Raw genomic sequence first — 144179 nt, 5'->3', positions numbered from 1 at the left:
TTTGCCCTCGTGGAGGTCCAAACCCACTTGGAAAAAGACAACAAGAAAACAATGACTAAATAAAATAATTATACAGGGTGGTGGGTACCATGAAGGAAATCTATATGCTGCTGGGATTTGGAGTAAACTGGGGGCTTCTTTAGGAAGTTTAAGCTGAACCCTGGAGGATGAAAGGGAACCAGACCTGCCTGATAAGAAGCAGGGGGAAAGCATTCCTGGTGTAGGGAACCACAAGTGCCAAGGTCTTGTGGCAGAAAAGGTTAGCTTCTACTGTGGCTGCAGCTGAGGGAGGGAGGGAGGGAGGACGGCCTGAGTGGGGTTTATTCTAAGTGCACAGTCATTGAAGAGCTTAAGCAAGGGGGAGACCGTATCCATTGAAAAGATCACTTTTCTGCTGAGACAAGAATGCCTTGCAGGAGGCAAGGAGATCCATTAGGAACCTGCCGTAGAGTAGAGGTGGATGGTCTTCGTCAGAGCTGGCTGGATTTGCTGAAGGACCTGGCCTGGGGCAGGTACAGGGGTGAGAATCATGTTCTGAATGTGTATGAGAGACCTCGTTTTCCCACCTGCACAATATGGGTGTTCCCAGAGGTGTCTTCCCTGGTGGCTCAGACGGTAAAGAATCCACCTGCAATGCGGGAGTCCTGGGTTCGATCCCTGTGTTGGGAAGATCCCCTGGAGGAGGGAATGGCAGCCCACTCCGGTATTCTTGCCTGGAGAATCCCCACTTACAGAGGAGCCTGGCGGTCTACAGTCCATGGGGTGGCAAAGAGCAGGACACGACTGAGCAACTGAGCACAGAGGTGTCTACGCCTTTACTCTCACCTGGAGTTCTCTCTGCTCTGCATGACCTGCCACACTGGTTTCTCTGTGCTCTGTGCTCAGGTGTGCCTGTAGACCTTTGCAGTGCAAGGGACACTGGCCCCTGATCTCCGCGTGGTTAGTACCTTCTTTTCACGTGGGCTTAGCTCAGCCATCCCGTCCCCTATTGTACCCCTACCCAGACCCCCTCCACCCAGACAGTATCACCTCACCGTATTTTATGTTCTTTACTTTCACTCTCTGAGAGGAGCTTGCCCATTTATCTGCTCGTTCCTTGCCTCGCTTGCCTCGCCTGCCTCCCCTGGAATGTAAACTTCATGAAGGCAGCGGTCTTATCCAAGGTGCCCAGGTGGCTGGGGGTGGCCCTGCAGTGCTAGATCTCCCCACGAGAGGGCGCCTGTAAATTTCCTTTTCTGTTTCTGGCTGGAAAACTCTCCCAGGAGTGAAACTAACAGAACCTTAACTCAAATTTCAGTTTGCCTACGATTTGTCGCATTTATGCATACTGTCATGTATCGTGGTCTTTCGTGTCTCTGTAGGTAAAAAGGAAAAAAAGTTTTTCTGTGGGATTTTGAGATATTGCCTTGAGACGGGGAAGGGAAGTGGCATGGGACCCTGTCTCCCTCCCACACCTCTTCTTGTCTGCTAAGCTTACACCGACTGTTGCTTGGGGTGACTTGTTCATATGTCTCCACTGACTGAAGCCAGAGACAGATTATCTTCAGACAGATGGGATATAAATTAGCATTTTCTTGATCATAAATATGTATTTGGCCATCCCCCAGAGATTTCCTAACCGACTGGGTAAGACTAAGGAGATGTCTGTTCAGATCGATGAAGGCCGGGAAGGGTTTGACATAACAAGGGAACAGAGAGTGTTGCCTGGTAACTGATCACTCCTGTCATTAGAGGCAGCCGCGGAGTAGTAGCCAAGGCAGGGTCACGGAGGTGAGCCCTGTTTTGAATCCTGGTTCTGTTGGCTTCTGGCCACTTTGTGACGGCTCTGCGCCTGCTCTGTCTGCGACAATGACAGCGCTTTGGCAGACAACGGGAGGCGCTTTGTAAACACATATGCAGGCGGCGGCGGCGGAAGGGGGCGGGATTATTACTGCTGCGGGTGCAGGCACGTTTGAGACCCCTCCTCTGGGACAGACGGTCCCACTATGAAAGAAGGGCTCCTGTGGAGCTGAGAAGGGATGCGAGGAATGTCTGGATGTGTCCCTTAAATAAGGAGGAGGGCCCAAAATAGGAACTGGGAGCTGGGGAAGGAAGGTGGCGAATCCCAGAGCCAGGAGGAGTAGCCCAAGACAGGATGGGCCAGGTGGAGAGATGATTCTGGAAAAATATTTTCAATAACATTCCTTGCTGCTGACACAGGGCAGGCGTGAGCAGGCTGCATTTAATGGCCAGGGAGGGGGTGGACACGTTTCAAACGTTTTTCTATTGGAAAATGTGTTGTTGGCTTCAGTACAGGAAGCTGGGGAAACCTGTTCATCATTAGTAGCACTTTTTAAAAAAAAATCTGCCTGGTCATTTTTATAGTCTCTTACTCTTTACTCACGTTTAATTTTCTTTTTATTTCTTTAAGCATGTTCAGCATAATTGTTCATTCGTCTCTGTCCCGATATCTGACGTCTTTGTGGGCTGGGCTCTGCAGTGCGCTCTTCCTGCTGTGTCTCGCTCACGGTCAGCCTGTAGCTCTCAAATCTCGGAGGACAATTTTTTTTCTCCAGCTCCCCCAAATCAAGACTGACCCAGACACTTTTCCTAGTTTTTGTTTCTTTTTGTTGTTGCTGCAATTCTTATCTCTCCCCAGTGTTCCTCAGGGTAGCCCTTCCTGAATCCTGGCTTTATGTGGAAGGGCCTCCAGTGCGGCTCCCCAGCCTGCACGGGTACAGAATGAATGCTGCGTGTCATCCTTCTCTCTTCCTAGCAACGCTCTGTGTGCGGCAGTTGTAGGCCGCGAGGTTGTACCCACCTGAGAATGTGACCGTTTCTTCACGTGCATCTGCTCAGACTTGGGTCTGGCTTCACTCCTAGCCTTAGGTTCCCCTCCCTTGATTCAAAGATGTGTTTTAAAATATTTTATCTAACATTTTGACATGGTTCATGGGCAGGGAGTTTCAGGGAGGCCTCAGCATTACCTGGGAACTCATTCAGTTCAGTCGCTCAGTCGTCTCTGACTCTTTGCAACCCCATGAATCGCAGCACGCCAGGCCTCCCTGTCCATCACCAACTCCCAGAGTTCACTCAAACTCACATCCATCGAATCGGTGATGCCATCCAGCCATCTCATCCTCTGTCGTCCCCTTCTCCTCCTGCCCCCAACCCCTCCCAGCATCAGAGTCTTTTGCAATGAGTCAACTCTTCGCATGAGGTGGTCAAAGTACTGGAGTTTCAACTTTAGCATCATTCCTTGCAAAGAACACCCAAGGCCGATCTCCTTTAGAATGGACTGGTTGGATCTCCTTGCAGTCCAAGGGACTCTTAAGAGTCTTCTCCAACACCACAGTTCAAAAGCATTAATTCTTCGGCGCTCAGCTTTCTTCACAGTCCAACTCTCACATCCATACATGATCACAGGAAAAACCATAGCCTTGACTAGACGGACCTTTGTTGGCAAAGTAATGTCTCTGCTTTTCAATATGCTATCTAGGTTGGTCATAACTTTCCTTCCAAGGAGTAAGCATCTTTTAAACTCATTAGAGGTGCAGAATTTCAGGCTCCACGTGGACCCACAGACTCAGAATCTGCATTTTTATATAACCCCAGGAAACTGAGTTGAGAAGCATATCTTTCCTCTACTCTATTACCTGAAACAGAGGGAGGTCAGGCACTTTGCATGGATATTCCAGGAACAGGAGAAAATGAAACTATTCTTTTCCCTCCCCACTAGCTTCTCCCTGAATCAGTGGCTCAAATGAAGAAAAGCTATGGTTAGTGTGATGTCTCTGTCAGCGGCTGCCTTTCTCAGGCCTGCAGAAACCCTGGGTGGATCAACTCAGCCCTGGGCAGTTCCTGACCTGGGCGTGACTTCTGGGGGTGGGCTCAGAGGTCCCAGAGCTGTCCCTGCCCCGTATCTGCAGAGCCAGGCAGCCCTCATGCCTACCGAGTTTTCTCCATCTGCCCCCCAAAGCCACGCCCCCCCAGCTCACCTCCCTGATGTCCCATCTATACCACCGATCTTCTGCCTTAGTTTCCCCACTCTGAACAGTAGCTGGAGAGAGCTGACCCTGCACCCCAGCCTTGACCCCCTTCTACTCTTAAAGACAGCACAGTGAATCTAAAGGGACAGGACTTTCCCTCTCTATGTTCAAGGGTCTATTTCCCTGGGAAAATAAGTGGACAAAGGAAATAGCCCATGGAGTCCAGGGTGAGAGCCTTAAATAAGAGAGCCATAGCCTTAAATAAGATTACTTGAAATTCCACATAATAAAATGTCCACTGAACTGCCCGAACTTGGCCGGCACTAACTCCGTCACGTATTCAGCATCCCTGACTCTTGCAGTGTGGCTCCCGCTTCCTCAGAATTCAAGCTGAGTGGGGCCCTGGCTCAGCACGTGGTGTGCATCATCTCATGTAACCCCCACATCATCCCCGTGCAGAGATGAGATGAGGGAGGCTCAGTCCGCCCACTGTCCAGGGACACCAGGTTGGTAAACATTTGGATTAGAAACCAGATCTTTGAGACCAAAGCCCACTGTCTCTCTTTTTTAAAAAAAATACTTCTTTTTATTCATGTATTTATTTGGCAGCACCTGGTCTTAGTTGCAGCACACAGGACTGTCGTTGCAGTGCACGGAACCATTCATTGTGGCACATGGGATCTTTAAGTTGGAGCATGTGGGATCTAGTTCCCTGACCAGGGATTGAACCCAAACCCCCTGCGTTGGGAATGCCACCTTAGCCACTGGACCACCGGGAAAGTCCTCCCATGCTCCTTCTCTTCCTCTATTCTGCTCTCCCATGTGCAGCACCCAGAAGAGCAACTGACCCAAAGAAAGCCCTCAAGACATGTTTCTAAAATGACTGAATCTTGCCACATAGAGACTGCTGGTATGGAATGCCTGCTCTGTGCGAGCACGTTCTCTATGTTAGTTTGTATCTTTACAATAATCCAGAAAGGTACTGATGATTATTATTTGTTTTAAAGGTAAGTGCACAGAGGTTCAGAGAGGTCAATTAAATATCCCAAAGCCACACAGGTGATGGGTTTTTGATCCAGTTTTTGATCTTGAATTTTGGAAATCAAGCCTTTCTTTCTGATGCCTAAAGCCACGTCCTTTTGCTTATATCATTTCATCCCCCTAATGAGGGGGATTTAGTCTTAGGAAGGGGTGTCTTCGAGTTGACACGATACCAATGGTGCTGGAGACCCTTGAGCAGTCCGTGAGAAGCACCTGGAGGCAGACGGTGCTTGGAGGGTGTCTAACCATGTGAGGGAGTGAGTGCCCCATATCTGGGGTATTAGGTGTCTCTCCCTCCCAGAGGCCTGGAGGCTGACAGAGAGCAGCCTGTCAGTCAGATGGGTGTTCCCTTATCTCTGACAGTCTGAGCCACAGTCATCCTCTCAGTCAGCCCTGGAAATCCCTGGAGAGGATGACTCTGAGCCATCCATCGGGAGCAGGGTAATTCAGAGCACAGTCCTGGTTATTCTAGTTTCTGGGAGGTATTTGGGAAAGTCTTGATTGATGAGGAAATCACCCAGAGTAATTGATGACGCTCGGATCATCTTCTTTCCTCCTTTGCTGGCCTCACCCAGTGAGTGGCCTTTCACAGGGGCTGTTTTTTCCCCACATATGGAAGCGAAGAATGTGACACAACAGGTTCTGACCTTGGATCTCAGCTGGGAAAAAGTCAAAACCTGAAATAAATGGAACTCATTATGTTTACAGTTGAGTTTCAAAGGGCTGGTGCCCTAAAGTGCCCTCTTCTAACCAACTAATACAAGCTCAGGGCTCTGAATGTACTGAACCGTCCTTCAAAGGCAGGTAATATATGTTGTCCCCTGCCTGCCATGGGTGCTAAGTCAGTCTTCCTGAAGTCCACCACCAGCCTGGGACTTCCAGCCACTTCCTTTATCACACTGAAAAATCTTCAAAGCTATCAGTAGGAACAGTAATGATTTGTATTTGTACAGAAAGTGGTAGTGACAAAGTACTTCCACGTTCATTCCCATTTGAATCTCCAAAGACACTTTTTGCAGTAAAGGGGTAATGTGAGAAGTGTCATCTCTGTTTTCCAGACCAGGAACACGGGGCCCTGAAAGCAGAGAGCTTAAGGGACTTGAGCAAAGGTACTTGGATTCTAAGGAGCAGATCCAGGACCCCAATCTAGATTTCTTGATTTGAGATTCAGCTACAGCTACTGACCTTGCATTCTTTGGGGAAATCATGTGCCTTGCATCAGTATAGCCCCTCAGAATAAATAATCTTACACAAGAAGAAGAGTGTAACCTTCATGACCTCGAAGGTAAAAGTCCTTCAGTGCATCATCTTAGGCTATGACTGTCCCCACACCCTCCATCACTCCTTTCCTGTATCACAGCAAAGACTCCACTGTGGTTGTAACAATGTTCACGTCTCTTTTCACAAGAGAAAGCAGTGTCTCATAGTGACTGGGAGTGCTGGGTTCAAGTCTCACCTCCTCTTCAGCTGTGTGACCTTGGACAAGTTAGCTAACCTCTCTGAAACTCGAATGCTCATGGCTGACCTCATGGGCATGGTGGTGATGATTGAATGAGATAAATCCTGGAGAGCTTAGCATAGTGTTCAGCACATGATAGGTGCTCATTAAATACAGATTGAAGGTACCAATATAAAGCAAGGACCGTCAGTCAAACCCTGGCACTGCCAGGCTCATTCTTGGAGCATGTCTTCCAGCAGCATTGACTGAACACATGCTCCATGCCAGGTGCTTCTGTGTGCATTGCTCACTGGCTCATTTTAGCACGTCTGTGAAGCAGGCATCGTTATTCCCATTTTATGCATCAGGAAACTAAGGCTTACTTGCCAGCTACTGTCTTTCATATGTGTCAGAGCTAAGATTTGTACTCAGCTCTCTCTGACTCATTCCATGACTCTTCTGTGCAATAGAAAGTGATCAGTATACAGAGACGAGAAAAGGTGCTTTATCAATTAGGAGTAGGGTGACAGGAATCCCCTAATCAGGGTATACAGGGACTGGACCTCCTGCGCTGTGGCTCTCGCACTTGGTGTGCAACTTTGAGGTGGTCACCTTGCCACCCTGGGCCTCCCTGTCTTCATCTGCATACCAAGGGGGTGGGACAGATCATCTCAAAGATACTTTCCAGCTCTGGATGGCTACGATGTGCCTCAGATTTCAGAAAAATTCTAGTCTATGATCCTAGAATGGAGGAAGCATAACAATGGCCCTTGAAATCTCAGATCAGTTTAGCCTTGTGAACCCGTGTATTTCTGCAAGAATTCAGAATCTGCCCAAGGAAAACTCTCTAATTATCCCACAGGGACTAGGCCAGCTGGTAATTACCCCTATTATTTTTAATTGTATTTTATAAGGTGCCTTTCATCCAAGATCTCAAAGGGCTTCTCAAACATTCATTAGTGGAGCCCCGCCCCCTTTTTTGTGGATATGAAAGGCAGAGACAGATTTTAATGTCAGATAGAAGGGGTGGAGGAGAGAGAAGCGGACTGGGATCCCAGGATTAATTTCACCTCTGAGTTCAAAGGAGACAAGAGCAGAAATTTGCAGAGAAAGTCCCACCTTCAGAAGTTCAAGAGATACTCAGTGAAGAGCAGATGAATCAGGAAATATTCCTTATTTAAAAAAAATCAGTTCCTGTGTGCCTAGGAGAGATCATTCCGTTTGGCTCTGTTCAGTTTGGCTGCTTCATTTCAGTGTAGACTTGTCCACCAGTTGTCCTTTGAGCTGGTCTCCAGCAGTCAGGTCTGTGCTGATGTGAAAGATAGAAGGGAAGCACGGGTTTCTGAGTGTGTCCACTGCAGACAAGGGCACGTTGGAGTAAGCAGTAGGCACAGGAACCTCCCAGGAAAGTCCCGATGGATGCTTTAAACAAATGGCTAAGGCCAAAGCCAAGATGCCCCAGCATGTGGCCAGTGGCTGCCCCAACACCTCCTGGGCAGTAGGTGAGGGAGAGAGGAGTTTGGGTTGATATGCTGAGTCCAGGGACCTGATTGACGAATGACGGATGACCATTGTGAGTAGCGCATCGTGAGGCCACTCTGTCCCTTTCCTCCCCACTCCCCTGTCCCATAACCGAAACACCCCGGTGCTTGTACCAAGTTTATCCTCATCCCATTGATTGGATAGAAGGGAACCCGAGGGAGCATGAAAAACTCTCCCAGGGTTGGGGGAGGGGCCAATGGGCTTTCCTGCTGGTGTGAGAGCTCCTGGAGGACAGACTGCCCGGACTGCCGTTCACCACTTTCCCCAGTACTTGTTCTGCGCACCGAGTGGCGGGTGGTCAGACCATATCTGTTGACCGCAGGTGTAGATCATGAAGCTGCCACTCTGTTTCTGGCCTTGCAAGATGGTCCGATACAAAACAGAGAAGGAGCCTTCCTCTCCTTGTCTTGGAAATGGTTGGATCCAAGGGACAGCCAGGGTCACATGGTTCCAGTGACTTCAGAATGAAAGACGTAAGTCCCCGATAAGCTAGGGGTGAAGGTGCATGTGGTTTGGTGACCAAGGGCCCAGGGTGAGGTGTGTGGGAAGCAGGGCCCACAGTGCGAAGTGACAAAGAGGAGGGCTGTCCTGCCTGCTGGGAGCTTGTGCATCCTTTAGCAAGAAGCCTGGGACCCGTAGGGTAAGGCTGCCAATGCTTCTGCTGATGGGGGCTCCCAGGCCCCGAGACTGGTCCACTGGAGATGGTGCAGCTTGGAAGGATGCAGAGATGGGGGAAAGGATGAGACCTGGCCTCGCCCAAGGGAACTGGTAGTTCTGTTTTGGAGATTAGACTTACACACAGAGAAGTTCAGAGAATAATGCAGGGTTCGTCACTGACTGGATTGCGAGTTTCCTGTGTGGGAAGAAAGGGTCTTACTTAGGGCAGTCTTTCTTGTTGGGCCAGACAAAGATCTAGGTACTCTTTCTGCTCCAGATACACATAATGATTGGCTGTCACGTCGGATGGCAGGAACGTTATGTGGCCGAGGTCAGAAACTGGGAGGAGTCTGGAGGCCAGGATGTTGGGGAAAGCTTCAGGAGGGAGGAGGAGCCATGGTGGTTACTATTAAGTGACCAGTGAAAAGAATTACCACCCCCCGCACCACCTTGTTAGAGGGCGAAGTCTGTGGTGGGGGTGATAGGGAGAAAAATGAGAAGTTCTAAGAGGCAGAGGCACTGCCTTACAGCTCCCCAAAAGTGAAGTTGCTCAGTCGTGTCCGACGCTTTTCGACCCCATGGACAATAGCCTACCAGGCTCCTCCATCCATGGGACTTTCCAGGCAAGAGTACTGGAGTGGGGTGCCATTCTCTTCTCCAGGGGATCTTCCTGACCCAGGGATCGAACCCCAGTCTCCTGCATTGTAGGCAGATGCTTTACCATCTGAGCCACCAGAGAAGTCACAGAGCTTCCCAATGAGAGGGCATTTGAAGACATGCCTTCTGGGGATCCGTTCCCTTTCTCCCTGTCCTCACTCTCTGTCTGTGGGGATTCTCTGGGGCTGACATCACCTCTAGACTTTGTGGGTGGCCCAGAATTCAGACTCAGTGCTGGACCCTCCTGGCCACAGGATCTGTCCAGGGATGGCATCTGACACCCGGTGAGCCAGTGAGAATCCCCCCTCAAGGACTTCTTCTAGAAGTCCTGGGGATAAGGCACTCTCCTCTTTGGAGTTGCCAAGCTAGAAGAGTGTAAGTCTGGAGCTGCTGGGGAGTGAGCCTGGTCATTGGATGTTGAAAGATGAAGCTAATACAGAAGAAACCAGAGCTTCAAGATAAAGAGGGAATTCTGCAAACTCTTGATAAGTTTTCAGATACAGAAATCAATGTACTTCTTTCTCTCTCTCTCTCAAGCTGTTAGATTTAAGTTTCTGTCACTTGTAAGAGAGAAAATCCTACCTCATATGCCCAGCTGATCAGTGAACCAGATCCTGGGTCTCCTGATCCATCTATCCATTCACACACGTACATTTAATAAGTAAGGCAGTTGCTCAATGCATGTTTTTGGATGAATTAACAAATGACTAATTTGTCATGATGTGTTTGATGACAGAGATACATCCAGCTCCCTTTAATCCTGGTGGAGATTTGTCAGCAAAGGGCAAACCTAGTTCTGAACTCAGAACTTGGAAATCAGTCAGGAATTCAGTCCTCCAGGGCAGTACTGACTTTCATCAGCATCTTCAGCAACACAGCTGGCCATGATCTTTCCTTTGCTAAACATGATTCGGTTGTGCTGGTGCCACAGCCCATGTGGGAAGACCCAGGATGTCACTGACGAGCATGTGGATTTTCCTGTTGGAGCTGATGCCAGTACTGTGAGCTCTGCGGTGACATGAGTGTGAATTGCCAGGGAGGACTTACTTGCTTTGCCTCATGGGACCTGTTTTGCTTGTTGTGCATGATGATCATGCCAAGGGCAGGAAGGCCCAAGAACCTCAGAGATGGTGCCAACTCTCTCAGGATGACTCTGTTAAAAAAACTCGAGTCAGATGATATAGAAGTAAACCGGTCACAGATCTCAACACTCTTGTTTCTCCAAGGAAAACTATTAACTCGCAGAGAAGAAGGGAAGTGGCCAAGGGCACTAAGAGAATAAGGAGAGACTAGATCTGGACTCCAGACTCCCAGTCTGCTGCTTTTCCTACACACCACTTTCCTTCCTTGGGCCACAGCCCCAAGCAAGTCCCTGCTTTGATCAGTCTCCTGTTCTCCCTGTCCTCATCCCCCTAGGAAGGGCTTCTGGAAAAATCACCTGAAGGGAAACCAAAACTAGGCCAGCCGGATGCTCCCCTGGGTTCCCTGGATGACCTCCTGAAAGGGTTTTCCGTCCCTAGGCATCCTGGAGTCCTGTTCTCCTGGGCCACAGCAGGGCTCAGGATTCATCATTAGTTTTGTCACACCCATTCCCCAAACACTCACCACTTTAATCATCTCCGTCTTTGGGTCAAGAGCCCTTGGCCCCTCCCTACCTGGAGGAGAGTCTAGCCTGATAGACTACCTTTAGAGCATTTTCTCTCGATGTTCACGTGCAGAGTCTCTGCTGTGACCACAGAGTCTTCTTTTCCTTCCCTGGGTCCACCTTCAGTACTCTGAAGTTCCGCATCTTTCTTTGCCCTCCTAATGTGCAGCCTTACTCTTCTCACCAACAGACATTCCCCTACCCTTTGAGGTCTAGCTGTAGCCCTGACTCTTCGGTGAAGGCCCACCTCTGACCACCCAGTCTATATCCTCTCTTCCAATAAGGCTACATGGGTTCTAAAGATGGAGCCAGAGTCGCACCTCTATTTTCCACACCAAGCCACACACCCATCATGGGCAAGTGAACAGCCCCTGGTGCCTGATTCTCACCAGAGGAGAAAAGGCAGGTGATCCATTTGCTGGTGAAGCTGGGTCACGTGCTCCCAGACACAGCTTGTTTGCGATTGGAGATGAGTCAGCGAGGGCCTCATCAAACCTGTTTCCCCAGCTGAGGCTCAGGCCCAGGCTTGTCCCCATTGCCCAGGGCACCCCAGATGCCACTGGAGGATGTTCCCTCAAATGTTCAGGGAAGAGAGACAGCTTCCTGGCAAGACAGAAGAGTATGGGCATGCTCGGAGTAGACTGTCAGGCTCCCGAAGGGGCTGCTACTGTCTTCTGGCTGATCAGACACTCTCCAGAGTTCAGGCATTGTGTGATTAAAAGTGGAAGGGGGCTTCTCTGGTGGTCCAGAAGTTAAGACTCTGAGCTCCCTCTGCAGAGTTCAATCCCTGGTTGGGGAACTAAGATCCCACATGCTGCAAAGCAGAGCCAAAATATTTTCTTAAAAATTAAGTTAAAGGTGGGAGGTGGAGGGACTACCCGAAAGAAGAACCCATGCCAAGAGGGAAGTTGTTGTAGGAACTAGGAATGAGTAAATTGAAGAAAAAGCTTGAGAGAATGTGACCTGTGTCTTTAAAATGGTCAAAGGGCTACAGAGATCAGCAGAGGTGGACCCATCCAGTGTGGTCCCTCAGGACTGAAGTTGGACTGGGGCAGGGAAGTTACAGGGGAGCAAAGGTTCTGCTCAGGCAATACTATCAATCATGGAAAGATCACAATGGGGAAGGAATAAGCGGGCTCCTCCTCAGCGGGAGTGTCCAAGCAAAGGCTCCAACCTCAGCTGACCCCTCAACTCACCTCTATTTCTCTGTACAACTTCTCTCTCCATTTCTCAAAGCTATCTTTCAAACCTCATCTGCTCTTCTTGAGGGTGGGATGAATGGAGAGTAGCATGGAAAGATATACACCACCATATGTAAAATAGATAGCCAGTGGGAATTTTCTGTATGACACAGGGTGCTCAACCCAGTGCTCTGTGACAATCTAGAGGGGTGGGATGGGGTGGGAGGGGAGAGGGAGGGCCAAGAGGGAGGGGACATATGTATACCTGTGGCTGATTCGTGTTGATGTATGGCAGAAACCAACACAGGATTGTAAAGCAGTTATCCTCCAATTAAATTAATGAAAACAAACAAACAAACGAACATCTCATCTTCTCTCCTGAAGCCTCAGCACCCACTCTGGTGTAAAAGTATCAGCCCATCTCCACTTCCCCCATTCTGGTTCCAACAGCTCGTGCAACAGTCTCGTAACTAGTGCCCCAGCCAACTGCCTAGGTTCCCACCAACCTGCCTCCATGCTGCCAGAGTGAGATTTCTTAAAATGCAGATGCAAACCTCTAGGCTCCTACCCAGAACCCTGCGGGGGATTCCTGGTGTCCTTAAGAAATGGCTGAAATGTCGAGGCCCCTCTTGGTCTGATCTTGGTAGCCTCATCCCTCGTTTTTTCCCTTAAGCACCAGCAGTTTGGGATGGTTAGATCCCTGCCCCACCACACTCACTCCCACCTCTTGGCCTTTGCACATGCTGTTCTTCCTCACCTGGAAGCATTTTCTTTCTTATTACTGTTCCTGCCTCACCCCCTCCATGCCACCTGGCTCTCTGCAACTCATCTACTAGGGTCTCAGGTTCAGTGTCACGTCTTCCAGGAAGCACTGCTTGATTTCCGAAGTCTGGAAGTCTTAGATGTGCCTGCCATGTATTCCCTCAGCATCCTATTGGATCCTCAGCTTTTGGCACATGGTAATGCATGTGTGAGCACACGTGTGTGTGTGTGTGTGTGTGTGTGTGTGTGTGTGTGTACTCTACCCCCTCCCCCAGCAGAGGGCAGACACCATGTCTGTTTTTGTCTGTTTTGGATCAGAGACCTAGTTCCTACTCAGAATATGTTGGTTGAATGAAAGAGTGTTCTTCTTTGCAAAGAGGCTGTAGAAGGGATTCTTGCTTTGGGCCCTTTCCACCTCTGGGACCACCTTTCCATAAAACACACCTCTCCTACACTTAAGTGGTATGTTACCATATCAACAGAAATTTTCAACATTCAGTTCCTGTTTCAAACAGAAATTCACTCTAGGTGATGGTGCAAGCGGCAACAGGAGACTCCTCAGAGATCCAACATGACCAGTATTGGGTTGCATAATATTATTGCAGAAGGAAGTCTCAGTGGTGAAGTATTTGTTTCCATAGCTTCAAGCTCATTCTCGGTAACCAGGAGAGGGTGATTAATTTTCTGGAGGGACTGTTTAGACAGCCTATCCCCCTGGATAGTATCTTACTTTTGTGGTGCTGTTATGTCACTTGGCAGAAACAAACAAACGGGACATTGATAGCCAACAAAATGCACCTTGATCTACACCTCACACCTTATACAAAAATAAACTAAAGATGGACCATGGAGCTAAGTGTAAAATGTAAAACCATAAAATGTTTAGAGGAAAACATAGGAGAAAAGCTTTGTGATCTAAAATTAGGAGAAGAATTCTTAGACATGGCACCAAAAGCACAACCTATGAAAGGAGAGACTAAACTATTTAGACTTCATTAAAACTGAAAACTTTTGCTCTGTGGGCGACTCAGTGAAAAAGATAAAATCATAAGTACCAGTTGGGAGAAAACATTTGCAAACTACTTGACAAAAGGCTTGTTTTCAAAATGAGGAACTCTATACTTAACAGTAAGACAAATAATGCAATGAGAAAATGAGCAAAGAACCTGGACACTTTGCTAAAGGAGATACACAGATGACAAATAAACACATGGAAAGTTGTTCGCCATTACTAGCTGTTAGGGTATCACAATGAGATACGACTACACACCTATTAGAATGGCTAAGATAAAAAATACTGATGAAACAAATGCTGGCAAGGAAGCAGAGAGTTGAAACTAGGTCTTACACCGGCTTTTGGTGAGCATGTGAAATGGTAACAGCCATTCTGGAAATCTGCCTAGGAATTTCTTAAAGCATTAAACATATACTTGCTGTGTGACCCATGAGTCACAATCTTGGGCACTTATTTCAGAGAAATGAAAACATGCTCACATAAAAATGATCATGGCACATGCTCACATAAAGCGTCCTAGATGCAAAAGTTCAGAGAAGCTTTATTTGTAGTAGCTCCAAACTGGGAAACAACTCAACTGTCCTTCAGTATGTGAAGGTCAAACAGACTGCAGTACATCCATCTCATGGAACACTACCCAGCAAGGAAAAGGAGTGAATTATTGATAAATGCAACAGCTGAGATGTATCATGAGGCTATTACACTGAGTGAAAAAATGGCAGTCTTGAAAGCTTAAATACTGTATTATTTCATTTATAAAACATTCTCAAATTGACAAAGGGGAGATAGAGAAGAGAGAAGTGCTTGTGGGGGCTTGGGAAGGGGCGGGGGGTTTGATTATACAATGGCAGCACTATACAGCTGCCATTTGTGGTTCTGGGCAGTTCTGTCTTGATGTGGCAGTGATTATACAGATTAATACATATACAAGTTTTATAAAAAGAGTGAGTGCATGCAGACACTGGTCAGACTGTTGTGCTGATCAATCAGTAATGCACTGTAGGCGTGTAAAATGTCACAGCTGCAGGTGGCTAGATGACTGGTACATGGGACATTTCTGCATTATTTTTGCATTTCCCTGTGGCTCTGAATTATTTCAAAATTAGAAGTTAAAAAGTGGACTGGGAAAAAGGAGGCAAAGGAGCCTCATACTTATTAAACATCTAACTTGTGGTAGGTGCCCTTTTGAAGGAGGTCACCATTATCTTCATTATCTCCACCATAGTTTGGCCCCAGTTTCCCCCTCAGTCAGTCTCTCCCATCAGGAAGCTTCCATAAGCCCCTTATCCTTATCCATCAGAAGGCAGACAGAATGAAAACCACAATCACAGAAAACTAACCAAACTGATCACATGAGCCTTGTTTAGCTCACTGAAACTATGAGCCATGCTGTGTAGGGCCACCCAAGACGGACAGGTCATGGCAGAGAGTTCTGAAAAAATGTGGTCCACTGGAGAAGGGAATGGCAATCCATTTCAGTATTCTTGCCTTGAGGACCCCATGAACAGTATGAAAAGGCCAAAAGGTATAACACTGAAAGATGAACTCCCGCAACATGCTACTGGAGAAGAGTGGAGAACTAACTGCAGAAAGAATGAAGAGGTGGAGCCAAAGCAAAAACAACGCCCAGTTGTGGATGTGACTGGTGATGGAAGTAAAGTCTGATGCTGTAAGGAGCAATATTGCATAGGAATGTTAGGTCCGTGAATCAAGGTAAATTGGAAGTGGGCAAACAGGAGATGGCATCAACATTTTAGGAGTCAGCAAACAAAAATGGACTGGAGTGGGTGAATTTAACTCAGATGACGATAGTATCTACTACTGTGGGCAAGAATCCCTTAGAAGAAATGGAGTAGCCATCCTAGTCAACAAAAGAGTCCAAAATTCAGTGCTTGTATGCAATCTCAAAAACGACAGAATGATCTCTGCTCATTTCCAAGGCAAACCATTCAATATCACAGTAGTCCAAGTCTATGCCCCAACCAGTAATGCTGAAGAAGCTTAAGTTGAATGGTTCTATGAAGACCTTTTAGAACTAACACCCAAAAAAGATGTCCTCTTCACTATAGGGGACTGGAATGCAAAAGTAGGAAGTCAAGAGCTACCTGAAGTAACAGGCAAATTTGGCCTTGGAGTACAAAATGAAGCAGGTCAAAGGCAAACAGAATTTTGCCAAGAGAACGCACTGGTCATAGCTAACATCCTCTTCCAGCAACACAAGAGAAGACTCTAAACATGGACATCACCAGATGGTCAATACTGAAATCAGATTATATTCTTTGCAGCCAAAGATGGAGAAGCTCTATACAGTGAGCAAAAACAAGACCAGGAGCTGACCGTGGCTCCGATCATGAACTCTTTATTGCCAAATTCAGACTTAAATTGAAGAAAGTAGGGAAAACCACTAGCCCATTCAGGTATGACCTAAATCAAATCCCTTATGATTATACAGAGGAAGTGACAAATAGATTCAAGGGATTAGATCTGATAGAGTGCCTGAAGAACTATGGGCAGAGGTTCATGACATTGGATAGGAGGCAGTAATAAAGACCATCCCCAAGAAAAAGAAATGCAAAAAGGCAAAATGGTTGTCTGAGGAGGACTTACAAATATCTGAGAAAAGAAGAGAAGTTAAAAGCAGAGGAGAAAAGGAAAGATACACCTATCTGAATGCAGAGTTCCAAAGAATAGCATGGAGAGATAAGAAAGCCTTCCTCAGTGATCAATGCAAAGAAATAGAGGAAAACAATAGAATGGGAAAGACTAGAGATATCTTGAAGAAAATTAGAGATACCAGGGGAACATTTCATGCAAAGATGAGCACAATAAAGGACAGAAATGGTATGGACCTAACAGAAGTAGAAGATATTAAGAAGAGGTGGCAAGAATACACAGAAGATAGCAAAAATCAATAAAGCCAAAAGCTGGTTCTTTGAGAAGATAAATAAAATTGACAAACCATTAGCCAGACTAATCAAGAAACAAAGGGAGAAAAATTAAATCAACAAAATTAGAAATGAAAATGGAGAGATCACAACAGACAACAGAGAAATATAAAGGATTATAAGAGACTACTATCAGCAACTATATGGCAATAAAATGGACAACTTGGAAGAAATGGACAAATTCTTAGAAAAGTACAACTTTCCAAAATTGAACCAGGAAGAAATAGAAAATCTTAACAGACCCATCACAAGCACAGAAATTGAAACTGTAATCAGAAATCTTCCAGCAAACAAAAGCCCAGGTCCAGACGGCTTCACAGCTGAATTCTACCAAAAATTTAGAGAAGAGCTAACACCTATCCTACTCAAACTCTTCCAGAAAATTGCAGAGGAAGGTAAACTTCCAAACTCATTCTATGAGGCCACCATCACCCTAATACCAAAACCTGACAAAGATCCCACAAAAAAAGAAAACTACAGGCCAATATCACTGATGAACATAGATGCAAAAAGCCTTAACAAAATTCTAGAAAACAGAATCCAACAACATATTAAAAAAAACCATACACCATGACCAAGTGGGCTTTATCCCAGGGATGCAAGGATTCTTCAATATCTGCAAATCAATCAACATAATACACTGCATTAACAAATTGAAAAATAAAAACCATATGATTATCTCAGTAGATACAGAGAAAGCCTTTGACAAAATTCAACATCCATTTATGATAAAAAGGAACATACCTCAACATAATAAAAGCTACATATGACAAACCCACAGCAAACATTATCCTCAATGGTGAAAAATTGAAAGCATTTCCCCTAAAGTCAGGAACAAGACAAGGGTGCCCACTCTCACCACTACTATTCAACATAGTTTTGGAAGTTTTGGCCACAGCAATCAGAGAAGAAAAAGAAATAAAAAGAATCCAGATTGGAAAAGAAGTAAAACTCTCACTGTTTGCAGATGCATGATCCTCTACATAGAAAACCCTAAAGACTCCACCAGAAAATTACTAGAGCTAATCAATGAATATAGTAAAGTTGAAGGATATAAAATCAACACACAGAAATCCCTTGCATTCCTAACCACTAACAATGAGAAAACAGAAAGAGAAATTAAGGAAACAATTTCATTCACCATTGCAATGAAAAGAATAAAATACTTAGGAATATATCTACCTAAAGAAACAAAAGACCTATATATAGAAAACTATAAAACACTGGTGAAAGAAATCAAAGAGGATGCAAATAGATGGAGAAATATACCATTTTCATGGATCAGAAGAATCAATATAGTGAAAATGAGTATACTACCCAAAGCAATCTATAGATTCAATGCAATCCCTCTCAAGCTACCAACGGTATTTTTCACAGAGCTAGAACAAATAATTTCACAATTTGTATGGAAATACAAAAAACCTCAAGTAGCCAAAGCAATCTTGAGAAAGAAGAATGGAACTGGAGGAATCAACCTGCCTGACTTCAGGCTCTACTACAAAGCCACAGTCATCAAGACAGTATGGTACTGGCACAAAGACAGAAATATAGATCAATGGAACAAAATAGAAAGCCCAGAGATAAATACATGCACCTATGGACACCTTATCTTCGACAAAGGAGGCAAGAATATACAATGGAGAAAGGACAATCTTTTTAGTAAGTGGTACTGGGAAAACTGGTCAACCACGTGTAAAAGAATGAAACTAGAACACTTTCTAACACCATACACAAAAATAAACTCAAAATGGATTAAAGATCTAAACGTAAGACCAGAAACTATAAAACTCCTAGAGGAAAACATAGGCAAAACACTCTCCAACATAAGTCAAGGTGGGATCCTCTATGACTCACCTCCCAGAATATTGGGAATAAAAGCAAAAATAGACAAATGGGACCTAATTAAAATTAAGAGCATTTTCACAAAAAAGGAATAATAAGCAAGGTGAAAAAACAGCCTTCAGAATGGGAGAAAATAATAGCAAATGAAGCAACTGACAAAGAATTAATCTCAAAACTATACAAGCAACTCCTGCAGCTCAATTCCAGAAAAATAAATGACCCAGTCAAAAAATGGGCCAAAGAAATAAACAGACATTTCTCCAAAGAAGACATACAGATCGCTAACAAACACATGAAAAGATACTCAACATCACTCATTATCAGAGAAATGCAAATCAAAACCACAATGAGGTACCATTTCACACCAGTCAGAATGGCTGCGATCCAAAAGTCTACAAGCAATAAATGCTGGAGAGGGTGTGGAGAAAAGGGAACCCTCTTACACTGTTGGTGGGAATGCAAACTAGTACAGCCACTATGGAGAACAATGTGGAGATTCCTCAAAAAACTGGAAATAAAACTGCCATATGACCCAGTAATCCCACTGGTGGGCATACACACCAAGGAAACCAGAATTGAAAGAGACATGTGTACCCCAATGTTCATTGCAGCACTGTTTATAATAGCCAGGACATGGAAGCAACCTAGATGTCCATCATCAGATGAATGGATAAGAAAGCTGTGGTACTTGTACACGATGGAATATTACTCAGCAATTAAAAAGAATACATTTGAATCAGTTCTAATGATGTGGATGAAACTGGAGACTCTTATACAGAGTGAAGTAAACCAGAAAGAAAAACAGCAATACTGTATACTAACGCATATATATGGAATTTAGAAAGATGGTAACAATAACCCTATATGCAAGACAGCAGAAGAGACACAGATATATAGAACAGTCTTTTGGACTCTGTGCGAGAGGTTGAGGGTGGGATGGTTTGGGAGATCAGCATTGAAACATGTATATTATCATATGTGAAATGAATTGTCCGTCCAGGTTTGATGCATGATACAGGGTGCTCGGGGCTGGTGCACTGGGATGACCCAGAGGGATGGGGTGGGGAAGAAGGTGGGAGGGGGGTTCAGGATGGGAAACACATGTACACCCGTGGCAGATTCATGTCAATGTATGGCAAAACCAAGGGAAAAAAAAAAAAAAAAAGAATACACAGAAGAACTAGACAAAAAAGATCTTCAGGACCCAGATAATCATGATGGAGTGATCACTCACCTAGGATGAGTGATCACTTCCAGGATGATCAGACTTCCTGGAATTCGAAGTCAAGTGGGCCCTAGAAAACATCACTATGAACAAGGCTAGTGGAGGTGATGGAATTCCAGTTGAGCTATTTCAAATACTAAAAGATGATTCTGTAAAAGTGCGGAACTCAATATGCCAGCAAAGGTGGAAAACTCAGCAGTGGCCACAGGACTGGAAAAGGTCAGTTTTCATTCCAATTCCAAAGAAAGTCAATGCCAAAGAATTCTCAAACTACTGCACAATTGCACTCATCTCACACGCTAGTAAAGGAATGCTCAAAATTCTCCAAGCCAGGCTTCAACAGTACACGAACCGTGAACTTCCAGATGTTCAAGCTGGTTTTAGAAAAGGCAGAGGAACCAGAGATCAAATTGCCAATGTCTGCTGGATCATCGAAAAAGCAAGAGCATTCCAGAAAAACATCTACTTTTGCTTTATTGACTATGCCAAAGCCTTTGACTGTGTGGATCACAAACTGTGGAAAATTCTGAAAGAGATGGGAATACCAGATCACCTGATCTGCCTCCTGAGAAATCTGTATGCAGGTCAAGAAGCAACAGTTAGAACTGGATATGGAACAACAAATAGGAAAGGAGTACATCAAGGCTATATATTGTCGTCACCCTGCTTATTTAACTTATATGCAGAATACATCATGCAAAATGCCAGGCTGGATAAAGCACAAGCTGGAATGAAGATTGCCAGGAGAAATATCAATAACCTCAGATATTCAGATGACACCACCCTATGGCAGAAAGCGAAGAACTAAAGAGCCTCTTGATGAAAGTGAAAGAGGAGAGTGAAAAAGCTGACTTAAAACTCAACGTTCAGAAAACTAAGATCATAGCATCTGGTCCCATCACTTCATGGCAAATAGATGGGGAAACAGAGGAAAAAGTGCCAGATTTTATTTTGGGGGGCTCCAAAACCACTGCAGATAGTGACTGAAGCCATGAAATTAAAAGACACTTGCTCCTTGGAAGAAAAGCTATGACCAACCTAGACAGCATATTAAAAAGCAGAGACATTACTTTGTCAACAAAGGTCCATCTAGTCAAAGCTATGGTTTTTCCAGTAGGCATGTATGGATGTGAGAGTTGTCAGCTAAAAAAAGCTTAGCACCAAAGAACTGATGCTATTGAACTGTGGTGTTGGAGAAGACTCTTATGAGTCTCTGGGACTGCAAGGAGATCAAACTAGTCAATCCTAAAGGAAAGCAGTCCTGAATATTCATTGAAAGGACTGATGCTGAATCTGAGACTCCAATACTTTGCCCACCTGATGCAAAGAACTGACTCATTGGAAAAGACCTTTATGCTGGGAAAGATTGAAGGGAGAAGGGGACAACAGAGGATGAGATGGTTGGATGGCATCACTGACACGATGGACATGAATTTGAGTAGGCTCCAGTAGTTGGTGATGGACAGGGAAGCCTGGCATGCTGCAGCCCATGGGGCCACAAAGAGTCAGACACAGCTTAGCGATTGAACTGAGATGCCCTTAATTTGTCCATTCATTCAATATATTTATTGGATGCCTTCTGTATACCACACGCTATGCCTGAAAATTAAAGTAAACTTCCTTTCTGATAATTACATTCTAGCTGAGAAAGATTAAATAAGTTGCCCACGGTCACAAAATGGTAATAGATGGAATTGGATTCAAAGCCAAGGCTGCCTCTAGAATTTTTTAAGTACCATGTGGCCATAATATATTTGTGCTATTGGTTTTGTCACTTAAAAAAAAAAAACTATCTGCAAAGCAATTATATTGGGAGGTGATTTTTCATCAAATCTTTAGAGGGTTTTTTTTTTTTTTTTTTTTTTTACTCTACTAGAGGATTTACTACAGGGTTTCTTTATTTAAAATACATTGAGTTTTTGGGAAATTAATCAATGTGTCATCCTTTTTTTAATTATGGACTCAAAAAACACAGAGAAGAAAGGAAATGAAAAAAGGAAACTTTCTTCTCTCAGTGAGTTCACTTGGGTGTCCAGTTATTTTCTGGGGTCCCCTGACCCAGATGGTTATGGGAGGATTGGCCTCTCCATTTCAGCCCCAAGATGGTATTGTGAAGCCCCTGTACCCACTTCTGCCCATTCCCCTGGAGGCAGCAGGATTTCCAAAGGGGCAGTAGGGCTGTGGGGCTGCCTGGGGACTAAGCACAAAGCACCATGCCTTTGGAGCCATGTGAAGGCCCAAGGCACGTCTGGGGTGGCGTGGGGGCCACCATTGGAGCCGCCTCCTTAAAATGGATCACACACATGCTGGCCTGGCCAACAGCATCTGCGGGCTCCCTGAGGATCTGTATCTCTCCTCTGAGTTCCTGGATCACGCAAGATCCAAATTTATGTACCATCACAGCCGATGGGGAACAGCCCTCAGAATGATCAAGATTGTATCTCCTGGCCTTGCCAACCAGGCAGATGGAAGCCAAGCAGGATTTGTGTCAATTTAGAAAAATGTAAAAAGTGATGCTTCTTCCATTTGAGTCTTGTGGTTTACACTGACTTTATGTGTGTAAATATGAGAGTGAGACAGAGAGGCAGAAAGGAAGAAATGTAGCCCTCATGCATTTAATCCAGCACTTGCTGTACATGTCACCTTGCTGGGACATATCAGTTATGTAAAATGAGGGAACTATTGATTGGATTTAGTACAAGTGCCCTCCTTGTGCTAAATGCTAAAATCCATACCCTCTAATTTGAATCTGTTTTTAAAATATCTGTGTTTGAGAACTTGTAGATGGTGGGAGCCAGCATGTGCTTCAGGTCTGGATGACCCCAAATCCCATCACTAAACATTAGAGTGAAGTTAATTCTTGGGGCTCTAATCCCACACTGCGATGCCTGCCCTTGCTCCTGATGGCAGACTGGAAGGGAAGATAGACTCTTCCTCATCCCTGCTCCATCACACGTGCCTGGGCTCCAGCCTGTCTCTGCTCCTTAAGCCCAGGTGCCCCAGCTAGACTGGTACATGCCCTGAGAAATCCCATGGACAGAGGCTGCACTGGGTCTCCAGTGCTGCACACAGGCTTTTCTCCAGTTGCAGCAAGAGGCAGCTACTCTCTAGTTGTGGTGTGCACGCTTCTCTTTGGGGTGGCGTCTCTTGTTGCGGAGCAGGGACCCTCGAGTTTAGGCTCAATAGTTAGGGTGCATGAACTTAGTTGCCCTCGGATGTGTGAAATCTTCCCAGACTAGGGATCGAAACTGTGATAAAGGATTCTTATCCACTGGGCCACCAGGAAGTCCCCTATGCTTTCATATATGATCGCCTCCCTTGACAATCATTCCATAAAGAGCCCTAAGTCTTTGCCCTTTGAACGGATGTTAAACTCCATCTCCCCAGAACATCCTGGCACAATTAATAATGCTATTGCCAAAGGCAGGACTTCAACACTGTCAGATTTGCCTTTTCTCTGGCCAACTGTCCCAGCCTTTCTAGCACTGAAATAGAGTGTACTGTGGAAAGATGTTGGAATAAGAACAGATTTTTGTTTCCATTTTTTTTATGCAGGACTTAGTTGGAAGTTGGTTTTCAACAAATAGTTCTGTAAGTCAAGAATGAATAATTGTTTTACAGTTTCTATGAAAACAATGTATTTATTTAAAAAATAAAGATTGTGGGTTTTTTTTTTATGCAAGGATGTTGCCCATCTTCATGCAACTCTGTATCTGCTGGTGTGTGACCTTTAGCAACTTGCTGTAACCTATATGAATGAGAGTAACCCGAGGTGCTCAGCACTGCTTCCCTCTATTTGCATCCTGATCTGGCTTATTCATGGAGCCCTCAACTTGCATCATCTGGGAAGGTCCACTTCTCCTGAGACCTGCGTGCCTGAGCCTTGAACCCCCTTTCCCTGATAATTGTGTTGAGATGTCTGAATGCTGATGTCAACCTGACACTCAGGATGGGGCGAAACCAATGTGGTGAACTCGTTAACACCATTAGGATTTATAACAAAATAACTCAAACAGTTCCAGTCATCAGGGGAGACAAAAAAGGGTCTCCCGGGCCACCTGCCAGCATCAGCATGTTGTTTCCTTCATCCTGAAGTTTCTCTTTCCATTTTCCTTTCCCAAGATGGTGATAGCTTTGTGGTATTTCCTGATTATAATGCAATAAACAGGCACAAAGAAGAGATAAAAATCAACCATAATTTCACTATTGGAGGAGGAAATGGCAACCCACTCCAGTATTCTTGCCTGGAAAATTCCATGGACAGAGGAGCCTGTTGAGCTACAGTCCATAGTGTTGCAAAGTGTTGGACATGACTGAGCACACATGCACTCACTATATCTTTCCTGATATTATTACTATATCCTTCCTTTTTCTAGACCTCTGTAGCAGAAGGCGTTTTATCTGATAGTATTGGGACTGTGCTTAGTGAGTTAAGGAAAAAAGAGTTGAAATAAGAAATGATAACAATAACAGGGAGAACAAGATGGCAGAGAGTTGGTGGACGTGGAGTACATTTCTCTCCATGGATACATCAGGAATACACCTTCAGACATAGAAGTGCATGCAGAACACCAGCTGAGAGCAGAGCAGAGTACCTGACCAGCAGAAAAGAATATATAGACCCAGGCAAAACTCGGTAGGAGGAAGGAACTAGGGGGGAAAATGGAGTGTTAGTAAGACTGGATCTGCCCTTGGCAGGTGGGGAAACTGAAGCAGGGGTCCGATCCCCACATTGGGGCAATTGTCTGAGTCAGAGGAGAAACATTTAAGGCTGAGAGTGAAACAGCTGATCTGTGGCAGCCTAAATGGAATGAGAATCAGACAGTCCTTGCTGCAGCCATACATACCCTGGACAGGGATGCAAGTCCTGTGGAAGGCACAGTGGCTGGGAGCTGGAGTTTAGGGATTGTGGAGCAATCCCAGGGTGAGGGCTGCTGTTGACTGTGGAGAGATGGATCGAGGTTGTGTGAGGGAGGAGATTGTCATGGGAAATGCCTGTGGAGGAAAGCGGGGCAGCCATGGAAGCAAGGCGATACTGATGAGTCATGCATAGGGGGTGGAGCCTGCACCATAGCCTCTCTCCCTCTACATACCAGCACTGGCAGCTGAACAATAGAGAGGCTGGCCCATCAAATATCTGATGCACTTTATTACAGAACAGGACCCCACCCAGGGTGCCCCTTTAAATGCCAGATGCACTGATTTACAGAGTAGAACCCCAGGCGTGGGGTCCCCTCTATGTGCCTGACCCACCGAGCAACAGAGAAGGACCTTAGGCAAGGGAGCTCTCTAAGTGCCTGAATGGGTGGAGCTACAGAGAAAGACTGGCCAAAATGGCTTTCTGATTGCCAGCTACAAGAGGGTCAGAAAAAGACTCTGATATGGCCAAAACTCCTGCAGCGGAAGCAGTCCATGGACATTTGGCACCCCTGGGGTCCCTGCAACCCAAGCAGCTGCGCCATCTTCATGCTCAACTCTCACTGGGGCAGAGCTGCCACAGGCAATAAAGTCTTGCATCTATGTGTGCAGTGTCGCTTTGGTAGTGTCCAACTCTTTGTGATCCTGTAGACTGTGGCCAGAAATGATATGGACCTAACAGAAGCAGAAGATTTTAAGAAGAGGTGGCAAGAATACACAGAACTATACAAAAAAGATCTTCACGACCCAGATAATCACAATGGTGTGATCACTCACCTAGAGCCAGACATCCTGGAATATGAAGTCAAATGGGCCTTAGGAAGTTTCACTATGAAGAAAGCTGCTGGAAGTGATGGAATTCCAGTTGAGCTATTTTAAATCCTGAAAGATGATGCCGTGAAAGTGTTGCACTCAATGTGCCAGCAAATTTGGAAAACTCAGCAGTGGCCACAGGACTGGAAAAGGTCAGTTTTCATTCCAGTCCCAAAGAAAGGCGATGCCAAAGAATGCTCAAACTACCACACAATTGCACTCATCTCACATGCTAGTAAAGGAATGCTCAAAATTATCCATGCCAGGCTTCCACAGTATGTGAACTGTGAACTTCCAGATGTTCAAGTTGGATTTTAAAAAGGCAGAGGAATCAGAGGTCAAATTGCCAACATCTGCTGGATCATACAAAAAGCAAGAGAGCTCCAGAAAAACATCTACTCCTGCTTTATTGATTACTCCAAATCCTTTGACTGTGTGGGTCACAGAAAACTGTGGAAAATTCTTCAAGCGATGGGAATACCAGACCACCTGACCTTACTCTTGAGAAATCTGTATGCAGGTCAGAAAGCAACAGTTAGAACTGGACATGGAACAACAGACTGGTTCCAAATCACTTGCATTTCTATATACTAACAATGAAAAATCAGAAAGAGAAATTAAGGAATCAATCCCATTCACCATTGCGACAATAAGAATTAAATATCTAGGAATAAACTTACCTAAGGAGACAAAAGAACTGTACTGCCGGGGTCCAGCCCCAGTGGATCCAGGGAATTCTAAGCGGGGACAGCGTCGGTGAGGATCAGGAAACAATTTCTTAATTAAATATTAATTAGAGATATAAAGAGTAATAGAATAAGGATAGCTCAGTAGGAAAATTCAGCGGAGAAAAGAGGCTGAATAACTTGGTTTACGTGGAAAGCTCATAAAATTCCAAAATAAGGAATTTGCGTCACCTACGTAGGACGGAGGAGCCTGGTAGGCTGCAGTCCATGGGGTCGCTAAGAGTCAGACATGACAGAGCGACTTCACTTTCACTTTTCACTTTCATGAGTTGGAGAAGGAAATGGCAACCCATTCCAGTGTTCTTGCCTGGAAAATCCCAGGGACGGGGGAGCCTGATGGGCTGCCGTCATGGGGTCGCACAGAGTCAGACACGACTGAAGCGACTTAGCAGCAGCAGCAGCACGTAGGCCGCAGGTGTCCTCCTGTTCTCCCGAAGGAGAGGAGACACTAAGGCCTCCCTGGTCAGATCTTAGAAGCCCAGGCAAAATTAGTAGGCTTGACGAGCCTCCCCGCCCCAGAAGGGAATTCAGCCAGAAGGAGAAAGAAAGAACGACATGGGGAGACCAAGTTTCAGTGAACAAGGCCCACACTTTATTTTCCAAAGTAGTTTTTATACCTTAAGTTGTGCATAGGGGATAATGTGGGAAGGGGTAGAGTCAGCAGTAAGCCAGGCTTTCTTCCTGAAAACTTATCATATGCAAAATTTAGGTCATTTACATCATCTTCTGGCCTGGAGGCCTGTTAACATTTTAAGACCCTTTCTTCAGAAAACTTATTTTTCTCTAAAGGTGATTAGTCAGGCGCCACCCCCCAAAAGCATTAGATAAAGTTGCATTCCTATAGGGCAAAGGTGTGGTGGCTATAACAAGAAAAAGAATTAACTCAAGGGTCCAAGGTTACAAACATTAAAGCTACTACTTACGTTCCTATACACTAATTATATTAATCAATACACTGCCAGGGACACAGTAGGTAAGGGATATGGAAACTTAGCAGCAAACATTGGCCCAACAAGTGAAAAACCCTTCACCAATACAATTTCTAATCAATCTTTTAACTGCTCAAAGGAATCTGTATTTAGACAGTTTAGAACATCTCATGCCTCTCACGGTTGGGAGGCTGTGAACAATCACATGTGGCCCGAAGAACCTATTGGGGTAGGCTAGAGGACTTCCAAAGGAGTTTGTAGGTTGAAACACTCTTGTCACGCCCAGGAACTTTATTAACTACAGCTGTAAGTTAATTCTTTTTTCAGAGAGAGGTGGTGGGGGACAGCCCCCCATAAAGTCAGAGGTGTAGGTGAGAGCACAAAGCAGTAAAGTAGGCAGACTCTGGTTTTGGGGGTAGGTGCTCGAGAATTTCCAGGGGGACTCCTGAGGCTCGATCCCCCCTTTGCGTATGCCGAGCCTCCTTCCTCATGACCTTTGCCATGGGTGGAGTTCCTCACGCTGGCTCCCGGCACTGTACACAAAAGATTATAAGACACTGATAAAAGAAATCAAAGATGACATAAACAGATGGAGAGATATTCCATGTTCCTGGGTAGGAAGAATAAATATTGTGAAAATGACTATAATACCAAATGCAATCTACAGATTCAGTGTGATCCCTATTAAAGTACCAATAGCATTTTTCACAGAATTAGAACAAAAAATTTCACAAGTCATATGGGAACACAAAAGACCCCGAACAGCCAAAGAAGTCTTGAGAAAGAAGAATGGAGCTGGAGGAATTAACCTTCCTGGCTTCAGATTATACTACAAAGCTATAGTCATCAAGACAGTATGGCAATGGCACAAAAACAGAAATATAGACCAATGGAACAAGATAGAAAGCCCAGAAATATACCCATGCACCTATGGGTACCTTATTTTTGACAAAGGAGGCAAGAATATACCATGGAGCAAAGACAGCCTTTTTAGTAAATGGTGCTGGGGAAACTGACAGCAACGTGTAAAAGAATGAAATTAGAACTCTTCCTAACACCATACACAAGGACAAACTCAAAATGGTAAAGACCAAAATGTAAGACCAGAAACTATAAAACTCTTAGACGAAAACCTAGGCAGAACACTCAGTGACATAAATCAAAGCAAGATCATCTATGACCCACCTCCTAGAGTAACGGAAATAAAAACAAAAGTAAACAAGTGGGACCTGATTAAACTTAAAAGCTTTTGGACAGCAAAGGAAACTGTAAGCAAGCTGAAAAGATAACCCTCAGAATGGGAGAAAATAATAGCAAATGAAAAAACGGACAAAGGATTAAGTTCCAAAATATACAAGCATTTCATACAACTCAATGCCAGAAAAACAAACAACCCAATCACAAAGTTGGGAAAAGACCTAAACAGACGTTGCTCCAAAGAAGACATACAGATGGCTAACAAACACGCGAATAGATGCTCAACATCGCTCGTTATTAGAGAAATGGAAATCAAAACCACAATGAGATATCACCTCACACCAGTCAGAATGGCCATCATCAAAAAGTCTACAAACAATAAATGCTGGAGAGGGTGTGGAGAAAAGGGAACACTCTTGCACTGTTGGTAGGAATGTAAATTGATACAGCCACTCTGGAAGACGGTATGGAGATTCCTTAAAAAAAACTAGGAATAAAACCACCATATGACCCAGCAATCCCACTCCTAGGCATATACTCTGAGGAAACCAAAATTTAAAGAGACACATGTATCCCATTGTTTGTTGCAGCACTATTTACAGTAGCTAGAACATGGAAGCAACCTAGATGACCATGGACAGATGAATGGATAAAGAAGCTGTGGTACATATACACAATGGAATATTCCTCAGCCATAAAAAGGAATCCATTTGAGTCAGTTCTGATGAGGTGGATGGACCTAGAACCTATTACACAGAGTGTAGTGAGTCAGAAAGAGACAAATATCATATTCTAACGCACATATACAGAATCTGGAAAAATGGTGCTGAAGAATTTATTTACAGGGCAGCAGTGGAGAAACAGACATAGAAAATAGACTTATGGACATGGGGAGAGGGGAGGAGAGGGTGAGATGTATTTGGAAAGAGTAATATGGAAACTTACATTGCCATATGTAAAATAGATAGCCAACGGGAATTTGCTGTATGGCTCAGGAAACTCAAGCAGGGGCTCTGTATCAACCTAGAGGGGTGGGATGGGAGGGAGATGAGAGGGAGGTTCAAAAGGGAGGGGATATATGTATGCCTATGGCTGATTCATGCTGAGGTTTGACAGAAAACAACACAATTCTATAAAGCAGTTATCCTTCAATAAAAAAATTTAAAAATAACAATAACAAATGATGCATATTCTTTAACTTTTCTATTTCACTTAAAATACATCAATATTTTAGTATAGCTTTTTATGTTACTGTTACTCTGCTAAAGGGAGTTCACCTTTGCCTTTCTTATATAGACACCAAAATATTTTACTTCCTAATTCTTGTTTTGGCTTCTTTGAAGAAGAAAGAAAACTTAAAAAAATATTTGGAAGCATTCTGAGAGCAGACTCTTGAACCTTGACCATTATCCCCCTCCCGTAACCCATTATAGCTACCTCACTACAATAACACTTGTGTTCTTCAAAGCTCTCAACTTAATTTTTAAAATACATTTCTCTGTGTTCACTCATTTTTCTGACTTAAGTAACATTTAACTATTAATAGACTAACAAGTAAATTGGATAAAAGAGGCTAGAGAACTATAAAACTGACTCCTGCTGAACACATGAGCTGTCTGGTAGGAACACAAGTGGGTGGGCACAAAGGCACACAGCCTTCCATCCAGAACCTTCGGTGGGCCCGAGCATCAGTCCTGGAGGTTTTCCAGGTAGAAGGGGTGTATTGACTCAACTGATCAGTCAGCTAGATGGTTGGATATCAATTAGGAGAGTTGACACTGTCAGGAAATACACATAAACACACAATACACATTAATATAATATGTTTAAAAAATTTGAAATAATACTGTCTATATGGCCCATTTTTTTTGTTGTTCACCATGTTGTGTATTTAGATGGTAATAAATATAGTCTGACATTATCACTTTGGGTGATTGCATAGTACTCCGTTGTATGGATATGCATCTTTACCTAATCCCTTACTAAGACCTTCTAGACTTTGTTTTCTTTTTCCTTTTTCTTTTGCACTTGTTTGTATTTTTATACACTCATTTGATTATTCCCCTAGGATAAATTTCTAGGAGTGAAACTGCTGTATCAAAGCATATCCATATTATTAAGATTTTGATACATGTTGCTACCAACACTCCAGAAAATGTATACGAATGTACATACCTCCAGTAATATCACCCCCAGGTTTTCCTCTTGGCCCCATTGCTGCTCCCCTCTTCACCCAGCCTCTCAGTGAGCAATGAGGACTCTCAGGAGGAAAGGTTTGACAGATGTGAGATGGGGCTTCCCCAAAGAGATGCCCAGTGGGCTGAACAGTGGTACCTAAGTGGTGAATCCATCAGAGACAGAAAATGCTCAAGGAGGGGAGGAAGTGGTGTGTGGATCTACTGCTTCCTTTCATGGAATCTCAGGACAGCATCATGTAGCAGAGAGCGCCAAGGACAAGACCCCTCCAAGGACCTGGTTCTGATGGATACCTCTGTCACTTACAGGTTGTGAGACCTTTAGGCAAGTCATTTAACCTCTCTGACCCTTAGTTTCTTCATCTATACAATAGCATTATCCTTGATTAGAGCATTTATCTCAGTCTGCCTTGCCTTACATACGGCTGGACAGGTTGCAGTCTCACTCTCACCAGGGAAGTGCTGCCTTAGTGCAAGGAAGGAGATGATCTTGGACTTCCCTGCTTACAACCTGGGTTTTGTTCAGCTTCTAAGAACAAGTCCTTGCTTGCTACCATGGTGAGGGTCTTCACCTTGAATTTGATAACCACATTGCCCATATTCTTGATTCCTGTGAAGCTGGGTCCAGAAACAGCTGGAGGCTGAAGTGGGGGTGAGGGGAACAGGAAGAGGGATACAAAGGACAGTTTCATCCTGTGTGTCGATGATTACCATTAGGTTTATTTCAACACAACCTGCCTAATCTTGAACCTCAGGCTGCAAGATCGCCCTTCTTGAACCTGCCTGCTCTTGGACTCCCCATCTGGTCTCATCTGGCTCTGTCCTGCCTAGTGCACCTCATTGGACAATCCCATTTCTTTCAACTAAAGCAGTTCCTTTAAAATAACAACTCCCACTGACAGGTTGTGAGCACATATTAGATGTCAGGTACTGTGCTAACAATTGTACGTGTATTATCCCTACTGATAGTCCCAGAAGGTAGGCATTCCCATTTTACAGGTGAAAAAACCATCTCAGCAAATTTAGCAGCTTTACCACAATCACACAGCTAGACTGTGAATGAGCTGAGATTTAAACCCATTTATATGGCAACCAAGCCTGTGTTGTTAGTCATTACCAACAACCAGGAGAGGCAGGGAGGACAGTGTTCAACTCTCTTCCCATTTTATAGGGGAGCAAGTTGAGTCTCAGGGCATGTCAGAATCACATAGCTGGTCTGTAGCAGAGCCAAGCCTAAAGCCAGATCCCAGTAAAGGCAACCTGGATGGAACTGTTATTCAGAGAGGTCACTGAAATATTGAGGGATGGTCTTCTGGTTCCTAAAGTGGGAGAAAACAGGAGATACTTTGAAATCTTGCAGAGGGATTTAAAATATTCACTTAAAGGCTTTTTGGCAGAACCTAAGAAGCATCTGTGGAGACGAGGATGAGTCGTCCCTGTCCCTGTCTACGGGAACCTTGAAATGCAAATACAGCGTGACAGAGTTGCAGATGGAGTTGGCAAGGAGAACTTCCTGTTATGTCAGGGAAGACTTCCTAGAGGGATGCATTTTCATTAGTCCTTGAAGGGTTGATATAATTGGAACAGAGTCGGTGGTGCCCGCATACCTGGTGAGCATATAGTCCTGACTTCAGACTGACACATACCTGATGGTTCTTGTGAGCCAAGCAAACAGTAGAGCAAACTTTATATGCTTCATGATGTTATTTTTAAAGTTACCCTTACTAATGGGTAGGCTGTGTTTGCTTGTTATGTTGCTGGATGAAATAAAGAGAAGAACGATCTATGTTGCAGACCTATGCTCATTGCTGCTGCTAAGTCACTTCAGTCGTGTCCGACTCTGTGCAACCCCATAGACGGCAGCCCATCAGGCTCTGCCGTCCCTGGGATTCTCCAGGCAAGAACACTGGAATGGGTTGCCATTTCCTTTTCCAATGCATGAAAGTGAAAAGTGAAAGTGAAGTCCCTTAGTCGTGTCTGACTCTTAGAGGCCCCATGGACTGCAGCCTACCAGGCTCCTCTGTCCATGGGATTTTCCAGGCAAGAGTACTGGAGTGGGGTGCCATTGCCTTTCTCCACCTATGCTCATTACCCTGAGCTTAAGTTTCACTGTCTCCTCGCTTTAGGAGCCCTCTACGTAGCTTTTTAGGCAGGGGTCTCTTCAAGTCTTCCCATGAGTTCCTGTTGAGAATATATCTTCTTTAGTCACCTGCGTTGTGTTCATTAGTGCTTTCCCATCCATTATGTCATTTAATCCTTACACTGTCCTCAGGAGGAAGATGTGCAGAAAGTATTCCCATTTCACAGAAGAGGAAATTGAGGACTCAACATAGGGGTGACAAGTAGGCTTCATTCACATTGACTTCCTGGACCACTGTATTGAGGGTTCTGAGGGAGATCTAGCAGTTCACTGAAAACTAATGCTGTGATGGATTAGTGATAGCTTACGGTGAATGGTGTCGGATTCCTGATCTCTGAAGATTTAACTTCGGGACCAGGGACCAGGCTTGATCACTCAAGAGCTTTTATATAGCAGAGTTTTATTAAAGTATAAAAAGGGACAGAGAAAGCTTCTGATGGAGAGTGCCCCCCTAGTGTTAGCAAGGGAGTTATATACTGTTTTAATTAGTTATTACAATAAATCAAAAGAATGTCTCAAGGTTGTAAAGATCTTACTAGACCCACTCCCATAATTTACATTTTAAGATAACAGGATTAGCCAGAAGGTTTTCAGGAAGGAGAAACTGTCCTTAAGCAGGATACACTGTTGTTATATAATCCTTAGTACAGCGTTTAAACTGAGTCGTTTGTCGTGTAATCATTAGTTCTAAGCTTAAAGGAGAAAACATTTTATGAGACTAAGACTAAGGAATGTAGAGGGGGAAAAAGGTATTTGTCCTTTGCTCCTCCCTGAGAATTCCAGACCCCTATTTCCTCCTTGAGAGCCCCAGACCCCTTTCTCCTCTTCTGGGACCCCGGACTTCTTATCAACCTGCCTAGGAATTGACTCTCACATTAGCAATGTCTGCCCTGGACACAGATAAGGAGGCAGGCACCTATGTTGGTGAGTAAAAGGTCTTAGATTTCCTAATTCCCAACTGGGGGTTTTTCCCACCACATGTTCCTCATAGAGGGCTTGTGGGAGGAGGTCCAGGTATATAGATACAAGTAGGAAATGGTACGGAGTAAATGCTCAATGTGGTAAACTAAAAATGGTCTTCCAAAAGATATCCATGTCCTAATCCCTGGAATCTGTGTTACCTTATATATATATATAAAAAAAAGTGTGTGCTGGGGGTCCTCTGTGGATATGATTAAGGGTCTTGAGGTAGGGAGAGTATTCTGGATTATCCAAGTGGGCCCTAAATGCAATCATGTGTATATTCATAAGAGGGGGTCAGAAAGAGATTTCACAGAAGAGAAGGTGTAGATAAGGCAAAGGGAGTTATAGATGTAAATAATGCTGCTATGAACTTTGTATACTCAAAGCAGTATAATTTTCCCTCTCTTTGCAATTTTTCTGAGCTCTGGAAAATAAAGTGCACATGTATTGTGCAGCAAATAATATATATTTCCATACAAATCTCATTGTCAATAGAAGAGACCTCCACTATGAGTAGATACGTTTAAAGCAGAATCTCATGTCTATAAAGATCATGCTTAGATGTTTACTGTATAAGGATGTTTACTCTACATGGATACTAATTAAAAATTAACCAGTCTGCTCCATTTTCTACTGGAACAATTATTTGTCTGACGTTTTCTGCAGTTTATGTTCAATAGCCCATGGTTGGGATAATAGCTTGGTGAACAAGTGTGAGCCTTTCGTTCTAAGGAAAAGGTCTGCCTCTGTATTTTAAGGGTGTTTTTTGATTGTTTTGAAGGTGTTAGGAATTTTCCTCCTTCAGGAAAAGTCTGGTAAAGAAGCAAAAATTCGTCCTGCCATGAAATTAGCACACAGGCAGGCTGAATGTTCAAGGTCAGCAAACTGGAGGCAATAAATCATGTTATCTCAGCACATAGCCCATGGAGCCTAAATTAGAAAAAAACATCCATTATGAGAAATGAAATTCTTAATAATGAAATCCTATTCATGAATGGATGTATGTTGGGGAGGCTATGAAATGTGACTTGGAAGAGATTTGGAATGTTAATATCTGAGAATTCAGAAGATGACTGTCATAGATAATTGCAGTGCAAATAATAAATTGTGAGTCACTGTACCACTTTTTTTTTTTTTTAATATTCTACTCATGTCACACTCAGGAGAAAACATCTGCTACAGGAAGGTGCAGAAGACATGGAGTATCAGGAAAATCACTGTCAAAAGAGCCTCGGTGAAGATTTCCCCCAGGCTGGACATCCTGGATGGGTTCTGGGTGCTTCATTGGGCTGATGGTATTTAATCCCATCCCCTTTCAGAGGAGCCTGAGGCACTGAGTTCTTGTGCAGTAAAAACCTTGCTCCGTGTCCTCTGCCCTTTCTTAGTGACCACACTGCTTCCTGGGACACACGGCTGCCTTGTCAAAGCCCAGCATGGGCCTCATCTTCAGCCTCCCTTAGGCACGTGCTGAATTAAGTTAATCTATAACTGGTATTTATTGAGTGGAATTAGGAAACGGGCTGCTTAACCCTTGGCTGGGTAAGAAAAAAGCTGTGTTTAGCGTGTGTTGATCTGGTTTCTTAGGCCCTACCTGAGTTACCCCAGGGAAACCAGTTTCAAGTTGCCTTGGGACCAGATCAGACTGGACTGGGCAGGATTTCAGCAGCCCTTTAGTTAAGCCAAATCTTCTCTGGCCTAGAATAACCTCAAATCACTGTTGTCTTTATTTACAGAAAGCCTGGAGGAGTCCCACACGAGCTCATGTATCACATCACACACTTTCATTACTATCCAGTACCACTGAACTCTATCCTAAATAAGTGCAGTATTTAATCCCATAAACAAACCAGGTGGGTTTCCTGTTTTTGCACCTGGGTAATTTATTTCAGTAGCTGCAAAGTCCTGGGGGAAAAAAAAAAAGATTCCTTTCTCAGTATGGCTCTGAGAAGCCCCGTGGAGGTATAGCTGGTGAAATCCCTGCCTGTCAGCACAGGTGGTGCTTGTGGTCAAGAGCCCGCCTGCCAATGGAGGAGATGTGAGAGACACGGGTTCGATCCCTGGGTCAGGAAGACCCCTTGCAGGAGGGCATGGCAACCCACTCCAGTATTCTTGTCTGGAGAATCCCATGGACAGAGGAGCCTGACGGGCTACAGTCCATGCAGTGGCACAGAGTCAGGCATGACTCAAGTGACTTGAGCCTACGCAGGCAGACTAAAACCTACAGAGCTTCCATGTCTCATCAGAGGCCATTCAGCTAGTAACTGGCCGAGTAAAGACTTGAAAGCTGTACCTCTTGACTCTTCACTCAGCTCCTCACGCTGTCCCACATGTCCCCTTCAAGGCCGCCCAGCATCAGCACTGGTGGAGGAGGAAGCTGAAACAGGGAGAGATGGGGCTCCTGCCTCAGACCCTCTGTGGGGCCGATCACAGCTGGAGGCCTGGCTTCTAGTGCCCTGGATTCAGTCACAGGTCTTGATTCTCTCTGAATGTGCCCCACCCTGGGGGTATCCCAGTCCTGTGGGCAGTTCCTGGTTGGGTTATGTGCAGCCTCCATGGCCTGAGATAGCTGTCAGGGCCCGTGCCATGGGCTTCACCACTGTTCACAGCAAAGGCGACCCGGGATGCTGTGCTCCTAAACCCGTCCTGAGGGAGGTAGGGCACCTGTGGAACGTGGACACAAGTCCTGTGACTAGCTGAAATTAGGAACCGTGATGCCCCGGGTTAACCTCCGAAGTATCGCCTTTTCTCCTCGGTTCCTCCTCAACCTTGTCGGCCCAGGCCTTAGGCTGGGGCTTCTGACAAGTCTTTCCTCCCTCACCTGCATGGGAACATCAAGCGGAATTGTGTGCCCACCTGTTGTATGTTCTGTGCTGGCTCCGGGGTCGTAGCAGTAAACAGAAAGGACACGGCCCCTTCGCTCAGAGTCACAGACTGGAGGCACGGGCAGTTACAATAGGATGAGGGCAGAGCCGAGCCGTAAAGCTGTGGGGTGTGGGCAAGGACAGTCCCTTCAGCCTCAGGGTAGGGGGTGCTGGGAGACTTTGCAGGATTCATTCCCATCTTGCTCCTCCCATTCCCCCACCTCCTCTCTCACTGAAATCCCCTGAGCGCCTGTTATTTAAGAGATGTCCCAGGTGTTATTGGGAGTTGGCTCCAGATTTCTGTGACCCTCAGTTCTGGACTACTTTTTAAAACAAGTAAATCTTATCTTCTCCCATTTCCTGATGCATTTGTTTTCCCACCACCCAGGAACCCAGTTCCCTTCACTGCCTCTAGGTTGTCCAAAGTCCCTTATCATTCCACCTAACTGGCCTCTCCCTCCAAGAAGTTCCCCTTGGATCTCAGCATTTCCTCCAGCTCATGTCTGCCTGTTTCCAAACTCAAACTGCTGTTTTCTCAGACAGAGGCACAGGGATTAGATGAATTCTCTTTATTTTCCCTCTGTTGTGGGTTGAATGTGTCCCCCTATAAAGTATGTTGAAGTCTGAACTCCTGGCAAAAATGAATGTGACCTTATTTGGAAATGGGGTCTTTGTAGATACAATCAAGTTAAGATGAGCTCATACGGAATCAGGGTAAAACCTAATTCAGTGTCTTTATAAGAAGAGGGATGTTTGGACACTCAGAGAGACACAGGGAGAGAATGCCATGAAGAGGCGGAGATTGATGTGCTCACAAACCAAGGAATAAGAACTGCCAGCAACCACCAAAAGCTAGGAGGAGGCAAGGAAGACTCCTCCTAGAATGCTCAGGGAGAGCATGGCCCTGCTTACACCTTGATTTAGGACTTCCTCAAAGTCCTAAATTAGGACCAGTCCTGATTTAAGACTTGCCTCCAGAATGAAATCAGACAGAGGATGAGATGGTTGGATGGCATCACTGACTCAATGGACATGAATTTAAGCAAACTCCTGGAGATGGTGAAGGGCAGGGAAGCCTGGTGTGCTGCAATCCCTGGCGTCTCAGAGAGTCAATGACCAAGCAACTGAACAGCAACAACTAGAATTAAGTCATCCAGTCTAGTGTTTTGTTGTGGCAGCCCTAGGAAACCAACACATCCTGCTGAATGTGTTCACTTGTAAGGACAAAGGCATCGCTAATTCGTGGAATTTCAGGAGGTGTATGTCCCCTTCTCTGTGAATTGTCCCCACACACAGTCCTTGCTAAATCCCTTCGTGATCATGGCAAAAACAAGCTACTCCATCAACGCCAACTGGTCAGGGTAGATAAGCAACCCAGAGCCATCTAAGCCCTCGAACAAGAACAACCAAATGGATTCTCTTTTTCAAAATTCTGAATGAAAAGGCACAGAGACGATGATAAGCAGGTAGTGGGTGCTGGGACTGTAAACTCTTACAGAGTCAGGGCTGGAGTCAGTGTTACATGCAAGCAGAAGTAGTGGGGAAGCAGGAACCACGAGAAAGCAGAGGGTCCTGCTCTACAGAAAGAAGAGGACCAATGTCCAGAGGCACAAATACGAGAGAGAGAATAGTGACCATGGTTACCTTAGTTTTTGAGAGTATCTCAGTGCTTAACTCTAGTCCCACAAAAGACTTTGCATCAGGCAGTAGGGAGCCACAGAAGATTTAAGGGAGTGGCAGGGTTTCTGTCTATCATTTTATTTGGTGTTCTGCCTCTTCTACCATCTCACCCACTACTGCCCTAGCCAACTATCATCTCTACTGGTCAGATTCATCAGAAACTCAGTGGCCTTGGGAATGAACTCAGTCCCTCCTGCTTAGGAAATCCAGATTTTGTCTGGATTCACCACCCAATCAAAGCACAGTGTGGAATTTTTTCATTTAGAGACTGAGATGACAACCAATTCAGCCTCTTATGGTCCCTCCTTCTATATTCTTGAACAACTTGCACCAGAGCAAGCCAGCTTAGCCAGTTACCATGGACACCACTCTGTCACTATAATCAATCAGAGCCCACAGGCAGCAGCTAACAGCAGATTTAACTAGTGTCTTGTCCTCTAGGGAAGGCACAGCTGAGGGAAATGTAGCTTTTCTCACTAACATAAATAGTTTAGTGTGCAGAACAGGGAGGTGAAGGAAAGAGGAGGACAGTTCCAGCAAATGTCACAACCCATGTCCTTTTTGAAACAAGGAGTAAATACTGGCTGGGGGAACCTTGATCCTAATTGCTATAAAGTCAGGAATATTCCAGATTTGGGTCATGATCATTGTTTAGGCTGAGTTTTCCCTAAGATATCAGGTTTTCTCAGTTTCTTCTGTGCCTAGTAACATCCAACATTTATACAGCACTTATTATATGCACATTACGTACATTCGTTCATTTAATCCCTACAACTACTCTGTGGAGGAGTAGGTTTTATTACTAGCTCCATTTTGCAGATGAGAGTGGTAAGGTCTCTTCCACAAGCTCTAGCCTGATGCTCCTGGGGTCAATTGGCTTTCCTCAGGAAGTGATGTTTCAGTGTATTCCAGGAGCACAGAGACTAGGGGAGGTGGATATGTAAACCAACAAATACAGAGCTCTGATAGATGGATATAGAAGGTAGAGAAGGGGTTCCTGCTACACTAGAGTCAAGGTAGATGGATTACCTAATCCTGAATGTTGCTGTCATGATTTGGATACAACCAGAACATTTTCCTTAGGAGCAGGTATTTAAATGTGGGACTGCAATCAGGTGACTAAGACTCAAAACAGCAACCGGCAAAATATACTTCCTGCTTCACCTTCTTTCTCTTCCTCTCTCTACCCCTCCCCAACACACACACCCGTATGAATCTGGTTAATTTGGCAAGTAAAATATAAGATGTATGCCATGCCCTCCTAACCCCGATCATATTAGCTGAGGTTTTTAGAGTACCTCATCACCAGATCTTGATAAATAGTATATAAAAGGAAGTGAAAGACTCACTTTCCATTTTTAACTGTGAAGGTTTTTCACAGATAGAAGACACGTAATCTAGCAAGACGTCTAACCAACCCTTGTCCTGTCCCTCAACCCCCAGACCTGAAAATCTGTGAGATTTGTGGTATTTAGAAAGCTGAGACTGCCGAGGGCTGGTGAGATAGCTGTGATGGGTCAGGAGAGCTGCCCTAATCCTATCTCCATCAGTAACTTGCAGGGTGATCTTGTGTAAGTCACTTCCCTCCCCACGCCTCCCCATTTACTAACAGAGGAAGTTAGAAAAGTCCTTTGAGCTGGTTTATGAATTACGAAAGCCCCCTCTACTCTACCCTACCCCCACCCCCAACCCCCACCCCCGCCCAGGCTAAAGCAGGTCCCTAGGTTATATTCTTGGTACTTTTCCTTGTTAGCACTTATCATTTTACTTCTTCTTCTTCTTTTTTTTATAAATCAATTTATTTGTCTCTATCAGTATTTGCCCTCTCCAAAATACTTGAACTCCAGAGGAGCAGCAATTGTGTTGTTCACCACTATATTCATGTATTGATATTTCTCCCGGCAATGTTGATTCCAGCTTGTGCTTCTTCCAGCCCAGTGTTTCTCATGATGTACTCTGCATAGAAGTTAAATAAGCAGGGTGACAATATACAGCCTTGATGTACTCCTTTTCCTATTTGGAACCAGTGTGTTGTTCCATGTCCAGTTCTAACTGTTGCTTCCTGACTTGTATACAGATTTCTCAAGAGGCAGGTCAGGTGGTCTGATATTCCCATCTCTTTCAGAATTTTCCACAGTTGATTGTGATCCACACAGTCAAAGGTATTTGCATAGTCAATAAAGCAGAAATAGATGTTTTTCTGGAACTCTCTTGCTTTTTCGATGATCCAGTGGATGTTAGCAATTTGATCTCTGGTTCCTCTGCCTTTTCTAAAACCAGCTTGAACATCAGGAAGTTCACGGTTCATGTATTGCTGAAGCCTGGCTTGGAGAATTTTGAGCATTCCTTTACTAGCATGTGAGATGAGTGCAATTGTGCAGTAGTTTGAGCATTCTTTGGCATTGCCTTTCTTTGGGATTGGAATGAAAACTGATCTTTTCAGTCCTGTGGCCACTGCTGAGTTTTCCAAATTTGCTGCCATATTGAGTGCAGCACTTTCACAGTATCATCTTTCAGGATTTGAAATAGCTCAACTGGAATTCCATCACCTCCACTAGCTTTGTTCATAGTGATGCTTTCTAAGGCCCACTTGACTTCACATTCCAGGATGTCTGGCTCTAGGTCAGTGTTCACACCATCGTGATTATCTGGGTCATGAAGATCTTTTTTGTACAGTTCTTCTGTGTATTCTTGCAGAACACCACCCTTATGGCAGGAAGTGAAGAGGAACTCAAAAGCCTCTTGATAAAAGTGAAAGTGGAGAGTGAAAAAGTTGGCTTAAAGCTCAACATTCTGAAAACGAAGATCATGACATCTGGTCCCATCACTTCATGGGAAATAGATGGGGAAACAGTGTCAGACTTTATTTTTCTGGGCTCCAAAATCACTGCAGATGGTGACTGCAGCCATGAAATTAAAAGACGCTTACTCCTTGGAAGGAAAGTTATGACCAACCTAGATAGCATATCCAAAAGCAGAGACATTACTTTGCCAACAAAGGTCTGTCTAGTCAAGGCTATGGTTTTTCCTGTGGTCATGTATGGATGTGAGAATTGGACTGTGAAGAAAGCTGAGCGCTGAAGAATTGATGCTTTTGAACTGTGGTGTTGGAGAAGACTCTTGAGAGTCCCTTGGACTGCAAGGAGATCCAACCAGTCCATTCTGAAGGAGATCAGCCCTGGGATTTCTTTGGAAAGAATGATGTTAAAGATGAAACTCCAGTACTTTGGCCACCTCAAGCGAAGAGTTGACTCATTGGAAAAGACTCTGATGCTGGGAGGGACTGGGGGCAGGAGGAGAAGGGGACAACAGAGGATGAGATGGCTGGATGGCATCACTGACTTGATGGACATGAGTCTGAGTGAACTCTGGGAGATGGTGATGGACAGGGAGGCCTGGCGTGCTGCGATTCATGGGGTTCGCAAAGAGTTGGACACGACTGAGCGACTGAACTGAACTGATACTCATGTATTGGAGAAGGCAATGGCACCCTACTCCAGTACTCTTGCCTGTAAAATCCTATGGACAGAGGAGCCTGGTAGGCTGCAGTCCATGGGGTCGCAAAGAGTCGGATACGACTGAGTGACTTCACTTTCAGTTTTCATTTTCATGCACTGGAGAAGGAAATGGCAACCCACTCCAGTGTTCTTGTCTGGAGAATCCCAGGGATGGGGGAGCCCGGTGGGCTGCTGTCTATGGGGTCGCACAGAGTCGGACATGACTGAAGCGACTTAGCAGCAGCAGCAGCATACTCATGTATTTTAGCCTGTGTCTGGCACATATTAGGAACTCAATAAACATTTGTTGCCTGAAGTGTTCCTAGCAAATACTCCTCCTCACCCCAGCCCTGCTGGCCCAGTACCAGAGAGCACTGGGGATTCCTAACTGGTGTCTGTGGGAATCTCTGTGCTAACAAACGTGTGGGTTTTTCTATTTTTTTTTTTTTTCCTGTTGTTATTGACATTGCAAAGGGTCACTTTGGTGCCAACACTGAAACGACTACAATGAGCCCCTGTTTCAAAAAAATTGGCCCTGTCCTTCACAGGGCTATAGAAGAAACGAGAGGCCAGGTTCAAAAGTTGAGTCAGAACAAAGTCAGTTGCTGCCCATAGTGTAACAGTGATGATTAGCAAACCATAATGTGGAAATTTTTTTTCAAAGCCAAGAATTGTTAAGCATTGTGCAGTCAGCACTTCTTAGAGTGATTTATGAAGTTGAACAACTTTTGATTTCCTTTTGAAAACCATCACTTGAGCTGTATTCATTCATCAGTTCATTTGTTTGGACAGCAGTTCTTTTTTAGGCTTTAGCACATGCCAGACCTGGTGCAAAGCATGGTAAGGGACGTAAAGACGATGTGTGCCAGAAGCCCACGGCCAAGTAGAGAGTCTACCCAAGGACTGCAAGGCTGACTCTAAGAGGGGAGTGTTTGTGAATCCATTTGATTAAAGTCTGTCTCTTGCTGCTAGACAGTAAAGCCCCAGGAAGCCAGGGGATAGCATTTTGGTCTTGCTCTATACTGAATCCCCAGTGCTAAATGGTGCCTAGTTTGTAGTTGTTGTTGTTTAGTTGCTTAGTGGTGTCCGACTCTGCAATCCCATGGACTGCTGCATGCCAGGCTTCCCTGTCCTTCACTATCTCCCTGAGTTTGCTCAAACTCATGTCCGCTGAGTTGGTGATGCCATTCAACCATCTCATCCTCTGTCGCTCCTTCTCCTCCTTCCCTCAATCTTTCCCAGCATCAGGGTATTTTCCACTGAGTCAGTTCTTTGCATCAGATGGCCAAAGTATTGGAGTTTTAGCTTCAGCATCAGTCCTTTCAATGAACACCCAGGACTGATCTCCTTTATGATGGACTTGTTGGATCTCCTTGCAGTCCAAGGGACTCTCAAGAGTCTTCTCCAACACCACAGTTCAAAAGCATCAATTCTTCGGCGCTCAGCTTTCTTTATAGTCCAACTCTCACATCCATACAATACTACTGGAAAGATCATAGCTTTGACTAGATGGACCTTTGTCAGCAAAGTGATGTCTCTGCTTTTAATATGCTGTCTAGGTTTGTCATAGGTTTTCTTCCAAGGAGCAAGTGTCTTTTAATTTCATGACTGTAATTACTGTCTGTAGTGATTTTGGAGCCCAAGAAAATAAAGTCTGTCACTGTTTCCATTGTTTCCCTATTTGCCATGAAGTGATGGGACCAGATGCCATGATCTTAGTTTTTTGAATGTTGAGTTTTAAGTCAGCCTTTTCACTTTCCTCTTTTACTTTCATCATGAGGCTTTTTAGTTCCTCTTCACTTTCTGCCATAAGGGTGGTGTCATCTGTATATCTGAGGTTGTTGATAATTCTCCCGTCAATCTTGATTCCTGCTTGTGCTTCATCCAGCCCTGGCATTTCCCATGACGCACTCTGCATAGGAGTTAAATAAGAACTTTGACAATATACAGCTTTGATGTACTCCTTTCCCAATGTTGAACCATTTTGTTGTTGCATGTCTGGTTCTAACTGTTGCTCCTTGACCTGCAACAGGTTTCTTAGGAGGTAAGTAAAGTGGTCTGGTATTCTCATTTCTTTACGAATTTTCCACAGTTTTTTGTCATCCACAGGGTCAAAGGGTTTAGTGTAGTCAATAAAGCAGAAGGAGATGTTTTTCTGGAATTCTCTTGCTTTTTCTATGATCCAACGAATGGTGGCAATTTGATCTCTGGTTCCTCTGCCTTTTCTAAGTCTAGCTTACACATCTAGAAGTTCTCAGTTCATGTACTGCTAAAGCCCAGCTTGAAGGATTTTGAGCATTACCTTGCTAGTATGTGAAATGGGTGCAATTGTACCGTAGTTTGAACATTCTTTAGCATTGCCCTTCTTTGGGATTGGAATGAAAACTGACCTTTTCCAGTCCTGTGGCCACTGCTGAGTTTTCTAAATTTGCTGGTCTGTAGTAGGCAGCCAATATATATTTGCAGAATGAGAGAAGGAGTGTCATCTAAAAGAGATTAAAGGGACCTCCCTGGTGCTCCAGTGGTTAAGAATCCATCTTCCAATGCAGGGGGACACTGGTTCAATCCCTGGTCAGGGAACTAAAATTCCACATGCTCTGGAGCAATCAAGCCCACAGGCTGCAACTAGAGAGAAGCCGTTGCCTTCCGCAATGAAGATCTGGTATGCTGCAACAAAAAACCAACACAGCCAAAAAAAGAGAGAAAGTATCTGGCCCAGAAGGTCCCATAAGGAAATTCTACCATATACTTAAAGGAGTATATTTTAAAAATGAAAGAGATTTTAAAAACATGTTATAGCTTAGTCTCAGCTGGAGACATCACCTGATCAAAACTGGTGGGGGGACTGTCAAAATTAGGGTTAGTGTTCCCACTGTTGCTCTCAGACCCATTTTACAGATGAGGAAACTGTCACAGAGAGGGAGAGGGATTTGCCCCGGGTCACACAGTGTTATTCTCTCTGCCCTCTGACTGATAAGGATAAGAGGCTTATGGAAGCTTCCTGATGGAAGAGACTGACTGTGGGGGAAACTGGGTCTTGTTCTGATGGGTGGGGCCATGCTCAGTAAATCTTTAATCCAATTTTCTGTTGATGATGGGCAGGGCTGTGTTCCTTTCCTGTTGTTTGACTGGAGAGCAAACTATGGTGGAGGTAATGAAGGTAATGACAACCTCCTTCAAAAGGTCCCGTGCACACACTGCCGCACTCAGTTCTCCCGAGCCTGAGGCAGACCAGAGCTGACCCATGCCTCTGCTGGAGCCTCCTGGACACTCACAGGCAAGCCTGGGTCAGTCTCTGTGGGGTCACTGCACCTTTCTCCTGGGTCCTGGTGCCCACAAGGTTTTGTTTGTGCCCTCCAAGTCTGTTTCCCCAGTCCTGTGCAAGTTCTGTAATCAAATCCCACTGGCCTCCAAAGTCAAATTCCCTGGGGGTTCTCTGTCCCTTTGCCAGTTCCCCAGGTTGGGAAATCTGTTGTGGGTCCTAGAACTTTCTTAACAGTGCGAGAATTTGCTTGGTATAATTGTTTTGCAGTTTCTGCGTCATCTGCTCTGCGGCTCTATGGTGGGGTTAATGGCGACCTCCTCCAAGAGGGTTTATGCCACACCCAGGACTGCTGCACCCAGAGCCCCTGCCCCTGCAGCAGGCAACTGCTGACCTGTACCTCCACAGGAGACACTCAAACTCTCAAAGGCAGGTCTAGTTCAGTCTCTGTGGAGTCTCCTGGTGCACACAAGGTTTTGTTTGAGTCCTCTGAGCATCTCTGGCAGGTACGGGGTTTGATTCTAAATCCGATTTTGCCCCTCCTACCATCTTGCTGGGGCTTCTCCTTTGTCCTTGGATGTGGGGTATCTTTTTTTGGTGGGATCCAACATTCTCCTGTCGATGGTTGTTCAGCAGTGAGTTGTAATTTTGGAGTTCTTGCAGAAGAACTTGTCTTGTCTAATTCAATGAACCTATGAGCCATGCTGTGTAGGGTCACCCAAGATGGACGGGTCATGGTGGATAGTTCTGACAAAAGGGTGGTCCACTGGAGAAGGCACTGGAAAACCATTTCAATATTCTTGCCTTGAGAACCCCATGAACAGTATGAAAAGGCAAAAAGATATGACACTGAAAGCTGAACTCCACAGATCGGTGGGTGCCCAATATGCTACCAGAGAAGAGTGGAGAAATAATACCAGAAAGAATGAAGAGATGGAGCCAAAGTGAAAACAATGCCCAGCTGTGGATGTGACTGGTGATGGAAGTAAAGTCCGATGCTGTAAAGAACAATATTGCATAGGAACCTGGAATGTTAGGTCCACGAATCAAGGTAAATTGGAAGTGGTCATACAGGAGATGGGAAGGGTGAACATCAACATTTTAGGAATCATCGAACTAAAATGGACTGGAATGGATGAATTTAACTCAGATGACCATTATATCTACTACTGTGGGTAAGTATCCTTTAGAAGAAATGGAATAGCCATCATAGTCAACAAAAGAGTCCAAAATGCAGTACTTGGATGCAATCTCAAAAACGACAGAATGATCTCTGTTCATTTCCAAGGCAAACCATTCAATATCACAGTAATTCCAAGTCTATGCCCAACCAGTAATGCTGAAGAAGCTGAGGTTGAATGGTTCTCTGAAGACCTACAAGACTTTCTAGAACTAACGCCCAAAAAAGATGTCCTTTTCATGGACATGCAAAAGTAGGAAGTCAAGAGATACCTGGAGTAACAGGCAAATTTGGCCTTGGAGTACAAAATGAAGCAGGGTAAAGGCTAACAGAGTTTTGCCAAGAGAATGCACTGGTCATAGTAAACACCCTCTTCCAACAAAACAAGAGACGACTCTACACATGGACATCACCAGATGGTCAATACTTAAATCAGATTGATTATATTCTTTGATTAGATCCCCTGGAGATGAGAAAGGATTACCCACTCCATTATTCTGTCCTGGAGAATTCCATGGACTGTAGAGTCCATGTGGTCACAAAGAGTTGGATACAACTGAGTTAATTTCACAACATATTCTTTGCAGCCAAAGATGGAGAAGGTCTATACAGTCAGCAAAAACAAGACCAGGAGCTGACTGTGGCTCAGATCATGAACTCCTTATTGCCAAATTCAGACTTAAATTGAAGAAAGTAGGGAAAACCACTAGCCCATTCAGGTATGACCTAAATCAAATCCCTTATAATTATACAGTGGAAGTGACAAATAGATTCAAAGGATTAGATCTGATAGAGTGCCTGAAGAACTATGGACAGAGGTTCTGACATTGTACAGGAGGCAGTGATCAAGACCACCCCAAAGAAAAAGAAATACAAAAAGGCAAAATGGTTGTCTGAGGAGGCCTTACAAATAGCTGAGAAAAGAAGAGAAGTTAAAGGCAAAGGAGAAAAGAAAAGATATATCCATTTGAATGCAGAGTTCCAAAGAATAACAAGGAGAGATAAGAAAGCCTTCCTTGGGGATCAATGAAAGAAATAGAGGAACATGATAGAATGGGAAAGACTAGATATCTCTTCAAGAAAATTAGTGCTATCAAGGGAATATTTCATGCAAGGATGGGCACAATAAAGGACATAAATGGTGTGGACCTAACAGAAGCAGAAGATATTAAGAAGAGGTGGCAAGAATACACAGAAGAGCAATACAAAAAATATCTTCAGGACCCAGATAACCAGGATGGTGTGATCACTCACCTAAAGCCAGGCATCCTGGCATGCGAAGTCAAGTGGGCCTTAGGAAGCATCACTACGAACAAAGCTAGTAGAGGTGATGGAATTCCAGTTGAGCTATTTCAAATCCTAAAAGATGAGGCTGTGAAAGTACTGCACTCAATATGCCAGCAAATTTGGAAAACTCAACATCATCCGGTCCCATCAATCATGGCAAATCGATGGGGAAACAATGGAAACAGTGACAGACTTTATATTTTGGGGCTCCAAAATCACTGCAGATGGTGACTGCAGCCATGAAATTAAAAGACGCTTGTTCCTTGGAAGAAAAGCTATGACCAACCTAGACAGCATAGTAAAAAATCAGAGACATTACTTTGCCAACAAAGGTCCATCTAGTCAAAGCTATGGTTTTTCCAGTAGTCATGTATGGATGTGATAGTTGGACTATAAAGAAAGCTGAGCAATGAAGAATTGATGCTTTTGAACTGTGGTGTTGGAGAAAACTCTTGAGAGTTCCTTGGACTGCAAGGAGATCAAACCAGTCCATCATAAAGGAGATGAGTCCTGAGTATTCACTGGAAGGACTGATGCTGAAGCTGAAACTCCAATACTTTGGCCATCTGATGCGAAGAACTGACTCATTGGAAAAGACCCTGATGCTGGGAAAGACTGAAGGCAGAAAGAGAAGGGGACAACAGAGGATGAGATGATTGGATGGCATCACCGACTCAATGGACATGAGTTTGAGCAAGCTCTGGGAGTTGGTGATGGACAGGCAGGCCTGGCGTGCTGCAGTCCAAGGAGTCACAAAGAGTTGGACACGACTGAGGAACTGAACTGAAAAGAACTGAACTGAACTGAACACAGTGTTATGGGCTGCATTTTGCCCCTCCCCCCAATTCATATATTGGAGTCTTAACTCCTAGTACCTTAGAATGTCACTGAATTTGGAAGTAGGGTCTTTAAAGAGAGAAGTTCAAATGAGGTCATTTTAGGGCCCTAATCCATTATGACTAGTGTCCTTATAAGAAGAGGAGATAGGGTGCAGATAACACGCACAGAGGGAATGCGAAGACAGAGGGAATGTGAAGACACAGGAAGAAGATAGCCATCTGAATCCAAGGAGAGAGGCCTTAGAAGAAACAACCCTACTGACACCATAATCTTGGATTCTGGCCTCTAGAATTGTGAGAAAAATAAATTTCTGCTGTTTAAACCAGCCAGCCTGTGGTACTTTGTTATGGCAGCTCTAAGCCAACTAATATACATGGCAAATAATGGCAACGTTTGGACTAGAAGCCAGGTCTGCTGAGTGTGTGTCTTCAGCCCTTTACATGGCCACCTCCAGCTGGTCCATTTGGTACTCTCTCCACCACCCACTGCTGAGGAGGACGACTACAATGCCAATAACAGCTAACCCATAGACAGTGCCTATTAGGTTCCATGCACTCCTCTAAGTACTCGATGTACAATGGCTCATGTAATTCTCCCAACAGCCCTGTGAAGTAAGTACTATCATTTCCCCATTTTTATATTTTACAGATTAGGAAACGGAAACACAAAGAGATTGAGCAACTTGCCCAAGACCATATGACAACTCAGTGCTAGCACTGGGATTCAGGCCCAAATGGTCTGCTCCAGGAACATGCCCCCTACTACTGGGCTATTCTCCAGTGCTATGTCAACACGCTAAGCCAGAGGCATTTTCAAAGATGAGAGGTAAGGATGGCATTTCAAGGCCTCACTGGGCTTGCTTTCCTTCACCCACCAGCTACGGATATACCCATCCCAATCTGAAGTAGCTCAATAGAGGCATTAAAAAAAAAAAAAAAGGGCAGACTTGAAAGTGAAACAACCAAACCACTTCTGCCTAAGCACTTTGCGGTAAGAGACATGGGTTAGAATCCTTTCTCCACCACTTACCAGCTGAATGATTTGGGGTTTATGGAATCAGTCTGAAACATAGTTTCTCCTTCTGGAAACATAGTAAGTGATCAATAAACAGAGCTCTTGTTAAGCGAAATGACAACGCCCAAAGGCTCTCTCCTCTGTGAAACCTTGCCCAATGTCTCATCCTGGGGTGTTCAAATTGATTGCTTGCTCCACTGGCTCTCAAGGGACGTTGCTTGCACTTCTATTTGCCACTTAATTTGTCCTACCTTGTATCATAGAAGTTGATGACACACCTATCCATCCACCCATCCACTCAGTAAAATTGTACCAAGCATTTTTCATGTACCAATGCAGTGCCAGGCACCAGGAGTTCACAGGTGGATACAATAAGGCCCTAGGCTTGAAGACCTTGGGCTTTTGGGGCAACTCAGGACTGCTGCTGCTGCTGCTAAGTCGCTTCAGTCGTGTCCGACTCTGTGCGACCCCATAGACAGCAGCCCACCAGGCTCCTCCGTCCATGGGATTTTCCAGGCAAGAGTACTGGAGTGGAGTGCCATTGCCTTCTCCAAACTCAGGACTGGATGTTCCCAATAGGTAGCAGCACTATAATAATAATAATGATAACAGTCAAGCTTTACAATTATACTGTATTACAGTATTTAACACAGGAAAACCCAGCACGTTGTTTCCTTTCTAGACATTTATTTTATGGTTTAGAACTATTATAGTAGAATAGAGGAGACATCATTCTTTCAATCTTTTTCCAGTTTAACTTCCAAAGGTTTGGTTTGGCAACAGATACATTAAGGAACAATTGCAAAGACTGTATTAAGTCCTGGGCTAGAAGAAGCCCTAGTGTTTTCTGGAGGCCGAGGCAGGAGAGCCCCATTTCCCCAGTGGACTCCCAAGGGCAGAAGCTAAGTCTTCACCTAGCTTCATATCTGTCCTTCAGGCTGGATAGAGGTTAGGTGTCAGCTACTTCAGTGCAGTTCACAAAAGGGCATGGGGAGTGCAGATGGCGGCTCTTCCCAATCCACCTGAGCGATGGAACTCATAAATTTTTTTCTTTTGATGAGGAAACAGAGCCCCAGAGGTGAAAGAGACTTGCCCAAGATCACAGGAACAGAGTGGCAAATGTTTTAATAGTTAACATTTATTGGTTCCTTCTTATGTCAAACACTGGCTAAGGGGCTTTACATGCTTAATCTCATTTAACCCTTCTGACAATTCTGTGAAATAAGTACCCCCATTTTATTCATTTCACAGATGTGAAAATTGAGGTAAAGTTAAGAGATGGCTTTCATTCCAATCCCAAAGAAAGGCAATGCCAAAGAATGCTCAAACTACCGCACAATTGCACTCATCTCACACGCTAGTAAAGGAATGCTCAAAATTCTCCAAGCCAGGCTTCAGCAATATGTGAACTGTGAACTTCCTGATGTTCAAGCTGGTTTTAGAAAAGGCAGAGGAACCAGAGATCAAATTGCCAACATCTGCTGGATCATAGAAAAAGCAAGAGAGTTCCAGAAAAACATCTATCTCTGCTTTATTGACTATGCCAAAGCCTTTGACTGTGTGGATCACAATAAACTGTGGAAAATTCTGAAAGAGATGGCAATACCAGACCACCTGACCTGCCTCTTGAGAAATCTGTATGCAGGTCAGGAAGCAACAGTTAGAACTGGACATGGAACAATACACTGGTTCCAAATAGGAAAAGGAGTACGTCAAGGCTGTATATTGTCACCCTGTTTATTTAACTTCTATGCAGAGTACATCATGAGAAACGCTGGACTGGAAGAAACACAAGCTGGAATCAAGATTGCCAGGAGAAATATCAATCACCTCAGATATGCAGATGACACCACCCTTATGGCAGAAAGTGAAGAGGAACTAAAAAGCCTCTTGATGAAAGTGAAAGTGGAGAGTGAAAACGAAGATCATGGCATCCAGTCCCACCACTTCATGGGAAATAGATGGGGAAACAGTGGAAACAGTGTCAGACTTTATTTTTCTGGGCTCCAAAATCACTGCAGATGGTGACTGCAGCCATGAAATTAAAAGACGCTTACTCCTTGGAAGGAAAGTTATGACCAACCTAGATAGCATGTTCAAAAGCAGAGACATTACTTTGCCAACAAAGGTCCGTCTAGTCAAGGCTATGGTTTTTCCTGTGGTCATATATGGATGTGAGAGTTGGACTGTGAAGAAGGCTGAGCGCCGAAGAATTGATGCTTTTGAACTGTGGTGTTGGAGAAGACTCTTGAGAGTCCCTTGGACTGCAAGGAGATCCAACCAGTCCATTCTGAAGGAGATCAGCCCTGGGATTTCTTTGGAAGGAATGATGCTACAGCTGAAACTCCAGTACTTTGGCCACCTCATGCGAAGAGTTGACTCATTGGAAAAGACTCTGATGCTGGGAGGGATTGGGGGCAGGAGGAGAAGGGGACGACGATGAGATAGCTGGATGGCATCACTGACTCGATGGATGTGAGTCTGAGTGAACTCCGGGAGTTGGTGATGGACAGGGAGGCCTGGCGTGCTGCGATTCATGGGGTCGCAAAGAGTTGGACACGACTGAGCGACTGATCTGATCTAAGAGACGGTTTCACAAGGCCATCTAGCTATTAAACAGCCAAGTCCCGATTTGCACTCTGCAGATGGTGGCTGACGTTGGAATAACCGCCAGATACTGGACCTACACCAGCGGCAGAATGAGGCATGGGGACAGGTGGACACCTACCTGGGCAAGCAGTGCGCAGCCTTGGCCAGCGGCTCTTAGCACCCTGCGTGGGCGGGGCGTGGGCGGGGCCTCCGACTCGCAGTTCTCCACTAGCCTCCCTGGCGGCGCGAGAGTCCCGCCCCCAGCCGAGAGGAGGCCATGGATTGGCTCTTTCGAGGCCGATTGACGGCGCAGCGCTCGAGCCAGGGACGCGGTGGAGGCGGAGTCACAGGAGGAAGTGGGAGTAGAAACGGCTCGAGGCGGGCTGGCCAGCGGGCCGCCGCCGCCACTTTGTCGAGTCGCTGCCGCCACTGGGGAGATGGAGGGGCCGGGACTGGGCTCGCAGGTGAGTGCGGATGGGCGCAGGCGTCTCAGGGGCCCGGCGGGTGCCCGAGGCGATGAAGAGACGGAGAGCTTGGGTGTGAGGTAGCTCCCAGAGGGGCCTCAGGGAGCGGAGGGGCAGGGTCCAGGGAGGGGGAAACCTGGAAACGCCGAGAATGATGCAGGGAATTCTCTCCGAGGCGACCGGGAAGAAAAGGCGAAGACATAGGATGAGTGCCATACCGGCTCTCCCGCATTCACCGTAGGGCCGGGACCGCTGTGGGGCCTGGGAGGGGAGGGAAGCCGTTCCTGGGAGAGGTGTCAGCTGACACACCTGAGTTGGACCAGCCCTTCGTGACCTTGGCCTGAAGTCTGTGAGGTTCTATTCATTTCTTTTCCGGCCGAGGCGCCTGGGAACCTGCCTTCGCCCCACCCAGCCCCATTCTAGCTCCCTGTTGCCATATCCTTGCTTACTCCTTGAAAGATCTGAGGCTGTTTGTTTAGGCCAGAGAAAGCGGGGTGGAGGGTGCGCGATGGCTATCTGCAAAATCCCAAAGGACTCTGTGGGGCGGAGGTCGTGCTGGAAGCCAGATGTAGTTTCAGAAAACAGAAGGGGCCAATGGCGAGTGACAGGAGGTACATGTTAGCTCCAGGAGAACTAGATTTTTGTCCTTTTTGTTTATGGTCCTGACTGGCATATTATAGCTGTTTACTTAGTATTTGTTGAATATATGAAAAATACTCAGGTTCAGCCAGGGTCTAGTGAGTTCTTAGCATATATATGCCAAATGCTTTTGTGTGCATTATTTAGTTACAGAGTTGAAGCATCCTTAAGAAGGTAATAGAATCCCCATTTACAGATGAGAAAACTGAAGCTGTCTCCAGCTGGAGTGAGTTGGGTAGTAGATTTTTTTCTGTCCCTAAGTGGGATTCAGGCAGTTTGAGATTGATTGGCTTAGCTGGCCTCTCTAAGAAACGTCTTTGCCATCTTGAGAATGTTCCTCATTTTCCCCTTTTCCCTCCATTCTTTCAGCAAGCTGATGTAAGATTACGTGAGGAACAAAACAGGAGGGAAGTTGTCAAATGTTCTTGCGTTTTGATAGAATAAAAAAGGTTTGCAAGCACACCAGATATTACAAAAGAGTGTGGAACCTTCACGTGGAAACTGTCTCCTTTGTTTGTTTTCTTCCCCCTTAGAGTTTCAAGGAAAAGTTAGTAGGAATAATTATCATATCTTAATTACTACCACTCATTTACAGAAGCCTTTAAGTGCTTAAACTTCATTACCTGGTGCTTCAGGAAAGATTGCCCTGCTTGAATTCCCTGCCACATGGAGGGAGAGCATGATTCAGAGTTTGGGATTAAATGGGACAAGGTAGAAATCGTTGTTGTTGTTAATAATAATTGCTATTAACTTTTTCAATAATAATGTAAAGATCTTACCTATATACGATGCTCTGCAGCTTGCAAAATACTTCTGTATTCTTAACCCTCACTGTGACTCTGTGAGGTGGGGAGGGATTGTTGCTACAGTTTTAAAGATTAGAATTGAGGCTCAAAAAGTTGGGAGTCATGGAATTTCCCTGGAGGTCCAGTGGTTAGGACTCAGTGCTTTCACTGCCATGGCTCAGGTTCATTCCCTGGTTGGGGAACTGAGGATCCTGCAAGCTTTGTGGTGAGGCGCGCCCCCCCCCCCCCCAAAAAAAGAGGAGTCATTTGTTAAAAGTCAAATAGCTGTTAAGTGACAGCCAAGACCTCATTCGTTCTACCAGGGGTTAACCATTGTTACCGGTGCTGGAGATTAATTGGTGAACAAAACAGACAAGAACATTCCTGCTCTGGTTGAATTTGGTTCCTCTGATTCCAGCTGAAAGGTTTTTATTAGAATTTGCCTTTATTCTCTGGCCCCCAGTTTCCTCTGTGACCTCATTTTTTATTAATACTGCTTTCTTGCTCAATCAACCAAAGCCACACTGGCCCCAAGGCCTTTGTACTTACTATTTGCTCTATCTGGAAAACTCTTTTCTCATGTATTCACATGGCTTACTCCCTCCACTTTTGTAAGGTCTGGACACAAATGTCATGGCAATGTTGGCAGGCCCTCCCCATCATAACCACTATCTGCAACATTCCCTAACCCCCTTCCTTCCTTTATGTTTCTTCTCGGCATTTAATGTCATTAATATACTTTGTAAATAATTGCCCAGTGAATAAACTTGGATACTTAACTCTGTTAATACAGAGTACTTGTTAATGCCATGAGAAATTTTAATGGTTATCTGTCCAATCTCTTTTTCTGTCTTTGTTTTATTTGATAATCGTCAGGATTTTGAGCCTCATGAGAGTTTAAATACGGTTTTCTAGATCTTGGTTTTCTCTCTAGTTAATTAACTTTAATGGTACTTATATACTATTTAGAAAAAGTAATTGGATTCAAGATATCAGTATGTGAGAAATACCTCTTATATCTTAACTGTGTTCCAATCATCTACTACTGCTGCTAAGTCACATCAGTCATGTCCGACTCTGTGACCCCATAGATGGCAGCCCACCAGGCTCCCCCATCCCTGGGATTCTCCAGGCAAGAACACTGGAGTGGGTTGCCATTTCCTTCTCTAATGCGTGAAAGTGAAGTCGCTCAGTCGTGTCCGACTCTTAGCGATCCCATGGACTGCAGCCTACTAGGCTCCTCCGTCCATGGGAGTTTCCAGGCAAGAGTACTGGAGTGGGTCGCCAGTGCCTTCTCTGAATCATCTACTACTGTGTAACAAATCATCCCAAATCATAGCAGTCAGGATTTTGGCCAGGGCAAAGCAGGGATGCTTTGTTTCTGTTCCATCATGTCCAGAGCCTCTGCTGGAAAGACTTGTCCCCTGGGATGACTCAGGCTGGTATCATTTGGTGGTACCCTCAGTCACATGTCATGATGATTTTGAGCAAGGACACTTGCCCGTGCCCTGGGCCTCTGGACAGCATGGCGGCTGGGCTCCAAGAGTGAACATTTCAAGAGACAGAAATAGGAAGCTGCCAGTTTCTGAGGCCTGAGCCTGCTGAGTATCACTGACCGAGTGTCACTCCTGTGGTATTTTATTACTGAAGTAGTCAGAGAGCTCAGATTTGAGAGGGAGAAACATAGATTCTTTCCTCTTGATGGAGAAGTATCAAAGAACTTGGGGACTTTGTTATAATAATCACCACAGATGTATTCATAGCTGTCTTATAGAATTTTATATCTTGTTCTGCTTTTTCTGCTCCTTGTGGAGGAGGGTATTCAGCTAGCTACAAGCCTTTTTTTTTTGGTATCCTTGCCCCTCCTTTTGGAGAAGGCAATGGCAACCCACTCCAGTACTCTTGCCTGGAGAATCTCATGAACGGAGGAGCCTGGTAGGCTGCAGTCCATGGGGTTGCGAAGAGTCAGACACGACTGAGCGACTTTACTTTCACTTTTCACTTTCATGCATTGGAGAAGGAAATGGCAACCCATTCCAGTGTTCTTGCCTGGAGAATCCCAGGGACGGGGGAGCCTGGTGGGCTGCCATCTATGGGGCTGCACAGAGTCAGACACGACTGAAGCGACTTAGCAGTAGCAGCAGCCCCTCCTTTTCTTTTTCTGATTTTGGACTGTGTCTTTTGTGTTCAGGGCCGTATCAAGGTGTTTCTCAAACAGTGACTGACACATTGAGTAGGCATTCAAGAAACACCTGGTGAATGAACGAATGGATTGTAGCAAGAATTTTGTCTTATTCATTCTTTATCCCTAAGTACCTAATACCCTGATTGGTATATAGTAGGTGTTCTTTCGGAGAAGGCGATGGCACCCCACTTCAGTACTCTTGCCTGGAGAATCCCATGGACAGAGGAGCCTGGTGGGCTGCAGTCCATGGGGTTGCGAAGAGTTGGACATGACTGAGCGACTTCACTTTCACTTTTCACTTTCATGTATTGGAGAAGGAAATGGCAACCCACTCCAGTGTTCTTGCCTGGAGAATCCCAGGAATGGGGGAGCCTAGTGGGCTGCCATCTATGGGGTCGCACAGAATCGGACACGACTGAAGCGACTTAGCAGCAGCAGCAGCAGCAGGTGTTCTTTACATTTCCCTGAGTGAATGATTAATGAAAACTCTTATGACTTTGCTGGTGTCTATTGCTCAGTCTATTCTGTTACCTTAATATTGTAGGTAGCCATATTATCAGTTAGGCTTCCACTGCCACGAAGGGTGTTTGTTTATGCAGTGATGCCTTTACCAGGACACATGTCAAGAGTAACTACTGTAACAGCTCTTCTTAGAACCGTAAACATGGATTTGGAAGTAACTTTATACCTACATTGATCTCCTTTCATTTTACAAATGTAGAAACTGAAGCCCAAAATCAGGTAGATGATTAGCTACCATCATACAGCCAACCTGAAATCTGAGACTTGGACCTTGTTCTCAAGAAGATTTTTCCTTTCAACATGGTAAAAAGGAAACAACTAGAGAAAACTTAAAAAAACATTTTGTAAGCTAACCAGTAAGTAATTTCTAAGAAGGATGTAGGATCTTGACAAACTTTGCTTTAACCTTTGCGTGGGACTCCATGGTTGTTTTCTGTAAACATTTTATGTGACTGTCCCTGAAGTTAACCTCCCCCCAAAGCAGGTCATTTCCTTTCTCACCTGTAGCTCTTACCGCAGAATTTTGAGAGGGAGTGATATCTAGAGCAAAGAACATAGCTTACAGCTGTGTCCTCTAAGCTTTTTTGATCATGCAGTCCTGTCAGTAAAGCAGTTTTGGGCTTGCACCCCTAGAGTAAACCACCCTGCAATGTGAAAAACAGGAATTAAAGTTTTCATTGTTGTAAAATGACCTGTGTTGTGAGGTTAAGGGAATGATGAGAGGCCCATGCACTGCATGCTGGCTGGCAGCTCAGGCCTCCAGCTGCACAGTCCAGATCATCCACATGTTACTGACCACAGTCTGCTGTCCCTTGTTGGCCCCTGACCAATTAACTTATGTATTAACAGGGACGATCCTGGGGCATGTGGTGAACTGGGATGTGAAAAGTTCAGCTCCCTCTGTTTGATGTACCTGGGGCCTGGGAGAAGGAGCCAGTCTCAAAATCCATATTGTTGTGTTATTACTGATTTGACAGTATGTTTCTAAATTGTACTCATAAGTGAATAGCTCAGTATATACTCATGGTAAGGTTTTGAATTAAAAATAACTAAATATAAGTCTGCTTCAGATCAGCCTTTATCATAATTTGAAAATTTTTTTGGAGGGAGGCTGGCCTTTTGTCAGATCAGATTAGACCATCTCTGTTTCACTTCTTGTGGCCAGTGAAGAGCACCTGTTAGGACAAGTGGCAGCTCGGCCATTTTCTTGTTTGCTCGTACTTGTATCAGTACTACTGTTATTATTTCAGTTCATCGTTTCTTTGGAGTAATCAGTGTAAGCCACTTGCTTATTTTGGGAAGGATAGTTTTAAAATTAGTAGTTAAAATTAGGTAATATACCTTGAGAATTACTTAGCCTGATGAATACCGCAGCATGGTGAAGGTCCCATTGTAACCCCTCTGGGTGTGGACTTTTATGCTGCCCCCGAGTTACCTTGGGAGAAGGCAATGGCAACCCACTCCAGTACTCTTGCCTGGAAAATCCCATGGATGGAGGAGCCTGGTAGGCTGCAGGCCAGGAGGGGCTAAGAGTCAGACATGACTGAGTGACTTCACTTTCACTTTTCACTTTCATGCATTGGAGAAGGAAATGGCAACCCACTCCAGTGTTCTTGCCTGGAGAATCCCAGGGACGGGGGAGCCTGGTGGGCTGCCATCTATGGGGTCATACAGGGTCGGACACGACTGAAGTAACTTAGCAAGTTACCTTGTAAACAGACTGTGAGGAGTGACCTGCTTGATATACAGATCGCATGAGTCTTCCAGGACTAAAAACTCATAAAGATTAAAGAAGACAAATTTATAAACTTTTGTGGCTTTCCCTCCCCCCTTTCTAAAAAATACAGAAGTTATTATAATAGCAGCTTCAACATTTTCTTCTGTTACTGAATGGGTTACTGAGTGCTTGGCCTTGGGTGCGCTTACCTCACTTTGGAGACCGTTGGCTTTGAAACCAGGCTTTGAGTTTATGTAATCATCTTTAGCTTTTACTCTGATTTGCATTTAGGCAAAAATGACATGAACACAAAGGAACCTCCTGTTGTTTACTCTTGGTCACCAATTTTTGCCGTTCCATCACATACTGCTTCAGTTATCACTTGAAGTATCTCTTTGTTTCTGACTTAGCTGCCCCATTAGACTTAAGCTCCTAAAGGATATACACTGATGTCTTAAGTTCCTAGCATAATGCCTTGCAAGTCATAAAAACACAGTAATTAATTGCTGAATAAACTTCATAATAAATAAATGCTCTTTATATTGAAATGTGTAATCCTCCTCAACTTTCTGCATGAAAAATGAAACTGATGTCCTTAAAGCCCTGAGGCATAATGAGAAGTAATACATTTTTATCTATATAATATACATTTATTTGTGATGAAAAATCTGTATATAAAGAAAGGCTTAATCTTAATGTATAAATGGAAAAAAGATACATAATCCACTAGAAGAACAGACTATGAAAAGGCAACCCACAAAAGAGAAAATATGAGACAATAAACAATAAACAATTAGGGGCGTGAGAAATGCAGAGCAAGATGCCATGGGTTTTAGCCATCAGATTGGAAAGATTGTAAAAAGATTGATAATAATCAGTTATGGGGAGGTTTTTGGGGAAAAGAACACTTATACTTGCTGCTGGGAATGTGAATTAGGGAAGATAATTGGTCAGTATCTGTTTATGTTTAAAATACATATATAGTTTTTTGACCCAGCAGTCCTGTGTTGGTGAATCAATGTTAGAGAATGTATACGATGTTAATTATAGGGTTGTTTAGAGAGTGAATGCTGAAATCAGCTTGCATGTCTAATGTCTAATTATGTTAGATCTTTACAATGGAATAAGATTCAACTATTGTTTACTGAGTCCAGAGCTGTACATGATACATTGTTAGGTGAGACAGGCAAGTTGATGAATAATTATATAATCAAATCCCATGTTTGAAGATGTTTTGTTAAATATAAGAAAATCATAAAAACCTGTATATGCTCTATGATGTTATATATATTAAAGTATATACAGATAATGAGGAAAGATATATACCAAACTGTTAATAATAGTATCTCTACAATCTACAAGATTGGGAGGGAAAGAATCCAGAATATCGGCTAAAATGTTCATGTCTGTATTGCTGGAGCTTTAAAATGAGTGTGAATTACTTTATGATTTAAAAATATAAGTTTTATATAAAAAGCAGACTGATTTCTCTGTCATCTACATCTGCTGTTTATTGAGACTGTAGAAATTCTGAGTAGAGTTTAACTCTTTCCTTGGTCCTTTGTCTTCTCTCAGTTGGAGGTAGTTACATGTGATATGGTGAAGACAATCCTGGTGTCCTTTTGATGTTTTAATCTCACTACGTATATGTTTATTTTTATCTGTGTGAGTGTGTGCATGTAAAATAAGAGTTTTATGCAGGGAGGTTGAATTTACCAGAGAAGTCACAACTTGTGTATTCCAAAAAACATTTGTGATTCTAGCTCTGGCTAAGAAGGAGCAAAGAACACTCCACCCTGTCTGTCCCCTTGAATGGACTGGATAGAATAGAATGCTCTTTAAGGATTCTCGAAAGAAAATTGTAGCAGGCAGAGCAGGGGGAAAGACTGGAATTCGAAAAACCACTGAACCAGGAGCTAATTTACCTTTTTCCCATCTGAGTCCCCTCCTCTCCATCCCCCACCCTGGGACTTGAACCCTGGCAGTGAGCATCCCTGCAGACAGGAGTGCTCCTGGAGAAGCCCTCTAGTTCAGGTTCAAAGAACAGGAAAGTGGTCTCCTGGCAGTGCAAGCACCTGAAACCCTGAAGGAGGAGAACTTCCTCTCTGAGCAGAGGAGTTGCGGTCCCAAGGCAGTGGTTGTTAGAAGTGACAGCAGAAGCATGATCCGTGAAAGAAAAAAAAAATCGCTACATTACACTTTATTAAATTGAAAATATTTGCTGTATGAAAGAGACTTAAGAAATTGGAAGGTAAGCTACAGGTGGGGAAAATATATTTACAAATCACATATCTGACAAAGGACTTACTTATGTCTAGCATGTGTAGTATGGAGAAGGCAATGGCACCCCAGTTCAGTACTCTTGCCTGGAAAATCCCGTGTCTGGAGGAGCCTGGTAGGCTGCAGTCCATGGGGTCACACAGAATCGGACACGACTGAGCGACTTCCTTTTCACTTTTCACTTTCATGCACTGGAGAAGGAAATGACAACCCGCTCCAGTGTTCTTGCCTGGAGAATCCCAGGGACGGGGAAGCTGGGTAGGCTGCCGTCTATGGGGTCGCACAGAGTTGGACACGACTGAAGTGACTTAGCAGCAGCAGCAGCAGCAGCATGTGTAGTATAAGGAACTCTCAAAACTTAGCAGTGAGAAAGTAGCCCAATTAAAAAATGAGTAAAAAGACAGTTCACCCAAGAAGATACACAGATAGCGAATAGCACATGAAATGACACTCAGCCCCTATTAGCCATCAGGGATATGCATCTATTACACTGACGAGAGAGAGTCAGTGCCAGAGGATGCAGAGCAAGTAGAACTCTCATAATTTGCTAATGGCAATGCAAAGTGGTCCAGCCACTCCGGAAAATGATTTGGCAACTCCTTATAAATTTAACATCTACTTACCAGATGGTCAAGCAAATTTCACTGTTAGAGAAGCAAAACATATGTTCACACAAAATGTATGTTTATAGCAGCTCCATTTATAATTGCCAGAAGCTGGAAACAACCCAGGTGGGTTGTTTAAATGGATAAACTGTGATACATTCATGTAGTGGAATACTATATAGCAGGAAAGGAACTATTACTAACATACAGTAACTTTGATGAGTCTCAGCATTATGCTGAGTGCCAGAAGCCAGTCTTAGAAGATTATATTCTGCATTATTCCATTGTTTGACAGTCTGGGAAAGAAAAAAATAAATAATGAAGAACATATCCGTGGTTGCCAGGAGCTGAGGTAGTTGAGCTAGAGATGTGGCTTAAAAGGAATATTCCAAGGGAGTCTTTTGAGGTGTTGGAACTGTTCTGGATCCTGATTTTGGTAGTGGTTACAAGACTCCACATGTGTTAAAATCCACAGAACTATACACCAAAAGGTCAATTTAACTGTAAGATAACTTAGAACAAAAGTACTGATCCCTTATGAGTAACCCTTTGAGGGATTATGAACTTCTTTCAGTAAACCTATCATTTCTTTAATCTTTTTTGGAACTCCTGGAGAATTGATGTAAGCACATTTCACATATCTTCAATTTTCTATTCTTGATGTGTATTCATCCTTTCAGAGTTGTTTTTAAACAATGAGAAGTTGTTCAGAGACAGGTCTGGTGAATAAGGTGGATAAAGGTCTGGTAACAACTTTACATAGATGGGATTAGAAAATAACAAGCCAGTTTGGATTTCTAGGAATGATTTGCTAGATATTTGATGTGAACCTCTCCCTTAAATGCAACTAAACATGCTGGATACAGTAGAAAATCTTTTTAAGTATTTTATATTGTATACTACTGCTGCTGCTGCTGCTAAGTCACTTCAGTCGTGTCCGACTCTGTGCAGCCCCATAGACGGCAGCCCACCAGGCTCCCCTGTCCCTGGGATTCTCCAGGCAAGAACACTGGAGTGGGCTGCCATTTCCTTCTCCAATGCATGAAAGTGAAAGTGAAGTCGCTCAGTCGTGTCCGACTCCTATTGTAAATTTTTAAAAAGATCCCTTTGGGTTTTCTGTGTATATCATCATGTTGTCTGCAAATAAAGGTGAATTTGCTTCTTTTCTAATCTGTATGCATTTTTTCTTTACTCTTATTCTGTCCAGGACTTCATTACATTGTTGATTACAAGTGGTGATAGTGGGCATTCTTGTTTTGTCTCAGTCTTTACAGTTAAAGCATTCAGTCTTTTACTGTTAAGTGTGTGGTAGCTATAGATTTTTAAAAAAATAATTTATTTATTTTTGGCTGTTCTAGGTCTTTGTTGCTGTGTGTGGGCTTTTCTGTAGTTGTGGAGGGCAGGGAACGACTCTGTTGCAGTGCATGGGCTTCTCGTTACGGTGACTTCTCTTGTGCTTAGGCTTCAGTAGTTGGGGTGCATGGGCTCAGGAGTTGTGGTTCCTGGACTCTAGAGCACAGGTTCAATAGCTGTGGTGCATGGGCTTAGCTGCTGGCAGCTAAGTGGGATCTTCCCAGACCAGGGATCATACCCGTGTCTCCTGCATTGACATGTGGATTCTTTACCATTGAGCTACCAGGGAAGCCCTGTAGATTTCTTATAAATGCTCTTTATCAGGTTGAGAAAGTCCCCTTCTTTCCCTAGTGTCCAAAGAGTGTCATGCATGGATGTTGAATTCTGTCAAATGCTTTTGTTCTGCTGAATTGAGTATATTTATTTTGTGAAGATGATGGATTGTACTGATTCCTTTTGAAATGTTTAAGCTTGGTTGTAATGTATCTTATCCTTTTTATATTTGAATCACTGAATACAATTTTGCTGACATTTCATTAGGATCTTTACATGTGTGTTCATGAAGGGTATTAAATCTGTAGTTTTTGTTACTGTGAATGGCTGTTGGTTTTATTTTTGGGATCATGCTGCCTCCTAAAATGAGCTAGGAAGCAATTCCTCTGTATTCTGAAGGAGTTGGTATCATTTCTTCCCTGAATGTTTTCATAGTGTTTGCCGGTTAAAAGTTATGTGGGCCTGGAGTTGTTTTGCTTTTGTTTAATGGGAAGTTTTTGTTTGTTTAATGTTTTTATTTATTTACTTGACCGCGCCAGGTCTTCACTGTGGGGTGTGAACTCCGGTGTGGGATGTGGGGTCTAGTTCCGTGACCAGGGATCAGACCTGGGCCCCCTGCATTGGGAGCACAGAGTCTTAGCCACTGGACTATAAGGAAGTCCCTATTGGGAAGTTTTAAAATTATGAACTCAATTTCCTTAATAGATAGAGTGCTACTCATTTCTTTTTAATTCCATTTTGATAACTTGTGTGTTCCGAGAAAATTTTTTGCATTTCATCTAGGTCATTGAATTTAATGGCATAAACATGATCACAGAAGTCCCTTATTATCCTTTTAGTGTTTCCAGAATCTTGTAATAGTGTCCTCTTTTTTAAACCTGCTGTATGTCATTGACATCTTTATTTTTGATCAGTCTGGAGGTTTATCAATTTTATTGATTTATTATTTCCAGCTGGTTCTTACCAGCTTTTTTTTTTTTTCTTTCTTACCAGCTTTTTAAAGAAAAACTTTACACTCTGTTTTTGTTTTTTGTTTTTAGTAATTTTTATTTATTTTGGTTGCCCTGAGTCTTGATTGCTTTGGTGGGCTTCTGAATTTCAGCAATCAGGGGCTACTCTTCGTTGTGATGCGTGGGCTTCTCATTGCAGTGGCCCCTCTTGTTGTGGAACGCAGGCTCTAGGCACGGGGGCTTTGGTAGTTGTGGCTCGTGGGCTCTAGAGCGTGGGCTCAGTAGTTGTGTCACACGGGCCCAGCTGCTCTATGGCCCATGTAATCTCACGACCAGGGATGGAACCACGGGCAGATTTCCATCTGCTGCGCTACCAGGGAAGGCCCAAGAACAGCTGTTGGTTTCAGTGATTCTGCATTTTTTTTCTTTTTTATATTTCATGGATTTCCCTATCTTCATTGTTTCATTCATTCTATTTTGGGTTTATTTTCCTTCTCTAGGTTCTTAAGGCAAAAGCTTAGGTCATTTATTTTAGTTCCTTCTTTTTTCCCATTTAGTCACTCAGTCGTGTCCAACTCTTTGCAACCCCATGGACTGTAGCACTCCAGGCCTCCCTGTCCATCACCAACTCCCGGAGTTTACTCGAACTCTTGTCCATAGAGTCGGTGATGCCATCCAACCATCTCATCCTCTGTCGTCCCCTTATCCTCCCGCCTTCAATTTTTCCCAGCATCAGGGTCTTTTCCAATGAGTCAGTCCTTCACATCAGGTGGCCAGAGTATTGAAGTTTCAGCTTCAGCATCAGTCCTTCCAATGAATATTCAGGACTGATTTCCTTTAGGATGGACTGGTTTGATCTCTTTGCCATCCAAAGGACTCTCAAGAGTCTTTTTCCCGTTATAAGCATTTAAAGCTAAAAATTCACTGTATTTACAACTGTGTTGTTTAGTTTCCAAATATTTGAGAATATTCTACATATCCTTTCGTTATTGATTTTTAATCTAATTCCAGCTGTGGCCAGATAACATACTCTGTATGAATTCAACCCATATAAGTTTGTTGAGACTTGTTTTATGGCCCAGTATATTATCTTTCTTGATGAATATTCCATGTGTACTTGGAATACATATCTATTCTGTTGTTGGGTGGGATTTTATGAAAATGTCAGTTAGATCCAATTGGTGGATAGTGTTAAGTCTTCTTGGTGGCGCAGTGGTAAAGAATTTGCCTGCCAGTGCAGAAGACAGGGTAGACGCGAGTTTGGATTGGGAAGATCCTCTGGAGAAGGAAATGGCAACCCACTCCAGTATTCTTACCTGGAGAATCCCGTGGACAGAGGAGCCTGGCGGGCTACAGTCCATGGGGTCGCAAAGAGTCAGACACGACTGAGCGATTGAGCATGCACACATGCATCTGTTTCTGATTTCTCTCTTTTTCTAGTAGGTGATAGAAGTATTAAAATACTCAACTATAATAATGAATCTTCCTGTTTTTCTTTTTTGCTGTATGGATTTTGAAGTTCCTTTTGGGTACACGTATATTTAAGGTTGTTGTATCTTCTTAATAAATTGCCTTCTTTAATATTTTGAGATGTCCCTCCTTATCTCTGGTAATATTTCTTGTGTTGATGTCTACTTTGTCTTATATTAATATAACCTTTGAATTCCTTATGCTTATTTTTATTTCATGGTATATCTCTTTCTATCCTTTACTTTTAACCTATGTATATTTTTATATTTAATGTGAGTTTCCTGTAGATAACATGCAGTTTTCTTGGTGTTTGCTTTTTTAAAAATCCAGTCTAACAAACTGTGTTTCATTTGGTTTTCTTTAGACTATTAGTATTTAATGTGATTACAAATATAGTTTGGTATAAAGGTATTACCTTATATGTTTTATTCCTTTTCTGTTCTTTGTTCATTTTCCCTCTACTTTTCCTGTAGTTTGAAAAATACTGAGTATGTTTTAAGTATTTTATTTTATTTCTGCTATTGGCTTATTGCAAGACTTTATTTATTTAGAAGTTGCTCTTGGGTTTACTTATCACTGTTTATCTGCAAATACTCTTTTAAGAATCTCCTGTAACAATATACTTCAGTTTTTTGTCATCAAGAAATTAAAAAACGTGACAAAGTCTGTTATGTTGACCCACATAATTATAATATTAACCATGTAGTTCTGTCACTCTGTTTCTTTGTATGGATTCAGATTTCTATCTGGTATTATTTTCCTTTAGCCTGAAGAACATCCTTTATTATTTCTTGTAAGATAGTGTCTGTTCGCAGTTTTCTTAGCTTTGATTTGTTTGAAAAAAAGTGTTTCTTTCATTCCTATTTTTCAAGAATATTTTTGTTAGTGTTTGCAGGTTAAGTTTTTTCTTTTAGATTTTTAAAGCTGTCTTGCTTTTGTCTTCTGGCTGGTACTTACTGATAAGAAGTCTGAGTTCATTCTTATCTTTGTTTTTTTGAACATAATGTGTCTTTTTCCTTGGACCACTATCTTTATCATTGGTTTCGAGTAGTTTGACTTTTATATCTTGGTGTAATATGAGCTTGGTGCCGCTTGGGTTTGTTGAGCTTGTAGGAGCTGTGGGTTTATAATTTTCACCAAATTTGGAAGATTTTTGGCTATTTTTTAGTCAAATTATTTAAAAGTATTTCCTCTTCCTCTTCTGGGATTTCATTTATACATTGGGATGTAGCCTTAGGGTGTATTTGCCATGACTTCCTGAAGCAGACGTGACCTTCCTGCTGTCAAGAGCCATGACCCTCGACCTATTACAAGTAACAGAATACTTTGGTGTCTTTTGCAGATGGCCTTTGTTTTATGACAGAAATATTTGGTTGGTGTAAATGTTATTGTGGTTTCAGACCATGAATGTTATATCGTTATAACTAGGTTCAAGCATCTTTATTAATAGGAACTATTACAATCAGCACGTTTTTGCCAACGAGAATAAGTGTATGTATTCCTGTAGTGTAAAAATCTGTGCTTTGCAATTCAACAAACTCTTGAAAAGCATTTTCTGTCTCTTGCTGGTTTTGGAAGGATTTTCCTTGCAAAAAGTTGTTGAGATGCTTGAAGAAGTGATAGTCATTTGGTGAAAGGTCAGGTGACAATGAGGGCTTCCCTGGTGGCTCAGATGGTAAAGAATCTGCCTGCAATGCAGGAGACCCAGGTTCCATCCGTGGTTTGGGAAGATCCCCTGGAGAAGAGAGTGGCTACCCACTCTAGTATCTTGCCTAGAGAATTCCATGGACAGAGGAGCCTGGTGGGCTAGAGTCCATGGAGTTGCAAAGAGTCAGACACAACTGAGCAACTGACACTTTCACTTCAGGTGAATATGGTGGATGAGGCAAAACTTTTAGCCCACTTTGTTCAACTTTTGAAGTGTTGGTTGTGTGACGTGTGGTCGGGCATTGTCACGGAGAAGAATTGGGCCCTTCGTGTTGACCAGTGCCAGCTGCAGGGATTGCAGCTTTCTGTTCATCTCATCAATTTGCTGAGCATACTTCTCCGATGTAATGGTTTCACTGGGATTCAGAAAGCTGTAGTGGATCAGACTGGCAGCAGACCACCAGACTGACCATGACCTTTTATTTTGGTGCAAGTTTGGCTTTGGGAAGTGCTTTGGAGCTTTTTTTCAGTCCAACCACTGAGCTGATTGTCACCCGGGGTTGTATGGAATCCACTTTTTGTTGCACATCACAATCACAATCAACAAATGGTTTGTTGTTGTTGTGTAGAATACGAGAAGATGACACCTCAAAACGATATTTTTGGTTTGCAGTTAGCTCATGAAGCACCCACTTACTGAGCTTTTTCAGCTTTCCAGTTTGCTTCAAATGCTGAATGACCATAGAGTGGTTGATGTTGGGTTCTTTGGCACCTTCAGTAGCTGTAAGAGGATCAGCTTGATGATGGCTCTCCGCTGGTCGTTGTCAACTTCTGACGGCTGCCACTGCGCTCTTCATCTTCGAGGCTCTCGTCTCCTTTGCAAAACTTCTTGAAGCACCACTGCACATACTGTTCACTAGCAATTTCTGAGCCAAGTGTGCTGTTGATGTTGCGAGTTGTCTCTGCTGCCTTGTGATCCATTTTGAACTTGAATTAAAAAATCACTGGAATTTACTTTTTGTATAACATCATTTCAACAGTCTAAGATAAATATAAACAGTTGGTAATAAGTCATTAGCAAAAATACATAGTGAGAAGTATGCATTAAAGTGATGTATAAGATAACCACATTTATTTAAGAATGTATTCCAGTGTTGAATGGCAGAGTTCAACAGTGTAAAACCGCAATTACTTTTGCACCAACCTAATACATAGTTTGGACTTTTCTAATCTTAAGCATCTAATCCTAGTGAAAAGAATTAAAATGAAAATTTTCTGTAGAATATACCTCTAAGAATGAAAAAAAAATCATTTAATTGATGGATATTGTTGATAGTACCAAATGCTTTATGATGTAGTTGAATGTGACATTGATTCTCTTACTGTGCCTTGTCAAATTACTCTTACTCTTCAGTGCAGGAATCACAGCCATGGCCCCTACCCTCCAGGATTTGGTCGACATGGAGTCTGTGCACACGAAAACAAAGAACTTGCCAAGGCGAGAGAAGCTCTTCCTCTTATAGAGGATTCTAGTAACTGTGACATTGTAAAAGCTACTCAGTAAGTCTTCCTAATGCTTTGTTTTATCCTTCGATAGTGTTGAGTTGTAATAACCTATGTGCAGTCCATGGCACTCCCGTGCACACCTTCCTCCCTGCATACTCCAGTGATGGTATGCTTGTCAGACCAGCATCAGAGCAGCTGATACAGTGCAGCTTAGTTTTTCATTAAGGGTCTCTTCCATTAGATTGTGAACTTCTGAGCAAAACCATGTCTTTTTCATCTTTGTAAGCCCAGTGCTTTTGCACAGTTTGTCTTGTATTAGGTGCTCAGTAAATGTTCATTGAGTGAGCAGATGGTTTTAAATGACACTCATGCTAGACTCTGATCTTGAAACACACAATCTTAGGCTTTTAAAATGTACTACAACCTAAATATGAAGATGAGATAGAAGAATATAACTCACACATTTATGAGTATTTTAAATATTTATTGATTACCTTCTGTATAGCTATTGTCTTGGGTACACTAGAAGAAAGTCAGTAAAATAGAAACAGGTTTTCTGACCACTTGAAACTATAGTCGGTTGTTTTGCTTTCACTGAAAATGAAATATGTTTTGAGTTTCTCCTTAAGATTTCCACCTGTGGCTATTTGCATAAAATAATTTCCAACATTATCACCCTCATGGATCTCACTGATTGTTAACATCTACCACATCTCTTGCCATTGAATATGTTTTGAAATATTTTACCTGTCAGATTATGTTAATTAGTAGGCCACTTTATTAGTAATCAAATTTTAGCCTGCCTGTCAGAGCTTCTAATCTGCATGAAAGAAACTGATGTTACTGCACAAACTTGATATATATCATTTCTGTCAAAAGTGAAGATGTTTGGTGATTAGTTAGCCTGTTTGGCTTTAATGTAGACTAATATATTGCTTATATTTGTTAAAGAGTAATTGACAATTATTTGAATATTCTAATTACTAATTTACATTAACCCTGGAGGCCCTGGGAACCACTACTTTCAGTTCAGTTCAGTTCAGTCGCTCAGTTGTGTCCGACTCTTTGCAACCCCATGAATCGCAGCACACCAGGCCTCCCTGTCCATCACCAACTCCCGGAGTTCACTCAGACTCACATCCATCGAGTCAGTGATGCCATCCAGCTATCTCATCCTCTGTCGTCCCCTTCTCCTCCTACCCCCAATCCCTCCCAGCATGGTTTAGTAGGACTTAATAGTTTCTATTGAAAAGAAATAGAGCTAATGAATGATTTTGAAAATTATTTTAGCATTAAAAAGAGATATTTCTCTCCTGCTTTCCATTCTGATAGTTAAATAACTCTCTTAAATATCCCTTCAATCTTTCCCTCCTTTTCCATTGTTTCTGAGGCTCCCTTTGCTGATCACCTGTCTCTAATACAAGAGCCTCTAAACTGGTCTCTCAGTCTTCACCTAAAATTAGCTTCCATACTGCACCAATGTGATCTTTCTTACAGCCCAAAGCCTGAGTGCTTTCTTCTTTAAAACCTGCACTGGCTTCCCCTTGAGCCGTAAAGACTAAATTTCAAAGCATGGCAGAGAAGGATCATGCAGGCTTTGCCTGCCTCTCCTAGCCTCATCTCCTGCCATTGCCTTTCTTATGCTTTATGCTTTTGCGGTGCTAAATTGCTTATTATTTCTCCAGGTATCCGTGTAGTTTCATATCTCTGGTTTTCATACATGCTATTCCCTCTGCCTGAAATGTCTTCCCTTCGTAGCTTGTATATCGTGTTCCATCTACTTCAGGAAGGGCTAATCATTCCTTCCTTTTCTGTACCTACACCGTGTCCATGTTTTATTGTTGAATTTACCCCGTTCCAGTTTGCTTTTAGTCTTGCTCCCTTATTGTGAGATCATTGCTTGGGCTTTGTTTGATTCGGGGATACGATTATTGTCCAGAATCAGCACCATGCATTCCTGGTGCGTAGTGGAAGATCCAGTGAAACTTATTGGAAGAGGGAAACTGTGAATGTTAAAAGTTTATTTTGGAAAATCAGGTAAGTCCAAATAGATTCATCTATCTCATCAGCTAGTAGCCAAGTTTACTTCTGTTGTTTGGCTTTACATTCCATCCACTTTGTGAATACCTTTGCTAATTATTATATTTCTGTGTTGACCAAAAGACACACTGCATAAAGACATGGTAAAAGAAAGAAATTGTGATAGCTGAAATTATTTTAATGGTATCAGTTATGCTTTTTATCTTCCATCTTATTGCAGATATGGAATTTTTGAACGATGTAAAGAGTTGGTAGAAGCAGGATATGATGTCAGGCAACCAGACAAAGAAAATGTGTCTCTTCTTCATTGGGCTGCCATTAATAACAGGCTGGATCTTGTAAAGTAAGATGGGATATATGTGTGTTAATTAAGTGTGTGTTTTATAATTCTAAACCTTTCCTTCATTTGTCTTTTCTCTTTTCAAGTGCAAGTATGTATGTTGAGCCATCTCTAATCCTTTATTATAAATGAATGCTTGAACTTTGTACCATGCACAATGGTTATTATAGTATTGAAAAGGATCTCAGAGATCATCTGGACCAGGACTCTCACTGGCCCAAAAAGAAAAATTAAAAATGAAGTCACAGTTCAGGCAAAGAATTTGAACATTTTTAGACATTGAACAACGGGCTGATTCAAAACTGGGAAAGGAGTGCATCAAAGCTGTATATTGTCACTCTGCTTGTTTAACTTACATGCAGAGTACATCATGCAAAAAGCTGGGCTGGATGAAGCACAAGCTGGAGTCAACATTGCTGGTAGAAATATCAATAACCTCAGGTATGCAGATGATACCACCCTTATGGCAGAAAGCGAAGAGGAACTGAAGAGCCTCTTGATGAAGGTGAAAGAGAAGAGTGAAAAAGCTGACTTAAAACTCAACATTCAAAAAACTAAGATCGTAGCATCTGTTTCCATCACTTCCTGGCAAGTAGATGGGGAAACGATGGAAACAGTAACAGACTTTTTTTTCTTAGGCTCCAAAATTACTGCGGATGGTGACTGCAACCTTGAAAGTTTTAAAAGACACTTGCTCCTTGGAAGAAAAGCTATAACAAACCTAGACAGCATATTAAAAAGTAGAGACATTACTTTGCTGACAAAGGTCCGTATAGTCCAAGCTGTGTTTTTTGTAGTAGTCACGTATGCATGTGAGAGTTGGATCATAAAGAAGGCTGAGCGCCCAAGAACTGATGCTTTTGAACTGTGGTGCTGGAGAAGACTCTTGAGAGTCCCTTGGAGTGCAAGGAGATCCAACCAGTCCATTTTTGAGGAAATCAACCCTGAATATTCATTGGAAGGACTGGTGCTGAAGCTGAAACTCCAATACTTTGGCCACCTGATGTGAAGAACTGTCTCAGTGGAAAAGACCCTGATGCTAGGAAAGATTGAAGGCAGGAGGAGAACGGGAGGACAGAGGATGAGATGGTTGGGTGGTATCACTGACTCAATGGACATGAGTTTGAATAAGCTCCAGGAGATGGTGAAGGACAAGGAAACCTGGCATGCTGCAGTCCATGGGGTCACACAGAGTAGGACATGATTGAGTGACTGAACAATAACAACATGTTTTTCACAATAGAACAGATAGTTTCACCAAGTTTAAAAGAATCACTGAAATTGTTATATTGTAATAATGCTAGGAGGAATGGATGGGTAGGGGAATAATTTAACAGCAAAATTAAATATGGAATACATTTTAGATTAGGCATGTATTAGATTGTATAAAATTATTCCCCTACATAAAGCACTACTGTGGGTTTTTTATTTTTATATCTTAGCATGTAAAATGTGTATGTATACATGAATGTGTATATGTTTTGTATTATACACATTTAAAATCCTTGTGGTTTAGGAAAGTAAAAATATACTGAAGGTTAGAATAACGAGATATACTCACAGCCATACTCCTTTTCTGTGGAAATAAACTGGTGTATTGTTTAGATAATGTATATGAAGCACAACTTTGAAATAATGAGACTAATTCCTGTAAGCCACAGAAGAAAATAAGTCTCTTTACCTTATAGTTTCACTTTATACAATGTATCCCATCAATGCCTCCAAAATAGAGAGTGAAATGCTCAAAATGTCTAACTTTTCTGGAAGAATTTTGAGTTATTTTTTTGCTACCTACTTTTAGCATCATTATTTCCACATAGTAATTCTAACTTTAAGCTGTTAGTTGTGACATAGTTTCACCTTTCTTCTTGCAAGTTAAGTAGAACATCTGTAGTAGAAACCTTTTAAAGATAAACCATTTCAAGAGTTTTGTAGTTAGAATAAGCAGAGAGTAGTTATTATGTGTTTAGTGTACAGTTGTAAAGGAATACTCATGACAGTAGGAGTAATTACTTACATGATGAGAATATTTCACCAGGGATCTGTTTGATGCTGTTATGTGAATCTTTCCGACTTCTGCAGATCTGAGTGTTTTAGAGAGGGGCATTATTATAATTTCTGTTTTCGAATACTTTTATTACTAAGAAAAGTGGATGTTTTCTTAGTATGAATTTTAAATTTTAAACCTTATTTTCACTTATGTCTGCTCTTAACAGGTTTTATATTTCAAAAGGCGCTGTGGTAGATCAGTTGGGTGGCGATTTAAATTCAACTCCTCTTCACTGGGCCATCAGGTAAAGGTTTCTTTAAATACTAAAATTGCTGTTCAGAATCGAAACTGACATATGTATTTTCTGAACATTAAAGACCAGCACTTTGCAAGCCACTAAGGAATTGAGTTTTTAATTTTAGTTAATTTTAGCTAATTTGCATTTAAATAACTATATATGTCTAGTAGTTCATATTGGAATTGCAGTTACAGACCACTTGAAAGACTTGCTTTTGTTTTTACCCCTTCATTAAAAAAAAACATACAGTTTTAAAGAGTTTCCATAGATGATGTTTTTGTGTTTAATTGAGGGCCCAAACTAAATCAAAGTAAATATTTTTAATATTTGATCACCTGGACAAATGTGGTAGTTTAGTGAGTGTAAACTCCATCAGTTCTTTTCCCTGGTATGTACTGGCATCTGAAGCTGAAGTTAGTAAGTGTCTATTTGGATACTTAGCAGCTTCTTCATCTTTCATTTTAACTCCATGCTCTCTGATCGGTGGAATTGATAAGAACCTGAAAGTGAAGTGGATAATTGTTCATTTAAGGCAAGGAGTTGAATCTTTTCTCTGGAGTCGAGAATTTTGAAGAATCTGGGGTTAGCTCATCCCCTTAAGCTACAGTGCTTTACATAGAAATGAGCTGTATTCAAAGAGAAATATGTAGTACCTAAGAACAGTATTATCACCTGTGGTCTGGGAATTGTTACCCTTCATTCAGCATACCTGTTTCATGATTATTTTTTGTTTTTAAAATAACAATGGCAAAGTCCAAGTGATTTTTAATTTCCATTTTTATTGTTAGTTATGTAAAATTATTTATACATGGTAGTAGTCTTACACATAAGATTTAAGGTAGATTGGGAGGTTATTATTAATAAGCTTATTACCTGCACTCAAGAAGAACTGTCCAGATAGTTCTGAGTTTCGAATGTCTACATAAAAGATATTTAGAGAAGCTCCAGTGTTTTAAAAATCTGTGCACTGTTAAGAAATACTCTTTATATCTAACCACAGTCCCTCATGTCTTAGAAATATTAGTTTCTCCCTGAATTCTTCTCTTTTGCACTATAGAGTACAGTATAATTTTTGTTCTCTCTTTTTCCAGACAAGGGCATTTACCCATGGTCATATTATTACTGCAGTATGGTGCAGACCCCGCTCTCATTGATGGAGAGGGATTCTGCGGCATCCACCTGGCAGTGTTATTTCAGCACATGCCCATTATAGCATATCTCATCTCTAAAGGACAGGTATGTTTTGAGACGTATTTTGTATTGCAGCTGTTGTAAATCTGAAAGGACTCAGAGGATCGTTAGTAATAGTCCTCATTTTTAAGGTATAAAAATCATTTTTACAGATACCTGAATGTTCAAATACTACCCTCAGTAAGTCTAACTATTGAATACTGCTTTTCCAGCTTCACTGGAGCAAAAAAGATAGGTCATTTAGCTCAGTAACATGTAATAGTTGTTTCTGAAACTTGTAAGCTTATAATAGTTTTTCTTGTAATCCCAGTAATTTGCAGAGTTTTTCAAAAACATGACTTTAAAGCCTGTATTTTTCTTTTGGTTGAAGGTGGAAATGGTAGTCAGATCACCAAGTTAACCCATCATTTGCTTTCATTATTTGAGTCCAAGTGGAGACCACTTTGAATGTATGTTTCTTATTGTTCCCTGAAGTAATCCCATGAAAAATGACTTGCCTTAAGAGACATTCATTTGTGGCACTGGTTAAATTATGGGTTGTTGGCAGTGGGAGTTTCACTGTCAGTTCTGCTTGCCTGGGATATGCTTTCTGCTAACAACTAGTTTAGATATCGGTAGTTTCGTGTAGCAGGCATGGAGACATGTTTGCACAAATGCTGTTGGAATGACAGTATTGTCTTTAAATAAGCACTTTCTGTTAGACTTAGCAATTCAAGTAGAATAATTATAACCTCTTGGTTCTCATTTTGGAAAACTGTATGAAGAGTCATCTTTTCTACTTCACTTTGGGCTTCTTCCTCCAAGGCCTGTAAGAATATTCAGTCACTGACTTTTTTGGGGGGTTGGGGGCCCTTGGTTGAGGTATTATATACCTCAACTCCAGACCAATTTTTTTTTAAGTGGACCATATCTTCTTGGAGCTATGATTTCCTTTTTATTTCCTGTATTCTCAAAAATAGAAAAGAATTTTTCATGTTTTACTCTTTGAAACATAGTAAATCCAAAAATACAATATACTTTGTATTCTTGCTTCAGAAGGTAGAATTCACTCCTACTGAAAGTGTTTAAGTAGAGACTGGATGATTTTGTCCAAGAGGTGATAGTTTGAATTAATATGTCAGTTAAAGTCTAAACTAGAGAACTTCTAAGGTCTCTACTGTCTCATATTTGATGGTGATTATCAACATTTTTCTGTCCCTTAGTCTTCTTCCACTCACAACATACAACACTTAAAATCATATATTCAGATTTTTCCCTTTAAAAAAATTTTGTAGCAATCAGTGGATTTTTACCCTATTGATGTGAAACAGAACACTATTTTATTCAAATGATATTTGAACACTTGTAGACACACTGGTGGTGTTGAATGTATTAAAGAGATACTTCTACTAAGAGAGAAAACAGTAACTTACCTGTGTTTACAGTTAGGCTGATCAACTCTTCTTTTTTAACAGAGTGTGAATACGATAGATGTAAACGGGCAGACACCTCTCATGTTATCAGCTAACAAAGTACTTGGGTAAGTAAGTTTAATTGAATTGCCTTATTCTGACTCTTGATTCCAGCAATTTAACTATCTTATTCTATGTGAGGTGACACAACATTCTGAAAAAAGTAAGGTTTTCTGTCTTGTGACTGTGACATGCACTTTTAATGTAGTTGTAGTTAGAAAAGCAGCATTGAAATAAATTTTCTGTTTTCTGATAGCTTTGGGGAAAAGTTTGAAAGCTACTAATAAGAAAAGAATTTCCTTACAGAACACCTGGAGATTCCAGAGCATATACTTATTAACAGAATTTGCATTTCTTAGTTTACGTTTCTCAAGAATGGCTACAGGTTTAAATGCTCCCATAATTTGAAATCTCGATGATAAATATGCATTTCAAAAAACAATGTTTGAGGGTTCTCTGATATTGTTGACTACTCTGAAAATATTAATTGCAATTGTTGAAAATTGCACTTATGAAAATAGCACGTTTATTATGTTCATATCAGTGACTTACATATTTAAGTTTTTGTGTGTTTTATCATTACTGCTTGTGATTATTGGTCACCACATTGTCCAACTTCTGTTATTCTTCTGTTCAAATCCATGCTACACTTGGTCCTTTATCAGTTTTGTTTCCAGTATTGTACTTAGTTTCTGAGTCTGCTTTTACTTAGGATGTTGCTCCTAGGAACTGAGTTAGTTCTGATGCTATTTCCTTTTAGTTCTTAGAGTGATAGGGCTCAAATTTGAGGTAGAATTTTGTCAAAAAGCATTTTGTCATCTTTGCTAGTAACTCTCAGGTCATGTATAATGTTTAAAAATCTTGAATGAGTAAAATAGATTATTATTTTATTAAAGGAATCTTTTGAGTAGTCATGAAAGAAGTAAAGGTGTTGAAGATGAAGTAAAAAATATTTAATTGAATTCTGCTTTCAAGTCCATAACTTTCTATGGTGAATAATTTAGGGCATTTTTATACCACTTTATGTAATAAGTGGTTGGAGGGAGAATGTGAAGTTAGCTTTTGGTTTATCTACATAGCATTTAACGTTGGCCAAAGTTAAAAAAAAAGCCAAAACGTTAACCATTAGATCAGCAGCATGAAAATAAAAATTTGAAAAACAAAAGCAATTATTCCATTGTATTGATGTTAAAATTACATTATGTAGCAGACAATACATTTCTCTTGGGGCAGCAACTTGGGCCTCACCAGTATTAGCACCTAGAATAAAAGTCTGCACAGAGAAGTTCTGCAGTTTTCAGAATACTTACTGATTGGTTCATTGATACATTATCAGACAGGTTCATTATTTACATTTACCCTTCAAATCATTCTAATAAATGATCCTTGGTGTTTTATTGTTTTGAGACAGGCCAGAACCAACTGGATTTCTTTTAAAGTTTAATCCTTCTCTCAATATAGTTGATAAAATACATCAAAACACTCCACTCCACTGGGCGGTTGCAGCAGGAAATGTTAATGCTGTTGATAAGCTCTTGGAAGCTGGTTCTAGCCTGGATGTCCGAAATGTTAAGGTATGGCCAGGTGTTTATCTCTCTTAGTTTATTATGTCTTCAGTTACCACAAGATACATAGAAACAATAATAGTTGGCTACCCTTGGAATAAATACATTGAATCTATGATTCTTGTGAGTTTGTAAAACTTGTTTAGCATTGGGACTTCCCTGGTGACTCAGTGGCTAAGATTCCACGCTCCCAATGCAGGGAGCCTGGGTTCAATCCCTGGTCAGGGAACTAGGCCCCACATACCCCAACTAAGAGTTCGCATTCCACAGCTATAAAAGATTCTGCATGTGCAACTAAAGATCACACGTGCCGCAACCAAGACTCAGCCAAATAAATAAATATTAAAAAAAAAAGTTTAGTACCTGTGCTGTATCAAAAATAAAATTGAACTGTTTCTTTCTTTTTTAGGGAGAAACCCCTCTTGACATGGCCCTGCAGAGCAAAAATCGGCTCATTATTCACATGCTAAAAACGGAGGCCAAAACTCGAGCCAACAAAAATTTCAGACTTTGGAGATGGCTGCAGAAATGCGAGGTATTTTCATACAGGGCCTATCCTGTGGGCTCTAAGAACTGTTTTGTCCATTTGTTTTCGTGTTTAAAGGCATCAGGGAAAACCAAGGAGTTGGCCTACTGCTGCGTTGTATCTGCCAATTGTATCTTTCCCATACATCCTGTAACCCAAAGTTGGAAATTTGGCACTTTACTGGCAATTTATTGTTGGTTCTCAGCTAGATGGCTCAACAGCTCCATGTTACCTTTTGAATACCATAGCATACTTCCACGTTTATTTCATGAGTGAATTGAAACACAAATAGTTTAGATTCTTAGAGACACAAAAGGAAAAATCCTTGTTGCAAAGAATTTTATAGGGAATTATTCTTAAAGAACTTGTTCCTATTAAAATTTTTTTCAAAGGGGAAATAATAACATTCAAAACGTTTTCTTAGAATCAGGAGGAGTTAAACTTAAAAAATGACAATGTTGCAAGCTTCAGGCGTATGATGTCACTTCATAAAATTAAAAGCATCCAGAATTTTGAGAGATGAAACCCAACCTTTATTCTTTTTTTTTAACTGGGCAGTTCTTCTGAGTGGTGGTCTTCTAAAGTTAAAAGTGAACAACAACAACAACAAAAAAGTGAATGGAATGATAAAAAAATTAGAATGGTTAGCTTGCTCTTATGTCCAGAAAAATCTAAGTTGTAATAGAGAATGTATTATTAAAATGGATATTGGATTGATTTTACTGTTTAATGTCTTCACATACGATATGGTTGTCTTCAGAACGTATAGAATACGTTCAGATTCTAGATTAACAGGCATGAGATTTCTATGCAGAGGATCCCCATGAATACTACACCAATTTTGCATTTAAGTATGGGAAGGGAGAAAAAAAGAAATAACAGTTACTCCCTAGTCTCCTTTGCCATCTCTTCTGCTCCCTCCCCTGCTTTATTAGTAGAGTGTCCCAGGGTTTTGTCCTTGGACCTCTTTTCTGTCTAGTCATTCCCTTGGTGGTTTCCCTTCCATGGCTTTAAATGCTGTCTATATGTTGACAACACCCAAATGTATCTCTAGTTCAGACCTATCCAGTTACCTACTTGATTTATCCATTCACCATCCAAAAGGCATCATCAGTATAACATCCAAAACTGAGCTCCTGATCTGTCCTCCCCCCTGCTCCCAACTATTACGTCCAGAGCTTCCCCATCTCAGCAGGTGGCAACTTACTCTCCAGTTATCTTTGCCTCTTTGTCATATCGTGTATCCAGTCCATCAGAAAAACATATTGGCTAGTTCTGCCTTCAGTGTATATCCGGCATCTGACCCTTCTCACCACTTTACCATGACACTGGGGTCCAGCAAAATAAATTCCTGCAGCTCTTGACATTTTCCTGCCTCCACTCACCTCTAGCCTCTTCTCAGCAGAGCAGTCAGATGAATCTTACAATGTAAGTCAAATCCTATCATTTATCTGCTCAGAATTCTGTGATGTTTCCCCCTTTCTCCCAGAATAAAAGCCAAAAACCTTAGAACAGACAAACATACTAAGTGAATTTTAGAATACAGAGAAAGCTTCTTCAATTCACTTAGTACGTTTGTCTGTCTTCCCCTGCTAGAATTTAGGCTCCATGAGAGAAAGACTTTAAATTCATTGATGTGTTCCCAAGTGCCTAGAACAGTGCCTAGCATATGATGTACACTGGAATATTTGTTGAACAAGGAAATACTGTGGCTCATCCATGAGTGTTGTATCTGCAATTAAAATTGTGAGATTCACATTTAATTATTATTTCTGTTCTGAGATTATATTGCATGTATATTCTAAGTTTACCTTTTAAAAAAACAACCCTAGACTTGCTCATTTTGTGTTATCATGCAAATTAGAATTGGAAGAATATTAAAGACTTCCTATCATTTGAAATTGACTTCCCTGGTATCTCAGAGGTTAAAGCGTCTGCCTGCAATGTGGGAGACCTGGGTTCGATCCCTGGGTCGGGAAGATCCCCTGGAGAAGGAAATGGCAATCCACTCCAGTATTCTTGCCTGGAGAATCCCATGGGCGGAAGAGCCTGGTGGGCTACAGTCCACGGTGTCGCAAAGAATCAGACAATCATTTGAAATTAGCCATCCTCAGAATTTGGTTTAGAGGAGTAAAGATTGTAGAAGATAGAGCAGAATATAAAGATCATACATACTGGAGTTAAGGGACCACATTGCACAGATGTGGCGTCCGGCTTTAATACAGACAGCCACAGTGTTGCTTCCTTCTTTTAACTTTGTGGAATAAACTCATATTATTAGCATCCTGAGGATGTGTTTCAGACTTTGACCTCCATGTGACATATGACACTGAGAATCTACTCTCTTCTTGAAAGTCCCTTCCCTTGCTTGACTGGAACATTTCTTCTGGTCCTCATCCTGCCTTTCTGGTCATACCGGTCACACTTCCTTACTTACCTTTTGGGACTTAGCTTTTTTCCCCTTGAGGGTTTCTGTTGGCCAAGCTTCTGCCCTATTCACCTGCACACAGTCCTCAGGATGCTTTGCATTCCTGTCTTTCCAGTCGGTGTACTGATTAAAGACTAAGTTTTGACCTGTATGGTAGATCTGCTTTTCTGACTGACCCTGGCTATCTCCTAGATGTCTGTAATTCCACATGCCCTAAATAAAAGTCATCTTTCCTGCAGACTTGTTCCTTCTGACCTTCTTTATTAGGGCATGGCACCATGCAGCGCCCAGATTGGAACTCTTGTACTTTCTTTGTTGAGTCTTGGGTATATTGATTTTTGTGTGATCTTTTTGTCTTGCTTTATGCCTCCTGACATATAATACTGTTTGAAAGAAATTATTTTTTTAAATGTCAGCTATCACTAACATTTTTCTAGAAGATCAACATTTCTTGGAGTGGAATACAGCAAAACTAAACATGTTTAAGCAACATTTTATTAATGTAAGATTTAAAAGATTGCTTTCAAGATTTGTAATTTCTTAAAGTTCAGATTTATCTATCAGCAATTTTGAAGAAAAACTGTGTTGTGCTGTTATATTAACTTGCTATATATTTAGGAAATAGTTTTGCTTTTCAACTAACTATTATTAGGTGCTTAGGAGGTAAAATCCATTAAGTTCTAAAATTCTGAATCTCTTAATAGGTCTTCCTGCTGCTGCTACTTTCTGTGATTACCATGTGGGCTGTTGGATACATATTGGACTTCGATTCAGATTCTTGGCTTTTAAAAGGATTTCTTTTAATAATATTGTTTTTTCTGACGTCTTTGTTTCCAAGGTGTGTATTAGTCTTTGCAAAGCTGGTTATTGCATTTCCAATTTGAGTACTCTTTTTTTACTGTTATTAGCTGGAGCCACAGATTTTTATTGAGCTATGAATGTTACTTATCACATAGAATGATCCTTAAGGTGTGAGGGCAGGGCTTTGGTGGTATATGATTTGACTGAAAGCAAATCGGTCAATCCAGTAATTAAATTACATTGACAATTGGTAGAAAATAAATATCCTAGCTCACTTTTTTTTCCTGGGTCACTTTTTGAATTGTTAATGAATAATGGGAAGATTTTTGTAACTATTTTGCATCTTGAAACATTTTTGCCCATTTTTCAGAAATTGTTTTTTTCTATTCTAAATCTAAATTCATTTTAAGCTAGTTTTTAGCTCATAATGTTTTTTAGGTAAGGAACAACAATGTATGTATATACATTTTATATATTTACATTTATATATATGTATATATACATGTATATACACACACACACACACACACACACACACACACATATATATGTAGTCGCTAGTTAAGAGTCAGATTGCCCGGGTTCAAGTCACGCTTTACCACATGACAGTCTGACCTTGAGCAAGTTGGTTTACCTCTCTGTGCCTCGATTTCTTCATCTCTAAGATGAGGATGATGTTTATGACAATGCCTGCCTTGTGGTTAGTACAAAAATAATGATTAAAACCATGACTGATGCCCAGTACTCAGTAGTCAGTACCCAGCGCTGCTTTTCGTCTCCCTTTCTCAGCAGAGCGGCATGCAGTTTCTACATGAAGAATGGGTCTCATCCTTGGATTACTGCCCCCGCTGTTCTTCGCTGCTCCTCACCCCCACACCCAGTGCTCTCCCGGGCCCTCCCCGCCCTGTCCCAGTTGGTCTGCTCGTGCCCTCTCCTCTGCTGGCTCCTAAGGCCAGGCCTCCTCACTGATCTCCTGACTCCAGCTCTTACCCTACTGTAGTTCGTCCTCACTCAGCAATCAAGGGTGGGCTTTTTAAAAAGCAAACCAGTTTCTGTCTTCTCTCCCTGCATAAAGCCCTCCCGTGGCTTCTCCTTGTCCTCAGAATGACATCCAGACTCCTTGCCTGTGAGGTGCTATGTAGTCACCCCTTCCCCTCTGGCATTATTGCTTACTTTCACTGCCCTCCAGCCTTCTTTCTGTTTCTAGAACATATCAAGCTCATACCTACCTGGGGCCTTGGCTCTTGCTTGTATGTCTGTCTGAAGGGCTCTGCTCTGTACCGCGTTGTTACGTAGCAGGAGACGTCTCATGGACCTCAGCTCCCAGCATCCCCTCCTCAGCCAAGCCGTGTCTGACTGGCTGTGCTGTATCCTCCCCCATGGCACTTAATTACTGTTTCCTGGAATGTAAGGCCCATACAAGTAGGACACTTGTCTCTCCTGTTGAACGTTTTCAGTCACTGAAGGAAAGGAAAATGTAACAATGATGATCTATAAGAGAGGATCTAAAAGAAAGTGCATGTTGCTGTCTTCAGGGTGTGATTATGAGCGTTCCTATGTCCTTTGTCTGCTTACCAGCATTTTGTGGAATAAGCATGAATTGCTTTTGTTATTTAAAAAAAAAAAAAAGCATTAGCGGAATTTTACCACTTAGTCATTCAAGAGCAGGACAGTAGGCTGGAAATGAATTTAAAAGCTCAAATTTCTGAAAAATAGTAAAATGCCTGAAATTGCCTGCTATGCAGAAAATTTCTAAGTTAGAGATATTCATTCATTTTCCACTAATTGGATTGACTTGGTTTTCAAATAAATTGTAAGCCAAATTGCAGTCACTTTTTTTCTTTTTTCCAGAGAGAAAACAAAGGCTGGCACAATATCTACTCACCTAGGATAGGGGCATTTGAGATTTTGTTTTAATAGAAACTCATGTTATAAAATATTTATATGGAAACTTTATGAGTTGAGGGCTTCATATGCTAGGCTTAGCATATGGACACTGTTCAAATGGGAGACAAATGCATATGGCAGCTTTGTCCGTTCTACTTTTATTTCTTCCACTTTTCAGAGTCCCAGTTTCACTGAGTAAGCAGCTATAAACTTCCACTCTTACTGGCTCCACAGGAGGTTGTTTGTTGATCCAGGCTGCTGTGTGATACCTGTCAGGAGTAGACAGGTCGTAGTAGCAAGCTGTTACAAATAAGATAGTTCACTGCACCACTTAATTAGGTCAAACAAAGTTTGCTGCAGACAAGCCATGCTGTGAAGGATATGTGGGCTCCAGTTGGCCTATTCTGGCAGCATACTGGGGGCCTGAGGTTTGGGATCTTTACTTGTTGCCAAGTGTTATTTTATCATAGTTGTACTTAGGATCTTGATAGCTTTTTAAAAACCCTTTAATATGTGTGTTAAATCATTGTTGTTTTATGATATAAATTTTAAAATAGATCTAGGTAAACTATATTCATGCATACATTTACTGTATTGAGTATTTAATGTAAAAGATTTTCTTTTCTTTTGAAACTATAATAATAAACATTTGAGTAAGTTTTATGTGGACTTCCACGTTGCTTGTGATCCAAGCAAGATGGTTGGGGTTTGATGACAAGAGCCACCGATAACCTGTATGTACCTTTTTATGTTATGTGTCTGCTTCGCAAGCTGATTGTAGGATAAAAATGCTCAAGGTTGTGTGCCTCCGTGTGTTTCAAAAATACACTGCTAGCTTCACATTTAGCTTGTTAAATGTGAAGATGAGTCTCCAGGGATTTAAATTTTTGCATTTTGAAACTATAACGTGTATTTGAAAATACAACATGCCAAAAATACAAATATGTATTTCAATAGAAATGAAAAAGATTAATTGAAAATATAATGTTATTGGGAGTGAAATAACGTGTAAGTTAGTTACAGGAACTAGAACATTCACTTTTTGAGAGTCCCAGTGTTTCCGTTTTCTCACACGTAAAATGAAGCGATGATGGTGCGTAGCTCTTACAATGTGGAAAGTGGCACATGGCACTTAGTGAAAGCTGTTGTTATTATCTGAGGTCTTCTTTATTTTCACTGTTATTATTATTTAAGGGAATTTAGAACTAAGATGAATATGATTCATACTTACTTTCACTAATACCTTATGTTTATACTTTTTTTCTTTTAGGTTCTTGCTCGGGTACAAGAGCCTTATATATTTACCAACAGTCTTTCTGCTGAGTTCCATTTTTTGGATGTTTATGACTTGGTTCATCTTATTCTTTCCTGATATCCTTCAAGTTTACATTTGAATGCGTATCTCATTTAGCTTTTAAAAATGGCTAAAATTTAGATACTAGATGAGATCCAGGGAATGCAAATCAAATTTATATTAATTTAATGGTCCTGATTGATGGTGTTTAATGTTGGAAATCTACTGAATTCTGGACATGATCTCAGGGTACACTATGGAAGCAGCAAGTGTTTAGTATTAATTACACATAGGAAGGAAACAGTTTAACAATATATTAAAACAGTGAATGAATTATGAATTATTTAGATCCATAAAAATTACTGTATTGCCTTGAGGTTCTCTTTAAGGTCAGGTGGTTCTTTTAACTGGTCAGCAGTTATAGTCGTTTAATAAATCTGGATACCAAGATTACCTGTATAGGTGGAATACTGAAGGAAATGTGTCCTCCTCAGCAGTGGTCAGCGCAGTGTTATTATCCAAGGCAGTGATTTTCAGTGCACAGTAAAAATAAATTTGCATTGCCACCCAAAATATATGTGAGACAAAAGCACATCCTAATATGTGCTTTACTCTAATATTTTTGTTTTTTATTCTATTTCCTTTTTAAAAAATGCGAGTCATAGGCCACTTAAATCTTTCATGACCTACTAGTGGATGGCAACTCATAGTTTAAAAAAACAACAACTCATCCAAGGGATTGGTTTATCACTTGAGGAGCAGAGCCCAGGCCAAATCCAGTCACCTGAAAGTGAGGATAGGGGTTGCTGCTGCTGCCGCCAAGTCGCTTCAGTCGTGTCCGACTCTGTGCGACCCCATAGATGGCAGCCCACCAGGCTCCCCCATTCCTGGGATTCTCCAGGCAAGAACACTGGAGTGGTTGCCATTTCTTTCTCCAATGCATGAAAGTGAAAGGTGAAAGTGAAGTCGCTCAGTCGGGTCTGACTCCTAGCGACCCCATGGACTGCAGCCTACCAGGCTCCTCTGTCCATGGGATTTGCCAGGCAAGAGTATTGGAGTGGGTTTCCACTTTCATGCATTGGAGAAGGAAATGGCAACTCACTCCAGTGTTCTTACCTGGAGAATCCCAGGATGGGGGAGCCTGATGGCCTGCTGTCTATGGGGTCACACAGAGTTGGACACGACTGAAGCGATTTAGCAGCAGCAGGAGCAGCCATTGCCTTGGATAGCGGTTGCTGCTGCTGCTAAGTCGCTTCAGTCGTGTACAACTTAGTTAATAGCTATTTATAGCTCCCATTAGGAAGGAAGCATTTTCCCCAGTTTTCAGAGTTCCCACCTCTTTCCAAGGCTCCTTTCTCTCCCTCAAAGGGCCCTAGGAAGCCACTAAAAGCCTTGCTTTCCTTACAGGCCAGGAAAAGGGATGTGGTGAAAAGACATGTACCTTTAAGCATATTCCTTTAACTCTGTTATTTCTCTTTCTGGGAGTGATATACTTGAAAAGAAAGAATACTGCTTATAAGAGAGATGCGTTCACTCAGTTTATTTTTTCATTGGAATAAATGTAAAGTGAGAGAGGCATATGAGTTCTGAGTGCATTTATCACCCTTCATTATAGCATGTTTTTACTTTAGTGATGCTCTTTATTTCTGAGCGTTATCTCTAGTACTTTTCAGATTCCTTTAAATAAATGGCATAGTATACCATGGGGGTCATTTTGACTTTTCAAAAGATCTTATTGCATTAACTTTCATCTCAATTATTGATTTGAGGGCAGCTTTTTTTTTTTTTAATTTTATTTTATTTTTATACTTTACAAAATTGTATTAGTTTTGCTAAATATCAAAATGAATCCGCCACAGGTATACATGTGTTCCCCATCCTGAACCCTCCTCCCTCCTCCCTCCCCATACCATCCCTCTGGGTCATCCCAGTGCACTAGCCCTGAGCATCCAGTATCGTGCTTCGAACCTGGACTGGCAACTCGTTTCATACATGATATTTTACATGTTTCAATGCCATTCTACCAAATCTTCCCACCCTCTCCCTCTCCCACAGAGTCCATAAGACTGTTCTATACATCAGTGTCTCTTTTGCTGTCTCGTACACAGGGTTATTGTTACCATCTTTCTAAATTCCATATATATGCGTTAGTATACTGTATTGGTGTTTTTCTTTCTGGCTTACTTCACTCTGTATAATAGGCTCCAATTTCATCCACCTCATTAGAACTGATGCAAATGTATTCTTTTTAATGGCTGTGAGGGCAGCTTTTTAAGCACTGGTCTTATGACCACCATTTAATAAAGGCTTGGGTGATATTATGTGATACAAAAATACTTTATCACTTATAGAAGTCCCAAGGCTAGTAAATGTTTTGGTAATTGATGTGGTACTGAAAGGGCTGACTGATATTTTTATTTACCAATTCATACACAGTGGAGTAAACATAGTTTAAAAATTGTGTTTCTTGATGACTTATTAAAATGTGGGTAACTCATGCTTTTTCAGATTTTGCATCAAAAAAGTGTGGTAGTTTTTACATTGAATTATTTCGAATTTGTAGTGTCAGTATTAACAAAAATGTTACTCCATCATAGTTTGAAAACCTCAATTACAGAGGTATTTAGTTAGTACTCAGCTGAGTTTACTGCTGTTCAGTATTTGTGAAGATGTCATAACATGAGAAGGACTGATTTGATTTCCATAGCTGGACAGAATCTTAAAAGATGTTGGAGTTGGCAGGAAGGTATTTTACTGACATGTACAGCATGAAGCCAGTTATTCTAATAAGCGCCCAGGCTGCTGCTGGTGGGTCCAGGTCAGTCAGTAGGTGGCGCCATCAGATCAGTGTTTTCCAAGCTGAATGCTAAATGCTATCTGAACTGCCTTCAGTGTGCACTGAGGTGCTGCCCTGAAAAGACCCATCTTGAAGGTGTAGACTAGTGTTGCCGTGTCTGGATTGCATGGGGCCTCCACTCCCACAGCCGCTTTGCCCATCACGGGAAGAGAGCCTGGGAACATTGTGGAAGGAGTGTGGTCTTTGGAATCAGACAGAATGAATTGGAGTTCTGGCTTTTTTTTTTTTTTTTTTTTTCCTTACTAGTTATTATGTGAAGTGAAGTGAAAGTCATTCAGTTGTGTCTGACTCTTTGGGACGCCATAGACTGTAGTGCACCAGGCTCCTCTCTCCGTGGGATTCTCCAGGCCAGAGTACTGGAGTGTGTTGCCATTCCCTTCTCCAGGGGATTTTCCCAACCCAGGGATTGAACCCAGGTCTCCCACACTGCAGGCTGATTCTTTACCTGCTGAGCCACGGTACCATTGGGCAAATAATTTTATTGAATATCAGTTTTCCTATAAATTAGGGATAACAGTACCAAGTTCATCAGGTGGTTGCATGTATTACTCTGTTAGGATGTCTGTAAAATGCTGACCATAGTCCCCATTCTGTAAATAATAACTATTATTTTATTATTATCAATTACTCTTATGAACAAAATCTATGTGGAAGGTTATATGTTGGAATTTTAAGAGCAGCTCTAGGTTAGCTCTTGAGATGAACAGTTTCTTTTAGTGCCTTTTGAGTGTACAGCAAGTGATATGTGGCTTTTATGAGGTAGGTTTGAGAGAAGGAGAGAAGGTCTTACTGCTCAGTTTGGAGGTTAAGATTAAGATTCAGCAAAGAGATGGTGAACCACTGAACATGACGTTTGGGATTCCAGCTATAGCTGAGTTAAGTTTAAGAGGGATAAATATGTGAAATCCTAATACTGAGTTTCAGACAGTCAGCGTGATACAAGTGCACATCGTGATGAGAATGACACAGCTTCAGATCAAATGAAAAAGAGCCGGGAGCTTTGACTAGCAGCCAGGTATCTGTAGTGATGCGGCTTTCAAGGAAACCAGTGTATCGTCTAGTAGTATTAGGATGTGAGTGTCCAGGCAAAAGCCTTCAGCATCTCACAGTCTACTGCACTGGTCAGGACACACCTGAGATGTGTTTGCTCTGTTTCACATTCTGTTCTTTTGAAAAGAGACAGTGGCGAACAGAGGAACACATGCAGGAAAGCGTGTTGTACAAGCAGTGATATTGCTGCTTATCCTGGAGGTGTAAGCTCTGCCTTCCAATTTCAAGTGCCTGAAAGTCTGTCATTTGGAAGCCAGTGCATTGTACAGAATGAGCACTTAATAAAAATGTTGGAAGCAGCTCCTGTAGCATCTGCCTATAGGGCAACTGTAGTGTAGATCTACAGTGTAGATATAAAAGAGCTAAAGAACGAAAACCAGTTAATCCAAGTTATAAAATGGCAGATCTCAGATCCATGTTGAGAAATATTTTAGCTACAAAAGGGTCACAGGCTAACTGGGGAGGTTAAATTGTCTACAGATAACTATAATCCAGAGCTGAGTGCCATAGAATTAACATTCTTGGGTTCAGGGAAGGGAGAGAATCCTTTTCCACAGGGAAAGACCTCAAGTGAAAGGAAGGCTTAAGGTCTTGAAGGCAGTTAGGACTTGGACATCCTAAAAGTATGATTTTAGAAGTAGATGGGGAAAGTGGGGAACACTTGAGAGCAGTGAACCATACAAAGCAAGGGCATGGGAACAAAGAATGCTTGGTTTTTATGTGAGGGAATATAGTGAAGGGATCCGTTTATTTGGAAGGAGAGAATCCATCAATTTCTGCAGGATTTGTTTTAAAGATTACTCGGAACAGGAGCCCCAAATTTGTTCCACTCAGTATATGAGATTATCCTGTGATTCAGTTGGAGGTTTTTGAGACTGTGTCATGTATGTTGATCAGGATTTTAGGGGAATGCAATTTCAATTTCACATAGCTTTTTTTTTTTTTTTTGGATCCTGTCTCTCATAAAGCCAGGCCCATCTGCAGATAAACCAATAAGCTAAACCAATCATTCCTGCCTACTGGAACCAGATGTGTTTGTGCTGGTTTTTTGTGGGTAAGAGCAGTGCTTCTCAAACTATAATGTGCGTGTGCCTCCCCTAAGGATCTTGGTAAACTCCAGAGTCTGCTTCTGCAGGTCTGGGGTGAGGTCTGGAGCTCTGCCCTTCTAGTAAGCTCCCAGGTAAAGCCATTGCTGTGGGTCCACGGACCACACTTTGAATAGCAAGAGTTTAGAGTTTGTTCTATGGCTACGTTTTTCCACTCTGAAGTTTAGCACCAGGCAGCTTGGCAACACCTCCGAAGGCAGATATAGTTACCGTGTCAATATAATGATTTTAATTGGACAAGGAGAACTGGTTTACTGCTGGCTTATTGGTTCATTATTGCACATTCATTTGTCCTTCCCTGGAGCAAAATTTTCCTTTTTGATACAAAAGGATTTGAACCACTTTAAAAGCACTTCAAAGTGGGTAATGTCTATCTTTGAAACACTTTATCTTAACTTATCCATAATATCTGCCTTTCCAAATAGTATCTAATTTGTAACCACTTTGCAAGGAGAGCAATTTCTTTGTTTCTGAATTAACTCAGCCTAATACAACTACAAGACTTATGTTATTAAACTTCCATTAAGAAATGTTTGCCAGCATTAATCTAATATATAGGGAAATATTTTTAATTAGAATCTCTGAATTCAGTGATTTGTTTCTTTGAATAGTTTTGTTAAAATTTATTAGGTGACCAGAAAATACTATTTTAGATGCGCACAAGAAAGGCACAATTACCCCATTAGATATGAATTTGTTTGGATCTGGAAGGTTTTTCAGTATTTAGGAGGTTCTTCATATACCGCAACTATTCCTCTCAGTCTTTTATATGAGTTTCAGCTGATGAGAAGAGATAATTATTAGCCAACTGTGAGCAAATTCCTATAGGAGTAGACCATAGGGTGGGACCAGGTTTTAGGGTTAGTCCACGTAGTGGTGTGTGTATGTAGGAAGGGCAAGAGTAGAGTGCCGAGTGAAGAGACTCTTAAGTGCCAGTGATGAAATGTGCCTACATCACAATTAGGCTGTTCTTACTGGAAGTCTGATATGTTCCTTAACTTGGCTTTCACATGTAGCAGGCACCCCTTTGTATTTCGTTTTCATTATCAGCATAGTAGCCTTCCTCTATTTTTTCTACAAGACTTGGACAACTGATCCAGGGTTCACTAAGGCTTCAGAAGAAGAAAAGAAAATGGTGAGCTTTCTCTGTAATGTTACTGGTTTGTTTTGTAGAAGGGTGTGGTAAACCATGTCGGTTTTTACTGTGACTGCATCTCCAGTGCCTGGCAGCTAATCAGTCTGTTAGTCGCTTCAGTCATGACAAACTCTTTGTGACCCCATGGACTGTCGCCCGCCAGGCTCCTCTGCCCATGGGATTCTCCAGGCAAGAATACTGGAGTGAACTGCCATTCCCTTCCCCAGGGGATCTTCCCAACCCAGGGATCGAACCCGAGTCTCCTCATTACAGCCGAATTCTTCTGAGACCCAGGGAAGCCTGGCAAATGATAGGTGCAGCGTAAATGTGGAATAATTAAATCAGCAAACAGATTTCTTCACTGTCATTTATTTATATGAACGTTTAAAAAATATTTTTATTTTCCATTACAGTAATATACCACCAAGACTTTTTCAGATATAATTTCTGTCAGTAGATATGAGTTCCTGCTTCTTTATAATAATACTTAGGTAATGATCATACAGCTTAAATTCCCCTATTAAATATATGGAGAGTATCTAGGATGAGGCCAAGGGGAGTCCTCCTCCTTACTGGCTGAGGAGATGCCCTTTCTTGTCCTCAGACTGAAATTGTCAGGAGTCACGGTGTGTCTCCCATTGCTCATGAATGTTAGAAGTTGGGGAGATTGTTGTTTTCTTTGTTATCTAAAGCCAGTATTCCTGAAAGCCTGCCTTTGGAACTTATAACCATCAATTCTGATGTATAGGTGGTTTTTGTTCCTTTTTTATGAGTGTATAATGTATGTGTTTATTTTTCTCTAGCATATTATAACTGAGAGATCATTGCCATTCATGGAATACAGGGAGGGGATGCAATTTTTGTGCATTCTAATTTATTGACTGTGGTTGAAAATGCAGCCTTGAAAAGTCACATATATCAGGCACAGAATGATATGGTGGCAGGTCTTCTAAATTGCTTTTCTAGCTATTGCAGTTTGGAGAGAGAACTGTGAGAATGGTATATAACCATGCATCATCCATTCCCCCAGTAAAAAGCAAATGTAAGGTCAAACTTAATGTCTTTCAGAGTATCATCACCCTTGCAGAGACCGGCTGTCTGGACTTCAGAACATTTTGTACATCCTGTCTTGTGAGTGAGTCTTTTCCTCTATAATTCTTTTCCCATAGTAAAAGCAAATTCTTTGTTACAATGCTCATGTAAGCATTGTTCACATCTTCCTGGTATATTTATACACCTTTCTTTTTACCAGGTATAAAATTGGTTTCTTTTAAATTTCGCATTGCTGTCAGAACAATTTTCTGCCTTGAACATATAAGAGAATGATGTTTATAATCTCTTGAAGTTGCCTATAGTTGAATCTCTTTGTGTGTTTGGTTTGCCTTTTCCTGCCATGAAGCATATGTTAGAACTAACTTGGAGTCTCAGGATCATGGTGACCCTAGAAACCACCTAGTGAAACCTTTGATTTAGCAACTGAGGATTCATGGCCTAAAGAGAGGAAGTAACTTTCCCCAAATTACTGACAGAGCCAGAAATGTAACTCGTGTTCGCTTTCTCTTAGTCCGGTACTCACCCTGTTGTGTGGTCCTGCCCCATTTCCCCTTCATCGGTATCAGTAGGCTCTGGACTCCAAATCCCCTTGTTGATGGCCCAATTAAAGTAGACACCCAGAAGCAAGAGCAACAAGGCCTTCCAGAGCCTGAGTGAAGTGATGATCACTATAGGATTATTTGTGCCAGTGTGTCTTTATAATTTAGAAACAAGATTTTGCTTTTGATTTGTTACCACTTTGGGATTCTGATATCTGCTTTTTGCTCTCTTAATTGTTGCCTTAGATAAGGAAGCCATTAAGGTCACTCCATTGCCACGTGTGCAACTCCTGTGTGGCTCGGTACGATCAACACTGCATGTGGACTGGACGGTGCATAGGTGAGAGTGTCAAGTTTCCATCTGAAGTTTAGCTCTCTTTTCATTAATGCGTGTGACTCAGAAAAAGCAGTAAGCATCAAAGGATCTAAGCATCTGTAGCTCTTGCTTGTCAGAGGATCAGCTCTGTGGTCTTAATACTTTCAGAACACTGATTGTTGAGGTTGATAATAATTTTAAAGCACCTTTATAGATAGTATCCTATTTGATCATGAGAGGTTGATATTACTATCTTCATTTTAGAGTTGGGGAAAATACTAAAGGTCAAATTATTTGCTTGAGTTCACTTTAGTAGTATCAGTTTTCCACTCCAGATAGCATGTTCTTTCCATAATTTGTATCTTATCCCTTTTAGTCACTTTTTCTCCTTGCCTTCCAGGCTCAGGTAGGCACCTGAGCCAGAGATGGCAGAGGTCTGGGGTCTGCCTTCCATGGGAGTATTCATTGTCCTGATCTGCAAGCCCTGGGTTTCCTCTGAGCCTTCACAGTAAAAGACAGGGCTTTATTATGAAGAACTTCAGAGTCTCATGAGTCTTCAAGGGGAGGCTATGCTTGTAGAATCTTGATGAACAAAAGGCACCTTTCCGTGGTGCATTTTGATGTTCTCTACTATCAGGAAGATCCCCTGGAGAAGGAAATGGCAACCTACTCCAGTATTCTTACCCGGGAATCCCATGGACAGAGCCTGGTAGGGTACAGTCCATGGGGTCACAAAGAGTCGGACATGACTGAGTGACTTAACACTTCTGTGAGCTTTTGTGTTTACAGAACGGGTGAAGAGATCATTCCTGTGTTCCCAGGCTTTGTGGACCCCATCCCACCATAGGGATGAGATGAATAGCATTAATGACAGGCAGCTTTGAATGGCAGTGGGAAAACAATAATATAAGCCCACATATTTTTATCACACCGTGTTTGCATAGTATTTTCATTTATATCATCCTCTTTGGTTGCCACAGGCTTGTGAAGTAGACAGAAGAGAGATTTTCCTCATGTTCAGAACACTGAATCAGAAGTTAAATGACCTACCTGTAGTCACACAACTTGTCATTTGTAAATCAGGGTCTCCTGATTCCAGTGGGTGTTGTTCCTTCTGCTGGGCTGTGAGAAGCTGGGAACATGATGGTGGCTAAGGAGCTTTGTGTCATTAGCGTCAAAATGCTGCCATTTCCAGCATGGGGAGGGGGCAGCACATGCAACAGCGGGGCTTGGATACCTGGTGCCCTCACCCTTCCCTTGCTTCTGTAGACCTTTCTCAGGCATCGCAGGTTGCCCCTCTTCTGCTGTATCCAGTTCCCTCCAAGGTATCTCTTGCCCCTGTTTGTCTTCTGGGTTCTCCTGGTTGAGTCAGTCCTTGATGTCCAGAAGTCATACTTGTATAAACTCATTCCATGGAAGGAAGGAAGAGATGGTATGATTCGCCCCAGCTCCTGCCCACTCATCTCCCTCCAGCACTGTAGAGGCCATCCTAGGGCTGCATAGGATTTACTTAGTAAGCTTTGTTCTCTCCAAAAAAAGTGTCTTCTTTTAGTAAGTATTGAATAAATATTAGTTCAGTTGATGTGGACATTTGAACAGGACATATCAAAGCTGTTTGGTTTGGGTTTAATGGCATTTAAAAGCAAAACAACAGCTTAGTTCTTTTTTACTTTAGTGAAAGCTTTTGACAGAAAATTGTTTAATAAGACCTTGTTCTAGAAAATCATTGTAAGAAAGTGTTAAATATGTTGTTTTTCTTTTTTGACGTAGGTTTTGGCAACCATCACTATTACGTATTCTTCTTATTTTTCCTTTCCATCGTGTGTGACTGGTTTATATATGAATCTTTCATCTGTAAGTATACATTTTTCTTATAGCAGATTTACACACCCACACTCGATACACTGTTTCTTGTAAACTCTTTTATATCACATTGTGGCTGGATGACTATAAACCATGCCCTAATAAAAGTGAAATGAACGTCCTTAAAGACTGTCTCAGCATCGGGAAGCTGTAAGAAATGCTAGGAGAGGTTAGTTGTCAGTAGTTTGGAAGAGATTGAACTCTGAAGTGACCTTGATAAGTTTGAGAAGTGGTCAAAAATAGACTCATATAAGTGCAGATTTATCCCTCAGTGAGATGAGTAAAAATCAGTTGCTCAAGTACAAAGCAAGGGGAAGTGATAAGTAAATAAAATAGGGGGGAAAAGTTGGTGGTAGAGAGGTTGAGGGAGTGGGGTGGAGGTGGTCATAGTACTTAAGGCATGGAACTCTGAAAGCTCGTACCATTTGATAAATATCAAGTCAGGACTTAGAACTGAAGGGAAAACAGTGACAGTGATTGAAAGGTTGGAAATAATAACTTGGAAGAAAACAGCAGATCACTTATTCTGCTTCTCTGAGAAAGGAAAACAACTTTTCAGTAGCCGTGCAGAAGGTTGTCAGTGGCTGGTGGGGGTGGGGGGGCTCATGTAGGGAGTGACGTCCAGCTGTTCCGAGGTGATCGAATAAGAACAGCGTTTAAATTGAAGCGAGGAGGATTTTGGTTAGCTCTTAAGAATAGCATGCTTGTGCTTTTCAGACCTAGGAATAGGCTATCTAACTGGAAAAACTTAGAGAGCTTATAGTTTATTTTGATTTTATTGGTTTAAGAGAAAGTGAAGTCATTCAGTCATGCCTGACTCTTAGCGACCCCATGGACTGCAGCCCACCAGGCTCCTCTGTCCATGGGATTTTCCAGGCAAGAGTACTTGAGTGGGTTGCCATTGCCTAACTGTTTATTATTTATTTATTCTGAAGGTTTTAGGAGCATTTGGTTCTAGAGGCAGAGGCTTTACTGCTGATCTGTTTCCATCCACACTCCCGTTACATTCATGCTCAAGTCTTAGATTTTGCCAGTAGAATACAAGTCTATTGCTTGAGCTAAAATGTGGAATGATTCTAGCAGATGTGGAAAATTTATTCCTACATTTTTTCTTTTCCTCTTTAGCATCCCAAGTCCCACCACTCCTTACTCCCCCAACCCCACTCACCAGCTGGCTTTCTCTAGGTTAAATTTTGTTTAGATTTTGAAAGGTAATTTTTCCCATGCTGTCTGCAGCCTCTCACATCTCCTTCCAGAAACATCCAGTATTACAAGTTGTTTGCTGTTGTTCAGTCACTCAGTCGTGTCAGTTGTTTGCGGACCCATGAACTGCAGCACACCAGGCTTCCCTGTCCTTTACTGTCTCCCGGAGTTTGCTCAAATTCATGTCTGTTGAGTCAGTGGTGTTATCTAACGATCTGATCCTCGGCAACCCCCTTATCCTTTTGCCTTCAGTCTTTCCCAGCATCAGGGTCTTTTCCAGTGAGTCAGTTCTTCACATCATGTGGCCAGAGTATTGGAGCTTCCTCTTCAGCATCAGTCCTTCTAGTGAATATTCAGGGTTGATTTCCTTTAGGATGGACTGGTTTGATCTCCTTGCAGTCCAAAGGACTCTCAAGAGTCCCTTTTGTTTTGTTTAGAGATTGTTAATTGATGTTCATGAAATGGTCTGGTTTTAGCCCTGCCATAGGCATGGAGAGGGCCTCCAGTTACCTTGACAGCCCTGTTTCTACCGGACACCTTTGGTGTCTCTGATCACTAGGGAATGCTTTTGGAGCTTAGCGTAACCGTCACCATCGCAAATGGAGCTGAGTCAGAAGGTTGTGATCCCTGATCTCAGTTCTTGTCAAAGACCATCAGTAATCCTGAGCACTGAAATTTTAAAACTGCTTAGATTATTATGTCCTGTGGTATAATAAATTAAAGATTTTTTTTTAAAAAATGCTTCTTTCTGTTGAAAGAGCTGCCCTTTTAAAGGCCTGAAAATAAAGCATATTCCTGGAAAACCTTTTGAAGCTGGGCCCCTGGACCAGCTTGTCCCTTGGACTTGATCCTCAGGGAGAGGAGCCAGATTTTACTCCACTCTTGTCTCTCCGCACTCTCTCTTGTCACTAAAAATAGTCACCCTTGTGCGGTGGCTGTGTCCAGCATAAGACTGTATTGATAAGGACAGAAGTAATTTTCCATCACATTCATTCTTTCCAAGTTGCTTTCTTATTACATGCATTTGGTTCTTCCCTCCTCTTTGTCTTTATTCTCTGGCTCCAAAGCAATTTTTGTATTACGTTTTTTGTTTCTTAGAAACAGTCCCACCTTACATTCACTAACAACTGTGTAGACTAGCTGAACATGTTTTGTTACTTTAATTTATTGTTTTGCTATTTTGTGATGGTCACAATATTTCTTTACACTGAACAAGAGCATCATGTCCATTTATCATTACTTCACAGAAGTCAAAAGGGAATTTTCACTCCGTTTTTCTAACAAGGCCTCATTGTCATCCCACCTTCTTTATTATAAACACTAATGCTAGAACACTGCTGTGTACCCTCCTCCTCGTGGGATCCAGTTCTAGCTACTCTGGCTTTGAGCAGCCTCTGCATTTCCCCTTTTGTGAGGTCTGTTTTCAGGGTGGACAGAGTGTCAACATCCTATGAGCTACAGGGACAAAGATTTTTAGATCAGTGTTAGAACACCATAACTGTCAAAGCTATTTAAAGATGAAAATGATTGATCTGGAGCACAAGTTCCCTGTTATTACCCAGTGGCCACCTGAAAAAAATGTATTATTAGTATACATTAAAGTGTTGTATTTCATAACATAATGTATGTGGCCATTGGCAGCCATATCTTCGATAAACATGAAATCAGTCCCGTGAAAATTCCTGTTCGAAGTCATGCAGTGTTATCAAAAAAATTCCCAGAAGGGAACAGTAGACATTCAGAAGCAGAAAGAAAGTAGATATTCTTTCCCCTCAGCAGCTGTTTCCTAAGCCTGCTGTTGGAAATTATATATATATATTTTGTCTATCAGGTGTGTATGTGGAATGCATCTTTGTTTGCTGTCCTAATGAGCAGCTTTAAAGAGAGTGTAATTTGCCTTAAAGTTTTTTTTTTACCTTGATTGTTGCTCTGTGAAGATTGCCCTTAGAATGCTTCTGGCATATATTCATGAAAGATTGTTGGAAATCAAATGGGACTCCGAAAAAAAAAAAAAAAAAGATTTTCAGGACTAAAATGGTCAGACAGTTGATAGTGAAGCCAAGGACTCATTTCCTTTCTGTCCCAGGAGCTCTTAAGTGCTGCTTTGGGAAAATGTCTGAACTACTTATCGAATTGTCAGAGGCATTTATAAAACCTCAAGGTGCACATCTATACAATTCTTATTTCCTTGTCCTTTATGAATGCTCATGATGCCTGTTAGATGTCACTGATTTTTACCTTGGGCTTCCCTGGTGGCTCAGGTGGTAAAGAATTCGCCTGCAATGTGGGAGACCTGGGTTCGATCCCAGGGTTGGGAAGATCCCCTGGAGAAGGGAACATCTACCCACTCCAGTGTTCTTGCCTGGAGAATTCCATGGACAGAGGAGCCTAGCAGGCTACGGTCCATGGGGTTGCAGAGTCGGACATGACTGAGTGACTTTCATTTTTACTACCTGGAAGCTCTGTTCCTTTTTTTCTGCCTATTCCTGCCTGTGTTCTCCCTACTGATGTTCTTGGCTTCCTGGGTTAGTGGGTCAGTATCATGAAGACCTCACTTTTGACTGACATATGAATAGATATTCCTGCAGAGAAACTGAGCTGTGACCATATGAATCTTGTTCTTTTTTTTCTTAGGGGTGTCTGACTCATGAGTCCTCTCACCTGGCTTTTCTCCCTCTGCGGGATTAATTGTGGTCCCATTGCACAAGTGCAGTTGGTAACTGCCTGCTATAGGCTGTGTTGCAGTGACAGCCAGGTGCTTATAGGATTTCTTGTGTCCTCAACAATGGCCTCTTGAGCTGAGCCCTTAATAAGAATTTATGTTCAATTCTGTAATACACCCTTGTCTTGGCTGTAACATGGATAAGATAGAGAATTTTCTCAGACAAATATTTATTGAATATATAATCATTCTCAGTTATCAAGTCCTTGAATAACTAACTTCTGGCCGGTCTATTTTATGCAGAATATGCTGATTTTAGTGATGGTTTTATAAAGGTTTTGGCTTTTATTCCTTCACTGCCAACTACCAACGCAGTATTGTCATAGCCTTAACAACACCATTTTTTAAAAAATCTTTGTTGAGGTGACATTTATTTGGAAGATAAAGTCTTTAAGTTGAGTTCTGATCTGTGCTATTATGTGTTACTTTCTCTTCTCCCTAAATAGAACGCAGCGATTTTTATCTTCTTGAAGAATGACCACTAGCTTGTTACCTTTTTAAATAACGGATCCCTCTTTTGTGAATTCACAGATTGGTCAAATCATTGTACCACAACATTCAAAGAAGATGGACTGTGGACCTACCTCAATCAGGCTGTGACCTGTTCCCCTTGGGTCATGTATATCTTTGTGTTAGCAAGTTTTCATTTCTCATGGTCAGCGTTTTTATTAATAAATCAGCTTTTTCAGGTATTTATTTATTTTCTTATAGTGCATGTCCAGCAGTGCTTACTGAGGTAGAAGGACTTACATTTCAAGCCAGAAGACTTAGATTTAGTGCTACCTCTGTCGCTTACCCTGTGGGTCTGGGCATGTCATTTGACCCCTGAATTGCAGTTTCCTGTAAAATGGCGGTAGGGGCGGGGGTAGTAATTGCTGTCAACTCTAACAGATGGTGTAAAGGTTAGAGTAATAAAGTGTTAGTATAGGCGTAAGAGTTATCTAAGCTGACCTCTTTAACAGATAGAGGTCAGGGAGGTGAATTGAACTGCTCAAGATCACCCACTGAATGGCAAAAATCAGAACTGGTAAGTTAGGTCTTCTGACAATTCCATTCAAGGGCTTTTTCCGTCATATAATTAAACTATATGGTGTGTAAAAGCACGGTATAAACTGTAAAGCATTGGGCAGACGTGAGATGGTTATGTTCCCTCCCTTTTCCTAGCCCTGTTTGTTATCCTTATTATTATGTGGTACTTAAGGGCATGGAAGTGGAGAAGAAATGAAAGATGCATCGCTAACCAATGGATGTGGTAATTACCCTTGCAGAGAAGGTCATGACCATTAGAAAGGTCACGCTCCAGGGCAGTAGCCACCACCTTCCGCTTTCTGTGAAGCTTCTGTTCCTTCCCTGCTGCGTGCCTGCCTTTAAGAGCGTAACCTAATTCCCATTGTTGCTATGGCCTCCTTCATGGAATGGACAGCCATGATCAGGCTGAGCCAATTACTGCCAGACCTCAGATAATTAGAGCATTACTCAACAAAAGCAAAATGTATTCCATTTTTATGAAGAAGTAACCAATTCTGCAATAATAATAAAAAGTAAAGGAAGGAAAAGGGGGAAAATGCTGAAGAAAGGAATTAAGCTGATAATACTGACTGAATTGAGGTTTCTGAATATTCGTCCTAATCTCCTATCTGACATCTACAGCCTCGGGCAGTAAGAATGGATATTAGCAGGACTTCCCTGTTGGTCCAGTGGTTAGGACTCCTTGCTTCCACTACACAGGGTGTGGGTTTGATCCCTGGTATGGGAACTAAGATCCCACATGCCGTGTGGTGTGGCCAAAAAATAATTTTAAAAAAGAATGAATATTAGCATCAATGATTATTAATATTATAATAATCATTTATAATGTGTGTATGCTCAGTCGTGTCCAACTCTTTGTGGCCCCATGGGCTGTAGCCTACCAGGTTCCTCTGTCCATGAAATTTTCTAGGCAAGAATACTTGAGTGGGTTGTCATTTCCTACTCCAGGGGCTCTTCCTGACCCAGGGATCAAACCCTTGTCTCTTGTGCAGGTGGATTCTTTACCACTCGCATCACCTGGAAAGCCATAATCATTTATAAGTTTGTTCTAAGAGTCCAGGAAAGGAGAAAGAAAATTAGAACTGATGTCTCAAATCCTAGGTTCTGCCTCTAACTCCACCTCTGACTAAGTAAATGTATTAGTCACTCAGTCGTGTCCGACTCTTTGCAACCCCATGGACTGCAGCCTGCCAGGCTCCTCTGTCCATGGGATTCTCAGGCAAGAGTAGTGGAGTGGGTTGCCATGCCTTTCTCCAGGGGCTCTTCCCAACCCAGAGATTGAACCTGGGTCTCCTGCATTACAGGCAGATTCTTTAACATCTGAGCCACCAGGGAAGCCCAGCCATAAGCAAGGCACTCAACATCTCTTAGGCTTAGCTTTCTCATCCGTAAAATGGACACACGAATTTGGCATAGTCTCCATCTCAATGTTGGGGAGCCCGCTGCCGGGAAGGTGCTTTGGAATACGTAAAGCATATATAAATAATATATGTATAAAATATATATATATATAAGATATTATTAATGCAAATGATTATATATGTTTTACGTATTCCAAAGCACTTTTGCATCAGTGACCTCACAAACATTTGAGATGGAGACTGTGCCAAAGTCGTGTGTCCATTTTACGGATGAGAAAGCTAAGCCTAAGAGATGCTGAGTGCCTTGCTTATGGCCATAGGGCTCAGTTAGAGGCAGAACCTAAGATCTGAGACATCAGTTCTAAATTTTTCTTTCTTCTTTCTGGACTCTTTAAAGAAGTACAAGTATTTGAGGATATAATATCTTTGCTTTTTAAAAGAAAGTTTGTTTATACTCTCTAAGGCAGGAAAGTGGGCTCAAAGTTTTGGATAATTTTCAAATATGAGAATTCAGAGTAAAGTTGTTTTCTTAATAAACAAAATAGTCCAATTATTTGAAGTCTTTCATTTCCTAAGTGCTCTGATGAGTCATGGTTTTGACTGTAGCAAGTCAAACGAGAGTGTAGACTGCTGACAGGGACCATGGACTTTCCCATGCTGACATCGTAGGGACAGTGTCAGTGCTTGGACGTTCTCATGCTGACCGAGGTGTCCATCCCAGTTCTGTCATTTTCTAAGCTGTGTGGCCTTGGACCAGTTGCTTCACCTCTTTCAACCTCTGCACTAGATCATTTTAAACATACTATCGCAAGTCCTTAGACAAGCTGAAGAGGGTGCTGTGATAATCTGTGTTTTACAGATAAGGAACTTGATGTTTGAGTTGTTTGAGAATTGGATGAGATATCTCAGTGAATAATATTGGTTTCAATGATTCTAGAATTTTTTAAGTTTCTTTAATTCTTACCCTTTCCCAAATTTAGGGCTGTCTTTATAAAGGACAGTTTTCAAATGTCCTTCACTTCAGATTAACTTTATTTGACCCTTTTCAAAGAGATACTAAGAAGCATATAGAGGTTGAGATAATTGTATTAATATTGACATTATGTTGCTTGATTCATCTGAAATTTGAATGCTGAATGTGTTGAGGATCTAAACACTGCCATAAGCCATGGCCTGAATTGCTAAAGCAATCTTTTCATGATTATCAGTCAATGCCCTCTGCTTTCTTGAAGGTTAATAAAAAGCAGACAATCCAAAAAAAAAAAAAAAAGCCCAGCCACTAGATTTATATAGGAGAGTCTGGTTTTGAGCTATAAAGTCCTTTCCCTTACCACGATCTGTGGTTAGAAGGCTTGGTGATATTGTCTTTGGCGAAGAGCTGATTGTTTATCAGTGTCCCGTGATGCTCTGCCAAGAGTGATGAGCCTCAGTGTGGTGGTGTGGTTTCTTTTTTTTTGCATACCTTCCAATACTCTTTTTCAGATTGCTTTTCTGGGCCTGACCTCCTATGAAAGAACCAGCCTGCTGAAGCAGAGCAAGCACATGAAACAGACATTGTCCCTCAGGAGGACCCCCTACAAGTAAGTGAGACCTATTCCTCCTGCTGGGCCTATGGAAGGTGCTGGCCTCGCTGTCACCACCCGTGGCCCTGCTGCCATCCTCCCGACTGGCTTCCTGATGGAGTTGAACCTCTTCTTTCTTGGAAGCCTCAGTAACAGCAGATGAGTGGTAAGGTCATGAGCCCCAAGGTGGTAAGAATTTGGGATTTAGTCTACTGGACCGAACACAAACAGTAAGTGACTTTGAAGTTTTGCCAAGCCGGGGGATCTTTTCAGTCAAGCCACATGGTCACAAGGTTGCATATTGCTGGCATGAAGTCAGTGTGAGATAACTGAGCACGTGGCTGAGAAAGCCAGCCACAGGGCTCTCTGCAGAAAGCGTTAGATTGTGAGCTTTGCCAGGATTTTCAACCTGACTTTGTATCACCAGTAATTCTTTTAGCCCTATGGTTTAATGAGCCCACCTGTGTCAAAGAAAAGCTACTTTTTCAGGTTTGGGATATGTTCTCCTCAGAGCACCAGCTGTATAAAACCCGTCCTCTGTCAAAAATAAGTGTGTCTGTAGGAAGACCATCCTCTTATGATGTGAACCATCAGGCTTTGAAGCTTATCTCCCTGTCACATATATCGGGATCTGGAGGCTGGGAGCACTGCAGAGGTGACCCAGGGCCCTCCAGGGATTTGAACGCTTACTGCATATCTCATGAGCAGTCTATTTTAAAGCACACTCATGGTACAAGATGAAACTGTTAGGCTGTTAGACAGGGAAATCAGAGCCTGTAATATGACTGTGATGTGTGTTTAGAGAAGAGAAATTGACTTAATTGGGAAGAGGGGACCAAAGTGATAGAGAATAGAGAGTGGTGTTAAGCTTGTGTTGATTGCTTGAAACTGGCAGTGGTGGTAATAAGTCCCTTTCTCAGGGATGTAACCAGAGGAATAAATATTTAGTCCACTGAAGTATGGACCTCTTTGTGATAGAGGTGGAATTTTAAGCTGAGCCTTGAAAGACATGGGGTTGGGGAGAAGTAAGGAAGGGCATTCTAAGCCCTGGAGAAGAGTCTGAATAAAGGGCCAGAGGTGAGCAAGCTGGGGCATGACGAGTAACGGCAGCATCCCTGGAGAAACTAAAGGTAAAGCCTTGGAGCCACTTTGAATCTGGCTTCCAAATGCTGCTCAACCCAAAGGTTTGTCTTATTTGTCCTCCCTAAGTTACTTTTACTCATAGCCAGCTCTTGAGCTGGGCCCTGTCAATCTCCAGCATGCCTTCCCGCTTCTACCTGGTCAGTTCCACGTGGGCAGCCCTCTGCCTGGGAAGCTGCCTTCTGAGCAGCCTTGGAACTCTTTCTGATGGCTCTTGCCAACCAGCAGCAGCACACACTCATCCTCACTCACAGATGTGTTCTCGTGTAAGATGGGGCACATGCATAAAAATGAATATTCATGGTAACTGGAACAGATAGTAGCATTCAGGAATTTAATGGAGGAAAATAAAGATGGTGAAGATATATGCAGTCAGGATGGCTCCAAAGATGAAGTGGACCTTGCCCTGGGCCTTGAGAACTGGTAGGACTTAAGAGGATGAGGGTGTTACGTGATATAAGATTAGTGAAATGTGGGTTCCAGGGTAGTAGAATGGCCCATGCAGTTGTGATCATGGGGCAAGTAAAGCCAGGGTAGCTATCACAAAAGGTATGTTTGGAGCGTTGAAACCCGAGGAGTCTTGGGGCTTTTATTGTGTAAGGCTGTGAGTACAAAGATGAGGAATTTGGATTTGAGCCTCTGGGCAGAGGAATGTCTTTAAAGGGTTTTGATTGGGAGGTGAGGAGCTGTGATGTATCATGTTTTTGGAGGCCCAGTCTCCAGTATGTAAGATGAATTAGAAGGAATTGAGAAAGAAGCATCATTTAGAGAGTTTCTTAGAGGAATCTCATCTTATTGGTTGTGCGTGTGCGTGTGTGTTTCTGGCCTGTCTGGCCTTCGAGATAGTCCAGGCCTGAATTAGAACAGTGGGAATGAAAAAACAAAAACTTAATAGTGGTGGTGATCCTTCCAGTAAGTGAGGATCCAAAATGAACTTAAGTTGCCAGGAATCTCAAAATAGGGATTCACGTTCAGAAATGGAGCCAAGCTTCGGTTTTAAGGGTCCTAGATTCAAGGAACGGTCTGATTCACCTCTGGATTTCTGTGGGATCTTAGAAGGATTGTATTGTAAATTCTCAGTGCACATTTAGGGTTTGAGTGAATGTTTATCACGTGCTAACAGGAAATGTAAGTCGTGCTCTGTTCCTTTCTTGGCAGCCTTGGGTTCACACAGAACCTCGCAGATTTCTTCCAGTGCGGCTGCTTTGGCTTGGTCAAGCCGTGTGCAGTAGACTGGACTTCCCAGTACACCATGGTCTTTCACCCGGCTAAAGAGAAAGTTCTTCGCTCAGTATGAAGAAAAGCAGCCCGTAACTGTCACTTTGATTTGTTTGTACTTACATCGATGCTCTGTGGTCTGCAAGTGAAATGAAGATTTAGAGTTCACCTAAGCGCAAAGGAAAGCACAGGTGGCTTTTAAAGCCATCTGGTAAAAACAGAAGTTCTCAAGAAAGCATTTACACTTTTTCAGGTTTAGTAAGACGGACTGTTCCTGAACAATCTTAGCCAACGTCTAAAAAGAACTTTTATATTTTTCATGAGAAAATGCAAGTTCCTTTTTTTTTTGGCAATAATATTCACCAATTATGGAGAAAGTGTGGTATTTTCACATACTTTATTGGCTGTTTCAAAGTAGTACTATTCTTTAAACTTGTAATTTTTGATAAATTATTTGTCTTTGTTTTATCTATAAATATGTAAAAAAAAGTATTTAAATAGATGTACCTGTTTTGCTTTCACATGTAATAAAACAATTTTTTTGTAGCTGAGATTTAGTTTCTGAAACTTAACACTTCTTGAATCTTAAGTTAAGAAAAGGTGTATTTAGGACTGAAGAAACATTCCCAGTTCCAGGAATGAGGTAAGATCATTGTTAATACAAATAAGCAAGTTTTTATTTCTTTTCCTGTTTTACTTAGAAAATTGAACATAGGAAGTATTAAAGACTAATTAGAATTTTTAGTTAGTATCTTCAAAATATTAAATGGATATGATGGTAAATGCTAATTTCCCCCTTCTGGAGGAAATGCTAGTTCAACTTTAACTCTTGGTATTATTTATATGCACACACACACACACACATATATATACACACACACACAGATATATACACATCCCTGGACATGGCGCCTACCTGCTGAAAACCCTGCCTTTGCTTCCCATTGCCCTGGGGCAAAAGCTAAAATTCCCATCATGCCCTGCTGGCCCTGGCCTGTTGCTGTTTAGTCGCTAAGTCATGTCCAACCACTTCTGTGGGATTTCCCAGGCAAGAATACTGGAGTGGGCTGCCATTTCCTTCTCAAGATAGCTTTGCATGATAGAGCCTTATTTTGTTTACCATCTTACTTTGGACCACACTTTGTCCTCTAACCACATAGACCTTTCAGTTCCTCAGTGATTTGTTCTCATTTTTTCTACAGAGCCTTTGAGATAAGGAAAGTAAAGCCTAAAGATGTTTGCATGCTCTGCAAGGTCACATGGATACTAAGTGGGCTACCCACTCTAGAGTGCCAGCCTCCTAGAATACTGCCTGACACATATGTATTCAGTAAATATTTGAGTGAACTTGTTAAATGTGTGGTTTTAAAGCAAGAAATGATGTGACCAGAATTGTGCCTGAAAGCTGATTCTCATTTGAGAGGCAGAATTACTTTTTCAGGCTATATCTTCTCTCCATTCCTTTCCTATCAACTCCTGCCAAGTAAATATTCTCAAATTGTGATCCATAGACCATTTAGATCAGAACCACAGGGATAGGGCAGGGACCTGGAGCTCACTTGTTTATAATTCAGATTCCCAGAGCCACTGTATTCTAGCATATCTAATTGATATGTAACATGGAAAGCACATTTCATTCATTTTAAAATTACCCCACAAATATTTATGGAGCACCATGTTAGGTATTGTAGGCCAGAAAACATTTAGTTGGGCGTACTAACCTTGGCATTTACAGTCTAGAGGGGAAGCTAAGATAAATGTAGAGGATAATTCTACATTTAGAAGAATGTACATTTAGAATGTACATTCTACATTTAGAATGTAGAAGGAAAAATGTAAGATAATGTAGAAACCACTAAACACCATAAGAGGGATCCAAATAAAATATTGTTAGAGTTTAGAGGTTGGGGAGAGCCTCACTGGTTATGATCAGGGAAGTGTTTATGGATGACAGGGCATTAGAAAGTATCACAGTCTTCTGTGATACTGAATTTGAAAGTAGATAGTTGGAATTGAAAGGCATTCTCATGGAGAGAACTTTGAGTAAAGACAACAGAAAACTCTGTAGTCAGAACAATGACACCATGGGCCCATAGAGTACTGGAAGTGGGGAGCTTGGTTAATAAGTTGCAAAGGTGGATGGGAGCTATTAGTAGATCACCAGGGGTCTTGAATGGTAATTTAAGGAGCTATAAGATTAAAGTGAGCAATAAGGAGCTATTTCTTTATACATATGTATGTATATATATGTGTGTATGTGTGTGTGTGTGTGTGTGTATATTTCTCTGCACAGGTCTTAGTTGTGACATGTGAGATGTTTAGTTGCAGCATCGGGGATCCAGTTCCCTGTCTAGGTATTGAACACAGGCCCCCTGCATTGGGAGCTTCGAGTTTTAGACACGACCACTAGGGAAGTCCCAAGGAGCTATTTCTTTACTCTCACGTCAGTAGAAGTTCTTGAACACCTTGTCAGTATCTCCAGGTTCTCTCTCCCATCCTCCTCATACCCATCTGCAGTCAGGCTTTGACCTCCAGCACTTCATGGAAGCTGCTCTTGTCAAGTACTCCGTGTTGTTAATTCAGCATTAGCTCCAAGTCCATCTTACAGAACCTTCAGCAGCATCTGACAGTTGCTCACCCAGCCTCCAGAAGCGAGCACTCCTGAGTTTGCTCCTCATCTCACTGGTTGCTCTTGAGAGCCTGACATCTCCTTGCTGTTTTTCCGCCCCTACCATTTTGTGCTGGAATGTCCCAGAGGCTAGTCCTTGATCTCCTTGCTCCTTATCTAAACTCACTTCCTCTTGATAATCTCATCTGATTTTGTGGTGACATACACCGCAGGTTATTAACTCCAGTTCAGACTTCCTTCTCAAACTCCAGACTGTGTACCTGACGTATCCACTTCAACATCTAATAGTATACATATTAAAATTTACTTGTCCAAATTGAAACTGAACTTCTGATTTCTATCCTAGCTCTACCCGCACAACATAGATTTTTAAAAATAGATAAAAATAAAACATAGAATACATTTTAAAATAAGTGAACAAAAAGTAAACAACCTTATTCCCTACCCTCAGTGTTCTTTGCATCCATTGATCAGAAATTTAATCCTTTCCATTACTGAGGCCAAAACTTCACAGTTTTTCTTGATCACTTTTTCCCATAATACTGCATATTCATTTCTTCGAGAAATCCTACTAGTTCCACCTTCAGAATATATCCAGAAGTGACTCGTGGCCACCGTTGTTGCTGTGGCCCCGAGTTACATCACTTCTTGCCTGCATGACTACAGCCCTCTTATTTGGTCTCCTTGCTTCCACCCTCACCCAGTTACAAGCCTTGGAGTAAGCCCTGTACAAGGCAGATTGAATCACGGCACTCCTGGGCTCAGGAGTCCTCCAGTGGCTCAGCATGTCACCAGGGGAAGAGGCGAAGCCCTGACTGGCCTGCAGGGTCGGGCTGGCCACTTGCCCTGCTTCCCCCTTGATCATCCCACACACCCTGCACACTTCTGCCTCAGGCCTTTCCCTGCCAGTTCTCTCTGCCGAGACTGCTGTAACCCCAGAAATCCACAGTGCCTTTCCTCCCAGCTTTCTTTGAAATGTCCACTTCTCAGTGAGGCCTGCCTTCATCCACATTTTGAAAGTTGTAACATCCTTTTCTTGCCCTTTTCCTCCTCTTTGCCCCACACTACATTTTTCCCCATAACACTTCCCGCCTTCTAACATACTGTGTTCTTTATTCATTGTGTCTACTGCATACTGCCTCCCTCTCCACCCCATTAGAATTTAAGGTCCATGAGGGCTCTGTGTTCTGTTCACTGATGTATCCTAAGCACCTAGAATACTGTCTAGCACGTAGTATACATTCAATAAGTATTTGAATGAATCTGTTGAGTGGAATTGAAGGGATTTTGAGCAGAACATGATGTGATCTCCCCACTTCCAATACTCTATGGGCCCATGGTGTCATTGTTCTGACTACAGAGTTTTCTGTTGTCTTTACTCAAGTGTTTGAAGTCTGATTCTCAGTTTGGGGGCAGGTGGACTTTGTCAGGTTATATCCTCTCTGCTTCACTCACCAATCCCTGCCAAGTTCGTGTTCCACAGGCTTCTAGGGGCTGGGGTGGGAAGAAAGGGTGGTGTCCAGGGATAGTGTGTTCAAAATTCCGATTTCTCATCTCAGACCTTTTAAGTCAGTCTCTGAGATCTAAGAGAGCCCTGGAATCTGAATTTTTGTCAGGTTCCCCAGGTGATTCTCACATAGACCTGCTACAGTTTGAGAATCATTTGCTTAAGGAATCTTACTCCCATTATTCTATTTTGGCATCTCCCTCAGGTATATGTGGGTGTGAAAATTACAAAAAGCTTGGGCATCTGTTTTATACTGGGCACCCTGGGTTTGCATCCTGAGTATGTCAGTTGTAAGTTACTTTCTCCTCTTTTCCCTTGCATGCATTGGAGAAGGAAATGGCAACCCACTCCAGTGTTCTTGCCTGGAGAATCCCAGGGACGGGGGAGGCTGGTGGGCTGCCATCTATGGGGTCGCGCAGAGTCGGACACGACTGAAGTGACTTAGCAGCAGCAGTTCCTAGTGCCTCAGTTTCCTTGTTTGTATTCTGATTAGTTATAGTGCAGTGCATATCTCCAAGTGTTATTATGAACACCTCCAAGTGTTACGCTGAGGATTAGCGGAGTTAACCATATAAAGTGCTTAGAATTGTAATTGACACATAGTAAGGGCTCAATCAATGCTGGCTATTCAGAAATCCTTGTAAGAAGAGAAGCTATTGGTAGGGAAATGTGCCCAGTCTACCTCTCTCCTCTACATTGTGCGTCCACGTTGCTGCTGCTGCTGCTGCTAAGTCGCTTCAGTTGTGTCCGACTCTGTGCAACCCTACAGACGGCAGCCCACCAGGCTCCCCCGTCCCTGAGATTCTCCAGGCAAGAACAATGGAGTGGGTTGCCATTTCCTTCTCCACGTTAGGACTCTGAAAATGATCATCTCTTTGCCAGTCGACTTTGTGTTAAGTTCTGCCAGTAGGCTGGAAGGAGGAGGGGAGAAGGGACTGACTCCATCCTGCTCACCAGCTGTTCCCCTCAGTGTTGTTCAGACAATGGCCCTTCACCCCCAGGATGACAGCTGGAGTCAGTGTCTAACTTTAGCTCCATGGTGCCCCTTGGAAGCGACAACCGTCTGCAGACCGAGCACTCTCCTCAGAGATCTGACTCCACGCCCCCGGGAGAGCTGTTCCTGAGGCATGTAGATGAGGGTACCACCATCTCTTCTCTTTGTTTCCGAGCCCCAGGGATACTGGAGCTGTGTCCTGTATCTCTGTGTTAAGTCAGTGTGTGCCTTGTTAATTTTTCAAAAGTTTAAGCACTCGTTTAGCCAATTTCTGCTATTATTTTCTCTCTTTTTGAAAAAAATAGTGTGATTTGTTTTTCTGACTGGACCCTGGCAGATAAAAATTGTTAGAGATAAACTTTTAATTGTGGTCTAGGTAACAAATAATGAAGGAGCAAGAGAGATCCAGCCAGCTCCATTACTGATTAAATGTGGGCAGAAGAGGGGGACCCAAAGATGGCTTTGCAGTGTTGAATCCAGTGAATGAGGGGAGGGGGGGGTGCAATTTTGAGAAGTAAGGAAAACAGTGGAAAGACTGGGGCATGAGTTTGGTAGTTGGGTCTGTTTGAGGTACTTGCAGACTGTCCACTGGAAGAAGTTAAGACAGCTGGAAAGAGGCCAGGGCATGCCTGTGAGTCACCTGCACAGATGGGTGAGATTGTCACAGGAGAGGGGTGGAGAAATGAGATGAAAGTAAAAAGGGAGTTGCCCTCCCAAAATGGGAAGGTCAGTTCTAAAAATGGACCAAAGATGAAAACCAATGAAAACAAAAAGAAAAGAGAGAGGAGAAGGACAGGAACATGACCTTAGGGAATATGGATGTAGGGAGCTGGAGAAGGGGATGGGCTGAGAGGAGGTTGGGTAGGAGGGTAATCAGGAGGCAGTCATAGCATTCAAGGAGGGGAACCTTCAAAGAGAGAGCAGTGGTCAGGAGCTAAGGCGAGGCTGAGAAGAACCACTGAGGCAAGACCAGAGAGTTTGTGATCAGTGCTGAGGGGGTATTGGAAACCAAATACCAAGATGCTAAGGAATAAATGAGTCTTAGTCTTAACAGTTTGGCTCTGAACGAGAGGAGAAGGCTATAGGTGAATAGCAAGGCTTTGTTTTTGTTTGGTTTTAACACCAACGCAAGCCCGATCATGTGACTCTTATTCTATCTTCCCATAGCTTCATTTCTTTTCCCAAATGCCTGTGTACATTGGAGATGACACATCTGATTCATTTTCACAAATATTAGGCAAAATCCTGATGATGCTCCCTGTGACTTAAATGGATGAGATGGACGCTGACAGTGAATGTCTTGGATGCAGCACATCCAGTATTTCAGGTACGTTTTAGTCAAGGGGGTTAACAAAGTAATAAACGTCCCCCAAATCTCAGCGGCCTAACACTAATGAGGTTTATGTCTCCCTCTTGTCACAGTCCATTTAGAATTAGCAGGTGTTCTATGCTGGGACCCAAGCTGCTTCCCAGCTAATGGCTCTACCATTTCCTAGGGCCTCAGTGTCCACCAGACTTTCTGTATCCACAGATGTGCGAAGAGAGCGGAGACTTTCCTGGGGGTCTTGGGGGCTGGGCCTCCATTGGCCAACTCCGTCATGTGCCCTAGTCGCTGACTGGGAGCCTGGGAAATTCAGTAGAACCACGTGCCCAGGAAGCAGAGGAGAAACACAAACCCTGCCAAACCATAATAAAGTTCTTGCTTTTTTTTTTTTTTCATTTCTAAGGTCCTTTGCTCCCATGTATAATATCTTCTAAATTTTAGCAGAATTTGCTTTTAGTTCAGCCTACAATCTCTCACACATCACTCACGCCACACGTTTATTAAATGCCTGCTATTTTTTAAGCACAGTGAATGCAAGTGTGTCACATTCTAACAAGGAGGCAGATCGAAGTTTAAAAATTCAATGCAGTGAGACAAGTGCTATGTTCATTACATACCGGCTGTGGGAACACAGAGGTGGATTAATTGGCATTTGATCTGTGCCTTGATTTCTAGGAGTTCACCAGGCTAAGGAGTTGGGAGTGGGTTCCATGTTCTTGGCATTCCAGGCAGGAAGAATAACATTTGCAGAAGCATGATGGGGTGGGGGAATTGGTGTATTCAGAAAGCTTTGCATCTTTGAGTATAGCTGGGCTCACGTGGAGGAGATGGTCTGAAGCTAAGTCGAATGAGTTAAGTCCGAGGCAGTTCGTGTCCTTTATATGACACGCTGTTACAAACAGAACTGTGCTCCCCACCCTGCCCCCCAAATTCTGTGTTCAGGTCCTAACCCCCAGTATCTCAGAATGCAATGTATTTGCAGATGGGGTCTTGACAGAAATAAGTTTAAATGAGATCATTCAGGTGGTCCCTAATTCAAAATGACTTGTGTCCTTATACGAAGAGGTAGTTATGATAATTACAAAACAGACACTTGCAAAGGGAAGGCCGTGTGAAGACACAGGGAGAAGACAGCGATCTACAAGCCAGGGAGAGAGACTTCAGAAGACAGCAACTCTGCCGACACCTTAATCTCAGACATTATTGTTTGATCGACAGTGATGGGAACTCTGGAAAAAAGTTTACAAATCAAAAATACACTGTCCTGGGCGTCCTTCCCAGAGAATTTGGAATGTACAGTATTTCTATCCTCAGGCTATTTGAACGGAACTCAGTGGCTGAATCACCCCAGCAAGAATCTCTGGGTGAGTGAAGCGTACTTGTGTATTACTTGTTTGAAAGTGTAATGGGACGCAACCCCTGCCGGCTGTTTTTCTTTCTTTTTCCTGAACCATTCTATTTATACCAATCAAACAAAGTGGTTAAATGTATTTGCATTTTGAATGTCAGAAAATAGATAAATAGGTAAATAATGAAGTCAGTATTATGAAAAGCTGGCTTAAAACTCAATATTCAAAAAACTAAGATCATGGCACCCAGTCCCATCACTTCATAGATGGGGAAACAATGGAAATAGTGAGAGACTTTATTTTTTTGGACTCCAAAATCACTGCAGATGGTGACTTCAGCCATGAAATTAAAAGACGCTTGCTCCTTGGAAGAAAAGTTATGACCAGCCTAGACAGCATAATAAAAAAGCAGAGACATTACTTTGCCAACAAAGGTCCATCTAATTAAAGCTATGGTTTTCCCAGTAGTCATGTATGGATGTGAGAGTTGGTCCATAAAGAAAGCTGAGCACTGAAGAATTGATGCTTTTGAATCACGGTGTTGGAAAAGACTCTTGAGAATCCCTTGGACTGCAAGGAGATCCAGCCAGTCCATCCTAAAGGAAATCAGTCCTGAATATTTATTACAAGGACTGATGCTGAAGCTGAAACTCCAATACTTTGACCACCTGATGTGAAGAACTGACTCATTTGAAAAGACCCTGATGCTGGGAAAGATTGAAGGCAGGAGAAGAAGGGGATGACAGAGGATGAGATGGTTGGATGGCATCACTGACTCGATGGACGTGACTTTGAGCAAGCTCTGGGAGTTGGTGATGGACAGGGAAGCCTGGCATGCTGCAGTCCATGGGGTCGCAAAGAGTCAGACACGACTGAGCGACTGAACTGAACTGAATGAAGTCAGTGCAGGGCCTTCCATGACAGCAAGTATGCAGCCCTGAACAAAGGCTCATTTTAAAAACATCTCCTTGGGTCTTGGAGCACAGAAAGCCCCACAATTTAGTCTCATGTTCCATAATTTTTGTCAATAGATTTTCATTTGCTGCAAAGAATTGAGAATTTCATGGTAGTGGTAGAAATGCTGTGATTGTTAAAAGAGAAGGTGAGAAAATACACCTGCTTGAGCCGCCAAGGTCTTGCTGAGGAGGCAGAGGCAGACATTTTTAAATGGCTGCATTTCATTTGTGAGGCTGGCAGTTCGACAGGAGAAGTTTTAAGAAAATTGCTAAACATTAGGGAATTGCTCTGGAATGAAAGAAAATCATGCTTATGTTGTGTTTGCCACAGAAGCAGACTCCACATTTTGTTGCCATGTCTGAGTCTTCATGAAATGCATAATATTGCAAAGCCCATGGTAAGGAGAAAAGGATGAGGTCTTCAGCAGTTTGATTCGTTTGATATTCCTTTTAGAATTCACTGCCACATTGTCTGTATCCTTGGGGACCCCCTACTTACTTCTCCATTCGTGCTAACTAGAAAGAAGCTTAGCTGACAGATTCTAGAAGACTGCTTCCCTCTGCCTGTTGCCGCCTCCTCCTCCTCACTCCTCAGCTGACACCAACATCCTCTGCATAACTTGGTAAAAAACTTTTTTTTTTTTTGGAAAATGTCCCCTTATTTGAAAGAAAAGATCCAGAGACATACAAGTTGTCACTTAATTTTTATTTCTGGCCTCTCCCACCCCCAGGTATCATAAATAATAAAGCATTTTGTTTTGGACTTGACTGTTAATAATTTTCTTCCGAAGAGCTCTTCTAACTTCGGGTGAAGACTGTGATCGCTTCTGAGGAGAGATACTGTTCAGCCAGCAATGAGAGGAGATTGGGCAGGGGTTTCCATCTGGGCAGGATTACTTGGGAAATGCTTTAGGCCGGTGAGAGACCTGAGACACGGTGCACGTTTCAATCTTTCTTTTCCACTTGGTGTGTAAGGCCCCCAAACCCAATACCTGTAGGGCCGAAGTTTTTGGCATAGCACACTGCGGACAAGAGAGAAGGGGACGGGGGAGGATGGGCCGGTCAGCACCATTATTTCAGTTCCCTGCATCTGAGCACAGTTATTTTACCTGAGTCAAGCGTCCTTCCCCCCTCCCCCCCCCGGCATCCTTTTGATAAATGTGTTTATAAGTTACCTTTTAAACAAATTGAATTGTATTTTATATCTGCTTATAAAACTGTTTATGCGCCTTTGCACTCTCCTAAGTGTGTTCAGAGACGTTTTCTCTTGAGTCTCCATAATCTGGCTGCCAGTTGCTTGCTCAGCCCCGTCGTTTCCTGCCTCCTGCCTCCCTCCCTGCACTCCAGGTACACACTCCCTACAATGAGCCACAATGTCCCAGCCTCGGTGCCTCTGCACTCACTGTTCCCTGTTCTGGGACTCCCCCTTCCCAAAGCCAGAGGAAGCTTCTCTCTTCTAAGAAAGCTTTCCTGGATCACTTTCTCCCTTGGTGCCCTGCACTGTGTGGCACAGCACTTGGGAATGCAGTTATTCATACTTCTCTGCAGGTTGATCTTCCTACCAGCTGCCGCAGCATTTTAGAGGTTTCTGGCCTGTGAATGCTGAGGACCCTCTGTATGCTCTACTACCGGGAGCAGGCAGTCCCTGTCAGATGCTGCATCAGCTTCCACCCGGTCTCATGCTGGGAGAAGCCGGGCCACCTGCAGTCTTAGTTAGCAATGTCCTCCCTCTCCCCACTCCCCAACTCTAACACACACATTTGGAGATCCTGAGACCCCATCATTGAGTGAAAAGGGTGAGGGGACCCTGCGGAGAAGCAGAATAGGGCTAGGAGAGGCTCTGAGGACAGTGCTATGGCCCTAAAGCATCCCCCTTCTTCTCAGCGTCAGGAAGGAGTTAAGCCTCTCTACCTCTCTGCAAGACAGAGGGATGGTGGAGGCAGTTTGGGGCAGACCTGTGAGGACCAGAAGGCAAACCAGCTTGTCAGTTCTGTGTGATCACTAAGTGACGTGCAACTTCAGAACCGGACATGTCAGGAAGGAAGGGGGTAGGGAGGAGACAGGTGTGTCTTGATGAATTCAGCAGAGGCCAAACAGAGTTCATCCTCCCCAACCTCCCATCACCCCTATCTGCCAGTCATGTGGGCAGAGCATTCAGGTTTTGGGAAGGGAATGTGATGATTTTGTCCAGACCTGAGGCCCCTTCCAAGGCCAGTCAGGACACTGCTGCCTCCTTGGCCTACCTCCCACCAGGTGCCCAGCTGCCCTCAACTTCCCTGAGCATCTATGAAGTATCAGGTCCCCCCACGTGCTGCTATGGAGGGGGGCCAGAGGTGGGTCAAGCAGAAGGTTACTTTCCCTTCAGTGGCTGGCTTTGCCCTGTATCCTGGGAGCCCAAACCTGGATCAGGATGAGAAGCTACGCCTCTAGGCAGGCACAGGCCTCTCAGCAGGGACACAGCTTTCCCTCCTAAGGACCCTCCCTGAGAAAACAAGGCCTCTCAGCAGGGACACAGCTTTCCCTCCTAAGGACCCTCCCTGAGAAAACATCTCAGGAGAGTCTCTGGAACCACTCACCTTTGCAGTAAAGTTCCCCATCTTTGTCAGTGACGTTTGTGGACTCTAGACTCTTCCCACAGATGGCGCAGCGAAAACAGGTCTTGTGCCAAGGCTGTGGGGCACAGGAGAGCAGGACAGTTGGATATTTAATAGGGCAGGCAGAGCATTTGCTTCCTTGTTAAGTCCCCTGACCAGCAGCATATAAAGGAGTGCCCTTGTCTTAATCATTGACCCACCTAATTGGTGGTCAGAATCATTTTTCCAGGGGTTTGAGGAAAATGAGATATTATGGCTTGACCAGCAATTCTTAGGACCCCTGAAGCTGGATTTATCAAAGTGATTTCCATATATATCCCTTCATAACATACTAAATAGAAGGGGGATTCCTCTTTCTAGAAGATCAAAAAATAAACTGGAGAGAGGGGAACTTGGACTTGAGGCAGTGGGTAACATACTGAATATAAAATGAAAAAGGAAGGGCGAAGAAATGGGCCATCATCTAGGGAATTCAGCCTCATTTTTAACTCTCTGTACCTCCTCTTTTTTTATTGGAGCAAGTTGATTTACAGTGTTGGTTTCAGGTATGCAGCAAAGTGATACGTGTGTGTGTGTGTTTTTTCAGATTCTTTTCCATTGTAAGTTATGAGATACGGAATATAGTTCCTTTGTTGTTTATACAGGTAGGTCCTTGTTATTTAACTATTTTATATATAGTAGTGCCTGTCTGTTAACCACAAACTCCTAATTTATCCCTCCCCACCCTTCCCCTTTGGTAACCAGAGGTTTGTTTTCTGTGTCTGTGAGTCTATTTCTGTTTTGTAAGTAAGTTCGTCTGTAACATTTTTTTAGATTCCGCATGTAAGTGATATCCTCTGATACTTGCCCTTCTCTTTCTGACTTAGTATGATAATCTCTAGGTCTATCCATGTTGCTGCAAATGTTTCACTAGATGTCTGAGTAGTATTCCATTGTGTGTGTGTACATTTGTTATCCATTCCTGTGTTGGTAGACGTTTATGTCGCTTCTGTGTCTTAGCTATTATAAATAGTGCTGCAATAAACTTTGGGGCGGATGTATCTTTTCGAATTAAGAGTTTTCATCATTTCTGACATATGCCCAGGAGCGGGATTGTGGGGTCATATGGTAACTCTATTTTTAGTTTTTTAAGGAACTTCCCTACTGTTTCTCATAGTGGCTGTACCAATTTACATTCCCACCAACAGTGCAGGAGGGTTCCCTTCTCTCCACACCCCCTCCAGCATTTGTTGTTTGTAGTCTTTTTGGTAGTCTCCTTGTATTTCTGATGGAAGAAAGTTGTGTGGCTTAGATGACCCAGAAGATTGCCTGCCATCTGGGTATCTGCATGTCTCCCATGCACAGCCCAGGGTCCTCACCTGTATTTAAGTGGCCAGTCCTGGGGTGGAGACAGTCCCTATATTTGGAGTCAGACACTGTCTGTGGCCTTCCTCCCCCTGGTTAGTATAAACAGGATCTTTGTCTGTCTTCAGGCTCAAATCCTTGGGTGAACACCCTGGCTTCAGGCCTGAAACTGGAGCTTGTGGACAAGTGTGGGTTACTGTCTCAGGTGTCGAGGACTCTCCCTGTTGCCACAGCGTTTCTGAGTGAGGATACTTCCAGCTGCTGTGGGGTGTTTGCTGTGTGCATCAGTGTGGCGCCAATAGCAGGCTGAGTTATGCAGTGGCCTCAGCTTCCAGAACTGACACTTTTCTGGAAGGACTGTGGACACTGAAGACAAGGGAGCTTGTGTATCTTTGTATCTCCAGAGCTCCTAGCTAGGTGCCTTCCCTCTAGTGAGTTAATGCATATTGCATCAAATTCCACTAGTTCTGGTTTCCTAGGGCGCTGCAGGGTGACCGTCACAGTCCAGGAAGGCAGGTGAGGATGAGCGGCTCCTAAGTGGCTCCTGGGAGCTAAGGAGGGTCTGCCTCCTCCTCTCATTCCTCCCAGCCCACGGGGTGGAGGTGGACACATCCCCATCTGGCTCCTGTGGAAGTCCTTACCTTACCACCTCCCATCACCTTCTCAGCAGCATAGACCGACTTTCCGCATCGAGGGCACTTCTCCGATTCTCCAAACTTCGCGAACTTGGAAGGGTTGCTGCTGGTGGTGGCTGAACGTGCCTGCTTTGGGGACCTGGTCGAAATAGACAAACAAATGAAACCTATAGACTTCCCTTGGCAAATAGTAAAAGCTGTGTGACCTTGAGCAAGTTACTAAACTTCTCTGTGCCTTAGACTCCTCCTCTGAGAGTGGGAATAGTTACAGTGCCTTCCTCACTGTTGAGAAGGTTTAATGAGGCCAGGTAACTAAAGCACTTAGAGCAGCACCTGCCTGGCATGCTGTAAGGGCTAATGAATGTTAGCCAGAATTCATTTAGATCTTTCCTTTCTGTTGTAAAGCACTTAGCGAATGTTCCATGTGTGTAGCTTGTATTATTGCTATTGTTGTGTTATTATCCTGATTGCACATTTAGGGTTATCTGTACCATCCAGAAACCCACAGGTCTGCTTTCCAAAATGAGTAAAAATATTACAAGGCAAGATAGCATCTTGACAGTTGATACTAAACAAACCATAGTCCAATGAGCTGATGCATTCCTTGTCACAATTCAGATTGTCACCCTGCATCCAAAGGTCACCTGCCCTCTTGAGAGCCATGTCTAAAATAGAGGCACAATAATAACCCTGCATTTCCTTATCTTTTGGTGTTTCCTTGCACGTTTATCGTTTGAGTCTCATCATAACCCTTTAAAGTAGGTAGGAGAAGCTGGAGAGTAAGGGCCAGAGGAGTAACTGCCCAAGGTTAGCAGCTCATAACTGGTGGAGCTGGGATGAAAGCCAGGTCTCCAGACTCTCTGTCTGTGCAGCACCCCAGAAAAAGCCCTAGCATAGAAAAGTGAGACTTGGGTAATGTGAAGCAGAGATTGCAGCTGGTAGCATCTTTCTTTTTTAAATAGCATCTCCAGTTGGAGTTGAGTGATGAGAAAAATTTTAATGACAAATCACACATCCCTGCACTTTTATAGGCTCTACCATGGGCTGCACTCTTTGAAAGGGACCAGATGACTCTTCAGATGCTCTCACTGATCTCTGGAGGACGCTGCCTCCACTGGGCTGGGCCTTTCTGCCAGTCCCACTGCAGAGCTGAGCCCGGGTACCAGCTGGCCAGACAGCAGCTGCAGGCCAGTGACTGTCAGTCTCTATACTCAGTTTTGGGCTGGAGGTCAGCACGATCATCAAGTAGAACAGACTGGTAGATGGAGGTGGCACAGTGTGAAATCCCTGCTTCCCTAGGATAATGCTAGGGAAACCTCAACACTGTCCTGGTAACAGACAGGGCAGCTAGGAGACCCGCAGAACAGTCATAATTGATTGTTTACTCAGCACAGTCCATCCCCACAGACCCACTCCCCCCTACAATGCAGACATTAGTCATCTTACAACCCAAGGGGAGAGATCTTTCAGCGACACACACACAGAGAAGGGCCATTGCGTCCCTGCTGTCTATATGTAATTTACACAGAAATACTCAAAGGGGAAGGAAAGAGACTCCATGCAGTTTTGCAAAGGTCAAACAATAGGACATCTGTACATTCTGGGTTTTCTCTTGACATGCAAACCAAGAGCTATGGTGTAAAAGTAATTGCCCTTTAGAAAGGCAGATAATTTAAAGAGAGTCTTCGGAGAGATAACACATTGTTAGAACTTGGTCAGACTGAGTATTCCTGTTGTTGGCAAGTCAACAGTGGGGTTCATTCTCCCATCTCCAGAAAATGTTGCCATGGGAACAAAATGAACTACCCTGAGAGTTGGGGCTTTACTGGCAGGGAGAAACGGGGCAGTAACTCACTGTTGAAACTGGAGTCCCAGGTGTTCGCCTGTGTCCGTGCTGAGGCAGCCAGCGCCTTGTCCATACCCGATCCCTTTGGGGCCGTACCGGCGCCCGTAGCAGACCTTACAGTAGATCTCTGACTCGTGAGCTGCCACCGTGGTGCTGTCCAGCGCCTTCCTGCAGGCCACTGCCGGGGAAAGGAGGGTCAGGGAGTTAGGGCCGCAATTCTTCCCTCTTCCCTGCACCTCTAGTGCAAGGGGCCCCCTTGCCAAGGACCAAGGAGCCAAGCACAAGGGGCCCCCCAAACCGAGCACATGACTTTGATTCCTGACCTGTGCATCTGCCCTGAGACATAGATTTCCAAGAGAGTCCTGTTTCACAGATGAGGAAATGGGAGCACAGAGAAGGGAAGTCGTGTTTTCAGTGGTGCCCAGCTAGGAAGAGGTGGCAACCAGGACTGGAACCCAGCATGTAGTCTCAGACCAACTAAGAGTAGTTGTCCTTGAGCATCTCACCCCAAATGACATTGGGAAGTGTGTGTGTTTATGTGTGGGGGTAAACGGGGTGAGGCAGGGGAGGAACTTATTTTTTTCTTAATCACATCAGAATCAGCACTGAGCAGTTTCTCTATTTAAAATGGACTCTGAAGAGCACTGTGATATTCAGGGAGATAATTACTGCTGAGACTACCTTTGATCCAGTTCTGGAAGCAGGGGACGTAATGAAAGGGTAGACCTGCTCTTAGGCTTCCATTGACTCAAGTCACTGTATATCACCTAATATAAAGTATGGGCGATACTTTACATTAGTATAGTTATTACATATATTATACATAGTACATAAGACTATTTTTCCAAAAAGAAGATTCATAGAATCTTCATAAGATTCATATTCATATTAAATCTTCATATTAATTCATTCATTCATATTAATCTTCAGAAGATTCATATTAAAATTTTCAATTGATAGAAAAATGTTTGTCAACTTGAATAAATAAATGTTTAAGGATGTAAATGAAGATGTCAAATACCCACTTAAAATATTTAATAATATAAATAAAAATATAAAATATATTGCTTTGGAGACATTAGCTTTTTTCTAATCTTACACAAATTCAGGAAACAAATTGCATCCAAATTATTTCTCTGCATCTTCACCTTCAACATCTCCCTTCTCAACAGTGTCTTCCTGAGGCAGCTGACCCAGCTCCCCAGCGCAGCTCATCCCCACGTCTGTCTGTATCTGAGAGGCAACCCTGTCTCCTTGAGCAGGAGGCTGTCACCTCGTGTGTCTCAATAAGAAGTACCTAATAACAGTAATATTAGGGCAGCTTTAAAAGCATATGGGATTTCCACAGCTTAACACCTTGCTGTATCGCGTTGTAATGATGAGCCTTAAAGACTGTTCACGGTGATATGCAGTGCTTGTAAGAGTGAGGTCATATCCCCAGGAATAATAATACATGTGCATTCAATTTGTTTGCCTCCTTTTTAGAAAACCAGTTCCATTAAGTGACCTCTATAAGCAATCCAATGTTTAATGAGATTGTTTCAAGCTAATATGCCTTTCTCAAATGGTAATTTATTTTTTTTTTAAAGTAAGTAATTGAATACAAGAGAGAGAGAAGATACGGTGGTAGAAGAGGTGGGGTTGGCCAGAGGTCGGTGCTTATGTGGCTGGAGAAACAGGCGTATGGGAGTTCATTAAACAATTTGTCAATATTATGTGTGTTAAATTTTCTGATTAAAAATTTTTAAATAAACTGAGAGACTGTCCTGTAGCATGAGAGACTTTATAAGGCTTTGAAGCCAAGGTGAACCCTTTTTGTGAGGAATAATTTTGGGGGGAAATGCCTTATATTTCAGCATATTAAGTATATACCTATCTCTGCCCTTCTTATCGCTGTCATTCCTAATCTCCAGAACAACTTGTTGAATATTTATTGTTGTTAGAGACTGAGTTTTTTGAGGGAAAAACTGTTTTAATATTCCCAGAACACAGCACAGAGCCTAGTCCAAAGTTAGTCCTCTGTAAACATTTGTTGAGTGAATGAGTGAGTGAATTGATGCATGCATGCATGAATATCAGTGACTTGTCCGTGACTACTACTACTACTAAGTCGATTCAGTCGTGTCCGACTCTGTGCGACCCCATAGACGGCAGCCTACCAGGCTCCCCCATCCGTGGGATTCTCCAGGCAAGAACACTGGAGTGGGTTGCCATTTCCGTCTCCAATACATGAAAGTGAAAAGTGAAAGTGAAGTATTACACAGCAGTAAATTGCAGAGCCAGCCTTGGATCCCTTTGACCCTACTCCAGTGCTCATTCCCATCACTCCAGGACTTCCTGGCCCCTGTCTTGTCCTAAACTATTCTGTAGCCACTCCCTAGCTTCTGACCAACCTTCACACCCAGGCGCAGCAGAGTTGTGCTGTGCAATACCATAGCCACCTGCCCACCACATGAAGTAATAATGTGTGTATTGGTGACACGTTGAAATTATTATTTTTTATATGTTGGGTTGAATGTTTAAAATTTTCGCCTGTTTCTTTTTATGTTTTTAAAAATAGAGTTACTAGAAAAATTTTCTATATGTGGCTTGCATTATAGTTTTTTTGGATAGTGCTGGTAGGGAGGATTAAGATTTGTCTAGAAGTTTGGAGAACACTGGCCAAGGGACAGACTAAGGTAGACTTTGCCTCTATTTCCAGCAATTACAGAGTGACCTATGGACAGATCAGTCCCGTGATGAAACTATAGAAAAACATGCTCCAGAATCCTTCTGTCCACCACTGCTGAAACCTGCTCAGATCCCCATCCCACCCGCGAGTTCTAAGGAGAATATTCAAGGGTTGAAAGGGATGTAAATGCTTACATCCTTTCTACATGGTCCATTAAACAGGGCATCTTCCTGCTTCCTGGGAAGGACAAGACACCCCTCACCATGGAAAGCATCGCTATCATTGCCTGCTCCCACTCAGATATCCAAGTTGATGGAAGGAGAATAAAGGCCTAGAGAACTGGACTTCAGGTGAAGAACCCCAGCTTTCTTCTTATAACAACTTGTGTGGCTGGTATAACCATCTCTGTTTTATAAATGGGGAAATTGAGGCTCACCATGGTGAAATGACTTACGTGGTCACACAGTTACAGTGCATGGCAGGGTTCGGACTCAAACCCTAGTCATTTTTACTCCAATTCCAACGTTCTTTCCAGTATTTCTTATCCCTACTCTTTTAAAAGAACATTCACTATTTTGGACTGAAGTCAGAGGGTTATGGAATAAATCCTCTTGAGCAATGACTTCTGGATAATTGTGATGATGATGGTGAACCTGATGGATGTGTATGATGACTTAAAATTAACTACCCATCATTAAAACCTAAAACATTGGTAGATTTGCCAATCCAATCACTCACAGCAGCATTTTCCCCTGTTCCTCGGTGAGAATTATGTATGTTGTGGGAGGTACAGGATAATGGAAACTTCTGGAGCAGATAAAACATTTCTGTTACGGGAGGATGAAGAGTCTCGATCCCCTAACAGATGGAGCACTACCCTTAAAGTTCTGTTTGAAGCAGTTTGAGGCAGCGTGATGCCTTGTGGCTGCTGGGTAAGACATGGGGGTGGATGGAGCACTAGGCAGGGAGAGCGTCTGCCAAATGTCAAGTAAGACTAACCCTTAAGCCAGACCTACTGGAGGGAAGCAAAGAAGGTAAGTGCCCAAAACAGAACTGCTCTCCTAAAATAGGAAAAAGCTGCTAGGAGACTAGAAGGCAGTCGGGTTGAGGAGACTAGACTGGGATTTGAAGGTACAGACTCTGCTCCTGGCTCTGCTGCAGATGCCTGTGACCCAGGCTTAGAGATGAGAAATGACTTGTCCAGAGTCCCATGAGTTGGGCAGAGCCTGACTCCTGGGTGGACCACAGAGTCTTAAATGTCCCCCTAGTTTTGACATTAGTGAAACTGTGTCCAGCAGGGGACGGCAAAGATTCCCCTTGTCAAGTCGATGGTGCCCCAAATTCTTCCCTTTCTGACCCTTCCAGAATCGGCCCCTGCTTTCCCCTCGCCTGACACTGGTTTTTTCTTAGGAAAGGCCCATTGCAGCTGGCTTCAGTGACCGCTGGCCTGTGGGAACAACCCATTGAGCCAAATCCACCCTGGCTGCAGATAAGTGATGACTTCCTTTCTCTGCCAAGTCACACTTTGTAAATATCGCCACGGGGTCAGGGTTTTCACCACTGGGAGCTTGTTCTGATTCTGAGCTGCAGGGAAACTGCCTCTGAGCTGGGCACGTGGTTGGAGAGGGGGTGCTTAGGAGAGCACCATGCCATCTTTAGGCCATGCCCCAGCGTGGTAGTCCTAACAAGGTCCTGGGGATGCTGATGCTGTGGGTCCCGGGGCCATCCGCTGAGAATGGCTGATGCACAGTATCTGTGGCTAAGGGTGAGCTTTGGTGTGCCCTTGGTACGCTGAGGGACTGTCATGGTATTCACATCCAACTCACTGCAGTGGAAACAGGTCTTGTGGAAACTCCTCCCATTGCACTGGATTTCTTCCGCGTGGTAGACCGTCTTTTCGCAGGCTCCGCATTTAGCTCCTCCACCCCAGTTTGGCATCTTGAAGACTCTCTGATCAAGGTCAAATCTAGCAGGATATAAAGAGAATACCCTCAGTTTAGGTGGCCTCCAGAGTGAACCAATCATGGTTGACATATACACACTGCTGCTGCTGCTGCTGCTAAGTCACTTCAGTCGTGTCCGACTCTGTGTGACCCCACAGACGGCAGCCACCAGGCTCCCCCGTCCCTGGGATTCTCCAGGCAAGAACACTGGAGTGGGTTGCCATTTCCTTCTCCAAGGCATGAAAGTGAAAAGTGAAAGTGAAGTAGCTCAGTCATGTCCGACTCTTCGAGACCCCATGGACTGCAGCCTACCAGGCTTTTCTGTCCATGGGATTTTCCAGGCAAAGTACTGGAGTGGGGTGCCATTGCCTTCTCCGCATATACACACTACTGTATATAAAATAGATAACTGATAAGGACCTACTGTATAACACAGGGAACACCAATCGATACTCTGTAATGACCTGTATGGGAAAAGAATCTTAAAAAGAGTGGATATATTTATAATGGATTCATTTTGCTGTGCAGCAGAAAGTAACACATTGTAAATCAACTATACTTCAATAAAAAAAAAAAAAAGAACCAATCCTTAGTAGTCCTGTGATCTGCAGACCAGGATCAAGCCCCAGTTTGTTGGTGGTTCATTCATTCATTCAGCAAATGGTTACTGTGTGTAAGTCAACGGATAAGCTCAGACTCTCAGAGCAAGCTCTGAACCAGTCACTTTGCTACTGTGGGTGTCAGTTTCCTCTTTTGTTAAAAATTAATAGTCCTTCTTCCTGTGTACCTCACAGGGTTCTCAGAAAGAATGGATAAACTGGTTTTGTGTATCTGAAATTGTATGCAAATATTCAGTATTGTTATTTTCTTCCATCTAGGTGTTTTTAAAACTGTTCCATCAGAAGTGGGAATAACCTATGAAAACCGTATCTTATCTAGCTAAGTGTTTCCTGAGTCACCTTGGATCTTGCTAAGATGCAGATTCTGCTTTAGTTGATCTGAGGAGGGGAGGAGGTTCTGCATGTCTCAGACTCCAGGATGAGCTGATGCTGCTAGGAGTGAACCACCCTTTGGTTAGCAAAGCCTTCGCCAATCATGCGTGTGTGCTGAGTCACTTCAGTCATGTCTGACTCTGTGCGATCCCATGGACTGTATTCCGCCAGGCTTCCCTGTCCATGGGATTCTGCAGGCAAGAATACTGGAGTGGGTTGCCGTGCCCTCCTCCAGGGAATCTTCCCCACCCGGGGATCGAACCCACATCTCTTAGGTCTCCTGCATTGGTAGGCAGGTTCTTTACCACTAGTGCCACCTGGGAAGCCCTGATAAAAATACGTATACATATGTAATATTTTAAAACTCTTCAGATTCATTTCATCTACCCATTAATTCCTTTTTAAGAAATATCATTGCCCAGGCAAAGAGCTATGTTGGCACCACACTAGATCAGTGGTTTGGAAACCTACCTCCTGCCTTTAGGGCTACCAGCAACTTGCCGTGTGCATGGAAATGAACTTCATAGGGTCTCTTTACATCTGTTTTCCCTCCTGTGCTGTGAAGAGAGTCCTTCTTTTCTTTGCTGCTTCACAGTGTTGTTTAAAGGATGTGCAGGAATGTACTTATTACTGCTCTTGGGGACAGGTGTGATTCCAGGAGCCAGGTGATGTTCCTGTGAGTCTGCCTACATCCTTTAAGCACCTTCTGTTGCCAGGAGCTGCTGACAGCCAGCCCCAGGCCACCCTTGTCCCCTCACTAGAGAACTATGTTTCAGAGATACCAGGCTAGGAGAGACATCAAGAATTTTTTTTCTCTTTCCTTCTGTAGACACAGAATGTATAAGAATGTATACAGTGTATAAGTGTATAAGAATGAATCCAGTTTTCAGTTTCCCCTGAGCAGAACTAAACTAAGCTATCAATGCTCAGTGAGATCTCTGAAATCCTGTCAGTCCCGGGGCCTGAATTTTCTCTGGGATCTTTTGGTTTGTAAGAAGCCTGGTGTGTCATCTTGTCATTGGCACCAAGCACTATCAGACCATTCCAAGTGGCTGCTTCGACTTTCTCCTTCCCTTCCAGGAAGCCAGTCACCTTCTTATAATAGTTGGCGATTAACACTAAGGCTCCTGGGTCACCTGGTATGGATTGTGTCTTCCAGCCTCATAATAGAGACAGGTTTTGCTAAGAAACAGAAGGTAAATAGCAAACAGATCATGGAACCCAATACTAGGACAAAAGAGAAACTCTCCATCTAAATGCTTTACAAGGAGCTTTCCTTTCTTCCGAAAACAGGTTAGGTTAGCCAGAAACATCCTACCCTTCCTCTCAGAGAAACAAGCTCTTCTTTTTATCCAATAAAATCTTAGAAAATATAGCCACACCATGAGGCTTGTGGGATCTGAATTCCCCAGCCAAGGATTGAACCCTGAGCCCTTAGCAGTGAAAGCACCAAGACCTAACCACTGGCATGCATGCATGCTCAGTTGCTTCAGTCATGCCTGACTCTTTGTGACCCATAGACTGGCAGCCGTGCCAGGCTCCTCTCTCCGTGGGATCCTCCAGGCAAGAATACTGGAATGGGTTGCCTTGCCCTCCTCCAAGGGATCTTCCTAACCTGGGGACTGAACCCACGTCTCCTGCATTGCAGGTGGATTCTTTACCCACTGAGCCACCTGGGAAGCCCCCTAACCACTCCTCCCGGAAATTCCCCAAAATGTTTTTTAAAAAGTAAACCTTTAGTGCTATTTCTATAGTTCAGGTTGTTCAATATAGTGGCAAGAGTAATGGATTTTTAGTTGAAAGGCTTGGGGTCAAATCTGCATTCATTCATTCATTCATTTAATCACCATGCATTTACTACCACCTATCATGTGTCAATGTATCATGTGTCATGTATTGGGCTTCCCTAATAACTCAGTTGGTAAGGAATCTGCCTGCAATGCAGGAGACCCAGTTCAATTCCTAGGTTGGGAAGATCCTCTGGAGAAAGGGATAAGCTACCCTCTCCAGTATCCTTGGGCTTCCCTTGTGGCTCAGCTGCTAAAGAATTCTCCCACAATGCAGGAGACCTGGGTTCGATCCCTGGGTTAGGATGATCCCCTGGAGAAGGGAAAGGCTACCCACTCCAGTATTCTGGCCTGGAGAATTCCATGGGCTGTATCCCATGGGGTTGCAAAGAGTAGGACATGACTGAGCGAATTCACTTTCACCTTTCACTTTCTGTCATGTGTCAGACACTGCACTAATTTCTTGGTGAGGGAATCAAGGAGGAGAAAGCTTATAAAGATGGGTACTTTGTGTCCCATTCCCTAGCCTTGAGAAGCCTACATTCTAGGAAGATATCTAGGAAGATAGGCAAGAACCAGAATACCCTGTACCAGAAAAGAGTCTTTTGGGATGAGTCGGACACGACTGAAGTGACTTAGCAGTAGCAGCAGCAGCATGCAAATTTAAAGGAGGAAATGACTTACCCACTTACCTACATTTAGATTGGGGAAGAAAGCAGTGAGTTGTTAGAGGATCACAGAAAACATCACATCTAAATGGGGACTGGATGGTGAATAAGAGTTTACCAGACAGAGAAAAGGAAAAAGGACATTTCAGGCAGAGAAAAGAGCACACAGAAAGGCTTCGTGATCTTAAAACACCCTGAAAGAGCTCAAATTGTTTATACTTTACTTTCAGGGACAGAATAGACTTTTAATATTGCAACCTCATGTATACACAAGATGAGGCATAAAAAGTAGACATTTGGGGTAATATTTTAGCCAACTTCTTTTTCTAAGATCCATCCTTTTCTGACTAAAGATGATACATTTTTGGAAAAGGGTAGAATCATGTAATTTTTGCTCATGTTCGTTTTGATCCTGAGTTTCAACATAATATAAAATAGAGAAGAAATATAATACATATCTAGAAATGTGACTTGTGAAATTAATGACATGAAAAATTTCAATGAAAACAACCCCAGGTCAAATTTCTCATTTCACATCTTCAATGGAGATTTCATTGGCATGTCTTGCAATTTAATGGGAGACAGAGATGCCTCTTAGGGGGATTGTGTGTGTGTGTGTGTGTGTGTGTGTTCAGCAGTTGTCTACACATGGTACTTTTCAAAGTAAGTATAAGATTACAGATAATAGCTATTTACAAGGTAATAGAGCCTGCAGAGGTTGTTTTTAAGTGATCATAAATATCTGACATACATTTATCAAGATGTCAGGACACAAAATAGAAATCCATAAGCATTCAATTAAACAGGTGCTCAGGTCCACTTCTAAAGATGGAAGTGTAGCTATGGGGGCTTAACGCAAGAGACATCTCTGATTTCTTCTTTGGATGCTCAAAGGCCAAATGGCAGTGTGTGTTGTAAAGCAGCCTGAATGGGAAGACACAGGCTTTAATCTTGACGTAGAGGCCTTGAAAATGGGTGAAAAATAACAATGTTATGTCCTGCACTTTCCTCACAGGATCCTTGTGAAGGTCATGGAAAGATGATGGAATTTAAAGCAGCATTGAGAAGCTGTTCGATGGTAAGTCATTGTTACTCACTTTATTTCAGGTTATTCAACCTGAATAACCATCTGCTAATTAAGTCACTATGATTTGAAAGAACCTTTAGGTCTTGGGTTACATACCTAACCTTCTCAGCCTCCCGCATGGCTTTGGAATTCCTGTGTCTCAACATTCCCCGAGCCAGGCCTGGAGTGCAAGTTTACTCTGGCAAGGTCCAAGGGATGGGCCACTTGTTTATCAGCGTTGCCTGGCACAGGCAAGGGTCACTGAAGGTGGGGCACCAAATATAGGCTTGCCCGTCACTCAGCCCCATTTGTCACCTGGATCAGAGTCTCCATCACATCACCTGGCGCTACTCCCTGGGCCAGTCCCAGAGATGGTCTTGTCTGTGAGTCAGGATTAAACAGGAGACAGTCCGGGATTTAGGAGGATGAAAGAGAATGCCAGACCCTGCCATGTCAACTAGGGAGAGGGTGGACTCCAGACTGCTGCATACCCAGTTCCCAGTGAGAGCTACCTGGTTGGATTTCTTAATGAAATGCTGTGGAAGAGATTATACTGGAATGCGCTATTTTGGGGACTGGAGAAGAGAGTAAGCCAGATGCAGGAGGCCAGAGTTCTAGTTCTGCCTGACCTTTTCGAAGCTGTGTGATCTGGGAAAGCCATGCAGGCTCTCTGAACTTCAATGTCTCTGTCTAAAATAGGCATGATAATCTCATCTATTTCACTATTTTGGGGAGGATGGTAGTTGAGTGAGTGAGTGAAATTGCCGAGTATTATAAAATGTGAAAGCTGATGAGTCCTGCAATAACTCTAAGTTGTCACATATCTATCTTAATTTTTAAAAATATTGCTGTACTGTGTATTTTGGGCACATTCTTCCTAATTCAATACTTGCTTTTTCTTTTTTTAAACTACCAACTATAGAGCTGAATGGAGAAGGCAATGGCACCCCACTCCAGTACTCTTGCCTGGAAAATCCCATGGATGGAGGAGCCTGGTAGGCTACAGTCTATGGGGTCACAAAGAGTCAGACACGACTGAGCGACTTCACTTTCTTCTTTCTTATAGAGCTGAAAGGTGATACCTTAGGGCAAAAGTGGGTGGGGTAGATAAAATAGGTGCTCAGTGATTCTGTTTTTTCTTTATTAGCGGTCCATTAAAGAACCAGGGAGGGAACCTTAGGCCACGGGCTTTGAGCAGACACCGCCAGTGACAATGCTCAGTGTTGGTTGTTCTGTTAGAGGCCTGATTCCACATAGTGAGTTAAATTGTCTACACTGACTGAAGCAAAGATTTTAGATCATAGAAACACATATCTGGAATCTAAGTGATAATCAGTACTAATATAATCATGTTGCTGTTGAGTCAAATTGTCTGGAGCCCGGCCCTTGGACCAGGCCCTGTGGCAAATCTCATTTAATCTTTACAGCCACTCTTCAAGATAGGTGCTTACAACACTCACTTTAGAGACAGAGACAAGGAATCTTAGGGAAATTACATTGCTCAGTGGCTAGTGGTTCTGGCCGTACTTGGCTAGTTTGTGTCACATGGCTAGGTTGGAACTTAGGCGGCTCTAACTCCGAAGCTGTGTTCTTCTGTTAACTTTAGCTACTACTTATTGTTTACTGAGTGTCAGTTGCTTTATATATTACTACTCTTAATACAGCAGCCCTGTAGAGCAAATGTTGTGATTCCCATTTTGTAGATGAGAAAACTGAGGCACAGAAAGCTAAAGTGACTTGGCTGAGGTCCCATAGCTAGTAAGCAGCAGAACCACAAGTCAAACCCCGTGTAAGCTGGTTCTGTGTCCCATGTCCCTGCTTACAACACACTGGAGAGGGGTCCAGGGTCAGCAACTCCATTAACCAAACTTCACAGGTGATGGGAACTGGGGTCTTCCTGACCTGTCATCTCTGTGGGGCAGAGAGAATACTCACGGGTGGGAGTAATGGGGCGACGGAATTCAATTCAGTAAAATAAAGGACTTTCCTAGAGTCAGTGTTCCTCACACATGGAAAGGGCTCCTTCGGGACTGGAGAGTTCTTTCTCTCTCTTGACTTAGCTTGGGCTGGATGGCCAAGTGGCTGCAATACAGTGAAGCCCTTTCAAGGGTACTTCAGGCCCTGAGACAGATTTAGGAATCTAACTGGTGACTGGAACCTCACCTGGCAGAGAAGCTGCCCAGAGGTATTTCCTCTTAAACACTGCCTCTTTAGTTTCTTCATCCAGGTAAAACAGATAATGTGGGGGAACAAGGGCTTTGGAAAGAACCAAACCAGGGTTCAACAAGCACTATCTATTCAACTGTGGGCAAATTACTCAAAATCTTTGAGCTCAATGTCATCATGTACATAAAGAGAGGATGAGAAGGCTTTTCTTAGAAGTTTGTTTTTGGTTAAATAAGACAGCAGTAATAGCAAAGATACTATATATAAATGCTTACACATAGCGGGTGTTTAATAATTTTAGTTGCTTTCATTATTACTGTTAGTGTTTTTAGTCTCCAGTTTTAAAATCCATTTTCTTTTCATTTTTAAAAATGTATTTATTAGGCTGAGCCAGATCTTCGATCTTTGTTGCAGCACACGAGATTTTTAGTTATGGCATGTGGGATCTAGTTCCCCAATCAGGGGTTGAACCTGGGCCCCTGGCATTGGGAGCACAAGAGCCTTAGCCACTGGGCTACCAGGAAAGACCCTAAAATACGTTTTCTTAAATAAATCTTTGCCACTCCTTCTCCATGGCTCTTCTGTTCAGACTGTGAACCCACTCTGTTTCTCAGCCTTCAGAGTGTGCTGTACCCAAGAACAGATGAAGCCTGGCACCAGGGACAGCACATTGGCAGGGTCCTGAGCCTTGCCCTGGGTCAGCCACTTCCTCACTTTGGCAGTTCTGGTGCCTAATACCTGCTGACCTTGCTGGTGCTCTGCACTTGGAAGGGAAGCAGTGAACCCAAACAGAGTCCCCGTGGCCCAGGGAGACCGTGGCTCCCCCTGGGTAGGACACTCAAGGTCGGCAGCTTCCTGCTAAGCTTCTGAGGAGATATATGAAGTCCCCCTTCCAGAGGCCCTTTCTCAAAGTCTGGGGAGCATAGGTCACTTAATCCCAGTACAAAAATAAACATAGCTCTTTTAAAATTCAGACAGAGTAGACACACCTGTCCCTCAAACTAAGGCTGTAGCGCACGGGTCATATTCTATCTGTTCTGAAATCGTCTCTGAGATGTGGCCGACTGTTACTCTCAGAAACTCGCTTGGTTGTCTCTTGACCTTTATAATTTGTTTTTTAAAGACCATGTTGCAACCTAGTTTGCAGCCTGTTCAGCCACTTCCTAGCCATGTGACCCTGAGTGATTACTTTGCTTCTTTGAAGTTTCGTTACTTGCTCTGAAGAATGATGTCTTGCAGGACTTTTGGTGACGTTTGGCTACCTGTGTTCCACACCTGCGCAGGGCAGTAAACAACCGGCAAATCATGATCCTTCCCCTTTCCCATGATGAGGTCGCTGGTCAGGCTCAGAGAAGCTTCTGTCTTCTTTGGCCCCCAAAATAAGACAATGATTGTCTCCTCTCCCGCTTCCCTTCATTGCCGTGAATAACTGCGATTCTTCACAGTTGAAGGCATCCCATTTCTCTTTGGCTGTGAAGTCCAGCTCTTGGATATAGTACTCCTGAAAATCTGCGTGGCACACTTATAATTGGAAGTCTGCCTGCCCCAGGAGTTCTATTTCCTGTGTATTATATTCCTTGTCTGTGTCCTTCCTCTTGTAAAACAGGTTAATCATCTAACTCTTGGTCAGCCTGTTATTTGTTCCGACCTCTATCTTCACACTTGTAGTGGTTCAGATGGTAAAGGATCTGCCTGCACAGGCAGGAGACCCGGGTTCGATTCCTGGGATGGGAAGATCCCCTGTAGAAGGGAACGGCGGCCCACTCCAGTATTCTTTCTTGCAGAATTCCATGGACAGAGGAGCCTGGCAGACTACAGTCCGTGGGGTCACAAAGAGTCGGACACAACTGAGCAACTAACACACTTGTACTTAGCAGGAAATCCTCTTGCAGCCCATGGGGTTTGGCCCTGTGCCTTTTCTCCAAGACCTTGATTATTTGTACAGTTTTACTAAGCTTACAGACTACTTTCTCATACTTTATTCCATTTGCTTCTAACAAATGCCCTTGGGATAGGTGGCCTAACTTTAATTTTTACTGTTCAGAAATGGAAACTCAGAGAAGTGATATTCAAAGCTAGAATTTGAACTGCCTCTATGGCTGAGGCTCTTCATTTGTTTCTATTTCCTTTTTCAAGTTCGAAGAATTTCTTTCTTTTTTTTTTTTAAACATAAACTTTTTTTTTTTGGCCGCGCTGGGTCTTTGCAGCATGCAGGCTGGCACCGTTTTAGTTGCCCGGTGGCATGTGGAATCTTAGATCCCCAGTCAGGGATCAAACCTACACTCCCTGCACTGGAAAGCAAATTCTTAACCACTGGACCACCAAGGAAGTCCCCCAGGATTTCTGAATTTGTATTCTCCCAAGAGTCTGTCTCCTTCTCTTCCGGGAGGACTGTAGCAATTTGCCTGTTGAAAGATCCTGCTCACTCTTTCCTTCTCCTTCTCTGTCCCCCAATCCCCTACCTCCTCCATCTCCAGTGGATGGCTTGTGTGAGGGGCTGAAGAGCACCTGTCTGCCCGTTTGAGAGGGTTCTGAGCCTGGGGGTCACCTGTACCCCTACCAACAGGCAGGGCTTGTTTTAAGGACTGAGTTGTTCAGAATGGAACCGAAGTCAAGCCAGAAGAGTCTCTGACATTTTCTGGGTCATAAAGAAGTTTTATATGCGAAGTTTTATATTGCGATGAACTGAATGTACCCAGCATTGCAGTTCAATCCCCCAAATATTATAAACTGAGGACACAGGTTTTCCCCATTTTCCTGCCCTTTTTGTATTGATGCCCACCTTTCCTTGCATTCGGGAGACAGTCAGTACAAGCTCATCAATGGCAATGAATTGTAAATTGTACTGCAGAGACAGGGGTCCTCAGACCTGTTCGCCAACCCTTCCTTCTTGAGGAGTCACCACCTTGGCTCAGTGAAGGGAACAGGAATTCGAGGCGGTGGCTCTGATCCTTGGACAGCATTTTCACTCGTTTCTCATTCTCAGTCACACTCATGTCTGTCATTCACTGGGATGTAACAACAAGAGTAACAACAAAATCCTGTACTGAAATCTAGAGGAAACGGTGGGAATCACCCCTCAAGCCCCAGCTGGGAATGATCTTCCAGTAAACAGAAATTTTAATGGATTTTCAACACAGACATGTCTTTTGGGGGGGCTTGTTTTGAGTAGTTTCAAACGATTAAGAGCAAGCCTGTTGCTGAACATCCTTGGGATATAAAATCAGTTTTAAAGCAATGACTCTTTTGAGTTTTACCAAAGTGCAAGACAGGATAAGGTGAACTGTAGAAGTCTGAGTCACTCACTCACACCTTTTGAAAAAGAACAGATCCTTGTATTTTAAGCATTGGAAAGGTGGCTTCTGCTGTATCATGTCTATTGTAACCACTTTGTGCAGGGCTTTACAGTTTAGGAAAATGTCACCACATCCATACTGATCCTGGCAGAGGAGACCAAGACCCTGAGGGCAGGAACTTTCTCAAAGTCACACGTCATTCATTATGTGATCCTAGGACTAGAATGAATGCCTTTTGACTAAGACAATAAGAAACATTATTCCAACAAAATAGTTTTAGACCAAAAAATGATCCCTTACTCATTCTCTGTGAGCTTTCCTTGCACCCTCAAATGCTAATCACCCTTTGAGGAGTGTTCTAGACAACTGGGTTTACCCCAGAATCGAGTATAACTTGAGCCTCCCAGAACCAGAGTGGCTGGTGGCACTTGAAAGAAATACACACATACTCTATGAAACACACCCTTACTCTATGGACCCTTCCTAGTCCCAACGTGCCCCCAGGCCAGCCCACCCCCAGGCCTGATGCCCTTCGCTCCACTCACCTGTCTGTGTGATCTCTGTCGGCTCAGCTGCATAAAGGGGCTCACGTCTGCTTTAAATACATGGGGGCCGTCACCAGCCTTGGCCTGCGGTTCAGGGAAGGGGAGGGAGGCTGAGGGGAGGGGGTGAATGAGACATGAGTAACACAACTGCTATCAGAGGCTGAAAATAGCTTGTGACCAAAGCCCTGAGTGTCGTTCCCCCCACACCAGCTGCAAGGCCCTTGGAGAACCATATCGCCTGGGTTTTGTATTTGCCAATCGCCTTTGGCACACAGGGATCAATTTGTGGATTGTGCATTTCTGATCAAGTGGTGGGAACAGGAACAAAAGCAAGGAAGGATTTTACACCTAAAATCATTTTTCCAAGCTCACTCCCCTGACCTTCCTGGAAATCAATGCAAAGTACCTGCATATGAATCATGAACCATATCTGGGCGCCCTCTGGAACTCGAAGACACAGGCCACTGTTCTCGTGAAGGAAACTCAGAGCTAAAAATAAGAGTGATGGGTGTCTGGAATGATACTTAGATAATCTCTTCAAAGCAGCTTGGGAAAATAAGGTCAGCTTAATCATTAAAGTCCTGTCACTTCATGGCCTGCTATCCTATGAGGAAAAGTTTTCTCTCTAAAGTTTTTAGTTACTTTGTTATCTTTTTCAATTTAAGAATTTAACATGGCTGTGCATCCTATTTAAGGTAAGTCTTGACAAGTCTGTATAAATCCACATTGTTTTTGGAGGTCTAATTTCTCGCTGCCTAAAGTGCACATATGTTTTGATCAAGCATCAAGGACTTAATATATATATATATATATTATATTTACATGTATTTATTTGGCTGTACCAGGTCTTAGTTGCAGCATATGGGATCTAGTTCCTTGTCCAGGGATTGAACCTGGGCATCCTGCATTGGGAGCACAAAATCTTAGCCAGTTTGACCACCAGGGAAGTGCCAGTAGACCAAGTCTTTATGCTATGGCTAAAGAAACAGATGCCTAACTTCTTCAAGGCCAGACCATGAGGTCTGGCCATGAGGTCAAGGCCAGATCTAGGACTTCAGTTCCGTTCAGTCACTCAGTCATGTCCAACTCTACGACCCCATGGACTGCAGCACGCCAGGCTTCCCTGTGCATCACCAACTCCTGGAGTTTACTCAAACTCATGTCCATTGAGTTGGTGATGCCGTCCAACCATCTCATCCTCTGTCGTCCCCTTCTCCTCCTGCCCTCAATCTTTCCCAGCATCAGGGTCTTTTCAAATGAGTCAGTTCTTCACATCAGGTGGCCAAAGTATTGGAGTTTCAGCTTCAGCATCAGTCCTTCCAATGAATATTCAGGATTGATTTCCTTTAGGATGGACTGGGTGGATCTCCTTGCAGTCCAAGGGACTCTCAAGAGTCCTCTCCAACACCACAGTTCAAAAACATCAATTCTTCAGCACTCAGATTTCTTTATAGTCCAACTCTGACATCCATACATGACCACTGGAAAAACCATAACCTTGATCAGACGGACCTTTGTTGGCAAAGTAATGTCTCTGATTTTTAATATGTTGTCTAGGTTGGTCATAACTTTCCTTCCAAGGAGTAAGCGTCTTTTCATTTCATGGCTGCAGTCACCATCTGCAGTGATTTTGGAGCCCAAAAAATAAAGTCTGACACTGTTTCCCCATCTATTTCCCATGAAGTGACGGGACCAGATGCCATGATCTTCGTTTTCTAAATGTTGAGCTTTAAGCCAACTTTTTCACTCCTTTTTCACTTTCATCAAGAGGCTCTTTAGTTCTTCTTTACTTTCTGCCGTAAGGGTGGTGTCATCTGCATATCTGAGGTGATTGATATTTCTCCCAGCAATCTTGATTCCAGCTTGTGCTTCCTCCAGCCCAGAGTTTCTCCTGATGTACTCTGCATATAAGTTCAATAAACAGGATGACAATATACAGCCTTGACGTACTTTTTGCTTGATTTGGAACCAGTCTGTTGTTTCATGTCCAGTTCTAACTGTTGCTTCCTTACCTGCGTACAGATTTCTCAAGAGGCAGGTCTGGTATTCCCATCTTTTTCAGAATTTTCCACAGTTTATTGTGATCCACACAGTCAAAGGCTTTGGCATGGTCAATAAAGCAGAAATAGATGTTTTTCTGGAACTCTCTTGCTTTTTCTATGATGCAGCAGATGTTGGCAATTTGATCTCTGGCTCCTCTGCCTTTTCTAAAACCAGCTTGAACACCTGGAAGTTCACAGTTCACGTATTGTTGAAGCCTGGCTTGCAGAATTTTGAGCATGACTTTATTAGCATGTGAGATGAGTACAAATGTGCATTAGTTTGAGCATTCTTTGGCATTGCCTTTCTTTGGAATTGGAATGAAAACTGACCTTTTCCAGTCCTGTGGCCACTGTTGAGTTTTCCAAATTTGCTGGCATATTGAGTGCAGCACTTTCACAGCATTATCTTTTAGGATTTGAAATAGCTCAACTTGAATTCCATCACCTCCACTAGCTTTGATCATAGTGATGCTTTGTAAGGCCCACTTGACTTCACATTCCAGGATGTCTGGCTCTAGGTGAGTGATCACACTATTGTGATTATCTGGGTCATGAAGATCTTTTTTGTACAGTTCTTCTATGTATCCAGGATTTGGCAGGTCCTAGATCAAAATTCAAGTTATCTGTTTCTTAGGGAAAGGTACTTTCCACTAGTGTTGATCTGGATGTTGAGCTCAGGTGTGGGTAATACCCAAGCAAGAGTTGTGTGAAATCCAGGCCTCCAAATCAGTTGTATTAGCCTGTTAATTACATGACCCAAACCTGTTGGTTAATTGATGGAATACTTCATTGTAAAGAAGCTTGCAATAATTTCCCAAATATGAATACAGCAAAACCCTATATGAGATTTCCCTAGTCTGTGTTTTCATACAAAAATGTATTTGTTATCGAAATGGTAAGTACTCTAGGGTGTTCAAGTTGAAAGGAACTTAGAAGTCATCTAGGGAAAGCAGCTTCCCGACTTTGGTGTGTCTTTTTTAGAATTATAATACTATTTTCTATAAATAGTGTTAAATGGGACACAAATATAGTGAGTGAGTGAGTGAAAGTCACTCAGTCGTGTCCGACTCTTTGCGACCCCATGGACTGTATAGATCATGGAATTCTCTAGGCCAGAATACTGGAGTGGGTAGCCTTTCCCTTCTCCAGGGGATCTTCCCAACCCAGGGATCAAACCCAGTCTCCCACATTGCAGGCAGATTCTTTAGCAGCTGAGCCACAAGGGAAGCCCAAGAATACTGGAGTGGGTAGCCTATCCCTTCTCCAGGGGATCTTCCTGACCCAGGGATTGAACCAGGGAGTCCTGCACTGCAGACAGATTTTTTACCAACTGAGCTATCAGGGAAGCCCCAATGGGACATAAATATATAAATCAAATAAAATAGGAGCTTCACTGCTTGAAAAACATAGGTGATCTACTTACATAGCCTTTCTCTGAACCTTCAGAGTAGCTTCTAAAATATTTCTTTGAGACAAAATATGAAAGTCACAAATGTAGCCCACAACTTTCATTTTATCAGTCCAAATATTAAGGCCTAAAGAAGAGATTTAATTTGCTCAAGGGGAAATGCAATGTGTATAGTAGAGTAATTTCTGGAGCCAGAAAATCTAGGTTTGACTCTGATGTTTCTGATCTTAAAAAAAAAAAAAGTCTTCTAATGACACAAGTAACACAAGAATGTATATTTGTGAAATGTGAAATGTGAATTGCGAAATGTGAAAGACTAAATGATAAAGATGTACTTGGGGTAAATAGTAAAAGCGCCCTCCCAGGACTTCCCTGGTGGTCCAGTGATTAAGACCCCGTGCTTCCACTGCAGGGGGCACAGGTTCTCTCTCTGGTCCAGGAACTAAGATCCCACAAGCTGTATTTGTGGTTCAAAGGCCAAGAATGTGCCCTCCCACAATCCTACTCTCTTTCCCAGAGTTAACCCATGACAATATTTTGGGTTTTACACATAATTGAAAAAAATCTCTGTGTTAGTTTGCTAGAACTGCTGTAATAAACATACACCGAGTAGCTTAAACAACAGAAATTAATTTTCTCACAATTCTGGAGCTAGAAATCCAAGATCAAGGTGTCAGTAGGGCTGGTTTCTTCTGAGGCCTTTCTGCCTGGCTTGTTGATGGCCATCTTTCTCACATGTTTGCAGATGGTCTTCCCCCTTGTGTGTCTGTGTTCTGATCTTCTCTTTTTAAAAGGATACCAGTCATGTTGGACTTAGGACCCAATCATAGGACCTCATTTTACTTTTAAAGGGCTTATCTTCATATATAGTCTCATTCTGAGGTTCCAGGGGTTAGGTCTTCGACAGGAATTTGGGAGGAACAATTCAGCCCATAACGGTCTCAATTTTGCCTGTATCTGAATGTTAGCTCAGCAGTCTCCAGAGTTGTACTGTCCAATACAATAGCCAATAGTCACCTGCAGCTGAGTGGAAATTATTTAAAATTAAACAAAATGAAAAATTCAGTTCCTCAGTCACAGTAGCCATAGTCCAAGCACTTACTGCCCACATGTGGCTCCTGCCTACACCTTGGACTGTGTAGCTATAGCGTGTTTCCATCTGTGCAGAAGTTCTGTTAACTAGCCCTGCTCTAGAGTTTCTTCGTCTGAAGAATGAAGCAAATGCCTTTTGGATTCTACAAGGACTAGATAATATTAAGCATGCGTTGGACACAGGATGTCCAGTCAATGCTAGCTGAGTGTTGACTCAACAGTGAGTAAATAGTAATACAAGGATCAGAACCCACAGTTCCCGCCCCATTGTTCCGCCAGAATAGTCATAAATGACTCACCTGTGAAACATAGAACACAAAGAACATCAGGCAAGAGAGTGAGATGGGACGATGATTTTAAATACACGACTGAAAACACTGTCTTTATACCTAAATCAGAATAAGCTGTTTTTTATTTAATTCTCTCAATGACTTTGTAAAGAAGATATTTCTATACCCATTACTATACCCATGAGTGAGGAATGAAATAAACACAGCTCTTGAAAGCTGCTAAGTAACTCCCTCGAGGCCACACAGCAGAGTCAACAGTCAGTCAGTAGCAATATCAGGACCAGAATCACTCTTTCCTCTCTTCCCTTCACCTAGGATAACCAAAAACTGAGAAGGCACTGGGAAACACAGATCTCTAAGGAGACAGGAAATTCAAACCCAGGTTGAATTTCAAATCCCTTCTACACTGTTGGTTCCCAGATTCATCGAATCATTACTCCCTCAGTAAACATTTTTGTTTATAGGCTTACATACACATATATATGTGCATATATATGTAAATTATAGATGTATTACTGTAATATACAATGTAAAACACATTCCATGTAAAAGTGTTAATCAGTAATGTCCTACTCTTTGAGACCCCATGGACTGTAGCCCACCAGGCTCCTCTGTTCATGGAATTCACCAGGCAAGAATGCTGGAGTGGGTGGCCATTCCTGGTCTTCCCGATCCAGGGATCAAACCCAAGTCTCTTACATTGCAGGCGGATTCTTTACCTTCTGAGCCACTGGGGAAGTCCCAACATATTACTGTCATATATACTATAAAACACACTCCATACCATGCACTAAAAAACATAAAAATAAATGTTCTAATTCTTTTTCTCATGCTCTAGTATTTCACATGCTGTCTAGGATGCTGGCCTCCCTTCTGCTTTGGAAACCACTGTTCTAAACCATGTCAGACACAGAGAAAATACGCAGGAGAACTTACAGGCCTGGGAATCTTAGCTTCCATCCGCTCCTCCAAAGCACTCTGAAAAGAAACATAATTGGACTATAATGTATTCAACATCAGCCACATTCTTAGAGTAAATAGGGCTTTTCACTATTTCTCTGCACCAGTGGTCTGACATTTGTCATTGGCTCTTATTTCCAAGAGAGAGTTAATTTAAAACTGCCATTCAAAGGTTGCCCCTGGCCATGTGGTTCTTTCATGAAAGGCAGAGAAATGGGCAAAGCAACACTTAAGGGCACCAAGATGGTTTCTTTTTTCCGATATATATATATATATATATATATATATATATATATATATAGTCATCCTCACTGCAATGAAGTGAGACTTCGGAGAAACAAATAATTGATGTACTTGCATCATTCAGATTTTTTTTTTTTTTACTGGCCTCTTTGTTCTTATGACTATACATCACTGCTGATCGTAGTGATGACAGGGTTCCTTACATAACGCTTTTAGCTTAAAGGCATTCCCGAGTGTTTGATTCTCTCTCAGATGTGGTTCTCCTCTCTCTGTCCCTTTCTCTGTTTCTCAAGCAATGGGAGGGTATAGATAGGTGTTATTATTCCCTTTTCTCTTTTTAAAAATATTTATTTTTATTTATTATTTCTCTGTGCTGTGTTTCAGTTGGGGCATGCAGGATTTTTGATCTTTGTGGCGGCATGCAAAGTCTTAGTTGCATCATGTGGAATCTAGTTCCGTGACCAGGGATTGAACCTGGGCCCCTGCATTGGGAGTGAGGAGTCTTAACTACTGCATCACCAGGGAAGTACCTACTATTCCCTTTTTTTTTTTTTTTAATAGATGAATAACCTGGTTTGAGAGGTGAGGTAAAGCCAGTAAATGGTAAAGTGAGAACCTGCTCCAGGTTGTCTGCCTCAGAGCCAATGCCCTGAGGGAAGTTTCAGCTGATCTGATCGTGCTTTGTGGTTGGGAGAGAGGACAGCGCAGGGGCGGGACCCTGCAGGGCAGAGCAGCCCTGCCATCAAAGCAACAACTCAGCTTCATCTTGCCCTGAGAGATTAGCAGGGCTTAATTTGACTCATTGGAAAAGTCTCTGATGCTGGGAGGGATTGGGGGCAGGAGGACAAGGGGACGACAGAGGGTGAGATGGCATCACCGACTCGATGGATGTGAGTTTGAGTGAACTCCGGGAGTTGGTGAGGGACAGGGAGGCCTGGCGTGCTGCGATTCATGGGGTCGCAAAGAGTCGGACACGACTGAGTGACTGAACTGAACTGAATTTGCATCAGTGGTCCCCGGGGTTCAGTAGAGGCTGTTTTTGTATTCACTGTTCAGCCAGGACAAAGCCTCTAGGAGGAGCCCAAAGCAGTGCAAACCCTTAGGTGGGTCTCACAGGGCCAGCAAATTGACAAATGCAGATTAACACATGGAGGTTCAGAAGAGGATCAGTGGGATCATTTTAGGAGTGATTGCTACGGCTTGAGTGGCATCTATCACTGCTCACATGTATCAACAATCTGTTGTTGCTGTTGTGTTGCTAAGTTGTGTCTGACACTTTTGTGACCCTATGGACTGTAGCCCACCCAGGCTCCTCTGTCCATGGAATTCTCCAGGCAAGAATACTGGAGTGGATTACCATTTCCTTCTCCAGGGGATCTTCCCGACCCAGGGATCAAACCTGCATCTCGAGCACTGTAGGCAGATTCTTTACCACTGAGCCAGCAGCGAAGCCCTTGCATCAACTATAGAAATGCTTTTGAATCCAGTCTTTCTTTTTATCCCTGCTTCTCTTACTGCCTTAGCTCAGATGTCTTGCCTAGCTTTTTTTTTTTTTCGGAAGCTTCCTGCTCAGTTTTCCCCACCTCTCTTCCATCTCTCACACTGCTACAAAAATGTCTGTCTTTGGAAACACAGATCTGAGGATGGCAGCTTCCAACTTAGAGACCCCCGCCCCCATTAACACCCCATTAGTATGCAGTCATATTAAAAATGTTGACATAGCATTTCAGTTTCTTCTTCTAGCCGCAGATTAACATTCCAACCTTTTCTCCCACCACCCTACTTTCCTTTATCCTATCTTCCAGCCTCTCCAGGCTAATCACTCCTCTCCAAAAATAGCCAGCCCTCTATCGTGCCTCTCTGCTTTGCTCACTCTCCATCCTCTGCCTGGAATGTCCTCCCCTCCTTACCTACCCCCTCGGGTGGAATCTTCCTTGGCCTTCCACGAGCAGCTCAAATGCCACCTCTTCAATGCAGGCCTCCTCCCTGCCCCTTTCCAGAGGGGATATGCCACTCTCTGTGCTGGCTCCCAAACACTCCTTTAACATGCCTCCTTCAGGGAATGTTGGCTGGTTTGTCATATGTCATTTTGGCTCATGAGGTGGTGAACTCCTTAGGGGAACAGAGAGCATCATATTTATCTTCGTGTCCTCTGTGTTGGCACCTGCAGGCATTTGAAAATTTTTGGTTGAATTTATTCATCTAACTGAGTGGTTTGAGAAGTCTTAAAAGGGCTAAGTTCCTTCCAGATCTTAAACAGCAAAGGAGACAGCACAAAATCAGCAAGAAGAAATGCTTTATTTAAGCATGTAGCCACTCCATACAGCCTGAAGTAGAAATAGCACCAGGTTGGAATGGACAGAAATGGGATTCTAGTCTTACCTCTGCCATGAACTGAGCTGTGTGCCCTTTGGCAAGTCAGTCCCCCTTTCAGATTTCTTTATTTACAAAATGTTCATGCTGGGAATTCCCTGGCAATTCAGTGGTTGAGCCTCTGTGCTTTCACTATGGAGGGCAGGTGTTCAACCCCTGGTCAGGGCGCTAGGATCCTGGAAGTTGCACAGCACAGCCAACAGTTCATGCTGGACAAAATGACTTTTAAGGTGTCTTCTAGTTCTAAAATTTGAACATTCTTATTTTCTAGTTAGGGAAAGTAAGTCTTTATTTCCTTTTGTGTGTGATGGTCCCTTAGCAACAAGAGCAGGCATTCTGTATTGTCATAGAAACACCTTTCTCCTACTGTGGCCCTATTACATAAAATGTATGTATTAGAGATAGTACCCAGAGAAGGCAATGGCACCCCACTCCAGTACTCTTGCCTGGAGAATCCCATGGACGGAGGAGCCTGTTAGGCTGCAGTCCATGGGGTCGCGAGGAGTCGGACACGACTGAGCGACTTCACTTTCACTTTTCACTTTGATGCATTGGAGAAGGAAATGGCAACCCACTCCAGTGTTCTTGCCTGGAGAATCCCAGGGACGGGGGAGCCTGGTGGGCTGCCATCTATGGGGTCACACAGAGTCGGACATGACTGAAGCGACTTAGCAGCAGCAGCAGCAGCAGAGATAGTACCAAATATTTTATGAAGCAAGAGTTCTTGATATAGGGTAAAAAAAAAAAAAAAGGCAGAATTAACTAACAAAAAAACTCCTTACTGACAAAATGTTAGGGCTTTGGTCCTTTAAAGTTGAAAGGCCGTGCATAAGGCCAAAAGAAAGACCTCAGAAAGATTAGTTGATCTGATGGGTTCAAAAAGATGGAGGAAGAATAAAGTAGTCGGGTCATACACGGAGATGGTTTGGAGGAGAAGGAGAAGATGCTTGGAGGTGGGGTTTTAAACTCAAGTATTTGGGGAAGGCAGTCTACAGTATGTCACAGGGGCACAGAGAATCGGAAATCCTCAAGGTGGTGAGTGGAGTGATGTCACTGGAACCTGTTAGGCA

The 144179-nt window shown here is 42.9% G+C and overlaps 2 protein-coding genes across 5 annotated transcripts; one reads left to right on the top strand and one right to left on the bottom strand.

Moving 5' to 3' along the window:
* Positions 1–52337: 52337 nt before the first annotated feature.
* On the top strand, positions 52338–104940 carry ZDHHC13 (zinc finger DHHC-type palmitoyltransferase 13). Of its 3 annotated transcripts, XM_006045633.3 has the most exons (17): positions 52338–52492; positions 68333–68478; positions 70685–70807; positions 73021–73098; positions 74184–74328; positions 75738–75802; positions 77146–77308; positions 77709–77834; positions 80958–81091; positions 84212–84312; positions 90259–90383; positions 91452–91514; positions 92222–92315; positions 94062–94145; positions 98611–98768; positions 101952–102049; positions 104330–104940. In XM_006045633.3, exons 1-17 carry the CDS (start codon positions 52466–52468, stop codon positions 104466–104468), a joined length of 1869 nt encoding a protein of 622 aa, XP_006045695.1. In that variant the 5' UTR covers positions 52338–52465; the 3' UTR covers positions 104469–104940. The 3 variants fall into 3 exon arrangements, with proteins under 3 accessions (XP_006045695.1, XP_044799427.1, XP_025142083.1); XM_044943492.1 differs by lacking the exon at positions 70685–70807; XM_025286298.2 differs by lacking the exons at positions 80958–81091; positions 84212–84312; positions 90259–90383.
* Positions 104941–113833: 8893 nt separating this feature from the next.
* CSRP3 (cysteine and glycine rich protein 3) lies at positions 113834–134858 on the bottom strand. 2 transcript variants are annotated; one of them, XM_025286296.3, is made up of 7 exons: positions 134702–134746; positions 127653–127723; positions 124065–124204; positions 119577–119745; positions 117728–117860; positions 115725–115818; positions 113834–114170 (listed from the first exon to the last, which is right to left on the bottom strand). In XM_025286296.3, the coding sequence occupies exons 1-7, from the start codon at positions 134732–134734 to the stop codon at positions 114094–114096; spliced, it is 717 nt and encodes a 238-aa protein (XP_025142081.2). In that variant the 5' UTR covers positions 134735–134746; the 3' UTR covers positions 113834–114093. The 2 variants fall into 2 exon arrangements, with proteins under 2 accessions (XP_025142081.2, XP_025142082.1); XM_025286297.3 differs by lacking the exon at positions 127653–127723 and having other exon boundaries at positions 134702–134858.
* Between the last annotated feature and the right edge of the window lie 9321 nt (positions 134859–144179).

Source organism: Bubalus bubalis, chromosome 5 (genome assembly GCF_019923935.1).
Source record: "Bubalus bubalis isolate 160015118507 breed Murrah chromosome 5, NDDB_SH_1, whole genome shotgun sequence".
In the NCBI taxonomy this organism is placed as follows: Eukaryota; Metazoa; Chordata; class Mammalia; order Artiodactyla; family Bovidae; genus Bubalus; species Bubalus bubalis.
The sequence above is the reverse complement of the archived record's forward strand: the minus strand, read 5'-3'. Positions and strand labels throughout refer to the sequence as shown.

Coding starts and splice junctions, on each gene's coding strand:
- ZDHHC13 (XM_006045633.3), top strand. CDS start 52,466: ATGGAGGGGCCGGGACTGGGCTCGCAG. Junction 84,313..90,258: donor GTTCATCTTATTCTTTCCTG/ATATCCTTCAAG, acceptor CTTGGCTTTCAC/ATGTAGCAGGCACCCCTTTG. Junction 102,050..104,329: donor CTCAGGAGGACCCCCTACAA/GTAAGTGAGACC, acceptor CTTTCTTGGCAG/CCTTGGGTTCACACAGAACC.
- CSRP3 (XM_025286296.3), bottom strand. CDS start 134,734: ATGCAGCTGAGCCGACAGAGATCACACAGACAG. Junction 127,724..134,701: donor GACAGAGATCACACAGACAG/GTGAGTGGAGCG, acceptor TTCACCATCCAG/TCCCCATTTAGATGTGATGT. Junction 115,819..117,727: donor AGGTGATGGGAGGTGGTAAG/GTAAGGACTTCC, acceptor TGTGCCCCACAG/CCTTGGCACAAGACCTGTTT.